General features: G+C 44.1%; 2 protein-coding genes and 1 non-coding gene across 5 annotated transcripts; 1 reads left to right on the forward strand and 2 right to left on the reverse strand.

Annotated features, from left to right (window-relative positions):
- Positions 1-14,403: 14,403 nt before the first annotated feature.
- Positions 14,404-46,570, forward strand: SGCA (sarcoglycan alpha). Of its 3 annotated transcripts, XM_044444643.1 has the most exons (11): positions 14,404-14,505; positions 17,786-17,920; positions 18,929-19,095; positions 19,777-19,849; positions 21,806-22,004; positions 22,832-22,994; positions 23,079-23,287; positions 25,576-25,602; positions 31,794-31,998; positions 43,103-43,129; positions 46,491-46,570. In XM_044444643.1, exons 1-9 carry the CDS (start codon positions 14,466-14,468, stop codon positions 31,984-31,986), a joined length of 1,206 nt encoding a protein of 401 aa, XP_044300578.1. In that variant the 5' UTR covers positions 14,404-14,465; the 3' UTR covers positions 31,987-31,998; positions 43,103-43,129; positions 46,491-46,570. The 3 variants fall into 3 exon arrangements, with proteins under 3 accessions (XP_044300578.1, XP_044300579.1, XP_044300580.1); XM_044444644.1 differs by lacking the exons at positions 43,103-43,129; positions 46,491-46,570 and adding an exon at positions 33,869-37,524; XM_044444645.1 differs by lacking the exons at positions 31,794-31,998; positions 43,103-43,129; positions 46,491-46,570 and adding an exon at positions 29,677-30,551.
- Positions 44,099-85,457, reverse strand: COL1A1 (collagen type I alpha 1 chain). Its single transcript, XM_044444642.1, has 51 exons — positions 85,279-85,457; positions 82,708-82,899; positions 81,524-81,561; positions 81,388-81,423; positions 80,720-80,812; positions 80,531-80,602; positions 79,145-79,189; positions 78,025-78,078; positions 77,731-77,784; positions 77,168-77,221; positions 76,371-76,424; positions 75,702-75,755; positions 75,553-75,597; positions 74,359-74,412; positions 74,167-74,211; positions 73,807-73,860; positions 72,448-72,546; positions 72,295-72,339; positions 72,108-72,206; positions 71,294-71,347; positions 71,093-71,200; positions 69,773-69,826; positions 68,568-68,666; positions 67,331-67,384; positions 67,128-67,226; positions 66,332-66,385; positions 65,686-65,739; positions 65,521-65,574; positions 65,006-65,059; positions 63,844-63,888; positions 63,634-63,732; positions 62,430-62,537; positions 60,987-61,094; positions 59,850-59,903; positions 59,668-59,721; positions 58,681-58,788; positions 58,532-58,585; positions 57,681-57,734; positions 56,274-56,435; positions 55,377-55,484; positions 53,637-53,744; positions 52,971-53,024; positions 52,754-52,861; positions 51,909-51,962; positions 51,382-51,489; positions 49,696-49,749; positions 49,123-49,230; positions 48,755-49,034; positions 47,738-47,928; positions 46,524-46,766; positions 44,099-46,003 (listed from the first exon to the last, which is right to left on the reverse strand). Exons 1-51 carry the CDS (start codon positions 85,358-85,360, stop codon positions 45,857-45,859), a joined length of 4,362 nt encoding a protein of 1,453 aa, XP_044300577.1. The 5' UTR covers positions 85,361-85,457; the 3' UTR covers positions 44,099-45,856.
- A 51,976-nt stretch (positions 85,458-137,433) lies between these two features.
- Positions 137,434-137,505, reverse strand: TRNAC-GCA. The gene has a single exon. It is a non-coding gene; the product is annotated as a tRNA-Cys (tRNA).
- Between the last annotated feature and the right edge of the window lie 6,674 nt (positions 137,506-144,179).

Raw genomic sequence — 144,179 nt, forward strand, 5'->3', positions numbered from 1 at the left:
TGTTTGCTCAGTCTGCTGTCCAGATGCACACGGGGCTTCCAGATGAGCTTGAGGGCTGTTTGGTGGCTCAAGGCAGAAGCGAACCCTCTTAGGTTCCAATTCTTCTTCCACGGACCACTTTGCACTTCCTTGAGAAAGGCTTATTTCTTGTAAAATTTTATGTACAGACTCAGTCCAACATCACAGAACACCAAAGGAAGCCAATCCTCCCCAGGCTAGAGCTTTTCAGTGGTTTTGGACTACAACTCCCATCATCACTAACCATTGGGCATGCTGACTGGGGTTTATGGGACTCCTAGCCCAAAATGTCTACATGGCACCAGATTGGGGAAGGTTAATACAAGATGATGTTCCATGCTGGGAATGAGCTTCCATGTGGTTTTTAAAGAGAAGTGTTGGTATTTCCATCATAAAGGGGAAAGAGTAAAATGGTTTCCCAGAATCACCCACCACCCAGGTTCTTTGAGCAAGAGTACGCACTGTTCACATTCAGTCACCAAAACCATCTGTGTTGAGGACAGACATAAAAAAAGAAAATCTCCATGGAGTTTTTCTGCACAAGCTGTGCCAGGCAAAGTGAAATATCATTATTTTAAGAAGCTGAAGAGTCACAGAGCGCTCCTGGCTTCATCATGAACAACAAGATCTCTCTGTTGCAAAGAGGGCCAGGCAGTGTTTGTTTTAGGATCTGGGGGGCTTTTTGGCATGGCACCCTTATTGGAGGGCCCTAATCTGCAAGATGTGGGTTGTACAGTCTACGTAAGACACTCAGCCTTCATCTGATCTTCTTGGCTATCTTGTGCCAAGTGGAAATGGCAGGACTGTTAGGATGCTGGACTCCCCGCTTGTCTTGGTGCCTTGGCAAATGCCCAACCACACCACCTTTTGGGGCTAAGCACACCAACTCCAGCTAGTTGCAAAGCTTTCCTAGTGGATTCAGATGAGACAGTTGTCATTCAATATGTTTTTTAAAAAAATAGTCTATCATAAGACACTCTCCATGGAACCTGGACACAGAAACGGCGATTGTACCTGGCTCAGAATGTGACCGTGTACCCATCTGCCATTCTGTACCAGGATGCTGAGGCTGAAATGATTTATGATAGAAAATGACTTGCGTTGTTTCCACTTGTGCATGCCCCGACCACATATAATGCAGAGAAGAGGCAAAAGAATGCCTCTTTTGAGAATGAATTCACTCTACCTGTGAAACAGTCTCTGTGCACCCGTTTCAGCAGATCAGCTTGTCACAAATCTGCAAACTTTCCCATTTTGCAATTGCATTCTGCTTTGGAGTGGGTGGGGGAAAGAGAAGAACAACAACTCTAGTAAACCTCAACACTTTTCCAAAATAGGTTTCTGATCTAGATCTCCACCGTGCTCTTTCACCCTTCCTTCCCCTATAAACCACTAAGAAGTCTCTTGCAAGATTTGGGAAAACATACATGCAAGTAAAAGAAAGAAAACAGAATGAACGTTCATGAGAACGGATGCAAAGCAGTGTGCTGTGACAGCTTTTTTGCAGTGGGGGTGGGGATGTCAAGCTGAAAGGACCAAGATAAAAGCTGGAGGTCCACAAATTCTCCCCCTTATTGAAGCTGCAGTGATATTTTTGCCCCAGCACCAACCCCCTTCTGCATCTCCAGGACCAAGAGAAGCTTCCGCTCAAATAATCGAACCCCTCTCCAAACCAAACTCATTCTGAACAGAACCCCGGAGATAACAGAATCGCTCTGATTCTGGCCTTGTGGGTTTTCCTAGAGGGTGGCAGTTGGGAATGCAATTCAGTTCTTTGAGACTGTCCAGTGAAGCAAAGAAGGGGCTCCACTGGTGGCACAAAACTGTGAACAGCGCATTGATTCGGAAACGCCGGCCTCAGTCCTAGTTCACTGGCATCCAGCAAAGGCATATGAAAACTGTTCCAGTTCACAGGCCTTGCGCACAGGTTGCTTGATGAAACCTGGCTGCAGGAGTGTGGAATGCTGGGAGGGCAGGAGAAGTGGGACTGGATCTATGATGAGCGGATGCAGACATGTCCAAGGTTATTTTAGAAGTCAGTTGCTCAGCTCCAGCATCCCATCGAGCTTTAACTTGCTGCAACCAGCCAAAAACCAATTATCAGACGTTTGAAATGTGTTTGTAAGTTGTGGTTTGTGCTAATAATGGTTGGTGTGATGTTTTGAATTGACTAAGCATCCCCCCCCCACTTTTTATTGTTCTCATGTACACTGCGCATAATGGTTAATTCCATTGGCAGTTCAATAATACAGCTAACAATAAACTTAGGTTTTTAAGTGTTCTCCCTTTAGAAGTGAGAATTCCATGACCCAGAAGTCACAGACTAAAGGCAGGTTCATATGACATGAGAAGCCATGATGAAGTCCATTGTGGGCCTGTTGTGTTATTCAGAGCCAGTTCTAGAGTTCCTGCTTGGTAGGATTAATTTTCTGCAACAAAAGAAAGAATCAACTGTGTCTGTTCTATGGTTTCCACACTTTGCTGTAGTTTTTCTGGTTATCTAGATCTGGGATTGCCATGTTACTATTCTTGGTATGGAAATACCATGGAATCTCCTGACAAGAGTGGTCACAGAAGTGACCACTTCTAGCTTTCAATCTCTACTACCCTCAGCCCCCTAGCAACAGATGCATCACAGCTCACTTTATTCCTATTGGCCAAGAGATGTGTCTGTCTCCATTTACTTTTGGAAACAGGGAGAAAGTAAAAGTACATAAGGGTAAAACCGCAGTGGAACTGTTTCTTTCCATTTCATAAAAATCTCTGTGGGTGCTGGAGTGGCTGAGAAGTGCCGCATAATTGTTGGAGACTTGAGAGGAGAAGGGGGGAATCCACTTCAAGACCAGAGTGGATCAGCTTAGGTGGAGGCTGTTGTGATCCACAGGCAAGGATGGCGGAGCCCAAAAACCACTGGATTGTCTGTTGGGTAGATCATGGTAACCCGCTCCCCCCCCCCACACACACATACACACTGGTCACCATGCAGGGTTGCTTGTCATATTGTATGAACCCAGTCACTGACTCAGTTCCAGCTGTGGTTTGCAATCCACACCTTAGCTTGAACGTTTGAAAATATCATGGTTTAGCAACCATTTGTTTACCTCCATTTTCCTTGCTCGGTTCTTAATTTCTTTCCTGGTGCTTCTTCCTTCTCTCCCTCCTACTTCAGCTACCTCTGATGGGGTGTAACTATGATTAATCAACATTAATCTAGGTTTTATTTATTCAGTTCTGTAATAGATAGAAGTCTTCTGGCTTGGCACCAGTAGATCTTTCCACTGAGATCAGCAGAATACCCATATATCCCATTTCTCAGGAAAACGGCTCTGAAAGAACCACCACCAAATCTTCACTGGGAACAGGTAAACCCATCACATTTAGACTTTCCTCAACTGCAGACCCAGGGTATGTCCTTTTCTCACATTCTGGGTTTCAGTTTATAAAAACAGGTGTGGATTAGACCGGCTCTGCCCAGTGCTGTGTAGGCTGCTCATTCTGGAAAGAACTGATCAGACTGGTCTGAGTATATCCTGACTATCCATAATCTCTCCAGGTTAGAGCAGGATCCTTCACCCTTTAAAAGGCAAGTTTCTAGTCCTTATCACTGCAGAGACATGCTTGGTGAAATCTAAGAATGTGATGGGGAGTCTGTGCAGAACTTCTGGTAGCAGGGGGTTCTTCAGCATTTATTCCTGTAATGCAAGCGGTGACATAAATAATGAGGAGCGTATATACAGAGCTTGGAAATTGTCTGGATAACATATTCATCCTGCTCACACAGAGTATATACAGGGCAGTTTGTGACAATGAAAAGAAATCCTTCAAGGGGTTATTTATAACTTTGTGGTTCAACAAACAGGAAGGCAGTAAGGCTGCCATGAGGCATGAGCAAAGGGGGAACAAGAAGGAGTGGTATCCTCGCACTTTCTGCCTCAATTCCAACTCCCTTTTCGTTTTCTCCGGTCTTGTAGCTTGTAATTGTGTCTCACAATTACAGAGTGCAGGGAAGTGCCTCCCCCCTCCCTGCTGCCTCCCTCGTTCTCTGCCCCTCTTCGCTCGCGGCTGCCAGTGTTTCATGCCCACTCATCAATGAAATCTCAGCCTCACGGTGCACGGAGACTCACCCCCTCACCGCACACGCCGTCACGCTAATACCCATTTCTGAAGCACGCTGCCTAAGTGGTTTCCCCTTTAGGCAACGCAGCAGACTGTGCGGCACAGACAAGGATATCTCTGTTTGTTTGTATGTTGCTGCATCATTGCGAGGGGAGCCACTTCGGCGTCACCAAAAAGGAAATGCATCACCGAAAAAGAAAAAAAAAGAGGACAAGCGGACACCCGTCTGCACAAGATTTCCACAGGAAAAAGTGTACGTACGGATGCAGCTTTGTAAAAGGCAGCTCTGCGGGATATCTCACCATAGCTGTCTGGTGATAACCGTGGGTGCCATTTCAAGCCCCCCCCCCCTTTGCAGGGTTCTTTCCGCAGGACTGGAGAGTCCTTCCAACAGAGACACCAGTGGCCTCTGGCAGTCCTTTAAATAGAGGACTGGCCTCTTTAAAGTAGGGCGCCTGGCAACCCTAAAAATAAGAGCGACCTTTCCCTTTTTTAAATTGTCCCCTCTCCCAAGGAGGTGGCCTCTTTTGGGTGGAGGGGAAGGTCTAACCTGCTGCTCCTGCTGTGCCACAAGCCTGATCCAACTTGGCACTGCATTTGCTTACACAAGAGTAACAAAGTCCATCACTCAGACTTACCCTGTGTGATGAGCAGGAAGCGTAGCTTGCCCAGTAGGGTGGCCATTTAAGCCTGGCCAGGAATGGAAGAGACATTAGCATGTCATGGATGGGAAAAAGTCCAGCTTTGCACAGGGACCCTCTAGTCTGGCTCTGACCCCACCCATAGTAAGCAGGGATGTGGGGTCAGGGGTCTTCACGCTCACCCTCCTGAGCGCTGTGCAAAATCCCCCAGACAGACCCTTTGCAATCTGATCAACAACGCAAACATTTAAGATAGAAACAGTAAGAACAGCTAAAACCTTGGATGGATAATCCCATCAAGCTCTTGGATATCTGACTATATCTTTAAATGCCTTGGCACCAGAGACTATCTTAATCATGCGCTGAAAAGATGGCAAGGTTGGTCCTTAATGGGGGGCATTCCACAGATGGGGGGCCACCACAGGGAAACCCCTCCCTCTTGTCGCCACTCTCCAAGGCTTCCTTGGAAGTAACACTCAGAGGAAGGGCCCAGATGTTGAGTGTAGTGTCTAGGTAGACTGCAGATGAGAGAGACACTTCTGAACTGTCTTCAAGGGCAGCCCCATGCAGAGAGCACTGCAGTTATCTAACACAGAGATTGTGCTAACCTTTTGTTTTTCAAGCATTGTATGGAGAACCAGTTCACACTAATAGCAGATGAAGAGGTAAAGGAAGAGCTGGGCCGTACCATCTCAGGTTGCTTGTGGGAACTCACCTGGTTGAAAACAAGGCAAAGCAATATAAGAAGGTGCTTCTCTCTTACGCTGCATTTCTCTGTGCACAGGAATCTTTTGTTTTTAATACCGAAGGGGCGTTCGCCATGTAAGCCTCTATGTGCAATCCAAAGTTGTGTGGCTCAGACCCCAGTGTACTTCATCTGTTGCTGTTTGTGCGGGTTCAGGCCTCAGTTTTCATCTTGCTTGAATTCCCCCTGTAGAATCAATTGCTTTTGGAATTCTTCATTTCCTTTCCTCTGTTTCTCTGGCTGAAAAAAGGAGTGAGCAGCGGGGAGAGAAGAGGGACAGCAGAGCCCTCAAGCAAACATGTTTTGTAAGATGCAATGTTAAAAAATCTGAATAAAAAATGTTGTGCACGGTCAAAATCTATCCCGTTGTTTTGGCTTCAGATGGTGAGAAGCATTTTCTGCACCTACATAAAGATGCTTTCATTCTGCTTTCAGAAAGCTGGGGTTTCGTATGCTTTGTGGGGGCAGTATTTTAGGAGCAGCATTAAAGCAGAAAACGGAAGCGGAGCAGAACACAGTAACCCACAGAGAAAGCCACTGCGAGGGAGAGCAGCTTTGACTCTTCCTCTTTTTCAGGCCCTTCCTCTTTTTCAGGTGTATATATTTGTAACTAAGGTGAATTAAGGTGATATTCCACTGGGTTGGTGCTGGGACATTTATTCAAATTTCAACTCGAAAGTGACAGAATTGGCACACTGAATCTTTGGTCTTCTCAGGGAAGAGTCCCCAACCAGACAGAGGCTGAGAAAGGTTGCTCCACCCAGAACGGCTTGTTAGCAAGAGCCTTACTGATGCCCTGATAATCTGCGGCAGCAACAGGAGATGCAGTCCAGTGCATGTGGATAATAGCCTTGAAAAGAGCTGCAGCTGCATGAGCATCACACTTCCTGGGGGAAGTGAATAATCTGGCTGGAGAAAGTGACTGGGTTCACACAACACAACAAACCATGTTGGTTTGTAGGCCAAGGGTGGCTTGTCATGTTAACCACACCTAAGGGTGGTCACTTAGGCCTTGCTGAAAGGGGGACATAGACTGGCGTAACAGTTGCACATGGTAATTCATGTGCACATATGCAGGCTTAGAAATAATTGATAGAAGTTAAATAGAAATACTCTGTGCCTGACCATAGTAAGGAAGCCTGCGACCAGGTCGCTCACGTGCCCGCCCCTTCAGTCTGCTGGCCAGGTGCTCACGCTGGGCGGGCAGCTCCGAGTCTCCTGTGGTCCTTGCATTTTCATCTCTCTTTACCTTTAAACAGGTGCTTGACTGCACAGACTATCAAATAAGGCCCACTTTAGGAGGGGGACTGTCCTCTGCAGATATGGAAGCATGGCCACCCGAACGCCGCTACCACTACCAAATAGGCCTGCTAGTACCAGGTGGGGTTGCCATTTCTGCAGGCATTGCTTGTGTGGGAAGCTGTACCTGCTGAAATTTCCCCCTGCACAGGACCAGTAAAGGCACAGAAGCGGCATCCTCTTTTGCGAGTCCTTCCACTCCAGCCATCTCCCCAAACCTGGAGCTGCACCAAGTGTTGCAAGGAGGGCATCACGGAAACATCTGCCTCCTGTTGTTTGTGGCCAACATCTGCTTATCAAAGCTAAGCTGCCCTCTGAATATGGATGTCCTATTGGTCATGAGTTGCTGAATCAATTTTTTAACACCCCGCACATGTGGTCACCCATTCGGCTGCAGGCCCCTGCCGTGCTAGCTTAGCAAAGGTGACTTGACATGCTAATTTGATGTTTAGCTATGCAGGGTACACATGTAGCCCAGCCCTGAGTTTCAGGTTTTAACTCTGAAGCCCTGATCTCTGACCTGAAGAGGTGGGAAGTGTGACTGTGCATTGAGAAACTGATTCATGTTTTGTTTCATGCATCCCACATTCTTTAGTAGAAGCAACACAAAGTGGTTTGCAGCGAGAATAAACAACAACACTGCAGATGAAAGAATATAATAGCAAAACCAGCGAGGATGCAATCCTGTGACTTCCTAATACCCTCTGAGGCGTATATAGGATTGTTCTGAGTCTCAGCAACCCTTGATGATGCCCCATCACCCACTTGTCGCTGGCGGGGAAGAAGTGTGCTGGCTGCCTCTGAGCTCACAGATCGGTCTCAGAGAAAAGGGGAATGGGCTTGCTGGTGGAGCAGAGCGGGAGGAGGCTAAGGCCAACACCTCACCCCATATCCAGACAGTGCCCCAACCTCCCGCCCTGCTCAGCACTGCTTCATCTATATGGCTGAAAATGGAGGCCCAGATGGGATGCGGGGTGTGAGCTGTGGCAGCGGTGAAGTCACTGCCACTGCACTTTACCTGTGAACTGACGCTTATAAGTCCCTCAGTTCAGAGACTTACATGTTTCAAGGAAAGGGAGCATTAGATGGTGTCCTAAATCAACAATTTAAAAAGTGTCGGGCAACATATGCAGTCAATAAAGCCACCCAAGAAAAAGCTGCCTAGAATTGCAAAAAGCTGAGAATTAGGAGGCCATGCCCACTTCCTGGGGAAAGAATTCCAGAGATGTGAGGCTACCAGCAAAGAGGCTCTGTCCCTCGATTGCAGCAATCCGATCGTGCTTTGTTGCAGGCCAGGGAATAGGGCCTCTGGTGCTGATGTTGGGGCTTGGGCTGGTTCCATGTGGGGGCAGGAGGTAACTTGTTCCTTCGCTGTTCAGTACAACCAGCACCTTAATGCCAGGAATGACTAGTAATAAGGAACCAGCAGAAGTTTCCTAATGGCTGTCCAAGGCAGTCGTCCCCATGCTCTGTGGACCTCGCATTCCGGTCCAGCTTGACCAGGTGGTCCTTTAGGAAGCTGGTCCCAGACCTAAGCTCAGAGGCTCGGGGGTGAGTCCTCCTGAGTGGGAAGGTGTACCTTGGTGTCCTGAACCAGCAGGGGGGTGGCCCCAAAAGCCTACGTGGCCACTTTCAACCCCACTATTTTATGAATGTATGAATCCTGCCTCAAATTAAGACTTACATAACACTGACTTGCTCAGTGTACTATTTTGAAGACAGATTATGAATGCTAGAGCAGAACATTTTACTATTAATCCTGGCTGTCATTAATACAATTCTGCTTTAATTTCCAAAGTACTTTTGATTCTATTTTACATCACAACAATCCTTCTGTTCTCTCTCCCCTCTCACCCCCACCCTCTTAGGTAATATTTCTGTGCCTTCTCTCTTGGCACTTAATTGGAAGTAGTTCACAACATCTGCATAATTTCCACAATGGAACAAGACTAATGTTGAAACAGTCCTGTATTTGGAAAGAGCTTAATTCATAAGGACTAAGAGGGTTAACCGCGCACCAGGAAGTCCCCATTGCAAAGCCCTCCTCACGATGAATTCATTGGGTGGGCAGAGGGTGCAATCCTGCATATAGTTGCCTGGGAATCCATCCCATTGGATTCAATTGGATTTACTTCTGAGTGGAGATGCAGCAGAGTGTATTGTTTGGCAGCTGATCCTAAATTTTTCTTCTCAACCTTCCACCTGCATTATGGGGATAATAATATGGGTACTTATTACAGAGGTGTTGTGAGGATCGGTACACAATAAAGTACGATGGCCCTTCCTAGAATCATAAAATAGTAGAGTTGGAAGGGGCTAGAAGGCCATCAGGGCCGACTCTCTTCTCAGTGCAGGACTCCCAGTTGATCCATCCCTCTTCGGATTTTATTTTATTTATTTATTTATTTATTTATTAAAACATTTCTATGCTGCCCCTTGCCGAAGCCTCGGGGCGGATTCTGTTGGACTCAGCCAGAATGGCCACTAGGCAGGGGGATGGGAGTTCTAGTCCAGCAACAGCTGGGGGAGGAAGTCTCACAGCTAAGTCCAAGCAGTATGACGTCTATGCAGTGCCCTGGCAGGCCTCTGTGCCACTTGGATCCAAAGGGTTGCTGCAGCTTTCCTACACCCACATTTGTGTCATTCAGCAGATCACTCTGCCTGGCTGGCTGGCTGGCTGGCTCCAAGAATCGTGGCGAGTGCCTGTTCTGCTTTTTGCACATCTCACTATAGCACGGTAGTAACACAAGGCTGCTAAAGCTAATTGTGCATTTGCTTCTTCTCTTTTGGACCAGTTGTAAATATATAACAGGGCAGAGGCCTTTAGAACTGTGCAGAGCAGATCTGTGGCCCACTAGCAGTCTGCTCTGCTGGCCAAAGGTCCTTGGCATGATTCCTGGCAGTTGCCCCTTCTTTGTTTGGGTTTATTTTTGGTTTTTGCTTGCTGGCAGAGCTATGCAGTGGCTCACCGCCAGCAGAAGGAAACCTGCACTGTTCTCTCGGAGACTGTCTTCCTGTAAAGACAGACTGATATCTGTGAATTCTCCCTAGCTGCACTGGGGCAGGGTAGCCGTCCTCCTTCAGGGATGGGAAAGGGACTTGCTGACCTAAATATAGATGGTGGTGTGTTAAAGGAAGGTGCAAAAGGATTGGGGGATGGGTGCGAGAAACCACGGTTTCCTCGGGAATGGGGTGAGAGCGGTTCATATGCACGGTATAATTGAAGTGGCTGAGACACCCCCCACCCGCCCTGCCTCGCTTCCTTGTCTTTTTTCTTCTTTCTAGTATTGTATGGGAAACCCCAATCAGCAGGTAGATGCCCCATTTTCCAGTTTTGTTCTTTCAAAGCTGGCAGTGAAGACTTGTTTTCTAAGATGAAAAGGGGTTCGGGAGCTCAAGAGAGCTTACTTATTTCTCTTTGTGTCCTGGAAAGTCTCTCCCCATGTCCAGATATTGGAGACAGGGTTATTGTTATGCTTTGGAAAGCACTCTGCACATGCCCAAAGAAGCATGCCCGTGGCAGGCCCTAAATTTTGGAACAGCGGAAGCAAAAAAAAAAAAACCCCTTACCTGTGTGAGCCAGAATCTGCCAATGAGGAGTTTTGCCCTCATGTGATGACCCCACTCAGGAGAAGATGTCCAGATAGAGGAAATTCCTCACCCCAAAAAGAGGGCGCCCATTTGGGTAAAATTTGCATGTGTTCATGGAAATGGATATACACACGTGAAACTGGAAATCAGGGCTACGATTTAGAGATGCTCAGCAGGTTTGCTGTCCAGGTGTAAACTGTGGATGGGCAGCTGCTTTTTAGGGGACTTTATCTTGAAATCAGAGTTGGACAGGGCAGCGCTTCCGAGAGAGGGTTTGTGAATTTGTCCAGTCCCCTCTCACAGCTTTCCAAGTTGGTGACCATCACAACTTCCTGCGGCAGTGAATCCCACCGCTTCAGGATGCATTGTGTGACAGGACATCAGTGAAGTAGGATGCGCTGTGGTCCTCACTCAAGGTCAGGCAAGGTGAGGGGGCGGTGCTAGGTACACAAAGGAGCTGGGGCACAGAAGAGACACTCAGCGCATGTGCAGATTGACACAGAGTGGTATCTTTAAAGGGCCCATTTGTGAAAAGGGATGCATGAACTTGATAGGCATTTGATTGCCGGGGAAAAAAGAAAGCAAAGGGGAAACAGCCCAGGTGGAAAGAGTCAAGGTGGGGGAAGCAGGGGCTAATCTGGAGGGAATGGATGCAACAGAGGTGATCAGGGCCCCTGTGCCTTTAACAGTAGGAACAGCAGTGGGGCAGAGCTGATGGCCTCCCAGAAATTTGGGGCTCCAGCCCTGGTGGATTTCCCTTGAATACTGCCTCTGCCAGTAAAATGGAAAGAGTCCTTCTGAGCATTTGCTGATTTTCCCCAGCACCACTAACCCTGAAGAGCTGGACTGCTCCCATGCACAGCTTTCCTTTCAGTTCGGAGAGGTGACCTCTCAGAAGATCCCGGGGCTCGTGCGTATCCTTTCAGAAGCCAGGTAGGGCACCTGCATATCTAGGACAGGTTCTAACCATGTTGCAAGCGGCAGAAAGAGCAACCCCCCGTGGTCCCCACTGCTCAGGCGTGACAAGCCTTTTACGGAGTCAGAAGAAGCAGGTAGAGATGTGGGTTCTCACAGGTCTCTCTCCCCAGTGTCCTGGATTGTCAGGGATGACCCAGCTTTGAACCAGATCTTTCCACTCCTCTCCCTGTTCCTTGTGAGGCTCGCAGTGCTGCTGATTTTCAACATGTAATTTTGTTCGGCTGCATTTGCCAGTAACCCTCTCTTAACTGCTGGATGTTGCAATGGCAGCCAGCAGAATGTGGTCGTGCACTTCAAACTGCACTATCCTTTTTCCAGGGTTTGGTCTTGCAAGGAGATATGCCCCAGTCCCGCATGTTCTCTGATCTTCCTTAATGACATTCCTGCGTGCTCTGACCTGCTTACGAATTCAAGGATGACCCAGCTGCTCTGAGTTGGGGGGGGGGGATATGGGAGTCTCTCCCTCTCCCTCTCCCTCTCCCTCTCCCTCTCCCTCTCCCTCTCTCTCTCTCTCTGCTTCCACAGCACACATGTGGAGGCTGCCATTAGACTGACTCTGAATCTGCCCACGTTTTATGTGGCTGTCAGACTGATGTTGTAAACACAGCAAAAGCGGGAGGAGAACAGCCCTTGTAAACACTCGGGGTCATGTGCTGGGATACAAAGGTGCCAGTCTGTCTTTTTTATATGGGACAGTCCTCTTTTACAGGCCTCTCTCTGAAGAGCTCACCGAGGATCGCTGGGTAGTTAAAAGCATGCTCCATCCAAGCCGAGTCCCTTCCCCTGCTCCATCCTTCCACCGCCCCGCCCCCTTTCCCTTAGCTGCCAAGAGTCCTTGCGGTTTCTCCAGCTTCTGTTTTGGGGTTTTCCCCTCCTAGAATATTGAAATGATGCTCCTACGGCTCAGTTACTGGCACAAAAAGCCTGATGCTAAAACATGCTGGTGTTCGTGGTTTGTTGGCCCTGTTCCTTCTGCGCAATCCACCAGTGGAATGCAGCCCCAAGATCTTCTCCAGCATTGAATTTGGCTCTCGAGCTGAAGGAGGTTCATCACCCCTGCTCCATTTGAGGAGATGCCTGATCCAAATCCAATATAGCAGTAAGGAAGCCAGCGATGGGAGAGCAGGAGAACTGAGACTGCTTGTGTCCAGTTAAGCCCCTGGAGAGCGGACAGAACTGGCAGGCGCACGGGCAGTCCAGTCAGACTCTTCCTCCCTGTGGTGAAATGCATCCTATTTGTGTTTGCATCTGTGTAGTCAGTATTTCCAAATTTGCACCCACACATATTTTATGCGATTTATACCCTGCCTTTCTTCCACTTGCAAGTCATTGGAATTTGCAGCCATGCGCAAAATGGTGTCTTGCCTCTCCATCTCTTCCTTCCATTTCCTCTGTGCTGACAACATGTTCAGTGGCCACCCTGGCTGGGAAACACAACTAGCTAGAGTTTCCTGGCCCACATTCAAAGCATGTTTGGGGAAGGACACGTCTCCCTCTCATGTGCCTGCAGCGGCCAATTCCCGTGGAACCCAGTGGCTGCAAAAACTGTGGAACATCCTCTTTGGAGTCCTCCCACCTGGCCTCAAGCAGTGCATGGCTCAAACACCAAGTCATTCCTGTGGAGAGAGTCACATCCCATCCCATAATCCTCTTGGCTGGGGATGTCAGGCAATGCCAAAGGACCAACCTGGGCTCACGGGCTACATAAATGTGTGGAGCTGTGTGGTTTTTCCTGAGTAGGAGTGATTGTTGCTGAAGAAACCTTCAGCAGAGGCTGCCTGCCCCTGCCAAAGCACCTCCCGGTCCTTGTGCCTCCGCCTTGCTATTGTTCGGTTGCCGCACATGTCCCTGACTTATGGCAACCTATGAATGCATGTCCTCCAAAGTTTCCTGTCCTTGACCGCCCTTCGCAGCTCTTGCAAGCTCAAGGCTGAGGCTTCCTTTATGGAACCTTCCCTCCTCGTAGCTGGTCTTCCCCCTTTACTTCTGCCTTCAGCTCTCCTTGCACGATTGTCCTCTCCACGGAGTCTTGCCTGCTCAGGATGTGCCCGAAGTCCAACACCCTCCATTTCATCAGTTTCGCTTCCAGGTTAAGTTCTGCTTTGATCTGATGCAGTGCCCACTCGTCCCTCCTTCTGTCAGTTGTGGGTATTTGCAACGCTCTCCTGCAGCACCGCGTTGCAAATGCATATGCTTTCTTACCACTCTCCTGCTTTCGCACCCATGCATAATAATTGGGAATAAAATACTGCTGGTGATCTTGGCCTCAGTCTCCACTGAAATGTCCTTATGCTTGATGATGGTTCCCAGTTCCTTCAATCGCTGCCCTTCCAAGTCTCAGTTCTCTTCTAATTTCTTGGCTGCAGCCCCTGATAGAATGGACGATTGAAGCAAGGTGTGCATAATCTTTCATATTTTCTATTTCTTTGTTGACCTTAAAGTTGTGTAATTCTTCTGGAGTTGTGTTTTTTGTTCTTTTAATGTTGCTCCATTAAAAAAATGTACCTTATGCGGGGCTACTAACGTCCACTCTCCCCTCGTCTCCCCGCCGGTGTCTCCCCTCCGGTGCTGCAGCTCCGGCCCCGCTTGCCTTGTTTGGAAGGTGTGCACCGAGGGCTGCAAAGGGATGCCTCACTACAGCTAGTGCTGGCAGCCGCCAGCTTAAACTTCCCAGGACTTCCGTTTCTGCGGCAGCCACAGAGAGACTTGGCGATCTTCCCCAGCCTTTTCCCCATCACAGTCCCCATCATGGGCTAATATGTATCGTCTAGTCTGTATCTATCACTTGTTCGGCCTCACCGCCTCGTATTATCCACGATAATTAAATGGAAGCTGTTTCTAAGGTGAAGTCTTCCGCCGCGCAACTACACTCAATGCTTCGAGCCGTCTGTCCTTTGGCCGGCCGAATCAGCGGCTCTTTCCGCGGGCCCACGGCGCCCTCTCGTGGCAGTTACGGGGCTGAGTCCCGGGGACTGGGCTGCTCACTCGTTTTGTTTTAGCCCCTGTCTGTGCAGCACACACGCAGGCACACGCAGGCACCAGCCTGCCCTTGTCAATCAAATATTTCCCCTCGCAAGATGGCAAGAGCGCGCCTCATTGGGAGTTGCTTCCTTGCAGGCAAGTTTGTTCCTAGATTTTTATATCTGGAGACGTTCACAATATTTCCCCCATAGGACCCTCTTGAGGACCTGGAGGTGGGAGGTGAGCACAAGCTGGTTTCAAGCCCCGCTCCCCGAAGCCATGGGCAGGGGCTCAGGAAAGACACGGTGCTGAGAGCTATTCCAAACTTTTTGTCTGTGTGTTTTTTAAGTCCCAGCACAAACCCCTTGCTCCCCCGAAGAAGGGAGAGACCACAAGTACTCCCACCCTCGTGCATCTATTTTGGCACCTTCCTTTTAGTCCTGCGAGCATGCCTACCATTCTTAGAGATCAGAAGTTTTGGCTGATTTCTCCCTGCCTCTCCTAGACACCTTCTAATTTTAGTGTCAGGCTGTAGTCCCTTTTGTTCGTCGCCTGGGTGGAGGCGGCTGTTGCCATGTTTGCTAGAGAGAACAGAGGGGTTCTCCGTGGAGGTGGCGATATTTCTTTGGCCAGAGAATTCAGCCGGTGTAGGCGTGTGTAGGCTTTTGAGATTCACAGAACTCCAGTCATCGGGATAAGAGGGCAATTGTATTCAATAAGTGAAGGATCCTAAAGCCAAGAAGCAATAAGCGTGGCTAGGCAGGAGGATGGCACTTTTCGAGCCAAAATGGGAGAGTTGTGGGAGGGCCACAATCGGACAGTTTCCTTTTTACCTGTCAGCAACCTTTGGTGGCGTCTGACAGGGATCAGAGCAGCCCTGTGGGGGTGCTACTTTCCCACACATTCTCCTAAAGCCACACCTTCAAATCTGCTCTTAGACCCCCACATGGAAAAATATTCTTGGTAGTATTACGCTGGTATTTATACACTGCCTTTCTTCCTCTTGTAAGGAACCCAAAGCGGCTTGCAAAGTCCTCTTTTCCTTTTTATCCTCCCAACAACAACCCTGTGAGGTGGGTTAGGCTAAGCCTCAGTCACTGGCTCAAAGTCCCCTAGTGGGATTCATGGCTGAATGGGGACTAGAGGCCAGATCTCCTGAGTCCCGGTCCCATACTCTCAACCACGACAGCACCCTAGCAATCTCTCTTGTAGTTTTATACGTTCAAGGAAAATTGAAAAAGGGATCTGTGGCATTTTTAAAGAGGATCAGATTTTTTTGTTGCACCAGATGCATGTCCAATGTCCAGGGATGGTGGGAGTTGTCAAGGAAAGTGCATGGGAGGCTGCATATTCATTCCCCAATCCATCTGTAATGGTTTAATTGAGTCTCTGAGCCCTTCTTTGGATGCCATCAGTCATCCTCCCAGACCATTAGCCACACTGGCTAGGCCTGATGGGAGGTGTAGTCTAAGAAATCTCAAGGGAGTCAGGTGGGTGACGGCTGGGCTAGACCTTCACAGAGGGGTTTGGGGAAGCAGCAGGCAACAGCTTGGGTGGTACTTGTGCTGGATCTGCTGATCTTCAAAGGCAAGCTGTGGCCCAACAATCTGTTTCTCAAGGAGATTTCAGACAGGCCTTGCTGGCGCATGGAAGTGACAATTTCCCCCCAAGGATGAGATGGTAAAAGACAAGAAAAATCCCTCTCCTGCTGGGAATAGAGCAAGCTAGTGTGAAAAAAAATCTATAAGGTTAGCACCTTTTGGATGTTAAAATATTCCTTTGAAGGCAGAGAGCAGATAAAACAAAGCCCTGAAGTGGATGAATAAAGCAGGCAGAATGCAGAAAGTGAAGCATTTGCCAAACTTTATTGAGTCACAAACAGTGCCATGGCCAAGGGGGCAGAGCATTTCAGGCCAGGACTCTAACAGAACGAAACCACCACCGCAGAACACCTTAGCATGCAAGTCTTTTTCTACCCAAGAAACCCAGGCCAAAAAGAGAGAGAAACTTCTTTGACTCAGCTCAGCTCTGTTTGCACCCAAGTCTCCTTGATGCACCCAGAGTATTTGATTAACTTTGCACTAAGTGAGGCTTGATATTGAACCTAAGAGCTTTAAGATCTTCAAGAACAAGTCACCCTTTGCCTACACCTTGACGGGTTGTACTCCCAATGAAAAGAAGCCCAGGGTGATTTGACATGTGTGCAGTCTGGAAGTTTGCTTTCAGCTTTGAAACATTACCTGCTCCATCCAGATAATACGTACATTCCTTTGTTAGTGTATGTTTATGAGAGTCATTGCCTTCTTTTCATCTGGGATTGGCAACCGGAGGGACCTACAACAATTTGAAAAGCCATCAGAAATTCAAAGGATAATAACTAATGGCAGAAATAATAAAGAACAATTGTTTCTGCAGATACACACACACAGAGGAAAATTTCAAAGATACCTGCTGTTCCTGGTGGTAACAAAGGGAAGTGTGAAAACCAGCAAGAATTGCGTTTTCAAAATTTTTATGGACCCCTTTACGTGTATTTCTTACTCCTGTTTTTTCTCTCTTTTGCCTTTCTGTATGTTCCATTACACAGGCACAAGGTGGCACTGTAGTGTAATGGAATTGCAAAAATAGCTCAGCTTCTCATCCTGTGATTTCCTGAAAATAATCAGATTTCGTTGCTGTAAAAAAAATAAATAAATAAAAGGCAGGCCTTGGAGGATGCCATCATGTAAAGCTCTGCAAACTACCAAGAGTGAGGAGCTATGAACTCACAATAAATGCCTAATTCAGAGAACACCCCATGTGTTTGAGAGGTTCCACCCACCTTGCTCCTCTTTTCCCTCCAAGGCCACCAAAGCTGCTACACACAGAATTTCATTTGTATTCTGAGCCAGAGAAAAACTTCTGGGAAAAGGAGTGTTCAATATGCAATAACATTTTTTTGTTTCATTTAAAGGATTTATAGCCCTTCCTTCAGCAGTTTCCCAGGGCAGCTTAGGAAAAAAGTGAGTGTTCTGATGAAACTAATGAAAAGAAATACAGTATAAAAGAGCAGAGATAAGAACAAATGCAAGGCTCTTGAAATGCAGCATACAGAGGATTAAACCACCAAGGAAAAGGAAATGTTCTTTGCCTGGGGAAGCATGCTTTCTGCGTGTTACGGCTTAGACAATGCATATTCCAAACCAGAAAATTATGAATGGCAGCAGTTTGTAAGTTTCAGTTAGGGAAGGGTACGCCCAAGTAAGAGATGGATTGAGTCCATAAAAGAAGCCACAGCCTTGATCTTAGAAGAGCTGAGTCTGTCTGTCAAAGACGGGACATGTGGAGGGCTTTCATTCATGGGCTCAACGTAAGTTGGAGATTTCACTCGAAGGAAGTCTGTGTCTTGGAACAGGGATTTTGATCTTAATCCATGGTCCCCTTTATTTTCTGCCAGGGTTTCTCTTCAGCAGGGGCCTGGCTGACACCCTCCCTGTCCTCAGCCTTTCTGCTGCAGTTGGAGAAATCTTTGTTCATGAGTTGGAAAGAGAGGGCTTCAAAGATGCTTTTCCTGCCCCCATGGACAACAATGGTAAGGGATTTGGTTGTTTCTCCCTCTGTTTTTCTCTGTCCATCTCTCCCTCCCTCCACCATGGCCTAGAATCAAGTTGGTTCTTGCCTTGCTATGCATAAAACTGGGTCACACCATCGCTGGCACCCTCCGGGGCTTAAATAAGCTGCAGTGTGCCTCGGGGTGTGACGGTCGCCACTGTGAGTTTTCAACCTGTGGTGGGTGTTTGCCACGGCTTGTCAGGATGTGTGAACTTGGGCAGGATGGCTTGTTGTGGGGGTTATCAAGCCACCCCAGAACCCTGCTAAAGCCTATAGCATCTCCTGCGTTATATTGCCTTGTTCTTGTTTTGTTTTCGTCATTACTAATAGCATAAGCAGTATGCTGGATTCATACTTTGACATATTTTGCATGCACCCATTACAGCCAATAGGGCTTGCATTTGTTGTGATTAGCTTTAGTTCCATTGATTTTAATGCATTTCCTCCAAATGTGACCTAAGCCTGAATCCAACCTACCATCACCATCACCATCATTATCATCATCATCATCATCTACAATGTTTCCCAGTCTTAATGAGCTTACAGTGTTACATCCAAGGCAGGGGAAGGACCAAAACAAGAGGGGGAAAGGGAAGGTGGAGCAAAGATGAGAAGCAAAATGTGATGGATCATTTGCATATTCTTAGTCTTAGGGCTAAACGGCATGCTATTTTAAATGATCCTAACATGTTTATTTGTTCTAATGAAAGCCCAGTCCAGATCTGGATGTATGTATCTTTGTGTGTGTGTGTGTGTGTAGTGGTGGGGGTTGGGGTGGGGAGGGTTAAGCCTTCCTACCCAGCACTTTTCTCCTTTAAATATGATCCCTTTCCCATGTCACATTGCTAACATCCGTCCTTCTGTCCTTCCCTCCATCCATCATCCACACCACACATACACATAGCCCACCCAGTCCTCTTGTTGAGGCGGAAGCACAAATTGTGGCAGATGCATAATTTTAGCTCCGTCTGGGTCTGAAATCTTCCAGAACCGCCGAATGATCCTCTGCCTGACTCTCCCATCACCTTCCACGCCAATCTTCTGGATCATCCTGACCTGCCCCGGTGGCTACGCTACATCCAACGCACTCCCTTTGACACGGGGTATCTCTATGGGTCCCCCACAAAGAAAGATGTTGGCAAGCAGACGATTGAGGTGGGTGTGTTTTATAATTCCATGGTAGAAAGATGGCATGTTTTGCTCATGGTTTCCCTGAGAGGTTTCTTGACCTCAGTTACTTGAAGCTTGTACTTGAGAAAGTCCTGTAACCCTGAGGTGGGGGGTCTCTTTCAGCCCCAGGCCCAAATTTGATTTAGGAGGAGCCCTTGGGGCCAGTTCCTATGGTGGGAACGAGCGATTGGGACCCTAAGTGGGCTGGATTTGACCCATTCCCTTCAGGTTCCCCATCCCTGATCATTCTGATTTCTTTCTGCCCTTAAGGCTAAACTCAGCAAATAGGCCCGATTATGACTTTTATTTTGTATCGTGTGAGTGAGTTCTGTGATGTGGACATATACATTTTGTAGTCCCCATTGGACTGCCTGGAAAACCTGGGACTTTGTGCTTCTGTCTGGATTGGTTGTGTGGTCAAATATCCTAGTGCTACACCTGAAGGTCCATCTTCAAAATATTTAGAACCTCCTAAAGTTTTTGCTCTCAGTCTGTAAATCCAGCTTTAATTATGATTGCCATTTGGTTTAGACTGGAAAGGGTTGCTTTACTCTTTGGAAATATATATATATATATATATATTCTTCTTGAATATAGGGGTACTTTAAAAAGCATAAATTAATTAAATTATAGGAGTTCCACATCTCTTTCTCATCTCTGTGACAGGTAACGGCATATAACCGGTACACCTATGAGACTGTGAGGCAAACAATGATCATTAAAATTTCCCTGTTTCCAGGTAAATATTTCATTATTCACACAGGAAAGGCATGCTGTGTACCAAACCCCCCTACTCTCCCTCTCTCCTTTCTATTAATTTTATAAGGGATTTTGCCACTTAGTTGCTTTTATTAGTGATAGGGAGAGTCGCTTTTTGGGATGCTAGGAAAGGATGTGCCAGTGATGAGGTGAGTAGAAGATAACCTCAAAGACTGAGAAGGCAGCTACTGCCCAGCCATTTCCACCTAGCACCTCACTGGGGTCTATGGAACCTGCAGCAGCATCAGAAGACAGGTAATAGAGTTCATTCTCTGTCTGTATTTCCATTTACATCATAACCATTATTTCTAAATTCACACCTGCCCGTATTTGACAGCACATGAACGCTTCATGCAAATCTGTCCCCTGCGGCCACTCTCGCCATCGCTCAGCGGCTTCTCCGCAGGGCCTGTTCCCGCAATGCCCACCACAGGTAGCCTTCAGTGTGAATTGCAGAATTGGGCTGCCCCCCCCCCTATGATCTGCATGTTCTTAGGAGGGTCCCATCCTAACTGGCGCCCGGGCAAACAAGATCCCCATGATGCTGGTCATGCCTCAAGAGGGATCCTGCAGCAAGGATCTTGTCTAGCGAATTCCCAACAACTTTGCAGGATTTGTTGAGTGTTCCAACCAGTGTGCAAGTACATAATTTTCTTGAACGTCTGACAGCAGCCCTCACCAAGGGCTCCTAAGGTCAAAAAGCAGACATGGTGGAAGAGGGCAGGCCTTCCTATGGCCGAGCGAGAAGCAGAGCAGCGCAGTGGATGGAGAGTCTTCATGGTGAAGGGTAATGAGCTGCGGGTAATGATTCCCCCATGGATCGATATTGGAACCACACAGATTTTAATTTATTGCTAAACTAAATGGAGTTAGGGATGAGCAACTTATCAAAAATATTTGTAGGCTGTCTTTTAGGGTCAAATCTTCCCAATGCAGCTTCCACTCCTATAAATTCATAATATTAGATTAATAACCAGTTTTAAACCTTACAGAATGCTGTTCATTAGCAACATGGGACAGAATAACAAACAATATCCAGTCCAGTAAAAATGGCAAAATCAGGCAAATAATTAGAAACTACAGGAATACCAAATAAATTATTGTTTAAGAGAAGGCTCTTGGGTCTTTAGGGCCCCCCTTAAAAATCTGTAATGAAAAGGCTTTATGTTTCCACCGAAAGACAGATCCACAGGTGTGTGGGCCACTGCTGGGAGGGCTCTGTAGCTCTCGCTCACCAACCTAGTGGTGCTCTCGGGTGTCCGCCAGACACAAGAGCAGAGCTGGTGAAGCTCGTCTCAGAGTGTTAGTGGGCTGGCCCCACGTGGCTGCTGGAAGCTGCCTGTGCAGCCTGTGCAGGTGTTCTCCCCAGTTTCTTCCAATTCCCCCTACTCCAGGGGGGCAAACAGAGGCGTCCTCACAGATCTTGTACAGGAGCAGAAACGTCCTCCAGCTGGTCTACCAGCCCCCTGTTTGGCACGCTGGTGAAAGGAGAGATTGATGGGCAAGCAAGGAGGATGCTCTGCCGTCCTGGTCTTCCAGAGGATGTGTGCCCTGCTCCCAGGAAGGGACATGTACATGTGCAGGCTGGGCCTGCATTTCGGTGTGTGTGCGCAGGAACAGCCCCAGGCCTGCTGTGGGGTCTCCTATGGGGCTTGCTTTGGAATGGGGCTTTGGCCCTCTGTGCCTTCGTACCTGCCTGCTCAGCCACTCAATACAGCCTGAAGCACTGCATGGTGCAACATGTTTGGCGTGCAGGGATGGGGTTGGTGAAGTATCAAGCAGCCCCACTTTCTCTTGCGTGGGGTTAAGGGACTGAGGCTGCACAGGGTGGCTTTCCTAAGGAACCAGCACTGAAGGTCGCACAGCCAGCCGTGAGGCCTGCCTCCTCCCTGCTCTTCCTCTCCCAGCCTCGCTTCATGCCTCCCTCTCCTTGCAGACAAACAGATGCCGTATCAAGCTGACTTCTTGGTAAAGAACTGGGATGTGGAGGAAATGCTGCCAGTGGATGCCCAGGAGCAATTTCAGGATGCCGTGGACAGTATGTGGGAGCAAGAAGTCTTGAGTGTCGTCAACATCACCTCAGCCTTGGATCGGGGAGGCCGGGTACCGTTGCCAATTGAGAACAGGAAGGAAGGGTAAGCAATGGGACCGTGGAAACCGCCTTCGGGAAACATAGCTGTCAAAGTCCTGGTCTACTCAGGAGCTCCTCAAGATTCCTTTAGACCATGTGGTTCTTTCTGTGCCATCCCTTCATCACTGGGCTTGGAGGAATTCACTCAGAGGTTTGAAAAGTGGGAAATGACAATAGCTCCACAATGGGATCTATTCCTATGTTGTTGTGAAGGCCTCCTATGTTGCAGTACACTGCAAAGTTTTACTTTCCTCAAAACATTTCCATGCTTCCACCCCCACCCCACCCTCCATATGTATGCATGCATCTAGGCCAGTGTTAGAAAAGATACTTGGATTATAGAAAATCGCAGTTCCAGTTGTTGGTATCTTTGGTAAGGCCAGGAAAGGCCCCAGTCTGAAACCCTGGACTAGCACTGCCTGCCAGTCTGTTCATGGGCTTGATGGACCATGGATCTGACTCAGGGTAAGGCAAGCAACCCTGCAAGGTAGACTCGGATGAGAGATAGTGTCTAGAACCTACATCGAGCAGGGGGTTAGACCTGAGGCCTAATCAGCCCCTTCAACTCTACTATTCTATGACAGAACATTTGGCACCCTCCAGATGTACAAGGCAACAGCTTCTCCCACTCAACCCCTTGGAAAGGCACAAGGCTGGGCGGAAGCTGGAATAGGGAGAAGTTAACCTGCCAGCCCATAGCAGACATCCCATTAGGAGTGTCTTTGAGGGTCCTGGAAAAAGAACCAAGAATTCAGTTTCCTTTCAGCACTATGATTCTTCCACCATCTTGCTTCCCCTTGGCATGCTGGGCTTCTTCTCGCTTCCCTACAGGGTTTACATCACGATGGGTTCCAAGGATCCATTCACCAGCTGCTTAACGGAGGCCAAGTCCCCTGACAACCGCTACCGTTGCAAGCTGGAGCAGCAACCAGTCATGACCTGTCACGACAGCTTCAGCCCCCGATTCCAGGTTGACTGGTGCAACCTTACCTTGGTGAGAGAAGGCAGGCAGTGGTGGTAGGGATGTTTGGGCTGCTGCCCACTCCCCTCACATCTCTTCCTTTTTTACGATCCTCAGATAGACCTCACAAAGGTGAATGCCACGGAAATGGTGACCATCTATGGAGACGGGGTGCTTGAAGAGGGCAGCGAATTCGATCCTCCAGATGATGCCCCTGACAGAGCATTCTTCGATGACTTCTTGCTTACGTTTCTCCTCCCCTTCCTCTTGGGCCTTCTCCTCTCTCTTCTCCTGGCCTACATCATGTGCTGCAGACGGGAAGGCGTGTAAGTTGAGTGTACATCTAAGGATTGGAGGCTGGGGAGACCGTGGGCTCTGTTGCATTATATCATAGGGATGGAAGAACCTGTTAATTTGGGCTGCTCTGAGTTTCTTATTTTACCAATCTTAAGTTCAGTTTGTCCTGAGAGTTAAGATTTACCATATAAAATACATATGAACATTCATACTTATTTGTGCATGAATTTCTCTTAATATGTGCATTTTTGTATACAGTTTTCCCTAAGGTATACCTTTTTGCAAGTGTTTTCCCTAAGTGAGTGTATTTTAATGTTGTTTTGACTAGCTTATGCATTTTATGTATACTTTCTCTAATTATAAAGAGTACTTGTTGTTGGAGAATTCCATGCAAAATTCAGGGAAGTTATGTTTAGAAAGATTAGTGCATTTTAGGTTTGAAACAAAAGTTCAAAATTATTTAAATTTTCATTAAAATGTGGATCAAATTAATTTATCCCCTATTTGTAATGATTCATGTGGGAGCCACAAAGAAGCCTCATATACATATACATCTCCCCAATTAATAAATACTGCTAAATATGGTCACATCATCTTTTCCCAAGCTGGTCTGCCCCCCACCCCCATATGTTAGACTAAAACTCCCAGAATTCCTCAGCTAGCAGGACTTTCTGGGGAATGCTGGGAATTTTAGTCTACAGTATGTAGAAGATGCCATCTTGGGGAAAGGCTGGGTCACATGAACATAAGTTACACAAATTTGAATTGCATACTCCTGTATAAAGAGGGATCTCTCTTCTGGCTCCCTCTTCACATTAATTTCTCTTCCTCAGCCACCTCATGCATTTATGTGTGTGCATGAGAACTTGCTCCTCACACACAAACACTTTACATGCAAAGCTGTCTGTGGATTTGGCTCAGACTACTTTTCTTCCTTTATCTCCCAAAATGTCCTGGCCAATGACTTTTTGCAACTGCACCAGCTTCAGTGGTGCTAAGTAAGGTCCGTTCTCTCAACTGATGCTACCTTTCCTGCCTCGTAAATCTGTAACTCTTGCCTTAAACTTTTTTTTTTGCTTATGAATTTTGCTAAAGGTTCTGTGTATCCATACTCTCAGTGCTGTATAATAGCTAAAGAAAAAACATGCTTGTTACTTGTTTTGAATGTCACATTTGTGTCTAAATTGCAGCTTCTGCCAGCCCAAATACATAGCACAGTCAATCTGAGATGTACGAATCAAAGCTCTGCTTGGGAATATTTCCCCAGTAAGAGCTGCAGTTTAGGACCAAACCAGATGCCACATGATTCTCACAATTAGTAATGTGTGGATGTGTTTTTACCCCCAAGCAAATAGCTAATTTGAGACTTCAGGATCTTTGTGTGTTTACTATGTGTGTGTACTTGTGTGTGTGGATGTATGAGAGAGGGAGAGAGGGAGGGAGAGGGAAGGAGAGTTGGGGGATTTAACTCTTTGGTTCCCACTATTTGCCTTGGAGGGAAAGGGTTCACTTGTGCCAGTGGAAGGTTTCCTTTTAATGTGAAGAAGAGGCCTGGCCCCCCAGTCCAGATCGTGGCCACGGCCGGAACAAAGGGCCCAAGCCCCAATAAAACCCTGCTGGGGCCCCGATCCAGACCAATGGAGCCTGCAACTGTGCTATTGACTGTTTTGGAAAAAAATCACTTTCATGTAACTGCTGAGTGCAGAAAGGATGACAGGTATAGTCTGGATCCTGCCACCAGCCTGCACGTACATGTCGCTCCGAAGAGTTAAGTCACAGGCATTTTGTCCATGAGTGAGTGAGCTGAAGTGTGAGCCAATGTCTGAAGAAAATCCCGATCAAGAATAGGAATGAAAGAGTGTTAAGGATCTATTAAACTGAAGTAGCTATTAGTATCGATGTGGCCCCCTCAATACCCACACTCCACCCGCCCTGGAAGTCCAGATGGCACAGGAGAGTGATGCTACGCATTAATTATCATCTTCTACACTTAGGGTTTGCAAATATTAACAGAGTTGTATGAAATTCTACAACAACCATGTTTTCTTGGTAATGGAAATTCCTCAAACGGTGCTCGTGGGTGAAGTCACTTTGTGCCCATCTTTTCAGTTCAGCTCAATGTACTGTAGTGCTGCCCTTGACAATGATGAGAGAAAAATAGGGATGTACTGCCAAGGGCCAGAAAATACGGACCAGCCTAGGTGAATATGGTCAGATGGAGAGTGTGGCACTTGTGTTGATTTTGCTCTAACTGCGCTATTGAGAATGTTTGTGATGCAAACAGGACCTCACCTCAGTTGTTCTCTCTTGTTTGCAGGCATCGAAGAGACATGAAGACGTCAGAGTAAGTTGTTTTCCACCTGCAAATGTGCTGTGTTTCTGTGTGAATTCAGAAACCGTATTTCTGAATGGTTTGGGGAAAATATACAGTTGTCTTTTACCCTGTCCCAGACAGGTTTGTATTTATGAAAACCAAAGACAGACATGTTGGTGCTAAGAAAAAAAAATCCAAAGGGTGCCATGACTTTACTATGGCAACTCAAAAGTCACACACACATGCTCACAAAAGTGCAGGCTCCCGATCGCATTCTCAAGCAAGATGCTCCAAACATCAGGTCAGTGAGGGCAGCATCCTGACTACAAAGTTCAGGCAGACCTTTCTGCTTATCCCTCTTCCCACCAACTGCTTTCTGCAGCTTCCTGCCTGACAAAGACTTCTGGAGAGCTCGGAAGCTTGCACTTTTTCTGTGTTTTGAATTCTCTTTCCCCATTTCAATCCCACACTGTGTTTCCGTTTTCTTTTTGTACATCATGTCATGGCCTTTTAAAAGCATACTTCATTCTAAATGTGGATGCAGCAGTGCTTCCCAACCTGTTGCCCTTCAGTTGTTTTCTACAGCTCTCATCATCCCCAGAAAGCAGGGCCATTGTTGGTTGGGAATGATGGGACTTGTAGTCCATCACATCTGTAGGGTACCCTGTTTGGGGCAGATTGCCATAGAGTTAGATACTGGTATGTGTCACAGGTATTGAATAGAAGGTTGCGTTTGTTGGTCAAACTCTTTTAGTCATCCTCTAATGCCTGTCCTCCATCCCATGACTAGGCCACCAAACAAGGCAATCACATCAAGCCCATGTGGCACACGTGCACAGAGGCATCACAGAGTTCTTGTGATCCCACAATTCACCAAGCTGTTCTCATGACAACTATTTAATTCAAGCCCCTCCCACTCTAACCTCATAACCTCTGGCAAAGTGGGCTCGTCTAATCATAACTGCCTTGCACAGTAATCCCATCCAACACCTTCTCTGCTGTGTGGGGCAGGCCACCTACGGACTCCTGGAAGACCCATCAGATGAAAAGGCCCTCAAGCTCAGAACGCTGCACCCACTAACAGAGAAACAGGTGCCAACCCATCAAGCTTCTAGAAACTGGGACATGGTGAAGAAGGAGCAGCCAAGCCAAGTCTGAGGAAAAATGGGTACCATGAGTGAAAGCTCAGTGGCTTTCTCACTGAATAATGCAGAATGTTCTGATGCGAGGAATCCCACACCGATATCTGTCGGCTACTTTGCCCCAACCCTGCAAGAAAATGGGGTTGTGGGTGAACCTCAGCCATCTTGTTCTGGTCTGAATGTAAAGTCCACATTGAGGTCTAAGTCAAAAGGCAGAGAGGCCCATAAACCTTCTTTCCCTTGGAAAAATCTTTTGCCCAGACGTGGCGTCTCCAAGCTCATTTTCCAAGTGGTGGCTTCCACTGAGAAACGCACCGGTATATCCCTGCAAGCAATTAAGAAGAGTGTTGCAGCCTTGGGCTATGACCTTGAGAAGCGGAAAAATTACTTCAAGAGGGTCCTGAGGGCCTTGGTTGCCAAGGGTTTGTTGAGAAAGTTGACTGGCCGTGGACTGACTGGCTCCTATGCCATCAGCAAGATGATGATGAAGGTGCTGAGGAGGAGGAGGAGGAAAAGGAGGAGGAGGAGGAGGAGAAGGAGAAAGAGAAAGGCAATGTTTGCCCTCAAAAAAAAGAGGGACTCCAAGAGAAGGAAGAGGAAGAGAAGGTCAAGGAGAAAGAAGACAAAGCCCAGGAAATCTGACCCATCTGACTTGTGTGGTCCTATGTCAATGACATGAGATTTCCATAGCTGAAGCTGCGTGTAAGAAAAATAAAATAAAGTGCCGTATTTCAACTGTCTAACTTTTGTGCCTGTCATTTGGTGCTAAAGGAGTAATGTCCAATCAGAAAAAATATGAAACTTCTTAGCAGCAATGTACAATGTACGCTTGCCTCAATCTTTTATCAAGGTGCAATGCGTCTAGAAGACGCAAACCACCTGTGTATTATGTCTGTCTGTTTCTCTCTCCAGCTAGAGCTCATTTAAAGGGTGGCAAAAAGAGGCCTCTTGTTGCGGGAAAATATGGTGAGGCATAAACACCCATTCTTACAACCGCAGGAACTATGATGGCATAATGAATTGTGCATCCACATAGAATTATTATGTGCTGGAGTGGAAATAAAGCATGTTTAGCCATTGCTGATGGGAACAGTACGGGGAAGAGTGATGTCCTCTCCTTGCTAAAAGCTCCAAGGTTAAGAGAGTATGTTTCCGAAGATTCTGTCCCCACCTCACCTTGTTTTGGGGTGAAGGAAGGAGGCTAGGATAACTCTGCTATCTTCTTCATCTATCCAGACAGCTGGTAGCTTCCCCTGGGTACGGTGCACTGGGCCAGCCCTTCCTCAGGCAGCTGATTTGAGATGTCATGAAAGGGTTGTCTAGGTGGGGCTGCAGGTATGGGTTATTCAATGTTTTATCATGGTCCAGAGTATGGTCTGAAGGCGTCCACCATATCAAAGCTAAGCAATTCAGAGGCTGGCTCAAGCACCAGGCTGGGGGTGGCTGCAACACATGATGGAGATGGATACATTTTGCATTGCCCATGTACACCAGCTGCCAGGGAGCCTGGATGGGAAGGTGCAGTTGTATTCCTATCCCTCTTGTGGGCCACATCCAGTAGGGCACTGTGTGAGGACAGAATGCTGGAGAAGAGAGATCCTTGGTCTGAGACAGCATGGTGGTTCTTACGTTTCTCAGCCTGGGGTGCTGCAGGTGTGTAGGACTACACTTTCCAACATAGCTGGCTGGGGGATGCTGGCAGTTGAGGTCCAGCACAGCCTGGAGTGCCTCATGGTGGGGAAGGCTGCTGTACATAAGGAAATGATTTGATAACTATGGATTGCTGTTACGGATTTGGTTGCTAGATATGGGGGGACTAATGTTATGTCACTTCTGAAGAATGGTTGTGTAAAGTCTGGAAGGCCATGGAGGTGATTAACCAGGTATGTCCATTAAGAAGCCTACCTAGTTATCTCATCTCTGGCCCTCTTTGGCTGACTTCATGGAGGCAAGATGCAGCTTAGATATGAGTGAATACAAGACATTTCCTTTATTAGAATTTGTTAAAACCTTCTTTCCCCTTCCTCCACTCCTCCATTTTTGAATCAATGCTTTATTATTTTTGTCTCTTCTGTTCAACATGGTATTAACTATGTGTTTTGAAAGATATTTTAAGGAACTCTTAGATTTTTTGTATGAATGTCATTTGTTTATAATACCAAACACTGTATTAACTATAAAATTTTATATATGTAATAGGAAGAGTCATCCATCTCTTCATAGAAACATAGAAACAGAGTGCATCAGAAGGGGCCTCCCAGGCCATCTAGTCTGACCCCCAGCTCTAGCTGGCTCCATTCATGACATGGCCTACCATGTACATGTCCAACGTTCATCACATACCTGAAGTTCTATCACCTCCTCCCACAACTATATTCTGCTTCCTTATTAAAAAAATTAGTATAGGTACCAGTGAAGTTTAAATACAGGGGTTGCTTTATTAGTCACAAGGATGCAGAAGTCACTCTGGAGTGCAAGGCAGGCATCCTTCACACTTTGACCTGGTTCTGGGCAGCTTGGATAGTCGGCATCCTGCTTCTCTTGGGGGCTCTCTTAGAGGACTCTGCCTTTCCTTGCCTCTTGTTTTTGCTCCTGCCATTCCTAGGCGTAGCCAGGTTGCTTTTTTTCTTGGTGGGATCCTTTGCCTTCCTCCCTCGTCCCCTCACCTTTGGCTGATGCTTTTTCTTCCCAAGGTCAGGGTTGACCTTGAAGGAGCCTGTTGCACCAGTCCCTTTCACTTGCCAAAGCTGCCCTTTGGCCACCATGCTCTTGATGGACCTCAGGAAATAGTGCTTCTTCTTGGCCATGTCATAGCCCATGTTTGTCACAATTTTCTTGAGAGCTTGCATGGAGAGGCCTGACTTCTTCTGGCATGTGGCTACAGCTGTGAAGATCAGCAAGGAAAGGTTGGTGGTTGGTGGTTTGGGCACAATAGTTCTTGACTGATTAAACTGTCTGGCAGCTCTCTGGGTCTGATCCGAAGCCCCAAGATGACTTCTGCCTCTTTGCAATGAAGGATCCAGTAGAGGCTCAGAAGAATCTGTCGACTGAGCATTCTGGGAATCATCAGGCCGTTCAATGTCTTCTGGCAGTGGAAGTGAGGCTCTGTTGTTTGAGCCCGAGTCAGGTACACCTAACAAAGGAACTTCTGGAGATCTGTTTGGCTCCATCTTATTGCTCCAGGAGGGCCTTCTGTTCTGTTCAGTTCCTTTGCTCCTGTTGTATCAGGTGAGTAATTCAGGCAGATTGGAATTGCCCTACTATCCTTTTTGGAAGGCAGAATGTCTCACTATCTTCCTTACCAGATTGAAATAAAGTCAGCAGGGAAAGTTGCCCCTTTCCCTCCCACTATTGGTCTGTATTGTCCACACTTGTCTGCCAAGTTTCTCGTTTAAAGTATGCACATCTGGAGGTTTATACGACTCCCAAGTTCTTGTCACATTCACAGCTTCCTTTGTTCATTTACTCGTCCAGTTCTTGCCTTAATACTAGGGGGTCCTAAATAAATGGATGCGTTCTCTTGAATGTCCTTCTTCTAATTCTGGCACACACATCTAGTATTTTTTAACCTCTCCTGACAATAGAGATTGTGTCTTGGAGTCTTGTAGAGGATCTCAAGCTGGTGGTGCTCAGCGGCAAGGCAAGTAAAACCTATCCATCTCACAGACACATTTAGAGTATTTAGGCCTAGCAGGTTGCCATGGGAATGCAGGTGGGTGCTCTGTGACATCATGCTCTGTGATGTCATGAGAATATTGCCTGAGGTTTCCCATCACACCTCTGCTGGGCCTATGTAGTGGGTTGATGGGTTGTCCACCCATTTTATTTTTATAACTTTAAACCAATTCATTGATTAAATTACCAGTGGCACTTCCAAGGCAAAGTTACAACCATGCTTAGTATTTATATACATGCCTGAAGAGGAACTCTGTCTCATTCTCTCTGTCTTTCTTTCTCTGTGTGTGTGTGTGGGGCGGGGGGAGCAGTGGGTTGGTTTATGTGCATGAATGGGATGGTTTGATCACACTCAGTTATGTCAGCCTGAAAAGAAGTGAAATGTTACAGATCCACCTAAGAAAGCAAGGCTTTATGAAAGCATTATATATTTATTATATCCAGGCTTTCCTCTAAAGCATGCATGAGCTTCATATTCTCCATTTTATTCCCACAACAGCCCTGTGAGTTGATTAGGCTCAGTGAGTCAGTGACTGGCTTCACGGCCAGTGTCCTTCCGACTCTCTCCCCACTATATAAGTGGTCATTTCATCACATAATAAGAAGATCCTGAGACAAAAGGTCATGCAATGTGGGAGGAAAACCTTAGGGAACAGGCAGACTCTTGCTCCGCTGCCATGATGCCAGGGATCGGAAAGGCCTCCCCCTTGTTCCTGCACTTCCTTCTTAAAAGGAGAGACATCCAATATCCCAAAGCCACAGCATCTCCTTCCACATAAGATCATGGGTGGAACTATTATTCCCGTCATCCTTAGGGGTGACTGGAGGTTATGGGAGTTGTAGGCCAGCTTGAATGATCCCACATGGAAGCAGATGCCACAGTATCAAGCCACCGGGTGTGTCTCCTTCTGCTTTCTGAAAGAAGCAAGCACAGAGGAAGGTAGAAGAGGCCAGGGGACCTGTCTCGCCAAAGGAACTGTATTCCTGGAGCCACTGCGGCCGCCTGGTGTCTCCTTAAAATTCTTCTGCACCAAGGGCATGTGTGGATGCAACAGCACGACAGGGGTGAGCAGCCTCTATCAGGCTGGTTGGGCTTCCCGTCCTAATGCTTTTCCTAGGGGCTGAACAAGGAGTCCACCTACATGAGAAGCTCTGCTCCCTCTTTCACAGACAGCCCTGACCTTATCTTGGCCCCTCCTATATATGGATCACAGTTATATAGGCCCCTCCTATATATGAATCACAGTTATGATGACCCTAGAAGAACCGACAGGGCCAAGTGGGGCAAAAATCCAGCAAAGGAAGGCAGGAAGGCAGGCAGGCAGGCAGGCAGCACACGCTAGCTCACGTCTTCCTCCCTCTCTCCTCTCAACACCTGTCCTTGTGTCTCTGCTTTTCCTGCAGCATCCAGATGGTGCATCATCACACCATCCATGACAACACTGAGGAACTGAGGGAGATGGCCAGGACCCGGGAGGTGCCCCGCCCACTCTCCACCCTGCCCATGTTCAACATCCGCACTGGTGAGAGGACCAATCCCATGCAAACTGGCCGCCTCGACAGTGCCCAGGTGCCTCTGATCCAGGCTCAGCAGTGAACATTGTACCAGGTTGGTGCTGCTACCATGGCATAAATGTCAAATCGTAGAACAGGAAGGGGGCCTTCGGGACCTTTTAGTGCCCCTCCCTGTACTCAGTGCAGGACATCCAGCCCTTGCTAACCTCAACAGATCCAGCTGCCACTTGAAGCCCTGCACTGAGGGAAAATCCACCTCTTCCCTAGTTACTCTGATACGTTATGGCACTGCTCTTGTGATCAAGATGTTTCTCTTAACATTCAACCCAAATCCACCTTGCTGTACCATAAGCTCATAAAATCAAATTAAATCCAGATATTACTAATCAGATGCAGGATGTACACATTTTTAAAAAATATATATTTATTTTTATCCTGGCTTTTAGGGTGAGCCATTATAAAACAGTTTAAAGTAAAAATTTCAAAAGCAATGCAACAATGGAATAAAAATGCATCGAATAAAATTATATCTATGTGGAGCAGCAATAAAATCACAAAAAGGTTTGGCAGCATAGAAACAGCCAGGCGGAGTTCTCAGCGGAGGAGGTCCACATGAGAAGTCTATTTGAATCTACCTGTCCTTTAACTCACCTGGCTCTAAATCCATTCAAGATCGCAGGGGCTTGTACTGGCACTTTCCATTGAGCCCAGACATGAGCTGATAACCAGTGATGGGAAACAGAAAGGATATGACCCAATTGTAGAACTCGTGAAGGTGTTCCAGCCCAGTCTAAGCAGATCCTAGTCTAAAAGTGTTGGGTTCAGGGACTGATCTGGTACAGCCCGTCCTCAACCTGGTGCCCTCCAGTTGTGTTGGATCACAACTGCTGTGTCCTCCAGCCACCACGTTTCTTGGGAGTAATGGAAGTTATAGTCCAGGGGTGGTCAGATTTGCTCAGCAGAAGAGCCACACAGAGGTAATGTAAGAGAGCTGCAAGCAGGTGTCCCTGTGGTGGTGGCAAACTGCAAAATAAAGTCAAAGCGCTGAATGTGGCTTGCAATCCTCAGTTTGGCCACCCCTGTTATATTCCCCCCTTTTTTATTTTTTTTTAAACAGAAAAAAATAAATACAACATATCACAGCAATAATAATATAACATAACAAAAACACAATGATTAAAGAGTAAATAATAAAGTGCCCCCACCACCCCAGGGACCAATACTACCACCACTTAATTCACATATTATAACAATTAATAGTATATAGTATACTTCAATTATATCCATATCCCCTCCAGAAATTCATATAACCTTGCTTAGGTTTACAGCCTTTGCCTTGTATCAGTACTGCTTTTACAACATCTTCCCAAATTTCATTATATTTATTTGCTTTCATTAACCCTTTTTAATGTTTATTTCTTTTGTCAGTTTATCATTCATTACCATATTCCGTATTTCATTGTACCATTCATGCCTTTGCAAAACCCAGTTCTGTTTCTAGCCACCCCTGTTATAATCTGACACATGCAGAGGGCGACAGCTTGAGAAAGCCTGCTCTAATACAGAGCCAATGCCCATAAAAAGTAGGTTTCCCATGGACAGCTGGTTGGCCACACATGTGAACTGAGTGACTATTAGTCTGATCCAGGACAGCACTGCTGGCATTCAGAGGTCCCAGAAGTGGAACCCATGATTCCCAATAATGGCCATACACGTAGATAGATGCACCATTTCTTAGGATTACTGGTTCCAGATGATGGGATGTTTGTTATAGCTTAAGGAAATTGTTTTTAGTGTTACCATGGAAAGCAAAATGTTACCTTTTGTGTGGCTTCTAAATGTACAGGAGCCCTTTCTTAGTCTGTGCAAGACAAACCTCCTGATTTCCCCCTGCGTCACTCTAGCAAAACCCAGAGAGACTGTAGTACTATGAGACTTCTTTTAAAACTTTTCTTTCCATCCAGCAGGTCATTTCCAACCTGATTGAGGAGAAATTTCTCACCAAAGACATCTCTCAATACTGAGAGCATTTTTGTCATAGCTTGGAATAGTGAATTTTGTTTTACTGCTTGTTTTCCACTGTGGTAAACATGATGATTGGGAATGGGGCAGGGGTGGGTGGGAGGGGCTACTTGGTAACACTTTGCATCTGCTTTCAGGGTTGGCTTTAAGTTTTTGGCTGCTTGGCAAAATAATGATTTTGTTGCAACTTAACCATGGTAGGACAACTACTAGTATGTGTCAGAGACCTTTAGCTTTTCCTCAGAACTACATTTCCCAGAGTTCCTTTGGGAAAGGCCATGGTAGTTAAAACCACTTTGAATTTGTAGAGTAGATCTATCCTTTGATTACCCTGTTGCATCATGGCGTTCCAAAAAGTCAAACTTCCTCTTGTGTATTGCTCTCTTTCCACCCAATGAATAGCCTTCAGAAGCCTGAATTCCTTGATGAGCAATTGTATTCCTAACAAATCCACAATGGGTTCACATCATGGAGAATCTTGTAAGCTGCCTTGAGTTCCTTGCAAGAGGAAGAATGGCAGGATATAGATGCCTTGTACAAAATATCAGGGGTGCGAAACAAACATCCTGCTGGCCAAGATGTGGCTCTGGCTTTGGGTTGGGCTGTGCCTTTTTCTTAGGAGTTCACAACCTGCGGGCAGCATCTACGCCCAGAGGCATTAGGTGACTCAGGGTAGGAGGAAGCCCAGTGGAAAAAAAGCTGACTGCTGTCTACAAAGAGTGGCAAAAAGATGCGAGAAAGGTACGCTATGGGAGTGTTTTTGGTTCCTGAAAGCTGCTGTGTGTACTAGACAGTCATTCATGAATATTCACTGCAGGCTGATCCTGACTTTAAGAACAAGTTGGCCATGAAAGAAGATTTTAAGATGCATCTGTTAGAAATGTGGAATGCACTGCCTCAGTGATGGGCATATAATGATTCCCAAACATTCTATCCATCCAGCTAAAACAAGATACTCCAGTAATGCCAGCACTTGGTGGAAAAAGCATTTTGCAGTTGTAGGGAAGTCACAGAAAGCTTGCCCTGTGTTTACTGTTTGAAAATGGCATGGGGATGAAGCTGTTAAGAGGGACTCTGGGTGTGTTTCAGCAGTGCTGACAAGAGGAAGTCTCTTTGGGTCAAACTGGACATGGTGTGGACAATCCATCAACAGAGTCTCCTGTAATTTTAGCAAAATGTAAACGCAGCCACTATGTTAGATGGTGCTGGTAGATTAGAACAGAGACTCTGAGGGAGTTCAGCTCTTTCCCCTGTACTGTTTCCAAAGTTGCTATCTGCCGCATGGTAGAGGTCATACATTAATTACCCATGCGGCACTGGACTGTTTTTCCCTCTCAGGGCAACCAATGGTTTTTTTGTGGGGCGCGGGGGGCAGCTCTTACACATTACCGTCTGCTCAGATCGGCTCATCCAGTTTGGAGGAGGAGGAGGCAGAGGGGGCAGCTGACTGCAGTTTCATGGCAGAAGATACTCAGGCAGAGTATGAGAACAGGTCTGCCCTGGAAAGGAGCGAGACTCTGCAGAACTGGGTAGGAAAGGGATTGAGGAGATGCTGCTTAACCTTGTAAGGAGATGGCAGGCAAAGCGAGCGGACCAATTAAGAAGGGTTCAACATTCACACTGATTAGCAGGAGGCATCTTGAATTGGAGTCAGAATCTTTTCTGAAAGGGAGGGAGAGAAGGGAGATTTCCGCTCCTCACATGAGCAGTTACTCCTCCCACATCTCAAGAGATTACTAGTTTGATTTACACTGTTTTGTAACCTATTAAGCTCTAACAGGATGTGGATTTTCACAATGTTTGGGAAGGAGTCGCACATACAACTTTTACAGCATGCACATTTCTAGGTCTGCGTCAATATGTATAAATGCTTCCAATAGCTTCCAGCAAAAAGCATTAATTAACCTTATGTTTAACTCAAAACTTTCAACACAGGACTCAATTTCCTTTCCTCGAAATCTCTCTTCATCTTGTCAGCACACACATGCATACAGTTTTCCCAGCCACTATGCAAGTACGAACACATCTTTCAGGTGCCATAAAACCAAGATTTTTTCTAATGAGCACATATCTATGCAAATTGCCAATTTATTTATTTGATACATTTATATCCTGATTTCCTCCTCCAAGAATCCCAAGGTGGCTTACATGATCTTTTTTTTCCTGCTTCATTTTATCTTAATGATGTGCAGTAAATTAGGCTGAAAATCAGTGACTTCAAAGTGAGCTTTATGGCTGATTGGGGACTGGAACCCAGAGCCCCCAAATCTCAGTCTGGCACTCTAAGCTCTTTACCAGAGTGGGTCCCATGTGCCCCAAACATTCTAATTTCCAACTCATATTAATTAAATTTGATTCACTTTCTCATGGAAGACAAATTTCAAAATTAGAGATCTAGTTTTAATTCTGCATACAAAATCCCAATTTGAAAATTTGCTGATTTTTTAAAACTTATTTTCTGCTTTGCCACAAATGTTAGATGGTTGGCTGGTCCAGTTCTGCTACTTCTATTTATCACCATTGCTAAGTAGCTGCTGATTACTGATAGAAGCCTTTCAGTAGTTGCCCAGAATCATAATTATTAATGACACACCATCAGTGTGCATCTATTCAAAACACTGACTGTTCAAATACTAACAGTGGCTATCCTGTCCAAATGCATCTCCATTTTTCTGCAATTGTTCTACATACAGTGGCACACAAAACTGATTTTCTTTCAAGGGCTGAAGAAACTCATGTGCAGAAACTCACAACTCATGTACATCCAAACTATGCAGCGTTCTGATGCTACACATCCATTGTTGGACTGTGTTAGGTACACAAAAGCTTCCTGCATAATTGGAGAAAGATGGCATTCAGCAGTGTGGAGGATACTTCTGGAATCTACTATGTTCTTGTTCCACAGTCATTCCCATGTGGGAAACAACTAGTTTCTATTTACCATTAAGTGCAGCATTTGTCAAGAAGTGTTTGTTGGTTGAGTGTTTATTTGGAAAGACACAAATGTCAGCAACCCACCATAGTATACAATTCTTACAGACATGCCCATCTGTCTAAATTTTCAACACACATGCATCCATGCGATATTCACTTCAGAGGGACAAAGGTTTCATCAGACATATGCAAACATCATTCATTTAAATTAACACATGCCAGCACAACACACTTATTCTCATTATGTACGTCTAATACGGTACAAAGGACACACAACACATCTTTTTCTCTAGAGATGGCAGTGTAATTAATTTGGCTTACATTTAACATAAACTGTGCTAATTTGCATTCTTAAACTAATATATGAACTGGGATGTAATTGTCCTTTGGTTTTTGTACTTCTCTGAATTTCATTATGTTGTTCTCTGATAAAGAGGTATCCAAAAATGCGTATGGTGCAGGAAGTTCTGTACAGAATGACATATGTTGAGGGAAGTGCTTGCAAAAATGTATGTAATAGGAGAAATTATGTACACAAATGTATGTGTTTATATGTACAAAATGCAAAATAGTTTTTGCAAATATGTTTACAAAACAGTATGGAAATGGTACTGAGGTGGAATGTACTTGTGCTTGAAAAAAATACAGATGTTATACAAAGTAAAATAAGTTCATGCATCCCTCTTTCACACTTTCTTAGCTCAAGCATTGTCCGCTCATATCCTGCTCAGTATTTTTGATCACAAAACACTAGCACGAAACTTGAACAGGCAATCTGGATGCCCTTTCAAATGTTTAATGCTGCCACTTATTGTGGCAAATCACAGCTAGACATCAACTGCTTGTGAACAGAATTTATTGGAACTTTCAAACATCACTGCTCCTAACTGCCTGATTTTAATCCCAAAGAAACAAATACGGCTGAATCAATCTCTTCTTGGTCTGTTTCAGTTTTGCATGTGTTCTATCCCACTTCTGCAGGAATGCAATTTAAAAACCATATTTGCAGGAAAATCCATTCTCAAATTAATAATTTTCACTGTTTCTTACAAAAGACACACTTTAAATATTGTGTCTCAAAGTACACTGTTCTATGTCTATTGTATCTTAAAACAAACTTTTCAATACACATTTTGGTATTTTCTACATCAGAAAATTTGGAGAGGAGAAAAAATGAACAGCCACATTTTTAACTGTATATTATTCCATGAGAGGAGGATAAGGTTTGTTTGTATAGGGATTTTTGAAGAATAAATTCCCTGGTTACATATTGGAAAAGCTCAGATTCTGTGTGTCAGTTTTCACATTTCCATAGTATCCTTCATTTAACTAAGCTCATTGAATCAAAGAAAACACAGTACATGTAACTTTAATTTTCAGGCTTTTAGTGACTTTCAAATAAATGCATGATTACATATGACTCTTGCCCCCCCCCCCCCCCCACACACACACCAGCCTCATATGTCATCATCCTCCCTCTAAGCACAGCGAGGTGAAAACCCACCCTCATATGACAATGAGATCTAAATGGTGATTAAATTGACATACATATATCTTTCCATCTCCTATGTTTATCACATTGGAAGGAATCACAAGTCACATGAAGTATAATCCACAAGTGTAATAAGTAAAGCTAGTCAGAGAAGAATGTATTTCAGTCCCAAATTCTTTCATTTCTCATTCACTTGCACCTTCTCTTTCTCTGTCTCTGATAGGAACTGACTTCCTTTCTTTAACTTGACTCTAGGGTGGTGCAAGCAAAGCATAGGGCTTTTTCTTTCCACCTCAAGTTTATCGGGTTTCAGAGGAACTCACCATTGCTGACTACAAAGCACCAAATCCAAGCAAAAGTAGCACGTTCCTATTTTTGCTTCCATTTCACTCAGATGCAGGCTGAGTACAGATGTTAACATTTCCAAAGATGTGGGGAAAATGGTGGTTGTGGCATAGCCATTCTTGTCCTCAGTATCATTTTTGCTATGCTATCTGTTCAAAGCAAACAGGTTTTTGCAGATCTTCAGTGCATGTAAAGCTGTACCTGGAAAAATCCGATTCCTCTTCTCAGAATGAAGATGAAGGCAGATTCCAGTGAGGTGTGTGCAGTGGTTGTGAGTGCTTATTGGCTAATTTGCATGACATCACTGGAACCACACTCCCCATCCCTCCAGTCTCTTGTGCAACTGCTGCAGTTGTGCAACTGCTTGGAGATTTTCTTTGAGCAAATGAATATCGTCTGTACTTTGTCCCTCAGTTCAAAAATGCTGATCACTTATGGATTAAATCATGTGAATGAAGGTGTCTGTGGCCCTTTTAAAAAGGGGAAAGAATTCCATACTGTCCCTTCCACTTTTCAGTGATGGCTCACCATTTCAAAACCATTTTCTAATTTTGTAAAAAAGATATTTTTCATGGAACTGAGTACATATTCTCTCTCTGTAGCATTACGCAGAAATCATCAACTGGCTTTGGGAGGAACAAATAAGCTTTAGCTTAAGCTCTGCCAAGCTATCCCTCCCTTGATTCTGAGCAATCTCTTTCCATTTCTGAAGAAGGGCTGGTGGGTGGAGGGAACATATCAGAAAGTGCGGAAACCACGGCTCCTTCTACTCCATAAAAACAAATCATCGGCACACAGTGATGGAGAGGCTTGCTCGGTGCCCCTGCAGGAAATGTGCTTATTGATGTCATGGAGAGGGGGGCCAGGTTGGAGGGCCTGTAGCAGGCTAGGCACAAGGGCTTCATTGTAGGTGGAGAGGTGAAACATCCTGCAGGCTCTGGTGCCATTTTCTCTGTCCAAGAGCATATCATTCCAAAAAAAAAAAAAAGAAAAAAGGAAAGGAAAGGAAAGGAAAGGAAAGGAAAGGAAAGGAAAGGAAAGGAAAAGAACAGCTGCTTCTTGGCCAGAAACTGAAGACAAAAGAGAGTATGTGTCTGGGTGGATGTAACAGAGTAGTCTGGAGTAGCATTGCAGCGGCTTTTCAGGCTTTTGTTACGAGTAGGCACTCTCCATTTCCCTGAGCTGCGGTGAGAAGTCCCAGGTTCCTAGCTTTTTTGTAATATTTGGCTTCTTTACACACATGCGAGAGGAACACCGGTGGAGGCACGCAGCACAAGTACTTCTCAAAGGCAGCAGCCCTGCTAATCTACATCAGATCCCCAGAGAAAGGTAACTGTGTAACTCCAACAGAGTGGCTAGTTATACGTTGTCAGGAAAGAAGAATTGCATTACCAAAGAAAACGACAAAACGAGACAATGATTTGCATAAAAACTTGCACATGCAAATTTACATGCATATACAAACATTTAGAAATAATTGCCGTGATTAAATGATAGTGCACTCTATCTCCCCGTAGGGCATAGGCTGGCTGGATAGCCCATCAAGTCAAGAGCAGCTTTAAAACAGAGGACTATCCTTTGTAAACTAGGACACCAAACCCCTTCCCATGCCATTCACTACAAAGTGCTCTCTGTATCTTTCCCATCTAACTGACAGTTTTTTCCACACATAGACCTTAGGTAGGACGAGTGGAGGTGTGGGTGATGGGGGAGGAATATAATTAACCACCTTCATGAAATGGCTTTCACATTCCAGAGATGATCTGTGTCCATTTCCCATCCATCAGCTCCTAATCACGAGCCTTCAACCACCCACATCAAGCCATTAATCATCACTTTCTCTAACAAAAGCTATGGGTGCCTTGCGCAGCAGGGCCAATATTTGTAGCAGCAGATAACACCTGCAATGGGATTCCGTGAAAGGGGCGGGGTGGGGTGGGGCGGGGTGGGGTGGGGTGGGGTGGAGTGCAAAATCAGACTAATCCTGCTTGGAGGTTCATAGTCAAAGTTAATTCTCAAGACAGGGAATATCTGAGGAAGTAGCTTAGCTTAGCTTAGAGATGTGTGCAAATTGTCTACTGGAACTCCTCATCAGAGAAATGGAGTGGGGTGACTATTTAATTGGAGGGCAGGCAGAGAAATTCTTCAATATATTCTTGGAGCTGGGGCTAACCATTAATTGTGGCAGTAGGATAGCTTCTCTCTTTTACAATGATTTTTGGTGCTGTTGCTGCAAGTGATAAATGCAGCAACACTGTGGAAAGTCTGGCCACCATTTTACATCATCCACAGGGAAAGGATGGTTATAACATCAACAACAAGAACCACATCAAAAGAGACTGAACAAAATTCTGCAAAGCAGGCAGTGAAAGAAAGAAGCTGTTTTAGGCTTGGAGAGTGGAAGAGAAGCACATTCTGACTTCTTCCACCAGCCTGCATATCTAGGGCTTCCCAGGAATAACTAGACTGAGACTAGCCTGGCCCATCCTATGGGAAGACCATCCTGGTCCAAGGACCTTCCCTTATTTTTACATCACTGTAGAGTGCTTAAATGCACTGTCACCTGTACAGTATATGAATCTGCCAAAACCATATTTTGGCTCTGTCCTGCATACAGTGGATGCCTTCCTTGGGCAGGGGGTACTTTGGGACTGGCTCCCTATAGTCAAGGTCATCTTGAATACTGACCGAAACCAAGGATCCATTATTAGCAGCCAAGAAAGATTTTTGGCAGGGTTGATCAGGATCAGCCCAAGACATTTTGCTAACTGACATGACGGGCAAATTGGCATCCTGTCCCATTCTATGTGCAAAAGCTGACCGCCCTAGCAGCTGAATCTTTTTCCAACAGTAGGAAAAGGCAACATTCTCCACCACACCTGGAGGTTAGCTTGGGAGTGTCGGGGACAGGGCAGGCTGCATGACCTATAGCTTTCTCCAACACCTTCCAGCACCTGCCGCCTGGGACAACTTCTGTTTAATAGTAGGGCAGGCCCTGGTCTGACAACTCTCAGGGAGTATCAAAGGGTACACAAAGTGGCATTTGTGTCAAATAGCAATAGAAATTGAGGCAAGGGTAGGTTCAGCCAGGATTTGCTGTGCATCTGACTTCTGCAGACGCGTTTGAAGGAGGTGAGAGAAGACGGAAAAGGCTTCCAGGCCCTGGCAGTGTTAAGAGTACAAACTGTGGAGATTATTCCTTCATCGCCCTCGATCAGGCCCTTGGGGTGTTCTGGACAGCTGTTTGCTATTTTGAAAATGTAAACAAACAGCCATCCATTTTTTAAAGATTTCATTATTCAGCAGTGACAGCAGCAGCAGCAGGGGGAGGCAGCCAGGCTTTGCTGCCCTTGCAACCAGGCCTCTGTGGAAGGGGCAAAATATTTGCTATGTGTGATGCCTCTGGTGTACATTTCCCATCGACAAAGCAGCCTTTGATGCAAAGAGCCCCCTCTGCTTGCTAGTTTCTGAATGGGAACCATTGAATGGTATCCAGCTTTCCTGGCGCGTGGGGGAGGGAGCGCCAACTCTCACATTTGATGGGGAAGGAGGGTTTGATTCTTGCTTGTTTACTGTCCAGAATGTCAGGTAAGAAAAAGGAAGAGCAAGTTCACTTTTGCAAGGATCTCAGAAAAGCCAGGAGCTGGATAGCGGAGGGCAGGGGAGAGAGACTGAGAGTGAATGAACAAGGATTGACTGGTAAGTACTGGAACTAATGGGAGAATGGCGAAGGAGAGTCGAGACAGTGTGAAAAGAGTGTGTAGCTGCTGGAAAAGCAGAAGAAGGATCTGAAGAACAAAAGCTAATGGAAGTTGGGATGAAGCAAGTGTGTATTTCTTGAGGCTGTGAAGCTGGCGCAAGAAGAGGGAGCCTGTGAGGCACTGGGAGAAAAATGTGTTCCTCGCGGCTTAAGATTCGTGGGCAGGATCAGAGTTCCATGTGTGTTCAGTTTTCATCTTTGAAAATCTGTTTTCCACTCCTTGTGAAGCAGCAATATAGGGAGGTGCCTCTGAACATGCATGGAGTGCCTTTTTCCTCAGAACCAAGCAACCACAAGGTCTCACTGCATACTTTGGAGTGCAAGGCTTCAAGGGCAGGGAGTCTGGACTGTTGGGCAGGAACAAACCTGCTTTTTAAAGAACATATGCAAGAGCACATTTCAGCAGGTGAAGACAGCTCTGCAAAATTGGGGTGGCTCTTCTGAGGAGCAGCCATGTTCTGGAAGAATTGGGGTTGTAGTTTCTGTAATAACAACACGTCTTTTAAAAGAAAAAAATTCTTAGGTTCACCAAAGAATGTGAGGGACAGAGAAGAGATTAAAAAGTATTCTTAGTCACTTTTCAGGGTGGAAAAATCTCAGAGGCATTTTATTTTATTTTATTTTATTTTATATTTTATTTACTAGGGCCTTGAGGAACATCATCTTCCTCAGGTAAGTCCACAGCTTTATATTTGTATTAGTCCTGAACTAGAGTTGTTCCTTCTGCGACCTTGCTATTTTTACTCAATGGTGGGGCAAAAACACGTGTTTGTTTACTTCCCTTCAAACTTCTCTCTTTATAAAAGGGGGAAAAGAGAAATGAAAATTATCAGGGAATTCATGTGGGGAAAGTGCCAAAGTGCAAATATTTGGAAACAGCCTCCCAGAAGTGAGGAAAAAAATATTAAATTTGCTGAACTGATGAGGCATGAGAATTAGGTCTAGTGACTTTTTTTGCTGCCTGGTTGAGTCCAGGCCTTGTCAGCAGCCTGAGGCATTCAGGAATGTATCGCCCAACTTTTCTTGCAGGAAGGTAAAGTGAGGAGAGTTGCTTTACTGCTTAATTTCTTCTTCTTCTTGGTGTTAAAATGTAGAGCAGCAGCAGGGGCTCCATGAAAAGGGTGCTCAGGTTGGTCCCAGGAGGGCTGGAGGGAGGAGCAGAAATATTGACCAGATCCAGAAGATTTTTGGCGTGCAGAGAAGGAATGCCAGGCATGTAAGAGTAAGATGGAAAGGGTCGTGCAAGGTGAGGACTGTTAGATAAATTAAGCAAAAGAACAGCAGCAAATAGCTAGATTACTTTCCTTAGACTCTGCCTAAGCACCTATACTGCAAATGTAAACCTGCTTAACTCTCATGGCTTCCACTAAGAAAACCCATGGGGAAAACACTGTGATCAAAATGTCTCAGCACCCTCACAAAATTACAGCCACTGGTTCTCCTGGGGAAAGCCATGACAGTTTTTTTAAAGCAAAACAAAACACTGATAAGTGCATATTTCTGTCGAAATGGTTTAAATGCGAAGTGTCCACACATTCACAGAACGTAGAAAGCATCGCCCTGTTTTGCCCCCTTCCCCAGCCGACCCCCGAACCAGCTTCTGGCCTTGTGTGACAGAAAAAGTCTGAAGAACAACTGGTGTATTTGGATCATTTCACATGCTTTATTTCAGCAGTCAAAATAATTAAAAACATCTCAAATTATTATACATATACAAAATAGGTACAGAATCTTCGGTCGCTCACACTCCCTAGAACTCTTGGTAAAGAGAGGAAGGGGTCTGCTTGCATTGGAAACCCACCAAAAGACAGGGGTGGAGGGTGGGAGAAAGGTGTGGACTGGGAGAGCAGAGAAGAAGAGATGGAGAAGGAGAAAAGGATGCATGAGGACCATGGGCGAACAGGAAGGCTTGGCACAGGAGTTTGCTTGCAGGGTGAAATGAGAAATGGAAGAGGATGGAGGAGACGAACTAGATGAAAGGAAAAAAAGCAAGCAAAAAGGGAATCCACCTGCTTTACAAGAGAAAGACAAACTGCTCAGACCTTGATCCCTTGTAGCAAAGTTTGATTTTTTTCTCATCCTGGATTTTTTGCTTGTTCAAAAAGAAAAAAAAATAGCACCTTTTTGAAAGTTCACAAGCAAGGCCTCAATTTTCCTCCTCCTCCCCACAATAATCTCATTTCTATAGCACCAAATGGCCCTGCTTAGCAACACGCTTCAGGGTGAAGGGAGAGGTTTTTATAAGTTTCATCAGCTCAAAAAATAACTCCATGGGACCCTAAAATTATTAACATAGCTGACTAAAAAAGAAATATATATATATATAGACACAGATAGCACCTTTAGCTAAACTTGGAACCCTGCCTAACTTCCTCCACTCTGCTGTAACCTGGTGCTGGCTTTAAAAAAAAATCCCCCGAAACTACCCCAAAGAACTTGAAAATGATAAAAGGTGAGGTAGCCTTCCATACAACAATAATATACATTTAACATTACATTTTCTCTGTTTTCTGGTATTATTGCCCATTTTTCCCCTTCAGTTGTTCACCGACAAAGTATTTGTAGCTCTTAAACCTATTCTTTGCTAACCTGTTTTACTTAAAAACAAATAATCTCTGGCCTCTTTCAGAGGGATAGTTATTCACCCATTCCTTCGATCAAAGCTAGTACCTTTTTGAAGCCACTCAGTACACCTGCACTGATAAAGTCTTTGTCAAATTTCTTTCTATTGCCGACTGAACAAAACAGAAAAAAATGTACATTTTACATGGCTGAAATAATATTTCAGTGGTATTGCTCTGTGAAAAAAAAACAGAAATATCTCTGCATATAAAAGTACTGGCAGAGAATGATGGCTTCTAGGTAAGTTTTGAGGGTTTTTTCCCCAACTCCAGGTTAAGTGGTGGGGGTGGATGGATTTTTCTTTTTTTTTAAATGGGGGTGTGATGGGCAGGTTCTGCTACTAATTTAGCACTGCTGTTGTTGCTGTGGAAACAACAGATTTTTCAAAACTGGCAGTTGTAATACTTCAGGTGTTGCTTGGTTTGGACTGATTTCATCTTTTTGTATGGTTTTTATATATATATGTCTTTCTGGAATGTGCAAATAGTGGTCCCAAGATATTACAATCTAAAAAAGAAGAAGAGAAAACCAAACCATTCTGTCTTTGGGGGGGTTTAATTAAAAAAAAGTCAAGCAAGTGGATGCACTTCCTTAATTATTTTTGAAAAGTCATTTATTTTTTTGGTTTAATGCTTTTTTTTTGTTTTTTTAACGGAAATGAAAATAGTTTTAGAGATGATGGATAGAAAAAGACACAAATTCAAGTCCATGTGAAATTTCCTTCTTTTTTGGCTGTTTTTTATTTTATTTTTTAAACTGTCAGGTTTCCTTTTCGGTTTACAAGTAGCAGACAGGTCCAAACTCAAAGCCAAATTCCTGGTCTGGGGCACCAATGTCCATGGGAGCCACATCAATGATGGGCAACCGGGATGTTTTTGTTGTCTTGTATTGGATGACTGTTTTTCCCCATTCACCAGTGTGACGCTGCAGAAGAAAGGAGAGCAAGGAGAAATCAGAATTGTGTGTACAACTAAACAGACTTCTAAGGCTCCTGGGGCTGAATTCTTTCCATCATGCACTATACTTCAGTGCACACAAGCATCCGGACTATCTATTGAGAAATGTTTTCTCATATTCATTGTGAAATTGTGATGATGTTAATAATAATAGAATTAATTGCACTGGAGTATCTGCCTGCAACCTTGACTTTCACAGCCCTACATAATCCTATTTCCCTAGCCTCTGGCTCTATGCTTTCATATCCATTGGAATTTTTTGGGTTAATATCCAAGACGTGGTTTGTCTTCCTGGCAATTAATCCCAGTTACAAAGCATGGAAAAAGGATTTAGTGGCAGGCTCAAAGGGAAACGGGTGACCCTTCTCACCTGACAACTAGTAAAACACTGTATTCTATGTTCTAAGTCTGTAATGATTAAAAAGCAGTTGGTACTCATACGAGTCTTACTGCAGGCTGGCTACCCAACTAAAGATCCAAGGACTCACCGTGCAGCCATCCTCGGTGGATTCGTAGGTGAAGCGGCTGTTGCCCTCTGATCTGACCTCAATGTCATTGGAGCCCTGGAGAATCAAAGACTTCTTCAAGTTGCCGGTCTCTTCATCCATGTAAGCCACACTGTTCTTGCAGTGGTAGGTGATGTTCTGGGAGGCTTCAGTGGACATCAGGCGCAAGAAAGTCAGTTGGATAGCAACATCAGCTGGGTTGGATCCCTCACCACCATATTCAAACTGCAAGGGAAGGTGAGAAAAGAAGGTGAGAAAATGCTTAGTGCTCATGTTACCTCTTCTAGAAATCCCTTCCAGAAACCTAGAAAACTTGGAAACCTAGCTGGTCTCTTCAGTTTCTCTCCATGTTCAGGGTGCCTGGTAATAAAGCAGGAAAAGTGTGGTTCATGACAAATTCACAGGAGCCCTCCTTAAGGAGTCAAAAACCTGGGGACCCATGTGATGCAGAGACAAATCTGCAACTGGTTTTTCCAATTGCTCCAGCTAAGTCTCTCTTGAGTTAGCTACCCTAGCATGCCAAGTGGCTTTCGACAACAGACACTGTTTTGACAATCAAGTCCAACTTCCTTCAAGCAGCAAGTCATCTACTTCAACCTCTTTGGCAAAGAGAAATTGCCTTACCCTGTCCATTCTGGCCTACTGGATATCCTTGGGTATAGAACTGGAAGTGACCTCAGGAGATCATCCAGCTCCTTCTGCTTCATGGATCAAGTGCCAAACCCTACCAAATATTTGTCCAAGAAGCTTTTTTAAGACTTATGGCAATACAAATTTCCACAGCCTTCTCAGGGCTCCTCCACCCTTTCAGTTTTTCATATTGTCCAACTTGAATCATTCTGGTCACTATTGGAATGTATTCTTTCTTGCCTAACCTATGGCAGACGTGCTGAACAGATGTAGATTCCTAGTTTCCTTATGGCTTGTCCTGCATGTGCATTAAGGCTACTGTTACGACCCTTCACAATCTCTTTTTCCTATGTTAAATGACCTTGAACTTTGTCCTTAAACAAGGATTCACTGAGCTCTTCTTCCTGGGGGAAGTTTTCCACATATGATCCTTGGGAAATTCATATGAATACCAGCTTAAGGAGATGAGCTAGAACAAACATGACCATGAAATAACTCTCCCCAGTCCCTGCTAAGAGTACTTGCTGTTGCTTAAGCTTTTATGTCTCACTGATGCTTCGTCTCACCTGGAAGCCTCCGTTCATTGATTCGCCAAACCAGACATGCTTCTTCTCGTTGGGGTTCTTACTGATGTACCAGTTCTTCAGGGCAGTCTTAGCCTGAACTGGGTAGACACAGGTCTCTCCAGTCTCCATGTTACAATGAACCTTGATAGCATCAAGATTGCAGCCTTGGTTGGGGTCAATCCAGTACTCGCCTGATAAAGAAGAGGAAGTGAGTGAGTTGATGGAGAAACAATCATGGAAGGAGCAAAAAGACCTTTTAATTCAACCTGCTACTCCAATAGGAGACTGGCCATCCAGGTGTCTTTCCTGCTTTCTCCTCTCCTACAGATTTCTCTGTGCTATGAGTTTACAGATATTGTGCAAGTGAGTATTCTCAAACTATGCACTTACACCTACCAGTTTAAAACAGGCTACCAGATTAAAGGAAAACAAATTAAATTAGAAGATAGAGAAGAAAGGCACAGATTTTAGTATGTATGAGCGGTGAAAGGATATGTATTGTAAAAAAGAGATGGCTGTCCCACCACTCTCCAGCAAGATGGCTTATCTTGGCATATATATCTTTGACCAAGATATATTTATTGTATGTGGGAGACTGGATAGAGTCAGGAAAGAGACTGAGTGACCAGAGTTGGTAGTTATTTCCAGGAACCTTGGCAAGCCCACCTCACTCTTTGACAAAGGCCTAAGCAAATGCAAGTCACACTCTGTAGAGAGATAAACATCTTGTAGAATTATCAGCAGATAATAGGCTGCAAGAATTATCAGCAGAGAACAGGCAGTATATCTGGCAATCTGCTCTGGAGAGAAATCTGTATATCTGGAGGGAAATCCATTCTTGGCCCCTGACCTGAATTCACAGCTATGAGTGGTAATGTGAACAAAGCCCAAGCAGAAGAAGGAGAGGAAGAGAAAGGTTAATAGTAGAAGAGGCATGAATGAAGAGAAGAGCATTATCCAGACTTCATGGCCCTAAAGGGAGTACCACTTCAGCAGTTCAGAGTTGCCTGCACTCACCGCTCTTCCAGTCTCCATGGCACATCTTCAGGTCACGGCAAGTGCGGGCAGGGTTCTTACGGGTTCCCTCAGGGCTACGGATGTTCTCAATCTGCATGGAAAGGCTCTTGAGGGTAGTGTCAACTTCAAGGTCACGGTCACGCATCACATTGGCATCATCAGCTCTGTAGTAGCGGCCATCATGAGCTTTCTCTTGAGGAGGCTGGGGCAAGAAGCTGAAGTCAAAGCCACCACTAGGTGCGCCTGGGGGACCAGGTGGGCCAGGAGGTCCAGGGGGGCCCTGGAAAAGAAAAGGAGTTGGAGGTAAACTTTTCTTCCTCCCAATGCATTTGAATGATAAAACTTTCACGATTTGATGGGATACATACAGCAGGGCCAGCATCACCAGTACGACCACGGGGACCAGGTGGGCCAATGGGACCAGGGAGACCATTCAGACCATCTTTGCCAGCGGCCCCAGCAGAGCCAGGAGGACCCTGTCGAGAAGAAAGAACAGCAAAGCACATTTAACAAGGTATACTGACATTAATCTTGAACAGGATTTTCAGTAGCAATTTGGAAGTTTGTACAGACCCTTGAGGGTTTTCTTTTCCTGCCATTAAATGTTGCCTTTTTCTACACATTAGAGAACTCTACAAACTTACTGCCATATTGCTTGTAAAGACTGTGTTTTACAGCCCAATCCTATGGATGTTTAGTCAAAAGTAGGTCCTGGTGTGTGCAGATGGGTTTACTCCCATACTTTTGCACATAGGACTGTAGCCTCAATTACTTGGATGGCTATGTGTGGCACAAGTATACAGCTTTTTCACACTATAATTGAGATATGGTGGCTGCTGTTTAGTATTTGCTTTATCAACTCCTTGGGGATTTCACTTTCCCCCCAGAGCTCAGTGATTCCTCCCTGGAGTGTTATAACGTCACAAAACAATTATACTTACTCTTGGACCAGCAGGGCCAGAAGCACCAGAGGGACCTTGTTCACCAGGAGAACCCTACAGAAAAGAAGCAATGGTCAATTCAACTAGATAATCATCCTGGAAGAAGGAAAGCTGTGGTCATACTTGTAACAGTGAAGTCACTATACAGCCTGGAAGTGGCCTATTATTCAGACATGTCATGTTAAGTCTCCTGGCTGTGCTCAATGGCTCTGTCTCTAATTGAGACCCCACATGCCCCCCCCAAGTGGAACTACTACATTTGCTCAGCACAATGGAAAGCATACACATGTCAATCTTTTTTTTAGTGCTGAATGGAAACCCTTCAGCAATATGATTTCTAGTCCCTGGGAGGAATAAATAATGGAAATAAATGCATGCAACCAGTTGTGGATGCATAAAATATATTGTGCATTTTCAGAAATGTTGGATAAACCTTTTGCACTTGGGAGCAAGAGGCAACCAAACAGCTACTGTATAAAACACAGACTGCTTTTGGGTTTTAGAGATCTAAAGTGATTTGTCATCTCCTTGTAGCATTTTTCCATCTATGTAGTCTACCTGACAAAGTAGTTGAGTGTGCCATACTATCAATGGACACTGAAGAAATCATGGAAAACTAATCTCTACATATCAAAAAAAGATATTTACTTCTCTCTCAGTGTGATGGGCCCAAACCTGCTTTCACTATCGATCAAGACTATTGACCAGTGACAACTCTGCACCAAAAAATGCCTCCTGCTTTGGGCCTCAGGACAACTCTACAAAATGGCAGGCCTTGCCTTCTGATGATAGGGCATAGCAGGGTGGATGTAAGTGTAAATGACAACAAGGAAATCCTTGTGACATTTTTGTTTTAACAAAAAGTGTGAGAGATAAACAGCCTTGGAGAGGGAAAAAAAAAATCTGGAGATACCTGGGAAACAAAGCACTACAAACTTTTAGAGCAGCAAGACTTGTTTAATTAATTGGTGTAGTTAACTGTAAATGAAAAATGATTTACTGGCAAGAGTGACAACAAATAAAATGGCTTTAGGACTCTCCAAGAACCGAACAGATATGGAAGGCCCCTCCTTGTCCCCCACAAGATTGAATCAAGATGATATCAAAGATGGCATTTCCTTGTGGAAACAAACTATTGCTTTTGTTTCTTGCAGAGGAAGTGGCTGGAGGATTGGATTAAGGGCCATTTGTTTTTGAACTAAATGCCTCTGGAGAGCTCATAAGTAGGGCAAGATGGGGGACAGCTGTCCCCTGTTATTTGTATTCAGTTTGCTTCTGTACAGGCAAGTTATAGTTATATTTGCTATTGGTAGGGCTATGCTCCATAAATATGTCTAATACTTTTTAAAAACCATCTGAAAGAGCTGTTCTGGGTGGGTCTACTTAGACGTAAACGCCACTGAATTCAAGGAGCTTTACCTTAGGGTAAGCATGCTTAGGACTATAGTCTTAACCTTGGAAGGAAGGCTGGTGTTCCAAGACTGCAAAGTGCTGTCAGCTAGCATTGTGCATTCGGACATATATGACTTGAAATCTCTGTGAGAACATTTAATGCTTTTGTTTAATTAATGAAGGCTGCAAGCTTAAATAAGCGAGAGCTGCAAATTGTTCATGGCAGGCAGGTCTGGGGCTTTGCAACATGTGCGTTTGTTCTACATCAAAAAGGCAGGATTTATTGATACTCACAGGGGGACCTGGGGGACCCTGGAGACCAGAGAATCCTCTGTGACCCTTCATGCCTCTGTCACCTTGTTCACCAGTCTCACCCTTGTCACCACGAGGACCTTGAGGGCCCTGGAAATGCAAACCAAGAATTAAACATTAGTTTTATGGGCTTTCAAAAGCAAAAGCAAAACAAATAGAAATAAAAATTGGTGGAGCCAGTGCATGATGTGGATATGATGAAATGCAGAATTATGTAAGCCGCTTTGAGTTCTTTAAAAAAGAAAAAGGTAGGATATAAATCAAATAAATAAATATGAAGGTGTACTATTAAAAGTTCTTTTTTTATCAGTCTTCTAAAGAGATAGCTCTTTTAAAGATCTCTCTTCTAAAGATAACACTGATCTATGGACAACAAATATTCTATTATATCAGGTCAGCTATTATAAAATAGCACCCATTTTGAAACAATCTTAAGAGCAATGATTCTAGCATATTTATATTATGTAATCCTTTCATTTTGTAAGGAATGTGGTTAACTCCAAACTTACAGCAGGACCACGAGCACCAGCAGGGCCAGCGGGACCAGCAGGGCCAGCAGGACCCTAGAAGAAAAGAGAAAGGGAAAATGCACATATCATTAATTAAACATTTTCATGCAGAACTGGGCATGTAGCCTGTTGCTTTACAACTCAGTCCTTGTAAGGGTGTGTTTTCGTGAGAGCACAGAAACAAGCACTTGTGGTCATTTATTATATTTTACCCTAGGAGGAGCAAAGCATTTTTAATGATGAGGCAGTGCCCTGGATTTCTTTTTCTGCTCCCATGACTATGAAATTAAGCAGATATCTGGGGTTCAAAACAGTATAGATAAAGATTTGTTGGCAAGAGCCATCAGCTTAAAGCCTAGACTATATTTCGTGGCCTACGATAGTCTGAAGGCATATGATACATCCATTTTTCAGAAGCTAACCAGGTCAGAATATGGTCAGAATCTGGAGCACCTGAGATACTCTCCCATCACCAAAGTACACTGCCTTGAGTTTTATGGAAGAAAGGCAGGATATAAATGAAATGAATGTGCAGCCACCACTGGATATAATTCTAAATGCATTAGTGCAGAATGAAAAGTAATGTGAGCAGAGAACCAGAAGTGGTGTATGTTGCAACTTAATTCCATTAGAGGTATAATCTTTCATATTTGTCTTTAGCAATTGTGAAACACTGAAGCTAAGTGTGGTAATAGTATGCTAGGCTGACAGCTATTCTAGTTAATTGACTTGGAGTTGCATGTGGCTCAGTACCGTTTGGAAGAGGAAGGAATGGGGATTCCAAAAAGGGCTCCTTTTTGGCCATATATTTCATGTGATAGAAAATTAAAGAAAGTGCCACTTACAGTCTCACCACGGTCTCCATTCTTGCCAGCAGGGCCAACAGGGCCAGGGGCACCGGGGGCACCAGGAGCACCAGGAGGACCAGCTGGGCCAGTCTCACCACGATCACCCTATTTAGGAAAGGAAAAGAAGAGAGGATCAATGATCAGAATCAGTGCAGGGCCATCCTTTCATGTTGAAGTTATCCAAATACAACTATCTTGTCCATATATAACTCACCTTAGGACCAGCAGCACCATCACGTCCAGGAGCACCCTCGGCACCAGGAGCACCCTATGAACCGAGAAGAGAAAGCAGGAGAAAAAGAAAGTGAGATCATAGAAATTGTTAATGAATTTCTAGGAAGCAAGGGATACCTACACTGTACTAAGCATTCTCAGTTCCCTGCCCGAGATATATTAATCCAATCACATATATTTACTCAGCAAGAAGAAATTGCTCAATAAACTTAGGAAGTGGCCTTAGATTGATTCAAACTTTTGTTTTCTCTAGCTCTGCATCTCTCCTAGATCTTTCTCAGGCTTACTGAAGATGCCAAGGGGGCCTTCTACAAGCAAACCATGTGCCAACACACTTTATGGTCCCTTTCTGAAGATACCATTAATCCATTAACCTAGTATTGTTGACTTTGATTGGCTTTGACCTCAAAGGCTTCAGCCCAAGATCTTTCCTGGCCCTGCAACTAAGATACTTTTAACTTAAACCTGAAACATCCAGTGCGCTGAGTGTGTTTTATACCAATGAGTTATGGTCTTACTCCTATTTGTACAGTTTGGTTTGGACCCTATGTTATAGTTAATGGTAACAGAGCTGGGGTTCCACAGAGGAAAGAGAATAATAGATGGATTTAGGAGCATTGAGTTTTGTAGAAATATGAAAACTTGCCTCACGTCCAGCTTCACCAGGGGGTCCAGCCAAGCCAGGTGGTCCCATTGGACCAGGAGGACCACGTTCACCAGGAGAACCAGATGGACCTTGTTTGCCAGGCTCGCCCTATGGAAATCATTCACAGTTATAACAAAAACACAGAGAGAGCAAGCAATGAAGAAAGAATTAACTGAGAAGAGTGGAAAGAGAGTGAAAAGAGGAGGAAAATAATATCTGAATCCACCTTAGTAAAGATACACAGTACCCATGGTCAAACAAATTATTTAGACACCTGAGACAGAGAATCCTGCAAGTATCTTTTCTTACACTGGTAGTCAAAATACAGTAATGCTAAATTAAATAGCTAACAGCTTTCTGCCCTTTCCCAATATCCAAAATCAGCTGACTTAGGCAGCTACCTCAGTTGTCCTGATACTAAGGAAGGTCCTGGGGTAGAGAAGAGGAGTTGGGGGTATAGTTTCCATGGAATTTTATATTCATTTGATGTATAATTCTCCTAACGAATCACTGGGGAAACATTTGTTCTATAGAGTGTTAGTAAGACATGGATGTGTTTTACAGATTTCTATGGCATTATCATTTGTTCTGTAAGGTTTAGAGCACTGTTCTCTCTAGTATTTATGAAAAAATGTGCAAAGTTTATCATTTGATTTATAGATTATAAATTCACAAGCTGAATTTGTTTCACTTTTGAAAACTAATTCTTAACACATCCTCTTTCTGCTGCCAAAACCTGTTTTGCTAAAACAATTTTTTTCTTCTCACCCAATTCTAAGTCCAACTGCATATATAATGGAAAAACCTTATAACTAGGAGAATATATGTTCAGGACGTTGCATGCAAATTTGAGCCAGGAGAATCCATGTGAGAACTTTTCTTCTGGAATTTGTTTCAGCTCTAGTAATTCATGCTGCTGTGGAATATTTTGTTTCATGGAGCTGTGGATAATTTATTTAAAAGAGAATTCCAGGAAACTGTGAGCTGCCATTTCTAAGCATGCAGGGCTCCTCAAAGAAAAGACCAGCCCTTAAAACACAGAACATCTGTTGAATCTATTTCAAAGGCCTAGCAAAGTTGCTCAGTTTAAAATGTGAGCAGATGAATGCAACGTTTATATTTTGGGAGATCCTATCTCTGGGCCTGTGTTTAAGGTGAACAACAAGCTTCCCTAGAGATGATGAGAAATGTGTTGACTTTTAAGCATTTATAGGCTGGATTGTAAACTACGTTTTTCATGGTTCTTGACATGACTTTCAGCCTACAGTATAGTAGTAAAAAAAATGACCACCAAAAGGAAGCAAAAGTAATCTTTGTTTGGGAAGAAGCCTTTCTTTGGAATGTGAACTACAATCTTAATGCCTCTCCCCTGGAAATGTACCACTGATATAAATACACACTTCCATATGCATATGTTTAGCACAAGAGGTGGGAGAGACAAAACCTGAGGAAGTATCACTGAAACTGAGAATCAGATTTTGCCATATTTTCTCAAGTTCTTTTGGCCTCTTATCCCAAGTACAGCGTTCATGTTGTGTGATCAGAAACTGATGACAGTTTCATTTTAGACTCTGCATCCCCATGAATGGCTAAGTCCACTTAAGAGACATACTCCTGCCCCCAAGAAAATCTCTCTGCTGTTCCCTTGCCCTGAAGACCAACATCTGCCCCGCAAAGCTCAGGACAAATCTGTATCCTATTTTATTAGACGTAGTAGAAGAACACAAAGGAAATACTCACAGATGGTCCGGGAAGACCAGGGAAACCTCTCTCGCCTCTTTGTCCAGGAAGACCAACTACACCACGTTGTCCAGCAATACCTTGTGGGCCAGGAGTACCAGGGGCACCCTATAGAAGCAAGAGAGAAGAAACACGAATGAGTGAGACGTCAACAAAGAACTGCTTTGGTTGGAGGGACAAATTTCATCTGCATTAATAATATGGTATTCCATGGAAAGATTGTTGCTGAGGAGCAAGGCATGAGCAGCAACTATGGAACACCAGCAAGGGGTAGACTGGTATTTCTGTGAACCAGAGCAGTCTGGGAGACAAGAATCCAGATGGCTTGCCTGAAGGAGCATGGTGAACATCCTGACTCCTTTTTACATTGTGAGCAATCTCGGTACTTCTAATTTTAAAAAAATAATCCGTGCTGTGCCTAAAAGCAGTTAACATCCCGTTGTCCTTTGACAGGTTGGCTATGGAATTTTTCTTCAGATAAGAGTCCTTTGAAAGGGATAATATGTGACTGTCTATGTAAGACTTCTTTTTTCATAATTTTTATTCCTAACCTTTCAAGCAAGCTAGTGAACATGGTTCATGTAGCATGTAAAGTAGGAAACCACCATTTTTAATTTTAGTCATAGACACTAAAAATGTAGCTATTTAATTTGAATATTCCAGTGGATGCATACTTTTCCATGAAGACATGCAGTTACAGAGATTTGCAGAGCTGGGTGATGAGGCATCAACACCAGGAAGTTGGACATTTTAAAATCAACTTAAGCGAGAAGAATTATTAGCATTAAATGTGTGATTGCTTGTCTGGAGCTCATGTGAAAATGAGACTTCCATGGAGAAGATGCCAAGCTTGGCTCTAGTTAATACACTAAAGAGAAGCATGTGGCATTTACTTACAGCAGGTCCATCAGAACCGGGAGATCCCTTCTCACCAGGAGGTCCAGGTGGGCCAGCAGGTCCAGCTTCACCGGGGCGGCCAGCTGGTCCAGTCTCACCACGGGGTCCTTTGGAACCTTCCTTTCCAACAGGGCCTGGTGGGCCGGGAAGTCCGATGTTACCCTTTAGGGAAAGAAGAGAAAAGGCAACTCAGTAACTCTCGCAGCTACAGCCAAGAGGCTAAGTTGCATGGAATGCCATCCCAGTGGAGCTTCCTAGGGGAAGGACCCCTGGATGGGTTGTGATCATGTTCAGGGTGGGTGTGATCACTCAAGAAATGAGAAGAATTTTCCCAGCCTGGCTTCCAGTGCTGGCTGGGGGTATTGGGAGTTGTAGTCCAGCATGTATGTAGGGCACCAGGTGGAAGAAAGGCATTCAAAGCCGGGCTTGTTTATTTTAGTTATGTGTTCCTAAATGTTAGGAATAGATGGACCACCACAGTTTAAACTAATCTTCCTGGTGGCTTTATGGACAGTTCCAAATAAGGTACATTGATGTGACAATGAACAGATAATTGTATCTGTCATGATTTTCCCTGATGCATCCTGGGATTGCAAGTTGCTGATCTCTTAAAAATCTTGAACCTCATCTTGCTACCTACAAATCTTAGAATTTCTCAGGAAGAAAAAATGACTATTAAGTCAATAGTATTCAGTATGCCCAAATAGTTTCTGTCTATCCTGCCTCTCTCTTGTACAGAGCTGTAGTTCAATGCCCACCAAACTGATGATTCAGTGAATGCTCATCATGTGGAACATATGAATTTAAAAATTTGAAATATTTTAAATTAAATGTAAACTCAATTTTTAAATTCAATTTAAACTCAAGCTTTAATGATGCTACTTAAAACACATCACAAATGTTTCAAATGGTGCACCCTAACACATAAAGTCCAACATTTTATCCTGTGTCTAAAGTTTATTTTATATTGGCTGAAATTTGAAACACTGGATTTGCAGTAAAAATGCATGTAAAATTCACTTCAAAATAGAAAGCTTTTTGAAGCTTTTAATTCAAACAAAAAACATGAAGTTGGATATCACTAAGCTAGATGCATTTAGTACTCTAGTTGAGTTATTTATTCATCCAACTAATTTCAGTGGGACCCAAGTACAAGTCTGGATCCAACTCACTACATATTCAGATTTGAATGGCTTCTGCACTATTCTCATATCTGTTTTTTCCCCTGTTAATGGCTACCAATTTTCTTTTTCTCTGCTGAAGAAGAAAACATACATCTTCATTGGATCTTTTAGGAATCTTTTACTGAGTATTTTCATGCTGTCAGCCAACTGGGAATTGTATAGTAGTTTTCCAGAGAGCTGCCAACTATACCAAAAGGTGCATTCACAGGAGGAGGGTACTCACAGATGGGCCAGGGGGTCCAACTCTTCCAGCAGCTCCAGGGAATCCAGTAGCACCCTATCAAAATAATTAGAAGATTCCATTATCAATAGCTCCCACAAAACTGTACTTGTGTGTGTGTTGATCCCACAGTGAGTCAAGTGGATTTTGTCTTAATTTGAGGGTTGTCTTAGTCTCGATACAGAAACCTATTTGCAATACCAAGATTATTGCAACAGAAAAATGCTTTCTCAACCTGTCTGGCATCTTGCCAAAACATCACTATTTCTCTTGCACAGAGAGATTCAGAAATATGGAGTACAATTTGTTTGGAGAAAGCCATAAATATAACACCTTTCTGTGGAGCCTCATATCTCTATCAAATGTGGCTAGGCTTTTTCATATAGGTAATCTACATTTGTTCTTAAGCTAGTGAAACTACAGTAGTACTGAATTTCAGGGAAGAGTTGCTGGCATCAAGTTCTGGAATGTGATTCTTTCTATATCATGCATTACTTGAATTACGCTGGCTAATGATTGCCTCTGGGCATATGCAGAGACCTTTACTGTAAAGTACCCAATCCCTTTTAGATATAAACTATTTTGGAAGAGGTGTTAAAGAAGCCTATCTTGTCTATCTAAAATACATTGTAATCTCCTTGAGCAAAAGTTGCATCCTTTCTATATTTTATATTTGTTAGATTACTAGTTCAATTACTTTCCTCATCCATAATCTATTTTTTAATGAACTAGGAAGAAGTAGAGTGATGTTCTTGAGATACAAAATTTTGGTGGATGTGAATGATGATTTGATGCATCTCTAGCCTCATCTTTTAACTTGCATCCAGTTCAGTAGTTCAGAAGCAGATACTCACAGGGGGTCCAGCACTTCCACGAGCACCTTTGGCTCCGGGAGCACCAATAGGGCCCTGCAATAGGTGGAAAGACAGGAGCATTACGCCAAAGGTCGATAGAAGGTTAAAGCTTCCCAGAAGAGATTGAGAAACAATGAGGAGTCACTTACAGCAGGTCCAGGGGGTCCAGTGGCTCCAGCAGGACCAGGAGGACCAGGATCACCTTTAGCACCAGCATCACCAGTTTCACCTTTAGCACCAGGTTGTCCATCCGCACCCTAAGGAGGTAAGAAAAGAACAGCTGGTGAGAAACAATGGGATGGAAATGGTATCTTAGTTATATGATATGTACTCATTCAAGCATATCAAACTAAACTATCTCCTTGAAGACCATATGACTTCCAGCAGTCTGCCTTAACTTCCACTCCTGTGTCATCCAAACATGGGCATGCGGAATCAGAAGCTAGTTTGCTCAGTCTGGAAAGGAGGTGGTAACTTGATCAGTTCTAGGAGATTCAGTTCCTGATTTACCTCTCCATTGCTATTATGGTGGAATCAGTCTTTTGTGGTTCAGTGGACAAACTTCTGGGCATGGAGAGCCAGGGTGAAATCCCTAAAATTTCAGATGTGAGCTCACAGAATGTCTTTAGGGTCAATCTTTGCATTTCTCACAGCTTACTCAACCTTAAAAGTTTGTTGGGAAGTCAAATAAAATGAGACTTGTGTCTTTGCCAGACCCAGAAGTACTGAAGAAACTGTGACTAGTATGTAATCCTGAGTCATCTTAAAGAAGCACTGCAAAAGGCAATTTTGTCACCCCGGCAATATACAGTTTCGTGCCTACCTGACTGCTGTAGTAGTTAAGGAGTAAGAACTGAAAATGCTCAGAAATTGGCATTTTGTTTGTTACATGTATCTGACCAATTTCAATAACTTGAAGCATTCCATTTTCCTCTACCAGAGTTCACCTGTTAATGTGCTTTTACTGTTTCTGGTAGCAGTTTCTGTTCTATTTTTCCGTTTCTGTCTGTTCCCTGTGTTACTTCCATCCTGCAATTTCCACAGAGCACGGCTCACCCCCCCCCCACGCCCCAAGCACAGAATGTGCATCAAGCCTGACCATATGATGCAGCACAAGAGTTTGGAATCATACTAACAGGGGGGCCAGCAAATCCCGCAGGTCCTGCAGGGCCAGGTTCACCACGATCTCCCTGGGAACGAAAAGCAAGAAACATACTTGATCAGTGATGGGAATAAGGAAGGTAGGATAAAGAAGAAAGGAGGGAGAGAGAGAGAGAGAGGTCTGAGATGGAGGAATTTCACAAGAAGGAGTACTTACAGGAGCACCACGAGCACCAGTGGGACCAGCGGGGCCAGCGGGGCCAGCTTCACCCTAGGGGAGGAAGGACAAGAGACCAAGTTAAGTGCTGCTGAACTAGAAATCATCATGGAATATCCTGTTACACAAGTAAGACAAAGTGCCAAAATATAGGATGGAGCAGCACCGTCCTAGAGATTAATTAGGTGCTAAGCAAAGAAAGTTTTAAAAAAATGACTGCATCTCTGCTTGGATAGATTTGGTGGGGCTCACAAAAGTTTCTTTTTCTATTGATGGATAAATTTGATATGTCAGTTCAAAAAACATGGACAAGTGACATTCATATCTGACCACAGATCTATTGAGCTCAAGAACAAAACAGCATTGCAAAATTCAGAAAAGTGCTAAATCCAAAGGGAAACTACAGAGGTGTAGCTGATTTTAAAATGTGGACCATACAAATTCCTGGAGCCTTCCAATTCATTCAGCAAACTAAATCTAGTTGCCAGCTAGCACTTTGATTTCAAAAATGGACTTATATCAAATCAGTTCTGGATTTTGTGTATATGGCTGGGAAAAGCCAAACTCAGGTACTCGTCTCATGTTTTCCCCTCCCCTCAAGTTAAGCTCAGCTCTTCAAGCCTGAAGGGCTCAGGTGAAGCCAGGAATGAGCCCAGCAAATGATCATGGTCTGAAAAAGCCCAACTGGTCAACTACTGCCCCTCACAAGGAGTCAGAGTTCAATACAGGTAGATGGTCTTCACATTCTCATGCCTTAAAATTCCTTGGGTGGAAAAGGAGCTGTACCCAGTTGCTGCCCTGTTCTCAAAATCAGCATTTGGGATGGTACACTGCACTGACTAGTAAGAAGGGATAGACTGACCCATTGCAACCCTACCTAACCATGACCCATGCTGAGTTGAGGACTGAAAAGGACGTTTCATCTCCCAATGGCAACTGTGCCTCATCATGGAGATCTTCCTTACACTTTACAAAACAGCAGAATTGAAGAATGAACAGAGTTTTCAGCTCATTCAGAAATCTATTAAAGTGCCAAGAAATGTGCACTTGAAATGGAATTACTTTTCTTGAGCCCTGACAAGTAATGGCCACAAGATCTTTTCTAGAAAGGAGCATAATAGTTAATGAAACACTTACTTTGTCACCAGGAGCACCAGCGGGTCCAGGTGGGCCAATGGGTCCAGTCAGTCCTCTGGCGCCATCCTTGCCAGGAGAACCATCAGCACCTTTGGGACCTGGGTCACCCTAGGGAGGAAGGAAGATGGAGCAGACATGAAGTCCTGAAGAGAACAGCAAGCACTGGGATGAAGGACTCTGCTGATGATAATACATGTCTGAAATGTGAAGCCTTGTCATAAGTTAAGTTACATGCAAAATTCATATCAGGATGTCAAAGCAGTTTGGAAGAATGAATAATTTTTTTCTCAAGGGTTTCCCAGTGGCTGTAAATGAAAGGCTGAATACTACTTCAAGGGTTACCCTTCATATTGCAAACTGTTAGGCCAACTCAGAAAAAAAGCCTGTAAATGAACCTCTTGCTCTGGCTTTGCAGAAGAGAAGAATTACTCGATGCTGGGCTGGTCACTGGGTATTATAAGGAGGGGAGATCTGTATATACTAGTTCACTGAATTTAATATAATCTTCCAGTTCCTCCTTGCCCTTATAATTCTGCTTAATCATAATTTAGATACTTTGTACGCAGGAGGCCCTAGGTGTGACTTCCAGCATCTCTACTAAATAGATCCCAGGGCCTGGGTCTGGGAGAGGCTGACATACTGAAGAACTTTTACCAGTTGATGTAGACCAGGGATATGGACTTCCAGATGTTATCAGACTCCAGCTCCCATCAGTTCCAACCAGAGTGGCAGCAGTTTGGAGTGATGGGTGAAGGAATTAAACAACATTGTGGAGAGGGGGCACAGGCCCCAACTGTGGTGCAAACAGCTCTGATCTAGATGGACCAAAAGCAGAAAGCAATTTCAGCTGTTCTCCACCAACAAGCTTTCTCTCCAATTGATAGGGTGTGTTCAGAATCAGGGGAAAGATGGGGGAAGGTGTCAGAAGGCTCCTGAAGGATTGTCTGGCCCCACTTAACTAGCCAGAGACACAGAGCTGCTGTGAGCCTTCTTTTTTACTTTCATAGGGGCTTTCCCCTTTTGCTTTCTCTATAAACAAAAAATGACCCTGAGAAAGGGTACTTTGCCGTGAATGATATGCATTCACCAGCATTATTTTGCATCACCATGAATTCTTAGCTGAGTTCTGACTTCTTCTGTGGGCTAACCACCTTTTCTCCTGTTTTTAAATCTCCTTCATTTTAAATTATTCATTCATTATTAATTAAAAACATTTCTACCCCATTCTTTACCAAGGTCTCAAGATGAGGACCTCATTCTGCCCACCATTAATCCTCATATGTTGCAGCTGATTCAGACTATGAATCTTGAATATGAATGAATATGAATAGTCATGTGGTTCATAAAAATGGTTGTTCTTAGTTGAAAAGCATTCAGAGGTAGAGAGAAGGAGCAAGTGACTGCCATTTGGATAGATTTTATTTTCAAGAACCAGATTCTTACTCTGTCTCCCTTGGCACCGGGCAGACCAGCAGCACCACGTTCGCCAGGCATACCCTGGAGGCCAGGAGGACCTTGATTTCCAGGAGTGCCAGGAGCACCAGCATCACCCTAGAAAGGCACAAGGAAACAAGGGGACAAAGATCAGAAAGAGTGTTAAGGTATTGACCTTAGTACAGAAGCCTCCTGATCCCTTCTGGACTTTTTCTTTCTTTCACACACTCATATGCTCTCACATACTAATTGCACATGATTTAACTTTTCTGATGCTCAGTCTAATACTCTGTGTGGTGCCTAGGTAGGCAGCAATTTAGGGGCTTCAGGCTGGTAATAGTAAAGTTGATACAGAATTCCGAACATCTCAGTTTTGAGTGAAATGTGGCTCTCACTGCAATGGGAAAAGGAAGGCCCCAGAGCTTGTTTCAGGAGGTTTGGCTGGCCCAGTTGAGCAACCAGGGACAGAAGCCTAGTCCTGTGGGAGAAGTGCCTGTGTGCTGAATTAGGCACTAGGTACTGGAGAGAGGGAGTGGGTATGTAGGCAGACAAGCATACTGCAGTACATTGCTTAAGTTTGGAGCAGAATGGTGAGCTTGCCATGCTTGCCAGCTTCAGCTTGCTGATGAGGCAAAGCAAGATCCAACAGGAACCAAATAAAGGTTCTGGGATAATGCATATGAATGGCACACTGTTACTGTGCATCGTCACCATTCCTGGACATCTACAGTAGGCACCCTAAGGAGACTCTTCTTTGGAACCTAGATGGAACGGGACCTGGGATCTCGTCCCGCATGTGGAGAGCACAAGTAGGCTCAGTGGAAAGGGAGGGACAAAATTAAAGTTTTAGATGCCAAAACTTTACTGTCTTCCTACAGAACATCGGCTCCATCATGGCCCCCTACTCCTGCTTCCTCCCAGTGTTCTTATGTCTTAACTTGGGAGGAGTGTGTATGGATGTGTGAATGGAGATAAAGTATTATGGAATCACACAAGCTTGTAATAGGATTCCCAGTACTGCAGTTGCTCTCACTAAATTTTAAATCAGTGGACATTAGGAATGGATGGAGTATTTCTCCCAACTCTCAAATTTGGAGGTCTGTGGATGTTTTAATGAATACCTCTTGGCCCATAAGTCTCAGAGGTTGCCCCTGAGAATACAGATATTTCTCTATGAAATAATTATCTGGTATAGTATGACATATTAACAAACCTTGGCACCATCGTTACCAGGAGCACCATTAGCACCGCGGGGGCCAGGAGGACCTGCAGGGCCTTGGACACCACGTTCACCAGGGAAGCCTCTCTCGCCCTAGGATTGATAAAGAGAGCTAAGTTACAACGCTATCACAGGAAGCAGTGGTGAGCAAATGCAAACGAGCATGGAAGACCCCAGTGTGGAGAGAAGAAGCTTTTCACTTACTCTTGCACCAGCGGGGCCGGGAGCACCAGCATCACCAGGGGGACCCTGTCAGGAGGACAAAATAAAGCATTTGTTAAGGCGTCTTTGACAAAGAATCCAGGTTATCTTCACTATTCTGTGGCAGGAGGCATTACTTATCTCCACTGTGGAAATTATGATCTAGCAATTCTAGTTTTAGTTCACATGGTCTTCCTTTTCTCTAATAGAATCACAGAACTGGAATGAGCTGTAGAGGTTATCTAGTCCAGAATCCTGGTGGAGTAGGAAATCTACTGCTACAGCATCCTCTGCTTAATGAGTTCAACCACCTCTCTCTGTCAAATAGCTTCTTGTAGGAACATACGTTGCGTGGTGACACAGGGCTGTTGCCTGCAATATGGAGGTTTCTTTGGCCATTGTAAAATAACCTGGCATACCCCACTAAAGCCTTCTTGTAGGTGGCTCTGACTAACCAACTGAAAGTCCACTTTTCTTCACTGATGCAGGCCAAACAAAGAGTCTGCATTACACAGGTTTGGCATTACACAGAAAGTGTAAGCGAAGCTCCCTGTGAAAAGGAGGCATGATGTGGACTCTGGAACAATCGGACAATTATGAATTCATGCCATGCCTCGCCCACACTGCAAACAATACAAGCAGTGATACATATGTAAAATGTCTTAATTATAAGGAATGGATGAAGAATTTGAAAAAGAAGAAGAATTTGCCTAATCAAATCCACCTAAACTTGCCAAAACCTAGTCCTGAAGGGAAGAGCAAACCTGCACCTGCTTAAATCTGTTCAGCTATTAAAGGGAAAGAGGAACCTGGCTTCATTGTGTGTGCAGATTGCGGATGATAAGGCAGAAGGAGCAAAAGGGAAGAGGCTTGACATATGGAATCCTGGAAAGTTAAGCTATATGACAAATGATGGTTTGAAAAGGAAATAGGCAGATCAGGAAGACAGATGTAAGAACTGTAGATGTGGGGAATGAGTTTTTTCTGGGGAGTCAGCAGGCTGAGATCAGACTTTGAGCCAGCCTTCCCCAACCCAGGGCCCTGCAGATGTGTTGGACTACAACTCTGATCATCCTAGAGTAAGAATGGGGAATGTGGTTCTGTGCTATCTGCAGAGCTGGCCATCTCTTTTACATGCTTCTGTATGAACAGCTGTGTTACCTACCTGTTCACCAGGCTTTCCAGATTCACCAGGGGCACCAGCAGGACCAGGCAGACCCTATAAGAGGTGAAAAAAAGTTAGATGTCAGAGGACTGGGGGAAGCTGGAACTGAAATACTGCTTGTCAAAGAGGTTATGGTTTGAGCATCTGAAAGACTGCTGTACTGGCACAGCCATTGCTACTTGTTCTCAAGGTTTCTGCATTCTAGCCTTCTTTCTTTTTCTTATTTTTAAGGTAACTTTCTAATCCCTATGGTTAGTGAAAATATATTTGTCTGTCTTCTCCCACCCTATCCAGTTCCTTGGCAGAAAGATCACAAAGAAATTTAACTCATTTGAAAACCTAGAGCAAGAAAGAAATTATGGAAAATTAAGCAACAATATGTCAGTAGACTTAATTTATGGTTTATTGCTACCCCTGATTTCTGTTGTTTTCTTTGTTTCCTGGTTTCCATTTGGAGTTAGGCTGACACTAAATTAGCATTCTGGCTGTGCTTCCTTATTTGTGAAACCTCTTACCTGGAATCCAGGAGCTCCAGCGGGACCTTGTTCACCTCTTTCTCCAGCAGGGCCCTGTGATGGGAAACAGAGGAAGCATCAAGGATTAGAAGAATTTTAAAAGGGCTGTCCTGTGATCATCATGAATAGTAAAGAAGGTGTGATCAATAAATAATTTTTACTTACACTTGGGCCAGGGGGTCCCTGAGCACCAGTTTCACCATCTTTACCAGCAGCACCCTAGGGGAAAAGAGGAGAGGTTGAGGGTGGGAAAAGGCAGAGACAAGAATATCTGGAATCAATTTTAGAGGTCTGGTGATCAAAAACGCTTCTTCTAAATCAATATATCTCACACTCCTGCTAAATGCCTAGATCATTTATTGCCTTAATGCATTGCTTCTTTGTACCACTGTCATGTATACTATCTATGCAGTAACCCCCTTGGTGTGCTTCTTCTTCACTCTCATTTGTCCTTTTTCGTTGCATTTTCCAGAGCTTCCCTGTGCATGTAGGACATCCCTCTAACACATTGACCCTAGCCTTTCCCTCTGCTCTCAGTCTTCTGCATTATGTGGACTGCAATCTCTTTAGTTCAGTTTTTTTAACTTGTTCAATTTTCTGTATAGCCCCTGGTACACTCTTGATGTCAAATCAACATCCTGTGATAGCAGGATTAGCTTTTTCTCTCTGCCAAAGGGCTTGCTGTGACAATCCAGAATGAGTACCAATGATTTCTTGGTTTGACTAAAAATCCTTGTACAGATGCAAGTTCAGATTTGGACTTGGGACAGAGAACAAGTGTATAGTATAAGGCAGTGAATAAAATACTTACAACAGCACCAACAGGTCCAGGAGCACCTCTCTCACCAGGCTTGCCAGGCTCACCCTAGAACAGGAGGGTAGGGAGGGGAAGAAGTTGTTTTAGAGGCGGAATCAATAACTTTATGGTAAGCAAACAAGCAAGATATTCCCAGTTGTAGGACTTCACTCCCCAAGCTCCATCTTCACTCGTGCAAGTTCAGCACATCTATAACAAAGGCATATTGGATTTGCACCCATGTGCAAGCAGCATGCAGATTTTGTTTGGGCCACAAATGGATGTTGTCATGATAGGGAAAACTACAGTGCCCTGCACCTCTATAGCACTGGAGTCTTTCTTCTTTCTTTCCTTCCACCCTGCCTTTTCTGGTTTACATTCTAGAACAACCCAACACCCAAGCAGAAATGTATCTGTCGTCTAGTTCAGTTGAATGCTTATGTTCTCCATACTATTAGATAATTCTGTGGACATTTCTTATCATGAATCACAGAATCTAAAGCTAAAGGGGAAGCCTTGAAGGCCACCACAGGAAATAGTTGAATAGGAGGCTCTGAAGGTTTTATATATGTTATATATGTCACTGGATGCAGAAACATAGATTTTTCTATCCTTCTCATCCAGGGCATTGTGATCTAGAGGTGACTGAGAGTTTAATTTTAGTTCTTTTTGGATAAGAATGTACCAAAATTTATACATTTCCTCATATATGGGAAAGAACCTGAGATTTAAATGATCCAAATATTGGGGATGACAGTGGAACTGATAGATTTGTCTGCTCTTACATGAGATTCAAGAAAATGTTACTTACAGCAGCGCCTTTAGGTCCAGGGAAACCCATCACACCAGCTTGACCTCTTGCACCAGGTGGACCTGCAGGTCCGGGGCGACCATCTTGACCAGCAGGGCCCTATTAGGGGGAAAAGGAACCAATGAAGAGGTGTTCATTTGTTTAAAGAACAATTCCCTTCTGGGCAAAGGAAAGAATTAAAAGAGGGGAAATCCGTTACTCACAGTAGGTCCAGTCTTGCCATCGGGGCCAGGGCTACCAGGGCTACCAGTCAGACCCTGAGTGGGGGGAAATGAAAGAGAGTTAGAAAGCAGCATTTGGTGGATTAACAAAGAGAGCGTGTGACTGAGGAAGGGTAGGTCAGCTCACCCTGTCTTTGGCACCTCAGGGCATAGCAGTGCATGATCAGAGTGGTGCACCATAGCATGTTTTGCAAGACGCTTGCACTTGGTGTTCTTTCATCCAGAACAGAAAGACTTTTACAGTTTTAAAAGCCTCCTCAGCATAGCTAGTGCTGATTTCTTGTAAATTAGTTTCAGTTTTAGTAGTGCTTTATTACAGCCTTTCTGTATTGATACATATTTTAATTGATATGTGCATGTTTTTAATTCATTTTCCTGAAAGTTGCCCTGAGCACCTAGCGGAAAAGTAATAAATAAAGGCAATAGATACATAGGCTACACAAACAGTTTGGTCCTTGAAGTGGAAACTGGGATACTGGGTTCAAATTATTGAGCAAGGGATATTTTTGAGTGTGTTTGGAGTTCAACAGGTTAAGCATTTGACTCTGGCTTCTAAGTCTTGAACTCAAATTACACAGCAATCCTTGATTTCCTAGTGACTTTGAGCAAGTCATCTATTTCTAAAAATTTGCCTAAAAAGACTTTCTACTTTTACATACTAATGGCATTTCTAGCAACTGTTTTTTTCCTCATTAGGGCTTTTGTGCCATTTTTTTTGTTAAGGCTTTTTCTGCCTTGAGTGATCCCAGCCAATCCAAGATCATATAGGAAATTCAGGATGTCATGATGCTATGTAGCTATTCAGATAAGATTAAGCAGTGATGTCATGAAGCCAATTCAGAGTGAGGGCAATACTTCTGACTGATTTCACCATATATGCACCCACTGTACTCAGATGTAGACACTAAAAGCTGATAGGACAAAGCTCCCTCCTTCAACTCAGCCCTACTTATTCGTCACCTTCCTTCTCCTGTCTGTAAAATTGGACCCATAAAAGGCTCTTTACCAGCATGTGACAGAGAATGTGAAGTACCTCACATACAGAAAAGTCCCTTTTTATGAATGAAGCTAGTATTAGACCATGGGAAGAGTCATTCCACATTAGGGCCCAAAGGCAGCACTGATGCGAATGTAGCTGTAGAAAGTGCCACATTTTTGTTGTTTTCCAGGGGTAACCATGAAAGCATGTGGCCATGTTCGTGCTCTGTCATTCACTCACCTTGGCTCCAGGGAGACCAGGCTCACCAGCGCGTCCAGCTTCACCAGGAGATCCTTTGGGACCAGCAGGGCCAGGAGAACCACGCTCACCAGGGGGACCCTGGAAAAGGAACAGTGATGAGAAGATGTTAGATACAACACATAAACACTGCCATTGCTTTATCCCTCCCCTATTTAGAAAGTTTCTGTGCTATTTTAGGGTTAAATCCAAAGATTCCCGGAGAACGAATTGCTGCACAAGGAAAGGAGACTGATCTAATTCTCTCCTCTGGTAGTAAACTTGGATAGTTCCAGTGTGAGGAAGGAGCAATAGAATAATAGAAGGGGATAGAATTATGAACGTGAAGCATATCTGGATTGGTGGTAGGAAGGATAAAGGCTGAGAAGAAAGATTGAAACTAACTTCCAAGCAAGTTATGTGCCCAGAAAAAAAAAAAGAAACAGGAAAGCTACAAATGCCACTGTGGGGTGAAACATGAAAAAGCACTCGGCATTGTTTACTGCAATCACCACTAGTTCAACTGGAAGAGGGTCTGAGATTCAGGGAGCACCAGAACTTTAAACATTCCTGCATGTTTAAAGTTTTTCTATGAAATCTCAGGGTATGAACTTGGGCAAGTTACCTCCACCTTGAAAGCAGAAGATGGCGGGTTCAGGGGCTAATGTTAAATTTTAAGGCTCAGGATTTTTAAAAATATGTTGTTGTTAACCGTTATTGTTGATTTCATTTCTATACTGCCCAAGTCTCTGGGAGATTCACAGCAATTTTGATGGCTTATTGTAATGATTATATTTCAATAGTTGCTTTCAACATTGCAACAAATAGCCCTGTTCTGATTGCCAGACATCTGCCTTAGAAGATATGCAGCATGGCTGTACTCCTGTCATCTCCTCAACATTAAGTGCATCTGGCAACCCAACAGATGTTAAGCGGCATTGATGTCACGCCATAAGATGCTTTTCAAAATTGAATATCATTCAAAATGAGGAATTGCAATGGACATCCTTCTGCTAAGAGAACATTCCATTTATCCTGTCCTGGCCTTGATATAGTTATCGAAACCTGTTACACATTCTTCAAGGCTGATGTAACCATTTTCCTCTAAGAAACATTTTCTACCATTCAGTCTCATAATTCCTCTCTAGCCAGTGGTGTATGCATGTGAAGAAACCATATCAGTACTGTCTGTAATCACCAGAACCCACCTTGGGACCAGCAATGCCATCAGCACCAGGGAAACCACGGCTTCCAGGAGCACCCTGTGAATAGGGCAGAAGAGAACAGGTGAATGGCACATATTCAATACTGCCAACAGGTGGGCTGCAAAGAGAACTCTTTCATCAGTATGTCAACCCAAGGGTCATCTCTCTTGTGGACAGGTAAAAAAATATTGCAGCCTTTAAAAATCACTAATTGGGCAGAGAGGATAAAAAGACCATTAAACATAAGGCAAAAACCTATCTAGATGAATGAAAGTAATTCCTCCATCAGGTTAATACTCTTCTTTCAAGAATTAGAGAATAATAGTTCACCCACCCTGCAGCTGAAGGGGCAAACATCTACTTGCCAACCCTTCCTCTGCCTTAAACCAGGATACATAACCCATACATGGAGAACAGGTGCTGAAAAGACGTGTTCTTTGGTCTGCAGGAATAGATTCCACAAGGCAAACTGCTTCTAGCCAGAGCACCAAGCAACAAATGACAAGGGAAGGACAAAGGAAAAAAACCTTCAGGAGAGAGGGAGCATGATGTGTGAGGTAAGGGAAGCTATGATCTCACAGCAAACCTTTGATCATTCTCAAACAGAAATGGTGGCCTGACCGATCTGTGGCAACTCTGACCTTAAAGGTCTCAATTATATATACCTTATATGAATGAGGTTCTCACGAGGTGTCCTGGAATTTCAAGCTGGGTACCAGGGGTAAATGTGGTGCTTATTTCTAGATCCAAATTTGGAGAATTCTCAGAGGAAAGGGAATAACTACAGTGCCCATCTGAGCTCCCACTGGTTCAGAAGAACACAAAGAAATAAGGGTCTTAGTGGCTTTGACCAAAGGTTCATCCTTGCATTCTGTCCCACAGAGGCGGGTCTATGGGAAGCCTACACTCAGGGAGTGAGTGCAGCAGTTCCCTCCCACTTACGGTCTCCAGAACTGATACTCAGGAACAGTACCTCTATTTCTGGAGGTGATATATAGCTATCATGACCAGTGAGTGAAGAACACACAGTAGTGTAAATATAATTTCTTCTGAAGTGTCGCAGTGTACTCAGAACAGTGTTTCGCATGGGGCACTATAGTCCTTCTCCGACTCACTAAAGCTTGTTATGTTTTCTTTCTGGCCTGCTTTGCTTTCACTTTTAATTCGACCTAACAATTCTTAACTAATCAAAAGAGCCACAGTGGGCATACTGGACAGCTACATGGCTGGTGAGCAAATTGGGCTTGCTCTAAATGAGTGCTAAAAGATTCTGATCTTGGTGCTGCGAGTAAGGGGAGACCAAAAAATGAAATTGCTACATACACGTTCACCAGCAGGTCCAGGCAAACCAGCAGGTCCGGGCTCACCACGGGATCCTCTCTTGCCTTCCTCACCATGTGGACCAGGTGGGCCTTGGACACCAGCGGGGCCCTGCAAAATAAGATGAAGGAGAAGGAGGTGAGCAGGAATACCTAAGACCAGAATAGGGTTAGGGTTTCAAATTCAGGTGAGATGGACACTTACAGGTTCTCCTTTAGCACCAGCATCTCCTTTGTTTCCAGGAGCACCAGGTTCACCCTATAGATATGAAGAAGACACAGAAAAAACAAGAGTCATATATCTTTTTCAGAGCAAGAAGTGCAGTTGTGGGGTTTCTTTTTCATGTACAAGAGAACAAGGTTGTGTCGTTTTTCTGAGTTTATTTTCATCAAACTTCTGTCACCCATACAGTCTGGAGAAATGGAGTGAGAAGTCAGAAGAAAACTGGCTTAATGCTTGTCTAGAAGAGTTTGATGGTGAGAAGCAGGGTTGGGAAAGGGATTTGAGAACACACGCTATGTGTCCAATGGCTCAGACGCTATATAAATCTTAACCCTGTGAAGTTTTGCTAGCAGGCTAATTTTGGAACAATTTCCTTCAAAGCAACTATTTCTACACCACTACTTATTGTTGTGATACAGTTGTTCCAACAGCTGCATAGATCTAGCTGTTATGCCATACTTCAGAGTTCAGAATTTCAAAGCCATGGTGGCTGGCAGAGCAGTGTGAAATGCTTCCAAAGCTAGCGAAATACTGAAGGCAATGTTCCCCTATCAGGTACAAATTTGGAACCAGCTGGTGACACTGAGAATCTAGGTACTGTAACTGCTAAACAAGCACAGATGGCAAGTATATGAGCATGGAAAATGCAGAAGAAGATGCCTTCTGAACCAGTGGTACTATGACAGGGCCACCTATGGTGACCTAGTGGCGAAAGGACATGGGATTTACTGGACATTTGGCCCAGATGGCTAGCTCTGATGAGCTGAAAGGTGAGGAAGACTTAGCTGACACTTACACTGTTACCCTTGGGACCAGGAGCGCCACTGGGGCCTTGAGGTCCAGCTGGGCCACGAGCACCAGGGAAGCCAGGAGCACCAGCAATACCAGGAGCACCCTAGGAGAGAGAAAAGAACAGGTGAATGACTGGTAAACAAGGGCATTGATAAGGATAAGGAAAGTGTGTGTACTGGGAAGATACGTACAGTTGCACCTTTGGCACCAGGTTGACCATCAGCACCAGGGTTTCCCTGAAGCAGAGAAAGAAGAGACAAGGGTTATCACTGCTGCCTATAGAAAATTCTGAAGCATATCTGAACGTAAAAGAAAAGCAAAAGTGAATTGCCAGGGCAACTTACAGAAGGACCAGCAGATCCAGCAGGACCAGCAGGGCCGGGTTCACCACGAGCACCTTGTGGGCCTTCACCACCACGAGCACCTTGGGGACCAGTTTCACCCTGTGCAGCAAGAGAAAGAGCAATAAATGTAAGTAATTATCCATGGACCTGGTGGCAACATCATCTTTGCCATACCTAATCCTCATGAGGCCTTAGAGTTCTTTCTCCCTGCCAGGTATGCTAGTTTAGTACTGTAAGGCCTGTAGCCTAGTTTATTAGGGCCCTATACACCCTCTGTCTCCCTGCTCCCCCATCAGTGTTTTGAAGTCTGAAGACTAGAAGAAAATCAATGCATTTGAAACATGGTGTTAAAGAAAGACTTTGCAAATATCCTGGACTGACAGAGAGACAAACAAGAGGGTCCTAGATCAAATCAAGCCAGGGCCTTCCCTAGAAGCAAAAATGACAAAACTGAGGCTCCCATACTTTGGACTCATCATGAGAAGGCAAAACTCCCTGGAGAAGACAATCATATTAGGGAAAGTCAAAGGCAGAAGATGAAAGGGAAGACCAAATATGAGATGAATTGAATCCATAAAGGAAGCCACAGACTTGAACTTGAAAGGGCTGAATGGAGTTGTCATGGACAGGACATTTGGAGGGCTTTCATTCATAGGCTTGTCTTAAGTTGGAAACAACTTGACAGCATTTAATAACTGCAACTCTTTACTTAGCCCTTTGAAGGTGTTGTTTTACTTCTTTGGGACCTACTCATAAGTCCTGTGACCCAATCCTTATGCTACAAAAACTGGCTGTTGCTCATTTCCAATTCCCTGATACATGATTCTGATAACATTTGAACCATGATGATGAAGATTTAACCATGCAGTGATCTCTTTTTCAAATCAGTATCAACTGGGCCTAGGAAGTAATATTCCTGGACCCTCACCTGGATTCAAATATCACAAGCAGGAAGGAAAACTGCCAAGCAGCCACAATTTCTACATAATATTATATAGGACTATGTTAACTGTAGATCCTTCATCTTGGTTTCTGATTGAGAATTGGAGCCTCTTGGAATTATACACAGGCTAGACGGCTTCACAGAGTCAGAGGAGGAAGCTTTTTCAAAGTCTGGATTATCATTATGAGGAATATGGAACAGCCTGAGGTCTTTCTTATAGAAGAAGAAAATGGCTCAATTATTTATTGCTACGAATTAAGTATGTTTGCTAAGCAATAGCTCTAGAGCAGAGATGGTACTATGGAGCTCTTATTTCAAGAAAGAAAGGAAGAGATAAACTCAACCATTTTGATGTTACTGAGATGGTCCTCACAAAACAATTACTTCCAAATGTCAGGGCAGTCAGGCGTTCTTACCTTAGGGCCAACAGCACCAGGGAAGCCAGGGGGACCAGCTGGACCAGTGGGACCCTGAAGAAGAAGAGTACAGCATTAAGTGATGATTCTAGAGTTTTCCGTAGTATCCCAAATTAGAACTCTTTTGGTCAACTCAGCTCCAGCTAAGGCAGGATGTTTGGTGTCTACTTTGAAATGGCCAGGAAAGTGAACTTGAGGTAAACTCTTCCAACCCGTGGTTGGTTAATTATAGAAAGAACTGTCCCGCAGTTCCTTCTGCCCCATGGCCACTATTTTGTATATCCTCTCCATAAGAAAAGGGTAATCACCCAAACAATAGTAGGTCTGTTAGGAGAAATAGAATATTAGAGGAATACTTACTGGGGGACCAGCAGGACCTGGGCTACCATCATTACCACGAGCACCCTATAGATGAGAAGAAGGGAAAGGTCAATGAATTAGTGCCACATTCTCACCAGGCTATGCAAGAATACTTGGTACTTCATACTTGGAGCAAGTCCATCAAGCCCTGCAAATTGGTAGCAGTTCAGCAATACAGAAAAATGTACTTACAGCAGGGCCAGCTGGACCGGGACGGCCTCTCTCACCAGGAAGACCCCTTGGGCCCTAGTCAGAAGAGGAAGAAACAAGGTCATTTGGGAGAAAACAGCTTTGATCAGTGTCTCATTATTATGCAACCATCCTTCCCATCAGGTTTTCTGTTCTTCAGTGTCTACCTCTGCCCTCCAAAAATATAATCCCTCTGCAGTTCAAGGGACTCCCTTATGCTCCAGAGAGCTACAAGGATTTAAAACAGAGTCTGTTTGCTAATAGGTTGTTTCTTCATGTTGCCTCATACCTGCTATCTGTCCCTGACGTAAAGCTAGTTTATTAAATTCCCCTCTTTCCCCTATTCTGATACAGTTTCTCCTTTTAACTACATGTGGCTATTGTGCTGCATTTTTCTGTAACCATACCTAAAGGCTAGTTAAAGGCCATTGTAGAATCCATTTTTAAAAAGTGAAAGAAACACATCTTTGCTCTGTTTCTTTTGCCCTCAGGTCCAGTTCTGATGTGCTCCCAGCCTTGTTATCTGAAATCTCACACAAAGACTAGCAGCTTTCCATAAAGTAACACTTCATGTTACTTGATCTGTCCCTTTGTGTGCTTCATAACAAGGTGTTCTAGGCTGCCCTCTCCTATTTAAGAAAGGATTAAAACTGAACGTATTTTCCTTGTTTTTTAGATTTCTGTACATTAACCATGGCCAGTGCCCATTGGACAACATGTGATAGGAACCCTACTGCACTGGGCACTTTCATACAACTTAGCTCCAACTGATTCCCAGCAAAGCCAACACAGGAAGAGGTGAAGGTTCAGCTGAATTCATCCTCAGAACACAAAGGTTGAAAGTTGTGACCATAGGAGGCATGAACGTAGGATGCTGCATTATGCTGAGTCAAACCATTGGTCCATCTAGCCCAGCAATGTGTCAGCAGCTCTTTAAGGTTTCAGATGGAGCTCTTTCCTATCACCTGATATTAACTTCAGCTCCTGGGGTTGATTTTGGAACATTCTGCAGGCAAAATATGTACTCTACCACTGAGCTATGGTACAATCTCCCTGCTCTTAGTGGAATTTCCCTTGAAACTTCTGTGGCATCACCGGAACAAATCACGTGGTACCCAACCTAAGCCTGTAAGATGAAAAAGGTGCTCTCATCAAAGCAAGATGAGATACACTAGAATGATGAAAGTGTATACTCACAACTTGTCCAGGAGCACCATTCTCACCAGGGCTGCCAGGCTCACCCTTAAAAGAGAAGAGAGAATAGATGTCAGTGCCCAGTTGCTGAAATAGGGAGGATGAAATTCTTCATACACTGAAGGTGGAATATACTTATAGTGTACACTCACCTTAGGGCCAGCTGGACCGCTATCACCCTTAGCACCATCAAGACCACTGAAGCCCTAAAATGGATGGAAAGAATGGATGGACAGAGAAGAAAGGAACATTAACATTAACATCTAAGAAGCAGAGTCTAGGAAAGTCTATGGGTTCCATAATATAATTGTCTGTTAGCAAAACTATCAACTTCATATTATATAACTCATCAAAATGAGTTTGGTATTAGCAAATGTGTTGAAACTAAGCAGGCCTGGGGCTGGTCACTATCAGGATGGAGACCTTCTTGGAAACAGGTAAGTAAGGATATAAACATATAAAATCAAAGTATTGCAGTGTTCCATTGACAACATTTTGGTAGGTGTTTTTTACGGCATTGTCAGCTTGATCTTGGGTTGCCTTCTAAGAAAAATGGAATGAGAAGGGATCTAATGCCAAGGTTTACTTGTCCATGATGCTGGGGGTATTGTCATATTTACAGTAGCAGTGAATGCCAGATATTATGCATTGAAGGTGCCTTGGTGACAATCACCAGTGCTATGTATATTCCGATGGCTGCAATTCCTAACAGCTCAAGAGGATATGCAAGCATGCTGTTAAGTCATACTGTAGCCCTGGGACACTGAAAATTGTAAGATTCCTGGATTTATTTGCATGTTGAACAACTGGGACACACTTACTCTGTGTCCCTTCATGCCTGGCAGACCAGCAGTTCCGGGAAGACCACGAGCGCCCTGAAGGGGAAAAAAAAAAGCAATTTAGAAGAGAGACACAGAATAATATTTCTTCTTTCTAACCATCTATAAACAAGTGAGTAGGATGTCTTGACCATGAGACCTGGTATATGAGTTACTCTGCTTTTCATGGGCAGGAAAACAATGAAAAGCCACAAGAAATTAAAATGTGATAGATTGTACCTTGTCTGGATCATCTTAATGGCAAGGTTTTTCCCCCTCCAACTCTGCCTATGGAACCTTACCCAGGATCAAAGGTCCCTGTACCATGGAAACCACCCATCAAGAGCTCAGATTTTTCTGTCTGAGAAACACTTTGACAGTGATCAGCTAGTGTTGAGATGCAGTGGGCAGATGTGTGCTTTGATGGTTCTCTAGCCATCTTCTGGTCATGAGTGGGTAAGCACCTCTTAGTCTAACTTTGCAAAACTGCTGTGATGATGAACTGAAATAAGACTGCACTGTAATGTGTCTTTGAATACTTGGAGTGCGATGGGTGGAGACCTATCCACCAAAGCAAGGATCACAGTTCTTAAGCTGCCCGTTGCCAGTGCTTGTCTAATCTATTCTCCCAATGACTCTAGTTACAAGTGTTGGAGGGCCTATTAATTTTTTTCCTCATGACTGAAACTAGCTCTTGTCTTCTCTAAGCTGTTGGGCCACCTGAGATTCTTTAGAAAAGGTCAGTTGCTTCTCAACTGTGCTGTGATGTTCTAGCAACCTGGCCAGAGGAGAGATCTTACCTGTGGGCCAGGAGGACCACGCTCACCAGGACGGCCAGGTTTTCCAGATTCACCCTTAGAGAAAGAAAAGGAGACAAGATGTAAGCCAGCACTATAACAACAAATTTGCTGGGGAAAGTCAGTGGATTGAGGAATTGTATTTGCAAAAGGGAAGGAAGAAACTGTGGCTGCACATGGGGCTGGTTTGCATAGTGATTCCCTTGGAGCACAGAGACTACAAGCAATCCAAAGGAAATGGGACTTTGAGCACTCATCCTTCAGCTATCAGCTACTCATGGCGATGCTCAGTTGGAAATGCCAAGGGAAAGTGGCCTTGAGGAGGTTTGACTCCTCTGTTCCCATAGATGCTCTCCATTTCCATAGTCAGATCCTACTTGCTTTACCTGAAGACACTGCAAGACCTTACACATCATGAGTCAGCACACTCAAGCTTGCAAGCTCAGAGGAACCTCAGTGCTGACAACAGGGTTTTTTCCTGGCAATTTGGGAACACCCCATCATTTTATCATTAGGGGAGAAAAAAGAGATTGGGTCCTCCCACAAAGAAAGACACAGTCACTTACATCATCTCCATTCTTGCCAGGTGGGCCAGCTGGACCACGGGGACCCATTGGACCCTAGAATGTTTGCCGAAAAGAAACAGATGCATTAAAATCAGAAGCAAGACTTCAGCTCCCATTTAGAACCCAACTGGTATGTTTAAAAGTGGGACCAGATAGGGACTGGTGTACAACATTCAGCATTCAAAAGCTCCCCCAAGTGGTGAGAAAAGGGAAATGCAAGGTACAGACTGAAGATTATTCTGTACGGCTATAACAAAGCAAGCACAAGATACAAAAAGATCAGATAATACTTACAGAAGCACCAGGCTCTCCGGGTTCACCAGGGGGACCTTGGAAACCTTGGGGACCCTATAATATGGAATAGAACATCTATGTTAGCAAAAGAAAAGCCACTACCGATTGTACCTTATTGGTTTTGGTTGCCTTATGGAGGAAACCATGAGCTCTCTCAGCTTTGAGATCCTCTTTCCTTCAGTCTCCCATTCCTGCCTCTGTATTTTCTGCAGTGCTGCCTTCTTGGCCTGGAACAGCCATCCCTTCTCTGTGAGTCTGTTCCCCACTTTCCCTGCTGCAAAACCTTTGCTGAACCAGTCTGTCCTACTCTTGTTTAATCCTCCACTGCCATTCCCCTCTTCTCCTGACTCCCCCCACACCCTGAATAGATTTAGTGAACCCTTGGTTTCTCCGTTGGCCCCAGATCTGTTATGACAGTATATACTGTAAGTCTCCTAGCAAGGTTTAACTTGAGTTAAAGCTCATCAGGGACCATATAAAGACATAGAAGAAATGAGTGCCTCTGTGCATGTGCAGAGCAGGCAGCTAAGTAAGTAAGGCCTCCCTGTGTCATGGACTGGGAGGCAGGCTTGCTGCTAGAGGATATGTAAATCTGCATTTCAACCATCTCTTCTTGGATCCATACAGTTTAAGAACTAATTGTGACATGATTATCTCCCATGTCAAAGAGGAAAGTGAATAAGGTTAATTCTTCCACTTCCCCTGCTTTCAGCACGCCAGGCCCTCTGTGAATGCCTGTGAACATCTATGTCTGTGGAACAGGCCCTCTCAAGAGAGGACCCACAGCTTCTCCGTGCAGGTAGCATGGTGGCAAACCAGCCTCACATTCTGTGCCAAGTAGATTTGCACGTACTTAGCATGATTTATTCTGCTTATGGTACTCATGAAAAAAGGAAAAGAGCAGGGCAAAAAATCCTTGCTTTCTGGGGCATGGTGGCCCATATATAATCATGCTCAAAAGAAAGAAGGAAGTAACCTGAGATTATCAAGATGGTGAACATTGCTTCAAGCACCAAAGTCTGTGTTTTTGCAATGCACCAATGGTCTGCAATGCAATATGCACCTATCTTTGTTTAAAGCGTACTGGAACTGATTTTAAGAGGGAGAAAAAAGTACTTACTGGAGCACCAGGGGGACCAGGAAGACCGCGAGGACCAGCTGGACCCTGAAAATCAAGGTGAGAAGAGAAAGTCAGGTTTATGGATTAAATGAGATAGGCATTATATTGTCTTGACCTCAGTGGATCTCATTGTTCCCTATGGCTGATCTGACAACCATGGTACCTTGACCTTGCTGTACTTCATTGTTTCAAGGCTTTGCCTGAGGATAGTTTCTAGATCTTTCTTATCAGCTAGATTGATATAATTACCTAAATTGCCTTTTCCACATCTCTATCCATCCATCTTGGTCAAACTTGCACATAGATATTGGAGAAATGTCTGCTTTAGTGGTCAAGTGTCCAATGACCTCCCACAGATTGGTGAGTTGCCATCAGATTTCATCTAAAGTGAAGCATGGGGCAAAAAGAGGCTGTTTCTGCTTGAGCAGAGCATCTGAGAAATGTTGGGAGAAACTGCAAGAATTTCAGTAAAATTAATGAAATTCTTCAGCTGGGAATGGGGAATGGTAAGTGTGTTCTTCATTTCAAGCCATGGTAATGGGTATATGATAAAAAAAGTAGGAACTATCACAGCTCCACTATATAGAAACAAACAAACAAACAAACTAGTAATCTCTTTCCTTTAGCTTTTTTCCCACCTTCTGTTATGGAGATAATATCATTGGTCTATTTTATAAGAGTGTTTTGATATTGAACACCCTTGAGGATAGTGAAGTAATGGAACACTTGGAGAAATATATTTTGGATTTAGATATATTCATAGAGTTAGGTTAAATCAGTGGGATTTATATTCATCACAAATAGCTTAAGGCCTATTGATCTGCCCTAATTATGATTAAATCTGAATCTGATCCATTATGTACACCGGTGTAGTCCTCCAGATGTTGATTATGATTCTCATTATTCCTGAGCATTGGCCATGCTGGTTGGGGGTGATGGGAGCTGGATTTAAATATATCACAAATATCATCATCATCATCATCACTATCTTTGCATAATTAACTGAATCCACATCCTTTTTTCTCATGGAAAGAAGGACTTCCTGTTATTCTGTTTTCTGGAATAAAGTGTCGTGCAAAAAAAGTAACTTCCTAGAGTGTGTTTGATTCTTCACTCTAGGAAGATAGTTTCTGCTGTTGTGAGTACATGAAATGGTCATCAGCAGAGAAAATCTATCATCTACTCATTTAGCTACCTATAATCTTTGTGTGGCTTAACCATTCTAACTTTAAGATTAAGGAACAGCAAAGACCCAAACAGTTTTTGGCTCATGCCTCCCAAAGTACACCTGTTTTCCTCTCATGTTATCTTCCTATTCTGCTTCCTCACTAAACACACATTTTCAGCCAGTGTTTTTTCTGAACCCGCAAGACCATCAGCACTTACCATTGGGCCAGGAAGAGAAAGACCACCAACAGATTTTTCATCATAACCGTAAGAAAGCTGAGGAGCGAAGTTCTATTAGGAAAAACAAGAAAAGGACAGGAAATCAGAGAACATGTTTCCAGTGTTCTAAGAAGCACATTCTCCATAAATTCTTGGAATAACAAAGATAAGTAGGTCAATCCTACTTACTCCGCCAAGGCCTGGGGGTCCTGGAGGGCCTGGGGGACCAGGGAGGCCAGGTTGTCCAGGAATGCCATCTCTGCCAGGTGGGCCTGCAGGTCCCTGAAAACAAAATGGTAAGATGCTACAGGTGAGCAATATGACAGTGCACTCTGGTCCATGTGCTAGAGCTGAACTGTTTGGAAGTTCCTCGTATTGTGGCAAATTTCATATAAGAGCACTTTCAAGATGAAAGAAGACTGACACTTGGTTCAGAAGCTTTAGAAGCATCAGACAACGGGGGGACTGTGGTGCATAATACTGAAGAGGCCAGATTTGGTCTAGATGCTTTCTCTTTTAAACAAATCAGATGCCTATTTCAAACTGCCATGAAGTTAGTTCTTGGGGATTTCTTCAGTTTTTGTTTTCCCATATTACAATGAAATGTTAAAACATTTCAAATGTTAGAAACAGCAAGGCAATGGAAATCTGGAAGTTCTTTATGTGGAGCGGTGGTGGTGATGGTGGAAAACACATCTATATATTCATATTCTTTTCATCCAAAAATGGATGATTCTGAATGTGAACACCACCAAAGAAAATCATCAAAATATTATGACTGCCTCATATCTTATGAAAGGTTTTTATTTTTTTAAACTTCAACTATAATAGGTTAATACTTTGTTATAGATACCAACCCTATCTCCTTTTGGGCCTGGTTCTCCTTGAGGACCCTGCCAGGTAAGAAGAAAATTGTGATTAGAATATAATCATGCAGAGACAAAATCAACAAATGGAAGAAATGGATGTTAAAACTGAGAAAAGAAGACATACCTCTACTCCACCCTCTTCTGGGTAAACTGGAGTGCTATCTGGAATACAAGAGGAGAAGCATTATTAAAAATCAGAACTTATCAATCAGAATGTATCTTCATCCTCAGTAATTGCAAAGCCCCCTGGAAAAAAAAAAAACCCCTGTCTCTAAATGCTACATGCCCTATCGGAAACTCTTCAGTTGGATGAATTTCATGAATAGGATCCAGACTTAGTGATACTTAAAGCAGACCAATTGAAATCATTGGGACAAATTAGTCATTACTATGATTAAGTCCCATTGTTTTCCACAGATCTACTCTAAGAATGACTGTTTGGATCCAGCCCACTTACATGCTTGGCTTCTTATTGATAAATTTACAAAAATATTAGAAGGTTGGTAGTTCTTATAATTGGCGTAAGGGGGAAACCGTCATGTGCTAATCTGAGGAATAGCTATCCACAACCACCTGAATTTGAAATATCCATATTCTAAAGGAAAGAAATAATACAATTTCTTTCCAGAGATGCAACATTTCAATGTCAGACTTAAGATGCCTTCAGTGGCATAGCTTGAAAGGCCTTCTCCTACTCTTATTTTATTAAAAGTTTTCCTCTCTCAACAGGTTTCACTTTCTTTGCCAACTTTTTGCATGCATTCAAGGAATGGACACAAATTTAATTAGACAAATATTTATATTAAATCCCAAACAAGTACAGAACCATGGAAAACAATTAGGTCTGTGGCTTAGACCATGGCAACTGTTAAACATTGTTATTTGCAATGAAAGCAACATCTCAGATAACTGGTACGAGACAGACTGATGGATGAATGAGTGGATAGGTAGCTGGTAGATGGAATTAGAAAAGAATCATTAGATGATGAATCTATATGTGGATGAGTAATGGGATGAATTATTAGATGGTTATTGGCTGGCAGATAAGAGAAGAGGAAATAGGAATCTAGATGGAGATTTGGGTGCTTTAGTAGAAGTGGGAAAGCAAATGGGTGAATTAGTAAAAGTTGACAAGACTAGATGGGTAAGTACAGTTGTGGACAGGCAGTTTCTCCTGTGGACAGATAGAGCTGTGGCAGAGTGGGAGGATGAACTGAAAAATGATTTTGGGATGGAGGGAACTCTGGACAATTGTGATGGGATGAGTAGATTGGTAGGCAGGTAGAAGAAAATAGTTTAAGTCAATACCAGATTCAGGGCAGGTTGCACAGCATTCGCCGACGCTTTGTACAGGATTGGGGCAGTCTGAGATGTCATCACACATTATCTTGTCACAAAGGACGGCTCCAGCGTCGCACACACAGATGTGGCAGTCATTAGGTTTCCAAACATCTTTGTCATTGTATGTTACTTCGTTATATATGCATCCTCCAGATGGAACTAAAGAAAAAGACAACGAAAGAAACAAGGTGCATAAGTGAAGGGGTGAAGAAAGTTTGCTTGGAGGCCAGCAGTGTCAATAGAACAGATGAAACAACAAAGGAACAAATAGTAGAACCCGTCATGGTGGTTCAATCTGGATAATGTATCTATTTTTCTAAGGGTTTTTTTTTATTGTTGGCCTCCCTTCCCTCTGCTCTGCACTTACACTTATGTTCATGCATTTTAAAACCTCATCTGCTTTTCATTAAGTAAATTCTATGTCACAGGAAATGAGCCAGCCCCACAATAACTCTTTCTAGTTGCTTTGGAATTTAAACAAAACCACCGATCAGTTGTTACATCCAACTAGTAACCTCAACGTTTGGAGCTGAAGCCAAGCCAAACACACACACACAAGAGAAAGAGGTTCAGCCTTCTGGAAAGGAAAAGAGATAGCAAGGAGAGTGAGGAATTTGGACTGAAGGAGAACCCATGCAGGGGAAGAAACTGTATCCTGTCGATGGTACATCAGCCTTAGGAAATAGGATCCAGTGCAAACAGTTTCATAGGATGCAGAGTCAGCAGGTGTGAACTATGATAGGTCAGGTTCACAAGGCAAGACTGATAGTCTTCATCTAGGCTCAAATCCTATGACAGCTTGTTCAAAAATCAAAGTTTGGTAGCACTACAGATGTCAAATATTTCATGCTTGCTTCATCAAGTGTGCCAACAGGGAGAGAGACACTGCAGAGAAATGGTTGGGAAGAACTAAGGAATGTTTCCTCACATGTTTCACTTAAAAGTGGGGGGGGGGAGGGTTGTGCATTCTGACGTTATGTCTTCTAAATCTAAGGCTAGCTTCTTTGAAAACTCCCTGCTATTAGCTTTAAATTCAGTTCTCTGTTAATACTCCTGTTAAAGTTTTCCATCCAAGATCACTGGATGGATAGTGGGTTTACTATAGCAGTGAGAAAAAAGAAAGAAAATCTGATATTTCAATTTAAAGGATTAACTGAAATAAAACTTGAGTCAAAATATTTTACATGAAAGTCATGTCTGATAATACCTTCCCAGGATATTGCAGGAAAACTGAATGCCAGCCACTAGATGGCAGCAAAATGTCTCTAGCTCACAAGATAATCTCTCACATATGCTCTCCACTGAGTTATTATCAATATTATTATTCCAATGGGCAGGGAGTGGTTCTCTAAAGATGTTTTGTTGTTGACCCCGGAAATAGACCCACTTACATCAGTGTTGATCCATTTCAAGGCCACTCCCCACTCCCCAACCAAGAGCATATAACTGCTTCGGCAGCCCAAGCCATAGTGAGTCTCAGGAAGACCACTAGATGTTGCCATTGGACTTAGGTGGCCGGAGTACGTTCTTCCCTCCAAACCTATTGCCTTCCAAAAGGCTTTGTCCATGAAGTGATGTCTAGACTTCTATGCTTTATAGGTTGCTGAAACGTTTTCCTTATGAATCATCTTGAAGCTCCCCCCGCTCACCCCGCAACTCCTCTTTCTAATACTCTCCTGATGGCTTTTGCAGGCTTCTTCAACAACAAGGAAAATAGGCTTGTCCTCCTACCCTTTCCTCCCTCCTGTACCCCCTTAGCTTTCCAAGAATACAGAATGAGTTTTCCATCATTTTCTGTATTCTCCCTTCCTGTCCTGCTCCAGTGACAGCCCACCCCGAGTTCCACCCACCTACCCATTCACCCACCCCCTCCTTTGCTGAATTTGGCAAGGCAGGGCAGATATTCTAATTGATCCAACTTGTTGCTTTGCCCCAAGGGACATGTTAAGAAAAGAAAGAGGGAGAGAGTGAGCGAGCACAAGAGCATAAGACCAATGGAAGCATGCCCAAGGCTACGCACAGCTGGGTAAGTTTGTTTTCAGAAGTGGTTCATTTCTCTATAGAACATTTCCATAGAGCCAGGAGAAATCTGGTGGAATAAATACTTCATTTTTTCAGTCTCTTAAGTCCCTTTTCTCCCCCTGCATTCATGCCGACCCCAGACATCTCTGGGAGGTCACGAACATGTGTTGACCCTTTCCACTTTAAAAAAAAAAAAAAGTATTCTCAAGACAACATAAGTCATGCACTTCCCCCCTGGATCTTATTTCTACATCTTAAGAGCAATGGCTGCATGCAGCAGGAATTACAATTACAGTGAAGCACGGATTACAAAATCATAACATCCCCCCCACATCACTCCTTTAACAAACTATTCTGCAAAAATAGTTTGACCCTTGCTCTGAACTGCTAGATTTGGAGGAGGAAATAGCTTTGCATTCAACAGAAAGAAGGGAGACGAAAATACCAGAGAAAGTTTCCCCTCTTCTCAAATGACTACGATAAAAATGGTTTAAGATGTATGTATGCTGTACTTACGGTCTTCTTCGCCTTGGCCTTTGGTGAGTAGAACAGTTGCTGCTATCAAAAGCAGTAACCGGGAATCCACAAAGCTGAACATGTCTAAATATTAGACATGAAGACTCTTTGTATCCTTGGTTCTGCTTTAGTGTCCAGTCATACAGGGACGGTCTGATTTATGTAGTTCCACTCCAGACCCCAGCAGAAACTTCCTACTGACTCTGTCAAGTTCTTAGCCTCCCTTTTTATACGGTCCAGTGTCCCAGAGGTGGATCCCTTCTTTGCTTGCTTCTAACTGCTGTGGGGGGGATCTTGGGCCAGCCCCTTAGCCAATCAGCAAAGACCAGCCTCCCTCCAGACAAGCAGAGACACGCACACAAGCACCCACTCCCAAAAAAGTTGAGAAGCAAAGCCAAGCCCATTTCGAACCAATCACAAAAGAATGGACCCTGTTAGCCTCTCTTCCAAAAACCAGTGGATCTTCTAGATTGGCACTACATTCTGCAGGAAGAGGGAGGAATGTAATGGGGTATGAACTGAGATGTGTGTGTGTGTGTGAAGGGGAATAAAGAGAAATGTAGGAGTAAAGAAATGTGGGGGAATAGGAATTACAGGAGGGTTTGGAAAAAGAAGGATGTCGAAAAAGATTTTTGGAGGCATGCAAGATAAGGAAATTGTAAGGTGGAATTTGCAGCTTCTATGTGATCTAATAAAGCACCTGTGAAGGTGGAGCACCAGAGGGTGGTATAGAGTAAAGTGCATATCTGCACATCTTTTCTTCTTAAAATACAAAGAAAATAGGTTCTGGGATTCTACTTCTTCTACATATCTAAGCTTCTACTACATATCTAATCCTTTCTATATTGCTATTTGCTTTAATTTTATATCTATCTAGCTCACTCTTCTTTTGGAATAACTTCTATATAAATGTTTAAAAAGTATATCTAACATTAGCAACTATTAAGGTGTACCATTAAAATATGACTTGGAGAATATCTTCTCCTTAAATATTATAATAATAAAGAAAAGTGATTCCTTGAAATGATTGATAAAGGGTCAAAAGAAAGATTGGGCAACAATGCAGAGGAAAGGAATATCTCCCCAATTAGGCAACTTCTTATGGGGTCAGGAATTCCAATGCATGGACAGGGTTTCTTGATCTTCAAAGACTTCCCTATTCTCTCATGCATGGGAGCTCCATCTGAATCTCAGTGGACATGCTGCTCTGTATATATCTCTGTGTGTTTCTCTACAGAACACCTGTGTTCTAGACATATAGAATTATGAAGTTCATTTTGCTCTCACCTGCACCTCAAATATATTTTCTTAGGAATCCATAGAAATCACTGGGACAATGTGAGTTTAATGCAATCAAGTAATGGAATGACAGATTACACTCTTAAGAGCACTTAGATAATAGTAGATAAATTTCATTTGAAAGCAAGATAAGTAAAAAAAAACTTTATTACAACAGCTTTGGTGTCTCTAAACATCTAAAACCATGGATTTCCAGAGGTTGTCTGTATGTTTAATTCATTGTCTAATTTCTATAGTTCACCTATATTCAGAACTGCGAGCCTCTAAGGATGTGTATAGACAGATTTGAACCTCCACCTTGTATAAGCAGGATAAAACACATCTGAATGTTTATTTATACAACACATTATTGTATGATTGCTTGATTTTTTAAAAACAGAATAAAAATAAGAAAACAAAACACTTAAAAAGCTTAACACAAAAACTTTATTTTTAATTGGTTTTATTTATTTAAATTTGAAACTGCCAAATAATTAAAGCTCCCTGAGTGATTTACAATAAAAACACATTTTTCATTTTGAAAAGAGTGTTTGCCACAATCCCACTCATCCCTTTATTTGTACTGCTGTATATCTGAAATCTTGAAAAACTCAGACATTTTCTCCTTCTGTTGCCACTTGTAACATCAGCAACTTCCAGGAATCTCCCCAAACTCTGATCTTCCGTACAAACTAATAGTCCCTGACTTCATTAAACTTCTCATTATTAATTTTTCAGATGTATGGATAGGCAGACCTCAAACCCAAATTGCAAAGATGTTTTGTAACTCAAAGGGATTCTGAGAACCTCAGAGAAAAATCCAAAGGCTGATTTCTCATTAGCCACACACTTTCTTTTTTACAGACTTCAAGGGCATATTCTTAAAATGATGATAATGATGGGGGGGGGGGGGGGGAGGCAAAATTCCATGACTGTTCTAAGTGCAATGAGCCACGTTGGTTGGAAAAAAGAAGCAGGAACAGGACAAGAGTACACAATATACAATGCAATTTTTAGAAGCTGCAATTACTGGAGCATATAAATGTGTGCATGTGTCTTTACCAGGGCATGGTAAACTATAGCTTTCAACCTCTGGGCTCTAAAATGTGGGCCAAAGCCCAGAAGCGACATTTGTATAAATGAGGGACATTTTCAAATAAATGCTTTGGAAAAAGGAACATCCATGAGAAAGGATAAATTTTCCATGCAAAAATCTTAAAAAATATAAGGAGGATTGTGTCTGTGTGAGTTGGTCTTTGAGAGGAACTGAGAGTCAATAGGTTATGTGATGTGTGCTCCTTCTGGATTTTAGAATCTAGGTGTGTCCATTCCATAGATCAGTAATATTTTTAAAAAGTCATGTTTGTAACCATCATGACCACACAATAAAAACAATAGGAAAGGCCAAGACTTTTGAAGATGCTTCACTATTAGTAGACAGCCTAATGGATTTAGCAGGCAAATTGAGCAGAAAAATGGTATGTGCTGAAAATCAGAGATTTAAGCTGAAGAGAAATTTCTTAGAAAATCTATTTTTTCTTATGGAAATTTCTTATCTTTTTAAGAAAAAAGCTTTTGGGGGTCAAATTTTCAGAATAAATAGGTACAAAAGAGGAAAATGACCGAAGAATTATTTGTGTGAGGTGAAGCAAACAAAAATAAAGGCTGCTGTGGGTCGGCAGCTGATGCGATATATCTGGCTGGGGTGCACGAGGAGGAAGACATCGGAAAACTGGAAAGAGAAACAGAAGAAAGATGGATTAGAAAAGTCTGACATGGAAGATAGGAGTTAAAAAAGGATTCAAGTTCTAGAAATGTCAAAGACCGCAGATCTAAATATCATATTTTAATTTTAGTAATGAATTAAAATATCAATTTGCTGAAAGGACTAAAGCAAGCAGCTTGGACTGGTGGATATGTGATGGCCCTTGGAGACCTTCAGTGTGGCCCACATGGATACCCAAACCACCGCCGTATTTTTCCTGCCAGATTTTGTCTTTCCTGCCACTGAATCATTTGCTGCAACAAAATATTACAGTCCGGACACCTCCTATTTTCTGTTCTGCTCAGTCAGTTGTGCCTTCCTCCATGAAGCTCCATCCTATTCCCTTCTCATCACCCAACAGGCAACATCCCACTGCAGTTGAACACAATCATCATTGGGCTGTTTTAAGAACATTCCCCTGAAATGTTTGTGTGCACTTATTGGTGCAAACTTTGGGGGATCCCCAGGTCTGCAACCATTTTGGCTGCAGAAGCATTGGCACTCACACTCAAGCATCCTAAATAAAGAGAATGGTAAGAATGCTGCTGCAGCCACCACTACCATCGCATCAATGTGGCGGGCAGATTATGCAATGGTCACCACTAAGATGGATAGCTGCATTCTTAAAGCTGCAGCATCTGACTCCCTTTCTAGCATCTGATGTCGTAGCATTCCTTCAATGGCAATGTGGCTGACTGCAATTTGGCATTAACCTTCATTCTGTTAATGTGGATCTATCTAGGAGTAAAGTGAGTGGCCAAAATGTACCTTATTGCAACGAATAAACTTTGGAAGAAGTCGATGAAATGTGTCAAAGGGAAAAGTATCTTCTAGGCTCAGAGTTTCAGTGTCAAGGTTGCTTCTCAACTTTCAACAGTCAAGGCATATACAAGTCAACGTAATCAGGAAGGGTCTGCATCTTTCTGTTTTAAACTGGGCTGGAGGGGACAGGCATTTGGGGAAGAGGGAGAATGAATTGTGAGGGCAAGGTTGCAAAGCTTAGCAAAATTCCTCCCAGGCTGGTGGTATTTAAACAGTACCCCAGAGGTATGCTATGCTGTGAATGGCATTCTGGGAAAATCCAATGGCAGCTCCCTGGCAGGAGTCAACATAGTAACAGCTATTGGGTTATCATTTCCCACATCCAGAATGCAGCTTAGAATGAACACCACATCACTTTGCAGCCCTACTTGAGGACAATTAAAAAAATGCCTTCCTCCAGGAATGAAGTTTCTCACCCCTGCACCTTTTATTATCAAGCACAATTCAAATTCAGATGGAAGATCCCCTTTGCAAACATCTGGCTTGGCACTAGGAACTCCAGATGCACTGTGACATGACATGACATGATGATTGGTGGTGATGATGATGATGATAGCCCTGATGAAAATTCAGATAGTGCAGGATCCTCTTTCCCACAGTGCTCATCCAGATACTTCTGAGATTCCTCCTCTACTTTCCAAGGGTTACTTTGGCTTAAACTGGTGGCTTATGGCCCTCCTGGAACACCAATACAGACTTTCACATTCTGGCTGGATTCTTGGTCCTGGTGGGTTCATATGGTACCTACAAAACATGGCACCTGAGCTCATCCTGTGCTAATTCCTGAGTAGTCCAAGCATCATGTCATGGAACCTGCAATGCTCACTCAAAACTCAATTCAGAACACCATTGCTTTGCCTTTGGGTCAGCTTACTGCACACAGGGATGAATGAATCTGTCAATTTTGCTTTCTCTTCTCTTGCATTAAATCTTATTTATCCCAAGCACTGAGTATTATTTCCACCTCCTTTTGTCTCAAACTATAAGAATTTTATTTTATTTTTTAAAATAAAATTTTAAATGTACACTTTTGGATACATTTCTTTTTACATGTGCATCTTTGCATACAATTTCCCAACATACACATTTTTCAAACAAATAGCTTAATATAATGCATTATTGAATGTGATTTTCACAAATATATACATTTTTCCAATTGGAAAACTCAATTGTAAAATTTAGAGAATTATGAATTTCAAAGGAGACTGACTTTTGATTCAGATAGTGGCTTGAATGTGTGAAATTAGGTAAGTTTGTATTCAAATACAAATGGAACAAATTTCTCTCCATCCCTACCCACACCTCCTGATGCATTGAATAGGGAAGGCAGGGCTTCCATGTGAAGACATGACAGAGGTTATGTGAACCTAAAACTATCAGAATTCTTACAGCTGTCATGGCCTATATTGCAATGAAACTGTGTAAGACCAGGCAGGGGATAGAAGAGTGGGACATAAGAAACCTATATCTGTGCAATGATTTTTCAGAAATACGGCCCAGTCACACAAATGTCCATCTGAATCATCTGTTTGGCATCACATGAGCAGTGCAGGCTCATTACCTGATTAAATCAAATTAACCCCATTTGGGTCCAGAAGACAAATCCAAGGCAACACACAGGCCGTTCTGCATTTCCACCTTCTCGCCAAGTGCTCCACCGTTGCCCGACCATCACATATCAATGTGAAATTTGCCTAGGGACCCAATAAAAACTTTCCATAAAGTACATCACACATGCAGTCTAGAGGCTCTACTTACATCAGCAGAAATGACCTGCAGGGCAATGGCTGCCCTCATTTGGTGCCTGTAAGTTTTTAAGGAACTAGTGGTTGTAAAGGTGAGCACTGGTAGAGAACCTGAGGACTTGGAGATCTTACTGTGCTCTACCTTCCGTCAACTCCAGCCAGCATAGCCCTCCAGATGATGTTGAACTCCAGCTCCTCATGGCCAGGGACAATGGGTGTTGGAATCCAACCATATCTGGAAGGCCACCTCTGCTTTAGGTCAGAATGCCAGAATGGGATCAGGGAAGCCTCTTCACACCCTCCCTTGGCTATGAAGCTTGCTGGGTGGATTTAGGCTGATCACGGTCTCTCTTTCAGTGTAACCTACTTCACAGCAGGACTGCTGAGAGGATAAAAAAGTAGGGAGGGCTGCATTTGGGGAAGGGCTTAACAGAGCAATAGATTCTACTCTTGCTGTGTAAAAGGCCCCAGGTTTGATTCCTTTTATCCCCAGGCAGAGCTTGTAATAGCCCCTGGCTGGAGTTGCTGCCTGACTAACAATATTACTGAGTTAGAAGGACCAGTGAATTGACCAGAGTAAAGGAAGAACCATGGATGAGACAGAATGTAATAAACAGTGTTGTTTCCAGAGTTTGTGGGGTCCTTGGCTATGGAACTCTCCTTGAGCCCCCTAACCTGGAGGAGTTGGGACATGCAAATAATTCTCTAAGTGGCGTCTGATATTTTAATTTTGCTCCATAAAAAGTATGAATAGGGCACACAGTTGGGGTGGTAGACCCTCTACTGGTCTTGGGGGCCAAGGCAAATGCCCAGTTTTACCATTCTCAATAGCCAGACCTGTTCAAATATAAAGATAATCAGAGAACTAGTTGCCTTTTGTTCCTTTCCCACTTGCTCCTCTGTCTGAGATATCCCCTCACTATTCAACAGGTCTCACATTCTACAGTTTCTCTTTAAAATCCACGTGTATACCTCTGAAGTAAAAGCGACACGTCAGAAGGAAAAGAATGGAGCTGTGAGCTTTCACGCAGGCACTCTGACTCTTTGTGTTTTCATAGGCTGCAATCAAATGCACAGAGAACTCCACCAAAGCAACTTAATTATTTTTTCCCCTTTGGCAATGCAGACTCAGAATATCTGGCGGGTTCTCAAGATAGTTTCGCTGCACCCCAGACACGTTGCAGGAGACACCTCCCCCTCCTTCTCCCTCTATCATGACTGCTTTTTTGGACACTCAGAAATATCTGGATACTTTCCAGAGTGAAGATGTGTCTTTAATTTTTGCAGCATGACCAAAAAGAAAAGAATGTCATCATACATATATGTGTGTGTGTGTGTGTGTGTGTAGAGAGAAAGAGAGATGGGAGGGAATGAGGCCGGTTGAAGGGGCGGGGGGAGAAACGCCACCTCATCACTTGGAGTTAGCAGTTTGGGCTCTGGAATGTGTTGGGTTTGCTGGAAAAAAGGGGGAGATGAGAATACACTGGAAAAAAAAGAAAGATTGAGAGAGAGAGAAAGAGAGAGAGAGAGAGAGAGAGCGCGCAAAGTCATCACCGCTTTAGGGAAAATGTTGAGAAGGGGAGAAAGACTGCAGCAGAAGTAATTGCAGTGGGGTAGTCTTTGTGGCAGGGTTTCCAGTGGTGCAGTTTACTGATTTTATATTCTGGATTTAATAATCTCACTGAGGCTGAGGGGCATACCTAGTATTTCACTTACTTCTAAATCTGGTAAGGCAGGGTGTGTGGGGCCAGGAACCTGGCCTTCTGCCTCAAAGACCTACCTGGATGGTCTTTTGACAAAACATCCAAGTGGTCCTGTAGCAATTGCCTGCAGCAAGGAAGTCTCCTGGAAGCTGTTTTTTGGCTGCTATTTTCAGGAGGAAAATGAGGGAAGGGGGACCTTGGGGCTTATCTTCATGGATGTGTTTGGTTTTGCAAAATACCAGCTCAACTTTGGGAAACCTCTTTGCCCATGACAGGGAGACTGAGTTAGAGATGTCGTAGGAATTTGAAAGGAATTCAATTGAGTCTGAATTTCTACGAATCTAACCTGTGGATTCTGCAGTAGACTGACTTTTTCTGAGTGATGTGGATTCTGCAGACTTATGGACTGCCTTTTTCACTTTTGTGGGGGTAATACTTTGCACAAGTAGAACAAAATTAGGGTTTTAAAAATACAGGTTTGTCAATGTGTGGGTAATGGGTGCAAGTGACAGATACCTAACAATTCATGAAACACAGACAGAGCAAGAAATGATGAGCTGAATCCAGGCTGGGTACACAGTCCTTCCTATGTATGCCTGCTATGTGTAAATTGCTCTTATTTCTAATTGAGACCAGTGGGACATATATTTGTTCATGGCTAACATGTTCCATTTATCTCAATAGGGCATAGATGCAACTGAGTCTGGATTCAGACTATTAACCTTTGAAAGTTTAACCGTGTCTAAAGTCTATATACTCAGAAGTAAGTCTCACTGAGTTCACAAGTATTTATTCTCAAGGTAAGTATGTGTAGGATTTCAGCCTAAGGCTACAGTCCCAAACATGCTTACCAGACAATAAGCTCCACTGAACACAATGGGATGTATTTATTCTGGGAATGTGCTCTGGGCATCAAGGAGCACCATGTTTTAAAAGTCCACAGAACATTGAACTATGGAGGACTGAAGGAAGTGTACCAGTTCTTGCTTGCCACTCATGCTGAGTGAAACTCTCCCCCTGAACATGCAAGTTTTATTTTAGCTATCAGGGTAGATCTATTCTCCAATGCCAAATCAGCCTCCCTCTACCTGGGGCCTTCCAGATGTGTTCTGGACAGCTTCCATCCCACCTAGCTAGCCTGACCATATCAGTTGGTAATGATAGCAATGGCAGTCCAACATCTGGAGTGTGTCAAGCAGGTCTAAAATAGTTTTTTAAAGCCGCCACCAGACACGACATCATTAATTCCACCAATTAATTCTGTATTGTGAGACAAAGTGCTTCCATTTGTGAAGGATGAACCTATGTACAGAGTTTTCATTTTAATGGACCATTTTACATCTTTGGTGAGAGAGAACCATTTAGTTCTCTTCACTTGGCCTATGCTGGTCATTATGCCTCTGCCTCTGTTGTCATATCTGCATGGCTCTCTGTATATGCTTAATTCTGGCGGGCAAGGTATTGAAATGGCTAGGGAACTTATGCATCAATGAGAAAGCTGGAAAGTAAGACACACAGAGTGTGGTACACACTGTCTCTATATGGGCATTCTTCCTTCCCTCCTCTGCGTCAATTATCATTCTGTGAGAAAAAGTGTGGGGATGAGCCCAGTGTATGTCCAAAATGTTTTGAGAATATGAAGTCCACTCCATGGCACAGGCCAGCACCTTTTAGCACAGGGCAAGGGGCAAGTCAAACCCCAATAAAGGTAAATGTTTAGTTCCCTTTCACCCATCTGAATTTTCAGTAGCAGCCAAGGAGCTTGTGCATTAAATTGATTAGCAATTTTATGCAACTTTAGAATGTTTCCTTTAGACAAAATTACTTCTTTCCTAAGTTGGAATGCTTCAATTTCTTAAGTCTTTCATTAATTGCAACAGCTTAGTCTTGTGTGGACACAGATTTGATTTATTCTGATACTCTGAAATCTCAGCATGGGATTCTGAGATGGGTCAACATTCCCTGATGATCTCCAGCCAATTCTCAGTTATGACATGAATCAGAATTTTTCAGTCTTGCAAATTTGTTGCTCAATCAGCTTTGTCTTGCAGCTTTCTAAGACAAAAGATATGGGGACTAGTTCTGATTATTAATAGATAGATCAGTCTCTTTCTGGTCTGTGCCAGTTTTGCACATGTCCTTTCCTGTTTTTTGCATAAATCTGCACATTAAAAAAGGCATGCAGAAATTGGATTACTTTTCAATGTATTTTGCCTCACAAAATATGTACTTTGTATACATTGTACCCTAAAATATACATTTTGTATATTTTGAACTTATTTCACATGTATCTGGCTGTATGTGTTTGAACAGATAATTCTCTTGCAACATTTGGAGAAGTGCAAAAACCAAAAGCTGTGCCCATTTGGAACCCATATTAGACTGGAAAGTGCTAATCAGGTTGGTTCACTTAAAAATGCAAACCAAACTAAAACTATAGCACCCCCTGCTTTTTCTGCATTCAAAGCCTCATATCACATCTCACAAGACAAAATTATTTTTTCACACTTTGGTTCATCAGGCTGCTTTGCTTGTCCCTGTTCTAATTATATTGTCATGTGCTTCCTACCTTTGTTATCTTGGAGGATCCAAAGGCAGTGCTATTGGATTTGGGTGGGAGAGCACTGGAGCTGGAGGGACCAGTCCTATGGCCCCTGGACAGCATCTCAGGTGGGGGTACACAGACAGCTTGGATTCCCAAATCTGAGGTCAGAAGCAGTGCTCTGACCTCAGAGCTGGGAACTGGATCTCCACCCCTCCCCTGTTCAGTTAACATGGAAAGTAACCTTGGAGAAGGGAGAGACAGGGCATTTCAAGGGAAAAGAGGAGCCGGGAGCAGGAAGGATTATGAAGGATCCTCCAGCCGCTCCTGCCTGTTTCCTTCCCTCTCCCAGATCCTCCAACTAGACAGGTGAAAAGGCCCATCTAGCAGAAAATGCAAGGCAGGAGTGTTGGGGGATGTGACAAGAAGGTGCCAACTCTGCAGGGAGGACTTTTTGGCTGATTGCCTATTGCAGGGCTAAAGGAAATAGTTTGATTGCAGGGAAAGGGGGAAAGCAAGACTCTCTATGCAGTCAAGGGCAAGGTTCACTGGAATGAAGCAGGTGATTGTATCAAGGAGGAAACCCTGGAGGTTGCTTAGCAACTTGTTGGAATCCCATTTTATCTCCTTCTGACAGACAACTCAATCGACAGTTAACAGATTCACTGATGCTCGCCTAGTTAAGCAAGGGGCATTTCCTGTTGTTTCCCTTTCCTCATCATAAAAGCAACATTTAAGAAACTGCTTAAAATGGTGCACTTAACTATCAAGCTGATCGTTCCTACAAAATTGCATGTTACTGTGGTTTTCCTTCATCCCCACCATAGGAGACCTGGCATCACCCTGGTTCACATCCTGCACTGTAATTTACACATAAGTAGACCTAGCAACTTGTCCTTCTAGGACATGGATACAAAGTGCCTAGTTTATAATGTCCCCACATTTTAGCCTCCTTCTGTTTATGTTTTGTTTTTCCCCAGTATATCAAAACATGCCTGGGGCCCAAAAGTGCCCCAGAAACTCTGTAGCAATAGTGTTCTATGGGATACTTTTATACCCCAAACAAATAGGCTCCAAATAAGGTACCAAGAGAAAGCTAAGATTCTTAGCTAAAACCCTCCTCAAACAGAATTAAAATCCATTATTTTTTAAAGTTAGTAGGTCAAGCTATTGTTACACAGAGAAAAGGTCAAACATTGTTCTGTGGATTTTCCTGTTTTGCGTGGCCCCAGGAAGGATTAAACTTTAAATTACCTGTACTTTCTGGGAGCTGAAAGCCATTCTTATGTGATTGAAATCTCCTGGGGCAAAATTTCAGCCAGAACAAAACCTTTCCATATGCAGCATTTTCCTTGTCTGAGACTTTCATTTGGGGTCAGTACTGACCCCAAATGCAACTAATGCTAGTTTTATTTATTCCTTTATTTTTTATACTGCCCATTAGCTGAGGCTGTCTGAGTAGTTAACAAAAGTTAAAATTAAGCAAAACTTCAAAAGACACAAGCAAGCACAAAAAATACCTTAAAATAACAAATCTATAATAGCAATAGCAATCACTATTATACAGCATAGAAGGATAGCAGTGATACAGAATAAAATAGAACACATGAAAACATTTTAAAGTTTTTGTCAGTACAGGATGAAAAGCAGCTAGTTAGAAATATGTGTATTTGTTGGTTGGATGAACTCTGCTGTTGTTATTGATTGCTATGAAGGAGATGAAGATTTGTTCTGCCATTCCATTCGGAATAGGATGCTTATAAGCTTCCAATTTGTGGGGATTAAGAGGTTGTTATAGGCTTGTGCCCTCCTCCCTCCCTCCCTCCCTCCCTCCCTCCGTGTGTGTGTGTGTGTGTGTGTGTGTGTGTGTGTGATAAATATGCAAGGAGAGTAGACTGGGAACAGACTTCCAGAACAAACAGTGTAGCTGCTAATATCAGGTTCCCAAAGAGTAACTATACTCCAAGATGCTCCACCATCTTAGTCAATTCAGTATTATTTCCAACAGGTCCCGTCTCTGCACAAACTGCATGTACATGTTATGCATGTCTGACATGGCAGATGATAGGTGTAAGCACATGATTCAGGGTATACATGGGTTGGGTTTGCTCCATTTGGGCTTGCATGGTTGTATTTAAGTGTGTGTGGATGGTTTGCTTGCCTTTGCTCAGATCCTGCCAACTTATCTCTGTCCTAATCAAGCAGCATTTTCATGGTCTTTCAGTTTTCCATGCCATCTTTGCCCCAGGCAGGGCAGCCTTCACTATCACAGAGCACCATTAATAGTTCCTATAAAGCTCAGAAGAAAGCTGCAGTAGATAAGGAGCCCCACTGAGATAAGAGACATCAACCTTCCCTGGGCAAATAGGCAGCTTTTGTGGTGGTCTCCAGCTCTAGAGCCATCAAAACCTCAGGGCTGTGCTACAGATGCTGAAGAATCTCTAGGCCTTACCCCTTGGCTCCACCTCCAAATACACGCTGAGGTCCAGGCCTCACCCAGGTGCCATTAGATTTTTATTTCAAGAGTTGGCAAAAGGGATGGCCATGTATGAATTTTGAAAAAGAACATTCATCACCTAAAGAGAACAAAAGAGGAGAGTATCTGCATGAAATGTGCAGAAGCACATACATTTAGAAATTATGGTGATTTAAGCATTGAAACAAACTTCTCACCATAGTATGAAAGACTGTGGTCAGGTGATTGGCGCAGGGCCTGTTCAGTGCCCCACCGGACAAAGTTTAACCATTTATTTTATGGTTCTTTAGATCTTTGCTTTCAAATGGAGGACTGTCCTAGAAGAGGGCACAGGGCCTTCTTATCTGCAGCCGGCTGCAAGGAAAGGGCAGGTTGACAGGAAGCGTGTTTTTTGAACTTGTTCAGTCATTCCCCCCTTCCCGCCCCTTCCACAGTGTGCAGATGCCTGGAGGAGAGTCCCACTGAGCTGTGGCTGCTGTGCCAGCTAGCCCACCCTCTGAAAATGGCTGTCGGAGGATGGGGGCAGCAGGAACAGGGAAATCAGGGAGCAGGGCCAGAAGGCACTTCCCCTTCCACACAATATGAGCATGGAGGGGTCAATGACTGGATAAGCCTCATGTGTGAATCAGACTCAGACGAGCTGTGACCTCCCACAAGTGGATGGCAAACGAACCTGAAAAGGCCCAAGCAGAAAAAGACCGCCCCCCCCCCCCCACGGGGCACATTGGAAGGACAACCTGCAAGGCCAGGGACACACAGATGCCCTTCATAAACGTAGCTCAGTGGAAGGCAACCCTGGGATGTATTTCTTTTCCCTGCAGAGAAAACTGGAGCATATAAAGGGCATCTGGGATTTGTTAACTTGGTTCAGCACTGCAAACACATGGGTTGCATTAAGGCAACACTGCCTCTTCCCCACTCCCTTCTATTGCGCTAGGAAAAAAATACCTCTAACACGCCGTTCTGTTGCCACTTGGAAAACCTTCATGGCTCTGCAAATGTTTCCTTCTTTTCCAGCAGAAGGAAAGCAGTCCTATTTCTTGCATTTCATTCTTCTCTCTCAGCCTTACCTTCAAGTCAGGCCTCTGACTTGTGGGTCCTTCCGAGAATGTAGTAATCAGAGTCTAGATTTTAAGGAGCCCCTCAAGAGCATTGCCTTGATCCTGATTTCTCACTGCTGCTTCTTGTTCTGCCTAAAACACTGGCCCTTTTCAAGTTGTTCAGCAGTTGTTCATGGGGATTGGAAGCACTGTGGAGGCAAACTCTGCCTCTGACTTACACACATTCATTACAATGCCTACTGCAGATTCCTGGCAATGCCAATGGACATGCGGAAGTTGGGAGCAAAACTCTGCTTCGTACCAGAGATGGGCAAAACCTGTCAATTTCAGTTTCACTCAGCTTCTCATCTTTCCAGTCTAAAGTTTAGCTTTCCCCATTTTAACTTAAATTTTAAATTTACATTTTAAAAATGCACAAAAATCTGTATGGATGATGATGAATCTATTTAATTAATATTAATTAATAGCTGATGCTCTCTGTGGATATTACAACAGTACATAAAACAATACAATAAAATACTGTAAAAATACCATAAAATCTTATCAAACGAAACACAAACCATTTAAAATAGCTTGTGAATACATGAATAATTGTGCTTAATATACACATTTATTTTTGCAATCACTTTTCCTACTAAAAATAATTTCCTCTAATATACACCAGTTGATCCATGCTTTCATCACTGTGTATACTGTTGTATGCATGTTTTGACTGGAGAACTCCACTGCAAAATTTGGAGAAGCACGAACTCTGAAAGATAACTGTATTTCAGTGTACATTGCTTTGGAAGTGCAAAATTAGATAAGTTCACAATAAAGTGCAAACCAAATCAACTGCTCTGCCATTTCACTCCAAAGGAAGCCTGAAAAGGAATTCTACATCATGGCCATCACTATCCCCATAGAGGGATAAGTCTTCTCCTTGTTATATTTGATGGTGAGGGTGAGGTCCCATCTTCCCTTCTCAAAAATTGCTCAGATTTTGGGAATATTATTGAGGTTCTTCTTTTGGTGCCTCCATTTTTGGTCCTCAGGAAGGCAACTGGGGGAAAGACCATTCCTGTGGTCCCTTGATTGTGGAGTACTCAGAGAATTTAAGAAGAGACCTTCTGAATCAGTACCTAGCCCAGCATTGCATGTCCCACTGTGGTTGTGCAGAAATCTCTGGGGAACATGGAACAAGTACAACAGCTTTTGCTACTCCTGGCAAATGGTGCCGAGTGACTCAAATTCTGGAGCTACTATACCATTTCTCAGGGGCATTCTCTTGGCACTATTGTCTATTGCTAAAGCACTACCATTTCATTTGCCCATACTCAGGTCTTTCCTTTGCTATTCATCTATTTATTTCAATTTTGTATTGAGTGCTTTTTTTAATACTGTTTTACAGTGTCTATTTAATCAAAGTAGATCATGAATATATTTTGTTTACATTGAAAGATGTATGTTATGTGAACACATCTGTCAGGTTGTCTCTGACTTAGGGTGGCCCTATGAATGAAAGCCCTCCAAAATGTTCTGCCCATGACAGCCCCGTTCAGCCCTTCCCAAGTGCAAGGCCGTGGCTTCCTTTATGGATTCCATCCATCTCGTGTTTGGTCTTCCTTTTAGTCTTCTGTCTTCAACTTTCCCAGCATGATTGTCTTCTCCAGGGAGTCTTGCCTTCTTGTGATGTGTCTGAACTAGGACAGCCACAGTTTTGTCATTTTTACTTCTAGGGAAAGCTCTGGCTTGATTTGATCTAGAACTCATTCGTTTGTCTTTCTGTCAGTCCAGGGTATTTGCCAAGCTTTCCTCGGGCAACATATTTCGAATGCACGAATTTTCTTTCTGTCAGCTTTCTTCACTGAGCTGAGGTATGAAAAATTCACAATTTTGATTTCTTCATTATTAACAGTAAAGCTGTAAAATTCTTCTGTGGACATGATTCTTCTTTTCTTATTATTCAGCTGCAGTCCTGCTTTTGTGCTTCTCTCACTTTCATCAGGAGTTGTTTCAATTCAATACAGTAGTATTGTATAATCTGCATAGCCTAAACTAGAGATATTTCTTCTGCCAATTTTCACTCCTTCTGCTAATTCTAATCCAGCTTTCCTTATGATATGTTCTGTATTCTGGAAATAAAATGCGCCCTTGTCTGATGCTTTTGCCAATGGGAAACCATTCTGTTTCTCTGTATTCTATCCTAATTGTAGCTTCTTGATCATGATACAGGTTGTGCATCAAGACAATCAAGAGCTGAAGCACACCCATTCCTTTCAGGACCATCCACAGCTTCTCATGATCCATGAAGTCAAAGGCTTTAGTCTATAAATCATAGACTGATTTTGTTCCTGAAATTATTTAGTGCATTTCAGTAGCCAATGTATAATTGCAATATGATCTCTAGTCCCTTTTCCTTTTGGAATCCAGTTAGGATATCTAACATTTTTCATTCCATATATAGCCTTGCACTGCCTATGTTCTGTCTTGCCTCAGTATTAGAACTTCTTCTGAGTTTGTCATTTTTGAAGTAGAACACTTTGTGTTTGTCTGATTGGAAATGTTCCATTCCAGTCCATTATAGTTTGCTCACACCAGATACTGTGATGTTCATGCTTTCCATTTCTTACCTTGAAATTTTGCATTTCTCTTGATTCATACTTCTCACTTTCATGTGTCAATTGTTTCCTGCAGCATTAGACTTTTCCTTCAGCTTTGTGCCTGCTGGTCACTAAACTTCCTTTTGATTTTGGTCTAGTAGCATCATAAGCAGCAGTGCTACTTGTATTTGTCTTTTGCTCTTCCCCGTAGCTTGTAAAATGCCTTCCAACCTGAGGGTGTCACATCTTCTGGCACTATCTCTTGCTTCATTTTAGATTGTTTCATCATAGGGCTTTCAAGGTAAGAAAATTCACAAGTGATTCACCACATCCTTCCTCTGCGCAGTACCAGCCAGAGTTAGCTTGAGTGTTACTGCCATTGTCTATGTAGGATCTTCTGCCAGCTTTGCCTTCAACTACCATTTCTGCCCAGTAGAAAATGAAAGATGGGATAAAAATATACTAAGTAAGTAAATAATCACCCCTCCAACTCACTTGGATTTTTTGTATGGTATCCCATGACAAGTAATTTTTTCACAGGTGTCTTCATTTCAAGATATTTGTCTCTCTCTGTGTAGAATTACAAGATGATTATGATGGGCAGTGGAGAAGAGCTCAGTGGGAACTGTGTTAGCACTTAGACGTGTAGAATGAGTTTCCTGTTTCCACTTAGGACTGAAAGAGTTTCAGCTGAACTCTTGCTGAGCTAAACTAGACTTTGGGGGCCAGTAAAAGCCTGCCTCAAAGGAAAGGTGAGCTCTTAAATATTCCATTTTCAAAACCCAAGTCAGAAAAGCATTCCCAAATTCACTCCTCTGGTTCCCACCAGTCTTCCCCATGCCTTACAACCCTCCACACGAGCCTCAACTCCACCTTTCTTTTCCAGAGTTGGCAAATGATAGCTACATACTTGCATATGGAAGGTGCCCAGTTCGACCCTTCTCATCTAGGGATCAGTAAGGAATCCATTTGAGGGTCGGAGTCCCTCATATTGCCTGGGCTCAGCTCCCTGGACTTCAGTCTGCTTTGTCATGGCTGTGAGTTCGATTTCTTGGCAAACATGTCCAGTGTTTGCACAGTGCTCACCTGGAATCAAGTCACACACAAATGCAAGTAGCGCCCAAATGCAAGTAGCATCACACGTAGCAGTCTTTGCTTGTGCAACACTTAATGCATGAGTTCTTGTGGACTTCCTCTTAGCTCTGCTTGCTTTCTAACGCAGGGCTGAGCACAAGAGGAAATTCACAAATGCTAGAGGGACAGATTCCACAGTCACAACACTACTTTTGTCTCTAGATAAGGCTGGGAAAGGTTCTTATCGGAAACCAAGGAGAGTTAAGTCAATGTCAAAATACTGAGCCAGATGGACTTCATTCCTAAAGTAGTGAGAGTGGCATGTGGGGAGAGGAGAGGTTTGTACTTTCTCTCATGTTTGGTTTCCCTGGCATTGAGTAGCAGTGCACCAGTGCGCCTGTGGACTTATGGGAGATGTAGTTCTCCTGAAGGCTACTATAACTGGTGAGACTAATGCTGCCATTTTTTCCCCTGAATCTCATCTTGGCTGAGAGAAATGACCCAAATTCTTCCCAAATTTGAGAGGAAGAACTTGGATTATCTTCAGGTTAATCTGAGTTTAGCATCAGACAACTCACCTATCTTTAGTTATCAGTAAATACACAGTCTACTAGCTGTCCAGCCATTTCTACTGTTATCTCTTTTGCGAGGCTTTTTGTGAAGGGGACGGCATAAAAATGCTCTAAATAAATAAATAAATAAATAAATAAATAAATAAATAAAATCTCAGCTGCTTGTCTGGATTTGCAAGATGGGATGAAGAGCATTCCTTCTAAGGTGACATCATTTGATTAGATTTGATTGAGTGTGAGGCTCATCTTGTATGATCAAGGCCTATCAAGCCTGGCCTGGGTTTCTGCAAGAGTGTTTGGGTGACCAGAGCATCACTTGAACATTTGGTGCCCCTGAACTGGCCATTCATAACAAAACAAGATGACATGCAACGTTCCAAAAGAGATCAAATTACAAGGACACAAAGTTGCACTAAAGGCACTTAGGCTGATGTATCTGCACTGGTGTACATTTTGAAATAAGAACTGTGATCAAACTAGAAATACAATACCCCTCAGCCTAGTGAGGAAGATGGAGACCCTTCAAACCATGTGGCTGCTTACTCTGCTGTTGATGGGCATCTGCAACAAGACCTCCGTTCTCCCTTGTTAAGGTTCTGAATCTTGAAACCAGACTTGGACTGGACTGTCCTTTAAGCAGAGGACAGTTTCAAATGGAGAACTGTCCTTTCTGGCAGCCTTTCAGATTGAGGACTATCCTCTGAAAAAGAGGGCACATGACTATCCAACCTAGCCAAGAGCAAAATGGCTCAAGGGATGAATCAAGCTACTGGATTATTTCTAAAAAGAGAATAGCCAGAATATAAACTTGCTGGGCAACAATGAGCCCTGGGCTGGGAATCCTACCATCCAGCCGGACTTCCAAAGACAGCAGACTGTTGGGCCAGTCCTGTTCTACTCCTTGCCTTTGACTTGTGAGGTTCCATCTTATCTCAAATGGCTTTCAATAAAGCTGCTTGCCAAGACCATCTGAAAGTTTCAGTTGCATTGTTATCTAGGGATGAGTGAGAATTTTGTTTAGAGTTTGATCATTTTGATAAGAATTTGCCAGAATTCTCAAGTTGCTTCTTATCTGTGCCAAAAAACCATGCTGAGGTTAATCGAGATGAAAAAAAGAAAGGAAAAAAGCTAATGAGGGAGAAACTGAAACTGGCACATTCGTCCCTCCAGGCCCAGGGCTCTGAGCGCCTAGCTTTTGAAAATTTGGGATGGATCCTCATGCGTTCACCATGCAGTGCTTAATTAGGGTTGCCAAGCTACCTTTTTTCCTGGGAGTCGTTTCATCCTTAATAGCTACATGGCAATCATGGTCCTTTCCGACAGATTTGCTCGTCTCTGTTGGCTTGGTGTTGACACATGGGTCCACTGGCCTTTTTCTACCTGTGAATCCCAGAGGCTGTGAGTGTCCTGTATGAGAGACTGGATGCTGATCAGAAATGATCAAGAGAAAGTAAGCTGAAATTTAATTTACGTAAGATGGACTTTTGTGGACTGGGAAACTAGCAGGTCTAGATGGTGGCATCAAGAAGTCCTAGCTGGGGTTGTGCCCTCCTTGAAGGATACAGCACAGAGTTTGGAGGTTCTCTTGGCGATATCTGGTGACACTCAGCTGCTGAGGGTGACAGGGAATGTGTTTTATCAGCCAAGACTGCACCACTGTGACTGTTGCTCAGCGATCTCTTAACTGGATTGCTGTAATGAGCTTCATGTTAGGTTAGCTTGGAAGATCTGCTTGGTGCAAGAGCAGTTGCCAGAATGCTGGTGAAGGCCAGAAAAACAGAGCATCTGAATTTTGTTTGGTTTGCCTCTGGACTGATTTCAAAACAATTGCTATTACCTTTAAAGCCTTCAGAAATTTGGGAAGAGATTGCCCAAAGGAGCCCCTTGGCCTGTACAGTCCTGACCTTGTGCTTTGTTCATGGGTCAAGGGTCAAGGTTAGGAAAGCTAGGATAGCAATTACAAGGGTCGGGGCTTTCCCAGTGGTGGGCCCTTGGGCCCCAAACTTCCCTTCTGCTACTTTGTAACATTTACCTTTGGTGCAAATCTTTAAGGGCGTTGTTCAGTTTGGACTTTCCTGAGTAGGTAGACAATACATGCGTTCTGCTTTCAACAGCCTCAGATTTCCTCCACTTAGATCATGCCATTTTTGTATATTTACATCTCTTGTGTCCAACCTTTGTTTGTAAGCTGCATTGTGAGGGTACTTTCTGCAAGGCATAAATGTACCAGATAAATAAATAGTAAAGATCTGGAAGTAGCCTGTAAATGTTGGTGAGGAAAATGCATTTTCTCTTGGATCAGAAGCAGTCTCTTCTGTGTTATCATCACTGTTCTCTCCGGTGCTTTGGCACTTGAAGGACTGTGCCCAGGTGAACTCTTACCTGTTCTCTCACTCTATCCCCAGTGCAGAATTCCTTCAGTGCTCCCCCTAGAAGTTATGGCTTCTTCAGCACCCAGGGAATAGTATTCTGCACATGTTCAAATGGACTATTGCCCAATTAAATAAAACCTAATTCACCTAAAAAGGGTGAATCATCAATGAAACACACACACACGATAAAACAGTAATTCTGAACACAGAAAAAGTGTTTCTTCTGTTCTTTTTAGATGGCACATGCACATTTCACAGTAGACTCCATCGTGGAAGAAGCATTCTTCCTGCCTCCTATGGATTCCTAAACAAACTAGAAACAATTCACATTGAAAACAAATAAATTGATCATGCAGTGGGTTGGGAACACCTTTCAAATGTGACCTAACAGAGAAATAGGCTCATGTTGCAGTCATAGGACTACCGTTTATGGCTATTACTTTGTGCAGAATTAAAAATGCCTTCCGTTCAGCCTCTGAGGCCAACCACCGACATACATGAGACCATATGGAAAGGGACAAGGCCTTCTTGGTTGTGGTGCCACAGGTGAGGCACTCCCTCACATGTGAGCTTTGCCATTTTTCTACTGGTAGTAAGCACATTTTTAATTCAGAGAAGCTTTTAACCATTAAGCAGTATCCTGCTGTTTCAGGACCCCAAGTTTTAGTACATTGTCTTTTGATGTTTCCTTGCCCGTGTCCTACTACTGATGCCCAATATTCTTTTTCTCTTGCTGTGATGTATTGTTTTACTCTTCTTTACTGAATTGCATTTTCTTTTGAGCTCATGAGTTACTATTTTAATACATAGTGTGTGATAAATAAGTCGGGCCAGCATCAGTACTTGGCATCCTTGGGCAGTTGCCAGCACCCTGGGAGGCCCCATTCCTGGTACCTGTCCTGTGCCCCCTTTACATTTTTTTCAGCCTGTTATGCTGAGCACCAGGTCTCACCACCATTAAAACTTTCCACAATGCTCCCATCCTAGCATCTCTCCAGGGCATTGTGGGAAATGAGAACAGAGTCTGGACACAGCTCCCTGGTACTGTTCAGTGTGTTGCCACTGAGGCTCACTGTTGCTCATTGCTTCCCCCAGGAAACCCCACCAAGTGGAGGAGAGGACCCACCTGAAGTCAGGGAGGGACCACCCGTGGGCACCCTCAAGTCTGGAGCCAAGCCAGGCAAGAAATAAACTACAACTAAACCATTCCAAGAAGCACGGAAAACTGATTCTGCTACTCAGCCCTGATGATGCTCAGAATCTTCTGCACATCCTTAAATTCTCAGGCCCCAAGCAGGCCAGTTGAAAGCTTTCCTCCACTTCCCTGACACCTCTATCTGCAGACGCTGTTTATTCCAACCCTCCCATCCAGGAGGAGGTTCGACCACAGGCTACATGGAAGACGACGCCCAGTCTATTATGGTCCTGCCACCAGGCCACCATACAATCGTCCTCTCTCTTTCCCCTTAATTGTGGCCGGCCCGGTGATACCCAGCAATCAGTCATGCTGGGTTCAGAATCTATTTCCAGCTTCTAATTGAACTCTTGCTTGCCAAACTGCCACCAGGCCCCATAGCAGAAACCTAAAAGAAGGCCTTGGGTGAGCCAGGCCCAACAGGACATGGGATGTGTCTGCGTTACAGGAGTGGAAGGAGGGTGATCTGCAGCCTGGGTGTGTGTGTGCAAACCAGAGAAGGGAAAAGAAATCTTTGCGTGCACACGGTTCCACTCTGATAGTCCTTAAATCTAAATCCTGTGCTTTGTACAAACTGCTGTGCAAGTAGGGATTGTAAAGCAATCTGCTTCTGGGCTCTGCCACTTCTAGATGTTTGCATGTCTGTTCCTTCTATTCCTGCAAAAATCTGCGATTCAGACTTTTTTTAAAAAAATCAACATTATTATTGTTATCTTCTTTAAAAAAAGCCACAAACCTTTGTATTTACAAATATTTTAGCCAATATTTTAAATAATATAATTAGACCCAATACATAGAACCAATGGTAAGCAATATTTATTGCCCAGGTACTGAAATCAGTGACATACTTGTAAATGGAGCAAGTTACAGAATGATGATAAAAAGGCATGCCCTGGTGTAAACTTTTGACAGTAAAAAGTGTACACCAGGACATGCCTTTGATAGTGAAAATAATATACCTTTGCTTCAAAACTGCATAAGGGGTTTAAATTATAGTTAATATAGGCATATGGTTTTATATTTATATTTTATATATTATATTTTTTGTATGTAGGCATTTTTATATAAACATATTTTTATTTAATTTCAACTGAAAAGTTTTTTGACACTTAGTTTTATAAAAAAGGATCTCTGCCCCATCCCCTTCCCAATAATGCAGGGGCAGAGCGATCCTAGAGTTCCTAGAGAGTGCCTCGATAGCTGTAGGATTGCTTAGAAGCCCAGCTGTGAGGTCACTGGCATACATTAAATTCTGTGTCTTCCTATTCAATCGTTTGCCATAATCACTTTCCCATTTACTGATATGCCCACTTCAGTGCTGTAATTGGTGAAAGGAGGAAAGGGACAAAGGGAATGCATAAAGTACGGGAAAATGAAAGTGAGCATGGGATTGATGGGGCAGGGGACAGGGTATCCGGCAAAGGGAGGGACAGGGGTTCTACTCTTCCATCCACATAGAGTCATAAAAAATTCTGCCCAATTCTTAGAAATTTATCATCTTCCCCTCAGTTAATGTGAATGATTTATTTAGTCTGCAAGGTTCAAGAGGTGCTTCGTGGCAGCATCTTTTAAAAAAATAGTTAGTGCTGTATGTGTTTGTGGACTTGATGGTTTTCCTCCCCTGCAATATGATGCAATTGACAACATTTGTGGCCCTCTGGATTTGGATGCATTTATGTTTCACCAGGACCCCCCATAGATGCCTGCCCTGTACCTGGTTCGGCAAAAGCAGCAACAGTCAGCAGATAAACAAACACATAACTGTATCCGTGTCTTTGTAACTGTAGGAATTGTTGTGGACTGCCCAGAGAATTGAGTAATATGTACAAGTGGAATAAACAAGAGCAACAATAAGCCCATGTAAAAGATTGGATCTAGCTTTCTGCTGGATTGACTACACTGCCACGAATGAACTTCTTCAGCCCGTCATTCCATGGCAGCCACTCCAGCTCCCTCAAAGTGCTACAAGTGAGCCCCCACTGAGACCCTGCTGAATGGGGTGAGCTGCAGGTGTGCTGGGGGTGGGGGAGAAGGGAGGGAAATCACCCAAATCAGGCAGATAGACCTTCCATAATGGAGCCCTCTCTCTTGTGGAGGACAGATCTTGGATCCAGCCCTGTATAGTTTTGGCAGTGCTGCTAAATCTATCAAGGTCTCAAAGATACACAGGAGATGCACCCCACATAAAATGGAAAGTTCTCTGCATGAGTTATCCATTTCCTAACTTTCCCCTTTAAAAAAGTCTCTCTAAAATGAGCAAAACCCACATCAGGCCAATCCATCAAAGAATGGACAGATGGCAGGAAAAAAGCTATATTTTTTGATAATTCAAGCTTAGTGATAACCAGTAAATAAGAAATAAAGCTTAAGGTTGACTTCTGTACCACCTTCACTAATGTCAAACAGCAGCAAAATAATTGTATTACAGAAGACCGGCAATAGAATCAAATGAGACTGGGACCGGTTCCATAGGATCACATTGGTGTCAGTGAGGAATGAACCTCTCATCTTGAACATGCCAGGCACAATCCACAGCATTTGAGGAGTTTCCAGAAACACTCAGTTCAATCTGGGCTTAGAACAGATCTTCTGAAAGCACTCCCATCCCACTGAAACTACCTAAGATGACTGGGGTTGGGGAAGGCTGCTTTGGGGTCACTGAGGGAGGGAAAGCGGAAGTGTTTTCCCTTCCTCATCAGTGCCAGTTGGGATCACAGTTTTCTTGCTGCCCTTGGTAGCTTGGAGACAGCAACCTTGTGGGGGAGGGGTGTGATGGCTCCGTAACAGGCCTGGTGGGGACCACGCATGGTCCATACGTTGTGCACCCCTGAATTAAGCCATGAACTATGATGGGGTGGCCAGGTGCCCTGCTTTACAGAGTCCTCTGTTTTGGAGAGCAAAGTGATGCATTCCCTATTTTGGGGTGAAATATAAGAGACCATCTGAACACTACTCCTTCAGTGTCGGATGCCCCTGGTTCTTATCTTATCAAGAAAGTTACAGTGCTCTTACTCTGCAAGACAAATGACTGGATACCTCTGAGTACAACTGGAAGGAAAGCCCTTCTAGTAAGGTTCTTTCCCATCAGTTTTGGCAACTAAATGATGGTATGCGCTCCAACAGTCCTGCATTTTTGTTTTTCTCAGTTCAGAGAGTTAACAGCAGAACAAATTGAAATCAGCAAATAAATCTTTATAGCACCATTTTAAGGAGGTCCACTCAGAAGTGAGGTCCTTTGATTTCAGTGGGACATACGTATAACTGAGGCTGCTGTAGGGCTGACTAGTGAACCCTGCTTCAGGCTCCCCTTTAATATTTTCCAGCCCACTGCTCCACACAGTGCTGCATAGCTGGTTCTAGTTCTTATTTAAATTTCCCACAATCCCCTGAGCTATGGAAAACCAAAATGGCCGCTAAGCCCAGCTGGTACACTGCTGCCACTGCCAGCAGCATGAGGGAAATCCTCCAGGTCCTGTCAATGGACCAAGGCCTGCTACCATGCTGCCCTTGGTCCAGACCCCCTCAAACCAGGAATTGGCCCAGTTCTAGCAGCCTCAGTGTTTAATTCCATTCATTAATCAAGCAACCACTCAGAGCTCTACTTGAAACAAAGATATATTCGAGTAAACAGAGAAATCCATTGAGAATGGGCCCTAGAATTTGCTCTGTCTATGCTAGACAGGCTGTTGTGTGGAACTTCTTTTTATGTAGGCGAGGTCTCATTGCCATGGTAACAGCCAGATGTTTCATGGGCTGAGATGGGCCCCAGCTGATGTGCTGCAAAGGTAGACCATCCATATAGAAAAGCAGGTGAGCAAAAGGACAAGTTAAGGCAAGGACTCATTCCAAAGCTGGAGGCACAGTGAAGCTAGCACCTTCCAATTTATTTTTCTTTAAATGCAGATGTCTCAAATTTGAGAGTTAAGCGCCGAAGGTAGCCCAAATATGTAACAGCTTTCTGGGGTGATACAGGGTGTGAGAAGCAGATGTTCTGTGAATGCTCTAACACTCTTACTTTACAGTAAACAATGAAAAAGAGAACTGGAAAGGACCACAAAAGGCCCTTTGAAGGTCACAACCCTTCAAAGGGAGCCCCATCCTACTTTCGAGCAGTAAGTGCCTCGAAATTTCAGAAAGCCATGCAGTCTGAATTTGAAGGGGTTGCCCTCCAGACAGCTTCCTTGCCTCTGCTCAGCATAAAAGGAAGTGAGGCCCCTGGTTTGGACAGCTTTAAAGTAGGATTGGACAAATTCATGGAGGAGAAGGCTAGTTCTGATGGCGAGATGTCATGTCTAGTATCAGTGGAAGTAGACCTGTGTAGTCCAGTTGCTGGGGAGCCTGTACAAGTGGGAGCTGTTGCAGGCTCATGTCTGGCCTGTGGGTTTCTTGTGGACAGCTGGTTGGCCATTGGGTGAACAGAATGAGGGACTGGATAGGCCTTTGGTCCCATCCAGCAGGGCTCTTCTCATGTCCTTATAAGTAGGCCACCCTTCTAGCACAGACTGAGTCCTCCACCACCTGAGTCCTCTAATGGCCAAACCGTGCTCCCTGGAATAACCTAAGGAGTTCCTTTGGTTGGATTTGGGAGCCTAGTAATTGGATTGGGCCTACAGCTTGAGGGTTCTGTACCCCTAACCTAAAGCAAGGCAGATTATTCTGATACCTGATGCAGGAAATTCCACAACTGACAAGGCCACAGAAACAAACAAGTAACCACCAATTAAACAAAAATGTGCTGCCTTTTCATGACAGCCCAAATCTCCTGCCTGAGTTGGCCACCTTGTTTTACCTCGTCGTAGGAAGGGCCTGTTGAGAAGGCTGGATAGAACCTGGGCCCATTTGAGACACTGACAGAGAGCATACTTTGGGGTTAAGCAGTAGCATAAGTTTTCCCAAAGTAGCGAGAATATTATCTGGTTGTGAGCTTTCTCTGCAGCATTCTCAGCCTTCAGGTCTGGAGATTCAATATGGAAAAACTGATGGGTAGCTGAAACATCTGTGGAGAACATTTTCCACTTTGGGCATATTCTGTCTTCCCCTCCCCCAAAATCTTTTCAGAAGTACAAAGCCTACTGCCAATGACTTAACAGACAGTAAAACTTTTCAGAGGAAGCAAAGAGGGAAGAAAAATGCTATACGCAAGAGTAAGCCAAGCAGAAATGCATAGTGAAGACTATATTCAGCACAGGGAAACAAAGGAAGGCTAGTTCAAATCGCTGCTTGTTTCTGTAGAGCAGCAGGGAGCAACTTTGGGGGTCCTGGGGCCACTTTCTGCCCTCCCCACAGATTGCAGTCCTGCTGCTGCTGCCCACCCATATCTAGTGGCTGAGTGGCTGCCCAAAAATGGGATGATTTGCCATTGAATTTTGGTGGCAAACAACGATGGAGGATTGCAAGGACTGATGTGTTTTCAAACTAAAATTGTCCCAGCCAAACCCCCATCACAGTTTGGTGACCAATTCTTTTGCCCCGCCATGCTGCCTAATCACAGTGGCAGCAGGGACACGAGGACCCACACTAGAGGCTAGTGGGTTGCATGTAACCCATTCCAGGTGTCCCCCACCCTTGTTCTGGAAAAGGCATCTGGGGCTACTGTTCACCTTGTACACCTCTGTTCTCCTGCCACCTCTCTTTACTTCCATCTCTAACAATGTCCTTTTTGCCAACGAGAAAGACAAGAAGCTAACCCAGGCCTTCACAAGCATCTGCCTGGAGTTGGTTTTCATCAGTAGGCCAAGTGAAAGGGCTGCATCAGGCAGCAGATGCTGCTGTGTCCCAAAAGGATAGCAAATTGTTATTTGGACTGTCATCACTGTATTTTTACTGCAAGGAAGGAAGGCAGGGGTTGCTTTTGCAGGACTTTCAGCCTGAAGTGTAACCGGGAGGGTCTAGGGTTCTACACACCTGGACTCTGTTTCAGGCGGCAAAATATCTTGGGTTAGTCAGGCATAAGCACACAGAGAGAGCTTTTTGAGGGCCTTGGAGCAAGAAGCCTTCTGGGTGCTCGCTCCCTCTCTGAGCCTGCCTTCTCACCGCCATTGTGATGAGCTGCATTGCTGCTCAGCTATTCTCCCATCACTGCCACTACCGGCTTGCTTGCCCAGCAGAGAGCCAAGGAGCAGGTAGGCTGTGGCATCCATGGCTCCTCCCCCTTGCCACCACCAGAGTGCGATGCAGGTGAGGCAGCAGGTTGCGATGGTGAAGAATAGGGGGTGCTCGCCCCAGTCCAGGAGGTCCTTGTCAGAGGCTTTTACTAGGCAGTGGTCCCTCGGCTGAGGCCTGACCGTGTCTCTCCTTGATGCCAGCCACACACACCACACCCACACACACGGCCTTCCCATCTCAAAGCTACTGAACCCCATTGTGTAACATCCAGGGCTGGCGCAAGACGTTTGGTGCCTTGAGGCAAAGGACAAGATGCCCACCCCATTCCCCATAGAGAAAGTGCCTGAGCTGGCAACTGAATCTCATCTCAACACATGCACATGGCAGGCATGTCATTAGCGGAGCCAGCTGGAGCCAGGGGTCAGACTAGATGGCCTGGGAGACCCCCTCTGACTTGCTCCGTTTCTATGTTTCAAAACTGGGCATGGAAGAACAGCCTCTGTTGCATCTCAGGGGTGCTTAGAGATACTGAGCAGGCAGTATGGCACATGCAAGTCTGTCTTCCAACACTTCGGCGCTGCTCTGTGCCCCCCGGTATCTACTGCCTGAGGAAGCTGCCTGCACTGGTCCCATCCTGGTCTTCCCCTCTCCCCTTTGCAAGTTTGAAACAGCGTTTTCATATGCTAGGAAGTGAAACCGACACTGGGTCACTTTGGGGAACCACACAGATACTTTTCTATTCCCATATCAAAGAATTCAGCAACTGAGTCTAGATTTGCCATGTATTCCAAACCCAGAAGACACGGTTTCCACTCACGTTTAGAATTTGCATTGCAGAATTCAACCCCCATCCCTGAAAAAGGCCTGGCAGAATCAGCTTGGCCCTCCCACAGATATAATTAAATCCACACTGGAACTATATACAGAGGGAATGCAATATGGATTGGGTAAGGGGGGCAGACTTGGGGTAAGGCTAGATGGGAAGCAGCCACATCATTAAAGGAGCCTTGGCAGAAAATGGGGCTCCTTGATTCATAGCAGCTGGGCTGGGAACAGAGAGAAATATTTGCCCGTCCGGTAGGGAAAATGTGTCAAGAGATGGGAAACTGGGCCGTAAAACAGACTTTGCAATGGGTTTTCAATTGGGGAGGGGGTTTAAGAGGCAGAGAAAGAAGCAAGGTTTGTTTTCCTGAATGCTTCAAAAGAAAGAAAAGGAAAGGTGGGCAGGGGGATATCTTATACACCAAATTTCACTGCTTTACTTTGACCTCATTGCAGGCAAGAGAGAAAGGAATGAAACTCAAGTGCCACGTGTCTAAAATGCTGGGAGTTGTGGTTTGGCAGAACATCATCTGTGCTGACAAAAAATAAAATAAAAATCATGCTGTCTTTTCTTTCGAGTGCCCTCCCATCTTTTGCCTTTGACGATGTTGGCTTCAGTCAGCAACAGTGGTTCACTTCTCCAAAAAGCTCCAGAGGAGCCCTTAGTCACCCTGCAGTAGCAAGTAGGCAAGAAAAAAGGAAACAACAACACCACACAAACACACACATACACCAAGGAGCGTTGAAAGACTAGTCCCTCACTGAGGTGGTGTACCTTTGTCTTGAAGGTTCCACTTCTTTCAGACTACAGGAAGAGGCTGCTGTGATTGGATGCTCTTCTGAACAAGCAGGCAAGCAAAAATAGCATCATCTGGTGGAAGACAAGACTGGAACCTTTCTGCCTGACATGCTGGTTTTCTATGAGGAGCTCTGGGGAGCCTCCATCAGTAGCTTGTGGTCTGAAGGGATATAGACTAGATGTAGGCTTAGCACCACTGTGGGAAAGAGGTCAGAGAAGAAGTCTGGACCTCAGGAAAGTCTCAAAGAATGACACTTGAGGTGCTGGAAGGAAATGGAAATACACGCAACAAAATTAATTATATGGACCTCTCTGATTCCATCTTAAAAATGGTGTCCGTAGCAGAATTTGTTCTTTGGCAAATCCACTGTGCATTTGTTTGAAACTAGAGGATATGGATTTTGTAAAATCTGTTGCGTCTCTGTTTTGTAGATTGTCACATGCCCTTTGTTCCATCACCTGCTCATGGATGGAATCATATTCTGTGCAAATGCATTTTTAGGTATGAGTGCAAATCCATACTGCTGAAAATGTGCAAAACTTCCCAACATTTTCATGCTTTAGAAATATACCCTTTTGGTCAGTATTGTTAAATTGTTTGTATATTTAAATGGCTACATTAATGCAAAATTCCAGAAAGTGGAAAAAAATTGTCTGCAAGTCGATGGAACCGGTGTGATTTCAGTCTGCTGAAGAATCCACTGGTTGGATTCATAGAAGTCTGTATTTGAACCAGGGAGTTTTTATTGTGTGCACACCAAACTGCTTCCTTCAATCACAAAAAATCTCACAATATCCTAGGGGGAAATATGCAAGCTGAAGAAAGGTGCAGTCTTCACAGCCTTGCCACCCTTTATCCCGTCCTGTCTTACTCCTGCCATGCAAATAGGAAGCAAAATAGCCCACCATGTGCATTGCTCAAGGTGAATGAGAGAGTTCAAAGACCTTGGTCTCAAGAGGGCCTTAGCTGCTGCCTGCAGTGCCAGCAAAATTGCCCTTGCAGGTTTATGGAACATAAAGACATCCCTTATTTTGAGTGTGCCAACAGAGCCCAGAGACCATAAGAAGGACCACAGTTCAGTGGCTGTACACCTGCCTGGCATGCAAATGGCCCCAGGTTCAATCCCTGTCATCTCCAGGTATGGCTAGGTGGTGATCCTGCCTGAAACCATACAGACCCCATGCTGACAATACTGGGGTTTCCAAAAACAATTCTGGTTGCAGAATGCACCCTATCTTGGTTCCATTCTCTGAAATAAGCTTTCATGTTAGTCTGGCATTTCCAGCTCTGCTGATAGCTGTGGAAGAATCTTCTCTGCTGCCATCAGGCTACCCGTTTTAAAGGACTTGGGGATCGGATTACAGGTACAGAGAAAAGGGGAGAGGTTCTCCCCACTTGCTTCTCTTCTCCAGCAAGAAGGAAAGTGTTGGTGAAGAGGAAAATGAAAGAACACTGAAGAAGCTTTGCTGCAGTAATGGAAGCACATCTTCAGTGATGACTTTTCATTTCAGATTTTCTTTTAATGCCCTTCCCTTAGAGCTGGTCATTTGGGAAAATGATTTTTTTTGGTTTTTTTCCCCTTAGTATTATGGTATCACCCTTATTTTGATATTGACTGCAAGGATTACTGTGAATATTCTTCATAGAAATGTGCAAGTCTAGAAATTCTTTGGGAGGGGGGAATCGCCGCCACCACCACCACCCTACCGTTCCCATCCCTGCTTGGACCAAAAATTGCTGGGGGAAAATCTTTCTTAAAAAATCAATTCCCCACCACATCCCCCCAGCTTTCGCTGGGGGGAAAATCTTTCATTGTCCCCAGATCAGAATTTCATAGCAGATGCAAGGTGTGGGTGTTGGGGGGGGGAATTGGGGTAGGGTATCTGTAATTCTGAGTGTTGCTAGTTGATCTCCCAGGCTCAGCCAGTCCCATGTCCATCATTAGGCTGGCAAACGTGACTGTGGTCACTGTGAGGTCATCTGGTACTGACGGGCTGCGCAGATAAAAATCTTCTATGAGTTCCTGTTTGAATGAGAGTTGCATTGCACTGATGGCTACAGCCTGTCCCGAGATACCAGCTGGCTCAAGGCGCCACATTTCCCAGAATGCAGCAGAACGGCACGTGGAAGGTCGGGGCCCTGATGCAGGTTGCGGCCTGTTTGAATTGCTCAGCCACGGCTTGCTGTGCTTGTCGCAAATACTGCAAGCATCCTTAAAAAGAATAAGGGCTGCAAGTGAGAATGCAATGAGTGCCATGTAGGCCTGTTAAGGGCCATCATGGTTCAGCCTCCCCCCCCCCCACCCCATCCCCTGTTGGTACTTAGGGGAGAAACGGTTCACCAATAGGATAAGTTTTCTGGGAGGTGAATGGAAGAATTCACTTCCTAAGAGTTTCTGGGGGTTGCTGTTGGATGTGGGGGCATCCAACCCTGTTGAGACTGCCTTCCATTTCTGGGGAAGGGGAGACAGCAGGCAGTGGTCTGCAGAGTAGGATCTGGGGAGAGGGATTGTATCTAATCTATCATCAAGGTCCTCCACCAAATAGTGCTATACAGTACAGCAAATCCTACACACATCCCATAATTGAAAGCAGATGCTTTGTTGCTGCTGAAAAAGGAAACCCAAGCCATGAGGAATTTCGGTCAGTTCCCGTGCCCAGATTGGTTTTTCCTTTTTCTCCTCCCCCCCCCCCGCCACAATTCCACCATTCTTTTGGTCTCCTCCCTCCCTCACTTCAGTTCTTTCCCTGCCTTCAGTGCGAGGCTGACTTTAATCTTGGCCATCTTACTCGGCCCCCACCTCCACCTCCTTCAGAGATCAGCTGATGCTACTGGCTCCCACACCACAGGCACTAGAAGAAGAAAAAGAAGAGGGTTTGCTGGAGTTTCCAGCTGGGAGGAGCAGACACGTCCTCAGGGCTCCAGCTCAGCATTCATGCCTGGGAGACGGTTATCCACGTCGGCAAGCGTGGCTAGGGGCGGGGAGAAGATGGTCGCGAGCTTGAATCTGGAAGGTGGCAGAATGCTTGTGGGTGGGGCAGGTGGAGCTTTCATTGCACCCGCCTGGTCCGTAGTCTTCAGATCAGGTTTATCTGCCCCTGTTCCTTCTGGATAGAATCAAACCGCCATGCAAATGTCATGTGAAATTGACCCAATTTGGCAACAGGTTGTGTGCATGTTTTGACACTTTGCAGATCCATGTTGTGAGTTGTTAGCTGACCACTCAGGGGTCCAGTTCAGTCATTTAGACTCTGGGATTAATGGCCTTCTCCCTGCAGCCCCACACTCTTTAATTTAGATGGCGCTACGTCTTACTTCACTCTCTTAAACATGTGGTAAGCCATCCCTGCTGGATCCGGGGACCATTCTGCTCATTATGCTGTCTAGGGACCTAAGCATCAGCTACCCAGTTTTGCTCTGACTGCAGCACAGTGACCACCACCTTTGCAAGTGGATCAGGCCAGGCAGTGGTGAGCCCTCATTCCTTTGTGAACTGCAGACATGCCAGGCCACTCTCACAACTAGTCAAAGGTCTTGATGAAAACCGTCAGGGGTAACAGGAAGGTGCATTTGTCATGGGGGGGGGCAGTTAAGTCAAGCTGCCCGGCGTGTTCCATTGAATGCAAAATCTCTTGAGGTTTTCCAAGTGTTCAAATAATGCAGCAGATTGATTTGTTTTGTAGCTGGGCAGGAACAGCAAGGCTTGTCTAGTTCCCAGTGAAACATGACTAACAAAGGAAATGGTGCACACTGAAGAACAGACTTATACAAAATAAAATCACTTGGCTTGCACACCTTATATAGGGCCCACAGTTCAGCTTTCTTTGGAAATAATGTGGATCACTTGAGTGCAGACTTTATTTTAGTAAGATAGCCTGCCCATGAGAGAAGATTATCCCTGACCCTTCTGCCAGCAATTTGGCACTTCCTGTCTTGTTCACTCTGAGTGTTCTGCTTGTCTTCATCCTCTTGATACTATTGCTCAATGAGTTATGAAATCACAACAAGGCTTAGCAAGACCCTTAGCAGCCACTGGCTTAGCTACTCTGATGTTAGAGGGGTAGGCAGGCTGCCTTGGGCCAGAGTTAGGGTTAGCTGAGCATCCTGTGGACTTTAGAACTGGGAAGTCAAGATCCTTGACCTACTGTTGTTTAAACTTGCTTTGGTGCAAAATGAATAAGTAGCCTTGCAGCTTTTTGGTGGCAATTATCCATGCAGACTACGTTCATGTATTTATATCTATCTATATCATGTGCGTATGTATATCCATTTCCAAAAGGATCCAACTTAAATGAAAGTTCAGTCCTCTTGCTTGAAGGCTTTATTTCCTCTTATTAATAAGGGACAAATTTTTGACGTGTGCTCATTGATACTCTTTTCTGTATTATTGCTGAGCCTTTTCATTCAAAGCATGTCCTAGGTCTTAGCTCTGGCTTCAGACACCCCTCCAAAGGACAAGAAAAAACATGTCCTTTTTAGCTTCAGGGTTGAAGTGTTTTGCTGGTGGAACCTTCTGCATCACTTCCTCCCTTCATGCAGATGCAGGGAAGGAGGTGTTTATTTAGGTCAGGCAGAGATTAAAAGCAGCAGCCCAGCCCAGCCCAGCTTTGCCTGCCAGGGCTGGGGCTGAGGCAGAGGAAGGAGGGTAGATGAAGCAGGTATAAATAGCTTCCTGGTATGCACCTAGGAAAGCAAAGGAATATGATTTCAGACCTGCTATAGCATATGAGAGGAGGGGAAGTGGGTCAATCAAACTGACAATTACTTTGCACTCAAGATGCGCCTGGCTTTGCTGGCATGGATTACATTTAGTTTGTATGTCTATCACTTTAACATCTTTGGAGCCATTCTATGGTTTCATGAATGGACAGCTTTTCAATAAATGGCCAGAGATGAGGATGACCACAGTGAAGGTGGTGTGTTGCATCCAGACTTAGTTATGATTTGAGTAGACCCATTGAAATCAGTGGGACAGATAAATCAGGACAAACTAGCTCTCCGTGAATTTGGTGGGTCTGTTCAGAGTATTGCTAAGTCTGGGTGCCACCCAACAATAATCATAACAACCGCAATTATAAAGTAATAACTGGGATTGCCTGATTTTTAAGAGAACTGGTCCACTAAAAATGTGCTCCAGTGTATTAGTCAGCACATTAAAATTTACAAACAAGCTAATTCTTTTTAATCCATGGGCTTACAAAAAGTACAAACACCAAGACTCATAAAAATTCCACAAATGTGCCTATTTTAAGGCTAAGGGTTCTACACTGACAAAGCAATCAATAAAGGAAGAATGCAATCATTTTCAATTTTTTTCTCCTTTTTTTGCTGTTATATGGAGATTTAATATGGATTAACCAATTCATTGCTGGAAGCTTATAGGATAAATTGACCAAGGTTTCTTTTACTGGGTGACAGCCATAACAATCAACATCATCAACAACAAAGGGCCTATGGCTTCTATAGCCTTAATCTTAGTGATAGGAGTAAATGAAGGTAGCCATGCACACATCACCAAAAAGGGGGACGAAAGGTGGCATAGCCATTGCATGTGCAAATTTTTATGTATATGAACATTTAAACATTGTAACTATGGTTTCACTCTTCTTTTATGCGAATCTTTCTCTTTCAGCAGGTTTTGGATAGGCAGCCCATGAAAGCGTATGTGCATATACAGACCAAGGATCCAAGCACCCGCATAAGCATTTCTAGACCACAAAAATGTAACAAAGATATAAATTGAAGGATCTAAACACAACCATTTGTATTTGTAATGATCATCATCACAATCATAATCATCATAATAAAAGAACACCCTCAGATACAGGACTATCCTCTGACAGCTCTTCGAAGAGAGGACTGTTTTCTGAAAAGTAGAAAAACCCAGCCATTCTGGAAGTAACTCCCATTGGATTCTGCAAAGCATACATCAGATAAACATGCTTAAGGCTGCATGATAAGGCAACAACCAAGACACACTGACCTTGTGTCTACCAGCAGAAATATTGCAGAATTATAAGAATTATTTCCACATTAAGGAAAGGAAATTCTCATGGCTGTTGATGCTTCTCCCTGAAGGCTGACATCCATTTGAGCTGCTGCAAGACCCCAACCCACCAGGAAAAAGTATGTCTGGAGAAGGAGCAGTGCCTCCTATGTGCCAGGTGTGACTGGACTTCTTCCAAATCCCAAGGGCATCTTTTTGAAGAAGCTTCAAGGCCAGCATGGGTTGTTGGCACGTTGTGCCCCTTCTCATGAGGCACATCACTGCAAGGGTCTACGGCCAACCTCTGGAGCCCCCGTGTCACTGCCGGTTCATTGGCTGCTTCTGAGCATGCAAGCAGAGTTGACAGTGGGTTGGTCCAGCAATTTCTTCCAGAGGCTTTGCACCCCTGTCAGCTTGGCCACATGATCGGGCTCTAAGGGAGAAGGCACGTGATTGCCTATTGTTGATGTGATGTGCCGTCAATTTGTCTCCGGCTTATGACATCCCTGCTGGGCAAGGCTGTGGCTTCCTTTATGGAGTCAATCTGTCCCTTATTTGGTCTTCCATTTCTTCTTCTGCTTTTGACTTTGCCAGCATGATTGTCTTCTCTAGTGTGTCTTGCCTCCCCATGACAGCCTCAGTTTTGTCATATTTTTTTCTAGGGAAAACTCTGGCTTGATTTGATCTATGACCACATGTTTGTCTTTCAAAAAGTTTATTTATATTTATTTATTTATTAAAACATTTCTATGCCGCCCCATTCGCCGAAGCCTCGGGGCGGCTCACAACATAAAATTAAAATACAAGAAATAACACCATTTTGAACATATTGATTTTCTTCCTGTCAGCTTTCTTTCCCATACACAGTGACTGGAAATACAATGGTGTGAATAATCTTGGTCTTAGCCTCCAGTGAAATGTCCTTATACTCGACAATCTTTTCCTGTTCCTTCATTGCTTTCCTTCCAAATCTCAGTCTTCTTCTAATTTCTTGGCAGTATTCTCTCTTTGAATTGATGAGCAGTGGGCAATTGGAGATGAACTCAAAGAATACGGGTGTCTTGCCCCTAAATGCTCCCCAAAACCTGGAGTCAACACTGGTAAACCCCAAGGATTCTTTATTAGATCCTTTTCCTCATAGTCCTTTGTGCATCTTGGAGGAAGACTCTTCCAAGACCTTTCACCTGACTTTGCAGGGTAATTTTGACAGTGATCTATTGTGAATTCATCATAAGATTCCCAACCTGAGAAGCCACGTCCCTTCTCCACAGACATTCCTTCTGTCCTTTTCTTCCTTCTGCCATGCAGTCACCCCATCTACCAGAGCTCCATCCCACTACCTGTGAGAAGTTCCCTTCCACAAGGTAGTGCCAGCATTTCCCCTTAGCTTGTCAACTTTCAGCAGTATTTTGACCTCCCAAACGAAAGGTAGCCGTCTTCCTGTTCCATGTCCTTTCCCAGGATACGCCATTCCACTCCCCTTCCCACTAGTTTTTCTCCACTTCCCCTGCAATGGTGAGTCAGTATTCCAGGCCCCCTGAGCACATTGAGACCCCCCACCTCCAGTTTTCTCCTCTGAAGTTTTTGTGTTTCTGCAAAATTTGGGGTCTCCCCAAGCCTGCTATTACCTCCATTGCCACATGGCTGGTGTCATTTCAAGTGTGAGCAATGGCATGCCCACTTCAATATCAGAAATAGAGGGAATCATTTGTGCATTCAAGCAAGGATTAAAACAATACAATACACAAAAGCAAAAGCGAAGCAAAGATCAAAAAATCACATATTGTTAGACCACAAACAAGGCAACAAAGGTATATACAAATAGAGCTAAGTGGAATCATATGCAAGAATATCACATTCAACATTGCTATATTGGGTTGTATTTAGTGTCCCAACTACAGAGGATCCAGATCCTAACAAACTTATGAATAGCATGTGCACCCCCCATATTCTACTAGGTACCAATGCGGACATTTTGTTGATAAGCATTACAGGGCTCCATCTGACTGTGGAACCAATCATTTAGGAAAGAAGTTTGGACAGACCTCCCACCAGTAGCCTTTGAAGGAGTTTTCTCCAACTGTCAGTTGGAGAAAGCCAAGACCCCCACACCAAATTGCTCCACATGCTTTCTCTTCTCACAAACCAATATGGGGGAAAGAAAGGCTGTGTAAGCCAGGAACAGGCTCGCTGCAAGAAAGGTAATGAGTGTAAGAATAATGCAAAACAGAGTACCACCAACAACTATGATATATGCCTTGGCTTGGCAGATCAATACATATTTACCACTTTAATTGCCCCTCTGGCTGACCAGAATGGTAACAGAGGCTGTTGTGACCTGGTTGGTATGGCTGGAATCATGGGGGGGGGGGGGTGTCCAGCTTGAGCTTGGCCCATCAGTAAGGTCACTTTAGGAAGCCTACTCCAGATACAAGGAAGAATGCCAAGGGACAAGCATGGCCCAAGGATTAAGGGGAAGTCATGAATCAAAAACAAGGACAGCCTGGGTATACCCAGAGCACAGGGTATGTGTCATTTCAGCAGCAGATAGACCAGAGCTGAAGGCTTATGTACGTTCAGAAGCAATGGTTCAGCTGAAACCATTTAACCCAGTCCTGCTCCCAAGGACTTCACAGTCCATGAGGGGCCATGCTGTTTCTGAGAAGCCCCCTTACTCCTGAGGAGTCCAGTTCTGGGCTTTGACATGGCATGTGCATGTACCTCTTTAGGGTTGGGTGGTCTCTCCACTGCCACCTCTGATTAGACACCCATTAGTAGCCCTGACCACAGGTTCTTCAAGGGCCGTAGTTGCTGAAGGACCTGGTAAGGCCTCTTTGTGTATGTCAGCAATGTGTCAGGGAATACCAGGATAGGATGGGGATGGAGGGAGTCTCATGGAGTCTTTGGCCTTGAAGACTCCTCTGGTGAAGAGATGACCTCCTGGCCTGGGCCTAGTTAGGATGGACACTTATGTGTTGCCAAAAAGAGGATAGAAGTGGACACTGATTTGCATGAGATTTGCCTATGTTAATGAATTGGTGCAACTGAGAAATACAATGCCTCTCACTAGAGAATGGAAGATTGTGTCCAGGTGGCTTTTGCGTCTTGCACCTTCAGCTGTCCAGATGCTGTTGACGGGCAACATCAGGACCAGCTCTTTGCTTCTGATGGCTCTTCATCTTTGAGCCAGTCTTGGACTGGACAGAAGATGTCTTCAAAACAGAGTTCAGTCCCCTGAAAGAGGACACAGGAACACCTAGATCAGGCATGATAGGTGTCACTATGCATAGCTGGGAAGAGCAGGTGACAGGTAGCCCTAGCAAAGGTCTGGTTGGGTTGCTTCAAACATTTATGGTTTCCTCCATGGAAGAAGTGACCGGGTGTTTCCCAAATGGCTCCAGACTTTGGAATGACACCCACAGGGAGCAAATATGGGATAGTGGTTAGAGTGTTAGGCTGGGACTCAGACAATCTAGGTTCCAGTCCAGATAACTTTGGGCAGGTCAAGAAGTCTAACCTGCCCCAAAGGGTTGTTGTGAGGATAAAAATGGGGAGGAGGAGAACTATGTAAGCCACCCTGAATTCCTTACAAGCAAGAAAAGAGTGGGCTGTGGGTGTACTAATGATAATTTGATGAAGTAAGGGTCTGGATTGATTGATTGATTGATTAAAACATTTCTATGCCGCCCCTTGCCGAAGCCTCGGGGCGGCTTACAACACAATAAAATACAATAAAATACAAAAATAACAATATAAAATTAAAATTAACAATATAAAATAAATAAAAAATATAAAATATAAAAGAACTGCAATGCTGCAGTTTCAATTTTGGACAGAGGAAGCCAGTGGGGGGATTTCAGCTAGAGCTGGCTCAAAATGGGGGTGTGGATTTTGGCAATGGTTGCACTTTGGGAGTCTAGTGCAGGATTACTGATGCTTCATGCTGTGCTGCTGCTTTGTGTGTATATTTATAAAGAAAGCAAATGCAACGAAAACACTTTAAGACTCCAGTACATCGAAAGGAAACAAAACTCTGGACTGCTGTTTCCACTACATTTCACATCCTGAGGCAGAGCAGCAAATGCCACCTCCATCATCCTCACCCCACCTGAGCCAAGGTGCAAGGAACCCAAAGCCTATTGGGCACCTGAGGCAGAAATTCCTACAAAAGCCTCTCCCCTTCCCTCATGGTACTAAAAATACAGTAATGATACATTAAATCCCTGACAATCTGATGCCCTTTCCTGACACCCCAGTTCAATTGTCCAATGTGGCTGCCTCATTCTGCTTCATGGTGTAGCCGGCCATGCATTTTGGGACTGCTCATCACTCCGATAACTGTAGGGTCTGGGTGGCATTTAAGAACTGCCTGCATGGTATGCAAGGGATTCATGACATACTTCCTCTGAACTTGACCTCTGTAACCTGGGAGAATGCAAAACAGATTACAGGAAGGCCAGGGTACAGAACCTCAGCCCAGGGATTCACCGCTGGCCTCCTGGGATCATCTCTTTGGGCTTTCCCCGATAACTGTCCGCTCTTCTCCAGGATCCACCCTCTTCCTCCTCACCATCAATGGGTGGCTTCCTAGCTTCCCCTCAGGTTTAGTTACTGGCAACAGGAGTGTCCAGTCAAAATAGGCTGGCTGGTATACCGTTCTGGCTCCATCCAGATTGCCTTTGGCCGTATCCCGCACCAGAACGTAGCCTCCAAGAGCTTCTCCCAGGCAGACGTTGGTTTGCAGGCTGAAAATGGTTCCAGAGCTCGGCATGAAGGCACCAGCCTGAAGTCCCTCCCCAGGAGTCCTCACGGTGCATTCAGTAGCTCTCAACTGACCAAAGTTAAGCGAACGCCTCATTTTTGTAGCTTGGAATATTAATCAAGGTCTCTGAAATAATGAAAAATATTCTTGGTTCATTTTTCTCCCTCCCTTCATCATATCTTGCATACTCTCTTTCCTTCCTATATACACTCCACCAAAAGCTCACACCCTCTCTCTCCCGAACCTGCCTCCAATCTCTTTGGTTGAAGGAAAAGAAAGAGGAGAGGAGAGGAGAGGAGAGCGGAGGAGAGGAACCAGTGGCTGAGCAGGAGGTGGAAACTGTGCTTTAGCCGTTCATTGAAAGCTTTAGATAATGCTCTCTGCTGAGATGAGCCAAGTGGAACAAAAGATGCTTTGGTAGATGCATCATCTTGGAGTGGTGGGATGGAGGAGGGCATTTTACTGATGTCACCCTTTCTTTAACAGATCCCTCCCCTGCGCTCATTCATGCCACAGGAATGCAGGGCCTGATCCCCAGATCAGCACTCTTCCCATTGCCTGCCCTGCTCAGAGTCTGCCTCCCGAACTGATGCCGGTGAGTGAGGGAATGGCAGGGGAGAGGCAGAGAAGCTTAAGCGGGCCGTTCTCCCCCCTCCCTCCCCGCCTTCACAGTGTGGATTATGCAAGCCTCAGTTGCTCCCACTTAGAAGGATTCTTAGATATTTACATAATACTCCCAGTTTTGAAGGCTGGAGAAAGGAGAGAGAGATTCTCTCTCTTTGCTTTTCATTCAGGTTGCCTCTGGAAAGCAGAACCGCTTGAGGCAGGAAAGGCTGCATGCAGGAGTGGCCACTCATGAATTGCCACACAAAGGGAAAAGAATAGCTAAATACCAGGACAAACCTGGCTGGCATTTTGTATAAAGTGTGCCTGTGTTAATTTCCATATATGCTTAGATGCAAATTTAAAAATAATTATAATCTAAAGAGAAACACAAGACATTTCACTAGGGTGTGGAAGACTGGGTCCAAGTGACCCGTGGTTCTGCCTATCCAGTCTGCTGTCTGGGAGCTAAGTGTTGATGGGGAGAGGTTTCCCTGGTTCCTTATTTTTAAAGCAGGGCAGCCCTTCAACAAGAGGATGATTCCAAAGAGAGGCGAGTCCCCTTGCAGCCCTTCTCTGTCCTTTGGGAAAGTGGCCACCGTGGATGTTCATTCAAACTCTCTGTGGATCATTTTGTACGTTCTAATCCTAGGATGGAGCTTTTGGGCCCTGAAGACGTTTCTGGAATGCAACAGGCTCCGCACGCCTGCTGTGGAACATACAGTATGATTGGATGATGGCGTGAGCCAAATGCATTGCTGACACTTTGATCTCATCTGTTGCATCATCATCATCACCACCATCACCCACACAGTTTCTTCTTCTACCCGATAGTCAGAGCTCTCTCAATTGGTGTACAACAGCTGGCAATAGATAATGTTGCTCAGGGATTTGTCTATTCCAATACTGCTCTCAATGTGCAGGCTTGCACCCAAATCCAGCTGAGTTTTTTTAGGGTTCAGCAGGAACACTCAAAACAGCTGGTTGATTAACAGGCTTTTCCTGTCTCAATTAAGCTCTCTGGTCTCCCTCAAGCCATCAAGGATTAAGTTTGGAGAGTTGATAGAAGGTAGCCAGAAGGGCTTAGCTGCCAACAGGAATGCAAGCCCAATGCCAGGCATTCTTTGTTTATTCACAGCATTTGTTTCCTGCTCTTCAGCAAAGGCTCTCTTAGGAGTTTATATATAACCAATAGAACAGCAAGTGAGTCCTGGCCCAACAGCTTGCTATCTAAATAATGCAACAGAAAAGGTGAAAGGGGAGGGGAGGGAAGAGGACTGGGTAGCAGTTCTTAAGGTTAAGCAGTAGTTCTTACTGCTAAGTATTGACTAGATATTTATTTATTTGTTTATTAGATTTCTATTCCACCCTTTTTCTTAAACAGAACTCAAAGTGGCCTTCATTTGTTTCCTGCTCCTCCTCCTGCCCTCAGTCTTATCCCCACAACAACAACCCTGTGAGGTAGGTTGGGCAGAAAGTCTGTGACTGGCCCAAAGTCACCCAGTTGGTTCCATGGCTGAACGGGGACTAGAACCCAGATCATGTGAGTTCCAGTCCCATGCTCTTAACCACTACACCACACTGGCTCTCATTAGGGTTCACCACTTTAAACTGGACATGGACTCAACTGTTCACCAAATACAGCACATCTTCAAAGAGAGGACTGTTCTCTGTAAAGTTGGAAGCTGGCCACCCTGCCCAAAGCATGCATTACTTTGAGTCAGGACAAATTCAAAAGGATAGACTTGATGAATGAAAACAGACTTTTTGAGCAAAGGGCGTTCATCTGTCCAGGGAAGTGCCTCACCACAACTCTCCTTAAGCTCTCTGTAAGGAAGTTGGGGGCTGCTCACGATATCTAGATATTATGGCAGAGGAATAGGCACTTGAGAAGTACCTAAGGCTCTTTTGTCAGAAGTCTAGTTCCATTATTTCCTAAACTACAATCAGGATTTCCCCTGCCTTCATGCATCCCTTCCTCATTCCAAGAATTCCTGAAAATGCTGTTTGAAGCATGTTATACCTTCTTCCCGTGCAGGCCCTGTTGTTGTTCCAGCACAAGACAAAGCAAATTCCATTAAAAAGCAATACATAAATATTCAATAAAATACTATAAGAAACAGAATAATGTCAATAAAACCTGAACTGTGAAAAGGACAGCAGAAGCATGTGGGCCCTCAAGGCCTTCCTGAATATGTGCAAAGGAGGGGCCAGAGGAACGCTGATTGCAGAAGTGTGGAGCCACCACTGGAAAGGAACTCTTCCTTGTATCCAGCACCCTGAGTCTCCCAGGTGGCAGGTAAGTGGAAAGGGCCCCTGTTGATTACCTCAGTGTAAAGACAGGCAGGAATGGGAGAAGGTGGTCCCTCCGGTAACTTGGTTCCAAACTTGCTTTGAAAATCTCTTGATTCTTACAAGCTACACGTTTGCTCTTCTTACCTTTGGAGTGAGATTTTTCTTATTAAGCAATACATAAATAAGGGAAGGCCCAAATCTCACTCCAAGTACCCTGCCTTTCTGATAACTACCACTACTCAACCTCATGTTTGTGATCATTCAGTGACAGTCAGTACCTGCTTTGCATGTTTCACTTCTGAAGTATATTACCTAACTGGTTCCTGATTTCTCCTAGCAAACGATATATTTGAGGGGGAAATATTGGTGATGGTATGGAGAGGTGGCAATAAAGCAGCTTAAGGGTCCTATTTTTGTGCTGGAGATGCCAATGCAATCTGAGATGCAGACTTCCCCAGAATCCCTCCCCACACTTTGCTAATCTTTTCTGGTTACATTTCATTTCTTTTAGAAATTCCCAAGTACTGTAAGATGGAGAAAATGTAACTAATGGATCCATCAGGACACATTTCCCATGTCTGGTTACCATCAGGCTATGTAAGGGAGGCAACATGAAGTGACCAATTAACAAAATCTTAATTACTCCCCCAGTAGCATAAAACGCGTAATACATTATCAGTCTAAGTTAATGTATGTGAAATTAAATGGACACCTATCAGATTTCTCTAATGAAAGGAACTTGGCAGGGCCTAACATTATATCCACTATTTAACTGCTCTCCTAAACTGAAATGTTTCAATACAGAAATTTAATAGTCCATTTGATTTTGTCAAATGCCTTTTCTCCATCTAGAAAGAGCAAGACACACTCTAATTCTGAATAGTTTACAAATGCAATTGTGTTCAGATGTCTTAGATAGAAACAGAGAAACAAAGAGACTCAGAAGGGTCACCCTGGGCCATCTAGTCTGACCCCTGGCTCCAGCCAGCTCCGCTCATGACACGCCTACCATTTGCATATCTAGCTTATCCTTGAACACCCTCAACCACCTCCCATGAAAGCCCATTCCATACCCTTGGGTTCCCAACATTCAGGAAGTGCTTCCTGGCATCTGAATTGAACCTTGGTTCCTTGAACTTGGCTCTATTGGAGCATGTCCTGCCCTCCTCTTCAGGAGAGAACAGTTCTCTACCCACCTCTGTGTGACACCCCCTCATGTACCTATATGTCACCAACAGATCCCCTCAGAGTCTCCTCTTCTCCCAGCTGAAAAGACCCAGTTCCCTCAGTCTCGCCTCATATGGCTTTGTACTAATAGAAATATCTTCCCCCCTCCACATCTGAACTGGCACCTCAGCATGAGGACTAATCACATCCAGGTTAGGATATATAGATGGTTTTGCCTCTGAGGATGGTCCAGAAACACTAAGTGATGCAGAATCCGAATGTCTAGCTATAGGTGAGAGCCAGACAATCAGAATATGTGACAGACCACTTGTTTATCACTTGCACTGGCTACTAGTGTATTTCCAGGTCCAAATCAAAATGCTTGTTTTGATCCACAAAGTTTTGATCAGGAGTACTGCTAGGAATGGATGAATCTGTCAGTTCCTCTCACATTCTCCTAAATTTCCCCCCTAAACTTTTAGAATATCATTTTTATTGTGTATATATAAAAAAACCAAACTGTACCATTAGAGAACAGGATTGGGGTGGGCGGGGGGCTAAATCATTGCAATATTTCTAGGCTTAAGTTTGGTTTGTCTCAAACTTTGAGAATTTCCTCAGTCATAAAGTCAGTTCATCCCAAATTCTGAAGGGTTTCCCCCCCCCTCCCCCCAAATTCATATTAAATAACTCCTGGTGTATTGTTGTTTGTTGTTGTTAGTCGCAAAGTCATGTCCAACCCATCACGACCCCATGGACAACATTCCTCCAGGCCTTCCTGTCCTCCACCATCCCCCGGAGTCCACTTAAGCTTACACTGACTGCTTCAGTGACTCCATCTAGCCACCTCATTCTCTGCCGCCCCCTTCTTCTTTTGCCCTCTATTGTTCCCAGCATTAGGCTCTTCTCCAGTGAGTCCTTCCTTCTCATTAGGTGGTCAAAGTATTTGAGTTTCATCTTCAGTATCTGGCCTTCTAAAGAGCAGTCAGGGTTGATCTCCTCTAGGACTGACCAGTTTGATCACCTTGCAGTCCAAGACACTCACAGGAGTCTTCTCCAGCACCACAATTCAAAGGCCTCAATTCTTCGGCTCTCATCCTTCCTTATGGTCCAGCTTTCACAGCCATACATTGCAACTGGGAAAACCATAGCCTTTACTATACACACTTTAGTTGGCAGGGTGATGTCTCTGCCTTTTAGTATGCTGTCTAGATTTGTCATAGCTTTCCTTCCCAGGAGCAAGCATCTTTTAATTTCTTGGCTGCAGTCCACATCTGCAGTGATCTTGGAGTCCAGGAAAATAAAACCTGTCACTACCTCCATTTCTTCCCCATCTGTTTGCTAGGAAGTGAGAGGACCGGATGCCATGATCATAGTTTTCTTAATGCTGGGTTTCAAGCCAACTTTTGTGCTCTCCTCCTTCACCTGCATCAAGAGGCTCTTTAGCTCCTCTTCACTTTCTGCCATTAGAGTGGTATCATCTGCGTATCTGAGGTTGTTGCTATTTCTCCCCGCAATCATAATTCCAACTGGTGATTCATCTAGCTCCACCTATCTCATGATGTGCTCTGCATATAAGTTAAACAGGCAGGGCCACAGTATACATTTCTCCAAATGCACATGTATTTAAAGCATTTTTGCCTAATAGATATTTTTGTACACTGTAATGAATTCAGAGAATCGCAAGTGAGAATTTCAAAGGAGAGCAGAATTTCATGTCATATAATGATTCAAAAATGTTAAATTCATGTCTCCCCTATTCCTAGTGGCCACCTGCATCCATATGAACCTACCCAGTGATTAAAATCAGCAATATGAGATAAAGACAGATTTTATGAGGAATTTCCCTCTCTCCTGATGTTAGCATTAAAACCCCTCTGCCTAGCCCAGCAGTCTTGCTTTCTTCCACATTTTTTTTTGTTTATTTTTTAAATCTCAAGCTTTTTACATCAGTTGATTGCAAACCTGTCAATTTGGGCCAGTTCTTTCTCCCTCAGGAAACAAACCAGTAAAAACTTTTCCCCATCTCCAGTGCTGGCTCTCTTTGCCTTGCTGTTGGGAGCAATCTATTTTATCAGTCTCTATTTGATCATTTGGGTGCTCATTTTATGCAACTTGCATTTTAAAGTGGGGTTGTATATTTTTAATTTTTTATTATGTGCATGGCCATGTGAAGATTCAGCCCTAAAAGACAGCATGTTAGTGCTTACTTAAATAAAATGATGGAACGATCGTATAAACCGAGGAGGAGGGAAGGGGGAAGAGACTGGGTTCATGGGTGCAGGGAACCGAGGAGGGGACCAAGCTCCACAGCAAACAATCTACCCAGGCAGTGCCCCAGCCTCATTTGCTCCCTGCCTGAAACATCCCAGTTCAATAGCCAGAGTCAGCTGCTCAGCTGACTTGGCAACAAAGATGGCCTCCACTCCTGCCACACTTTATATGATACCTTTAATCCCCTGATCTGCAGGGCTTACAGGCATCAGTGGTGGCTTGTACCCCAAATGTTTCAAAAGTCTGAATCTGCTAATGTAATATAGAATTTGATAACAATTATGTGGATTGAGATGACTGAGGGCAAGAAGGAGGAATTGGTGAAAGAACCATAAAGATGACGACAACTTTTCATCTTTGAATCGCCATCTTAATATCCTTTGCTTCCTTATTTTACCTGAAATAACTTCCTTTTCCACCCTTCAACATTAGGGTGGGGAGTTACAGATCACCAAAACAGAGAGCAAAATTTATATGTACAGGTAATTTGAAAATGACTGTTGTAGTAGAAATGCCAGAGAGGGACAAATAAGCAATATTCAGACTCTTCAAGATTCTCCAGTCATCAGCTTACTGCTTGCCATTCCTCAGTTTGTGCTCACGGTTGCAGTTCGTCTCTGTTTTGCACACATGGGAAATTGTACAAAATGAACAGCTATCAAATGTGATAGTTGTGCAAATAAAATAAAATAAAATCCCAAATTTGTGCACATTTCTGCATAGACTAGAGTGTGGGTAATATAAAAGTAGTATATTTTGAAAAAGTCCTGCATTCTTTCCTCAAGTTATTTGGCAGCATTTGGTGAGGCTCTAATCAGGCTTGAATTTTCCTTTCTGCCAATTGCTTTTGGATATACGTCCTTGTGCCTTGGATATACATGGATGTTTTCTTGATGCATTTTCAAGGCTTTAATCTCTGTTAACTGCACAGAGAGTGTAACTTGTTAGGCAGGAATGGAATGAAGAGAGCTGTGCATTTTTCAAGTATGTATTCTGTGGATGCAAATTCAAGAATTAGCTGGCATTTTCAGAGGAAATGTACTTCTCTCCACGGTTACACTCTAGGATACCTTCTAAAGACGGTGTTTGAGTGCTTTGTAAACTGACACAAAATCTGCATGTATCTCTAAGAAACACAAGGCACCTCATCATAGTGGAGTCCCTGCCAAGGTGACCCATGTGCCTTCCTAGCCTGCCATCTGGGTGACCGCTGTTGATAGGCAGCTTCAAGGCTCTTCAGCACTCTTCCTCGTCAGGGTGCTTTGATGATAAATCTGGCTTAGACTGGACGCCCATTAAATTGAAGGTATTTTTGCATAGATGGGTGTCCCTTGTCAGCTCTCCAAACAGAGGACTCTCCTTTATAAAATAAAATGCCTGGCTACCCTAGACTCCCTTCCCTCCCCTCCCCTGCCCTGCCCTGCCCTCCCCTCCCCTCCCCTCCCCTCCTTCCTTCCTCCCTTCCTTCCCTCCTTCCATTTATTTTGTATATATCCCTTGAAGCTGCAGTAGGAAGTTATTCTCCATTCCCAGCCTCTTGCAGTCCTGACCACAACTAACTCCCCCTTCCTTTCCTCAAGAATGCCTCTCCTTTTAGGGAAAACTCCAGATGAGTAATGATCCCAAAGGAATGTCCTCAGAGAGAAACAATCAGCAGCTCTGCCCTTGAGATCCTTGCAGAGGTGGCATGTGGAAGGGCTTCCCCATGATTTATCATTGCCTGGAGGCCCAGTTGCATGCAAAAAAATATCCCTGGAGCTGCAGGGTGCTGAACCCCAAAGCATTCAGGGAAGATCCACAGAACTGTATCAGTAAATGGGGGACATGCTAAATGTTGCTCTCATTACTGCATTCCTATCTGGCCTTTTTTCCTCTTGCAAAGAACCCAAGGTGACTTACATCATCTTCCTCCTTTCCATTTAGCCTTCAGAACAACCCTGTGAGATAGGATCGTCTGAGAATTCATGACTGTTCCAAAGTCACCTAGTGAGGTTCATGGCCAATTGGAAACTCAATCTGAGCTCTTCCGAGCTCCAATCCAACATCATAATCACAAAGCACAAAGCATTCACTTTAAACCATACAAAACATTCTGAAACCTTCTGTACCTCTTGCAAGAAATCAAAGCTTAGAAATGTTATTGATTTAATGCTGTATAGTATTTTAAATAGGCAGCTGGGAGTCATTTCTAGTGTTATGACTGAGGTTTCTGTCTTGCAGAATGATGCATTTTCTTCTGCCACCCATTAACTTGGGTGTAGACATTGTAGTTATGCTACCCAGTGTAATGTAATGGATGTTGTCTATGTGTTGTAATTTATTTTATAATTGCCTTTATTTATTGTTTGTAAGCCGCCCCGAGGCTTCGGTGAATGGGGCAGCATAAAAATGTTTTAATAAATAAATAAATAAATAAAATTTTGCATCAGACATTGGGGGTTCAAATTGAAGAATCACATGGGTTGGCCTTGAACAACTCACTACCCATCCAAACAGAACACCTAAAAAGGGTTTTGTGAAGGTAAAAACGTGTGCATGGGAACCCCAAGATTTTAAGAGGAAAGGTCAAATAAAAATAAAGTGACCACACACAGCACCCCTAAAAAAAGGGGGGATGGATTACCAGAACAGCAGATTAAAAAAGACACATTTAGAAATGCATTGCTGTGCATGCTTAGACAGAAAAAAAGTCCAACTGTTCCCAGCATGTCCCATCCAGTCATATGGATTGGGAAATACTGGGATTTATAGGAGTTTTTTTTCCTGTCCAGATTGCAGTGTGAGGGTACAACCCTATGACCTCCTGCCATTACTTGGGGTGTCCCAGGAGTATTTGGAGTTCCACATTGGGGCATGCTGGGAGTTGTTGGCATGTCTTCTGTCTAAACATGCATAACATTGTGCCCTAGTCTACTCTAACAGGAGGCATCACACCACAGTGGGCAAAATGGTGGCCGTGTGACTTGTGTGCCTGAGCAACCTGCTGCGGACAGAGAAATGGGAGTGAATCTTCACACAGTGTGGGATTGTGGAATTCCCAACCACAAGGTCAAGTGGTGGCAGCCAACTGGGACAGCGTGCACAGCTTAGGCAAATTCATGGAGGAGCTGGCTAACAAGGACTACCAGCCACAATGGCTCTACTGCCTTCACGATTGGAAGCAGCATGCCTCTTAATGCCAGTCAGCGGGGAACATGGGTGTGAGGGTACAACTGTGCTCATGCCCTTCTGTGGCATCTGCACAGTCGCTGCATGATCAGAGTGCTGGACCAGATAGATAGTTGAGCAGAACTAACAGGGCTCTTCTTATGTTGGTAATGCAGATTTCAGGGTTCCAGCCCTCCCTTCTTACATCTTTAAGCCAAACTTGGAGTGGACCCATTAAGGACTGTCCTCTGTGAAGCAGGACATATGGCCCCCATAGATAAACATAAAATAAACATTTACTCTGAGAGACTCTTCCATGAAGGGGATTGTCTGCTCTATGTTGATTCAGTCAAAAGAAATGAAAATATGCTTCTATTCCCCTTATAAACAGAGCTCAAACCTATCAAGAATAGACCAGGGACATGCCTCCAAGCGAACACTAATTAGCGATCAACATCCATATTAAAACATCTAATCAATGCATCGATAAATTTCACAGCTTGTTTCATTTCAACCTTCCCATCGATATCATGTTTCAATGGTTAATAAACAACTCCTGCTTGATCTTTCTCTTCTGAGGCTCTGGTCAGTCTGCCAGCACAGGGAACTTAGCTGTGGCTGGTCTACCAGCAGGTTTCTCCATCAGAGGAATAGCTGCAGTTTAAAATCTGCTCACTTGTACTGTCTTGTTTACAAAGGGTTAAACTGGGTGCGCAACTCATTTATTTCAATTTGGAAATTTTGCAGAAAATAATTTGGGGCAGGAATGCAGAACCTTGGATTTGGATTCCAGTCCATCCTTCCTGGCACCCCAGCTGGCCCTTGAGGGTCCCCAGGTGGCTTCCCCTGCCTTTGCTCTGTTCATCACATTGTTTGGTGATTTCGTAGCATTTGTCAGCTCTGGGATGTTTAGAAATGGAGCATCAGGACAAGGGGTGAAGGAGGTAGATGGAGGTCTTGATGAGATGCAGTAGGGCTAGAGGCAGAGGCAAAATCAGGCACAAGCAAGTTCAGGTAGTAATGAGGTGTGGCAGGACCAGGGGTGAAGATGAAGTCAAGAATAAGCAAAGTTCAGATACCAACAAGGTGTGGCAGAACTGGCGGTGAAGTTAAGGGCAGAAGCAGGCAATGCTGGCAGGATATGCACACGGTGGGCATGTGGTGAGCGGAGGTGGCTGGAGCCAGGGGTCAGACTAGATGGCCCAGGAGACCCCTTCTGACTCGCTCAGTTTCTATGCTTCTATGCTCAGATGGCTGGCAAAGAAAAGAGGCAAGGTGGGGTCAGAGCAGGCAGGGGTCATGGCACGGGTGAAGCTGTTGCAGGACCAAAGGCAGCTGCTAGTTCAAGAATACAAATCAGCCGCTACAAAGACTCAGGCTGCTGTGACAAAACTAGACAGGGCTGAACACCCTTTTAGAGCACTTCCTGGGGCCATTGGATCCCACCTCCTGCTGTTCCAGGAGACCAGTTTACACCATCCACTCAGCTGACTGTCCAGTTTCTTCTTGAATGCATCTAGGGTGTGAAAGCCCACGACCTCTGTAGGCAACTCATTCCACTGCTGTATTGCTGTAACTGTTGGGAAACTGTTCCTGATATCTAGCCTGAATCTGGGTTGTCACAACTTGAGCTGATTATTCCATGTGCTATAGTCTGGGATGAATGAGAAGAGATCTTGTTCTTCCTCTTTGTGACAGCGTCTGAGGTACTTATAGAGTCCCCCTTGAGTATTTTCTTCTCAAGACTGAACATGCCCAGTTCTCTCTGTGTCTCCTCATTAAGCAGTGTTTCCAAACCCTGAATCATTTTTGTTGTCCTCCTCTGAATTCTTTCCAATTCTTCTGTATCTTTCTTAAATGTTGGTGCCCAGAACTGGACACAGTATTCTAGATGAGGTCTAACTAATGTAGACTATAGGGGAACTATTACTTCTCATGATGAGGATGTGACGCATCTATAATGCATCCCAAAATGGCATTTGCTGTTTTTGCAGCTGCATCACACTGATGGCTCATATTTAGCCTGTTGTCCACAATAACTCCAAGGTCTTTTTCTTTTTCAGTACTATTGAGTCACACATTCCCCATCTTGTATCAATGCATCTGGCGTTGATTTCTTTTTCTTAGGTGGAGGACCTGGCATTTGGTTATCTGATCAATAGCTCACCCAATCCACCACATATCTAACCAAGGAAAGGGGGAGACACACTACTCTACAGTGCCTGACGGCATGTATATGTGAGTACTTCCCCTCCCCACTCCAAAACGCCTCCCTAAGTCTCAGCTACTTACAGTCTCATGCTACACCATTCTGTATATTTTGGCATTTTTGGCCCCACCGCTTTTGCCTTTGCCCCCTTTCCCCGAGTCTTCAGCCTCATCCACTAGTGGAACGCAGCCATGCAGTACCTCTCTGAAATTTAATTCTGCAGTTTCCCAGCTCTGATTTAGGAAGTAGTGTTAGTTCATTACTATCCAATTCAAATAGCTTTGGATGCCTCTAATAACCTGTTCGCATCTTATCTCTTTCTTCTAAAGGGAAATTCTCTTACTTCATAGCAGCTTCTGAAACACTTGAAATGACTGCTACATCATTGACGATGAAGTTCTTGGAGCTCCCCATAGCGAAGTCTTTCAGCTTTTTCTCATGAGCAATATAACTCAGACGTTTACATCACCTCCAATGCCCTCTTCCCTAGCCTTGTTTATGTTGACCAGGTCCCAGCTGGAGCCATCTCCAGGTAGAAATGCCTGCGGAGTTGCTTGGCCTGGAATTGCTCTGGGCTACCTAATCTGTACTTTTTGGACTCACATGCAGTATGGATCCTTTAAAATTCAGCCTTCTCTAAATTTTGTGATGCAGTTGTCATCTCAAAACAATAAATACATAGAAACATAGAACATGTCAGAGCATGTCAGAAGGGGCCTCCCAGGCCACCTAGTCTGACCCTCAGGTCCAGCCAGCTCGGCTCATGACATGCCCACCATGCGCATGCCAAAATTCTTGAGGGGGCACCCGGATTTGAACCAGGGACCTCTTGATCTGCAGTCAAATGCTCTACCACTGAGCTACACCCCCTCTGCTCTTTAAAAAAGGGACAGCAAGCCAGGAAAAATATACAAAGGTGCATATTTTAGGATAAAGTATGTTTAGAAATGGGCTTTATGAAAGAACAGGTTTAGAAATACACTTAAAATATGTATTTAAATACATACACCTGTGGATGGATATTTGGGGCATCTTTTCTGGTGAGTGTGATTGCACATTTTACAAGCTTCTGATGTCACCAATGGACTAAATGCACTACAGGATGGGCATTTTTTCAGGTTCAGAGTGGAGGGTCACAACTGAGAAGACAATTCATCCTTTCCTCCCTGACAGCACCTGCCCCCCCTTCCTGCCCTACTTCCTGTAACTTGGCTTTTAAAGATCTGCTTCACTTGAAGAAATGCTCAATCAAAGGTGAGCACAGGAGCTGCATATGGACCTCCCACAGGTGGGACCTGGCCCATGAACCAGAGGTTCTCCACCCCTGCTATGGGGAGACAACATGATGGGGGGTTGTGTTCATTTGTTGTAGGAGTTCCTGGACTCCACAGCCTGTTTCCTTGGGTTAGCACTCACCAGGAAATGAGCCTCACACAAGCATTGTGCGAGGGGCAACCCCCTTCTGCACGTGACACAGAAGTAGGTTGCTGGTTACACAACAGAACTTTCAGGAGTGCTTGTGGGCTTCCTCCTAGCTTGGCTTGCATTCTATGTCAGGGCTCAGCACAAGAGGAAGTCCATGAATTGAAGAGGGATGGATTTCAGGGAGCTTCATCTCAATGCTAAGAGGGCCTTGGAGAACTACCATGTAGTCAGTGACTGATCCACGAGTATTCTGAAGACGTCCTTGCCTTTCCATAGCAAGCAGAAGCAAAAACTTAAAATAAAAATAACAAAGTCGGGAAATTGTGTAAATATGTAATAATCCAGTTAATACCAGTTGCAACATGGAAGTTGCTCTGAGTCCTTTTCTTTTTGTTTTGTTTTGAAAAAAAGGTGGGATATAAATCTAATAAATAAAACAAACAAACATGTGGATTAGCTTGGTGCAGAATTTGGGGTTGTATATTGAGCATGACTTATAACTAAAAATTCCTTGGGAGCTCAATGGGCTTCAGTGGAACCAGCATTCCCTCCAACCATTCCCTTCTATTTGGGCACGGATGACAACTTATTAGATTGCAATGCTCATCAGCCCCAGCCAACATGGCTAGTGATGAGTTTTGATGGGAATTACAGTCCAACAATACCTAGACGGTTCATCCTTGTTTTTGGAGAACACCAGTCCCTTTTTGATCCAACTACTTGTTGTGTGGATTACTTGAAGAGCTATTCCGCTCTAGGTCTTAGCCCCAGAGTATGTTCACCAACATAATTAAGTCTGTAATTTATTTATTTATTTATTTATTAAAACATGTTTATGCCGCCCCATTCGCCGAAGCCTCGGGGCGGCTTACAACAATAACAATTTCTTCCTCCTTTGACATCTTAAGGCTGAAGAAGCGAATGCAGAGAAATGGCCAGGGACATGAGTCTCTCCGCTCTCGAACAAACAGGCATTCCCATTTTTTTCTGCAGAAGCTCATCTGTCCTGTTGGACTGACACAATTTCAGGAGTGGCTGGTAAAAGAACTGGGAGGAGAAGAGTTGCATTGAGCAGGGAAATCTGGAAGGGGAAGGAGGTCTATTCACATTTGCTCGCCAATTGCCTCCTACACCCTGTGAGCAATGCACTGGGACAACGTGCAGATACAAAGCAAAGCTACATCCGACTTATTACAGATTAGGAATTCTACACAAAACTCTAACATCAGCCAAGAGGCCGCCTTGCACACAGACTGGCTCAGTGACAACATGGGATGGGATAGGAACTGGTTCAGTTTGCATTTTACTGCAAGCGCCCCTAAGGGTGCAACCTAGCCAGTTCCTGTAACCCTCCATGTTCAGAGGATTATAGAGGGTAGAAGGTGCATAGAGGCAAAGGTCTCCTCTGCATTCCCCCTGCCCTGCAAACCACATAGATGGCCCTCAGGGAGGGAGGGAGGGAGGGAGGGAGGGAGGCGGGGGCAACTCCATGATACAGCGGTGCCCATCTCCTCTCCTCCTTGTGCCCTGGAAGGTCCACAAAATCCAGTCAGCAACCTCAGAAATACAGTTGGTGCTGTTGTGGCTGTGAGGAGGAGCTCAGAAACACACCTCTGAGTGGAACCCTGTTTATTTATTATATTTATATCCCCCCCCCCCCCCCATTGTGGAACTCAGGGTGGCTACATGCAGTTCTCAGGTGGTCTCCCCTCCAAGCTCAGGCCAGTCCCAGACCTGCTTAGCTTCAACATGGTGGTTGCCTTATGTGCCTTCAGACCATACTCTGGGCACATGACGATCAAGAGCTGTTAAAAGAACTAATCTATCTGCATCAATGCATCACAACTTGTTCCATTTCATCCTTCACTTTGATAATCAGGTTTCAGTAGATTAATAGATGTTGCCTGCTTGATCTTTCTTTTTTTGGAGGCTCACAATCTACTCTTCAGCTAAGAAGGCAGCACAATTATGGAGATTGAGGCTGAGAATCCAAACTGTCTTCTGGCCACATAGAGGCCTTAGGACTGCATTGCCAGTTACACTTCCTGCATGAATCCATGCTCAGAAATGCACTTACACTTGAATATTTGTGCTTTTCCAATTTTGTGGCACATTTAATAGGCTTAGAAAAATGCATATCATTTTGTTTGCAAGCACATGTGCTTTAGAGGAAATTGCATACAAAATGGATTAGAATTTTTAAATGCAGAAATATTCAGATTTAAATGTTTGTGAATCTGCGTGCATATTTTACAAAAATAAAAAATGTAACAAGCTGAAGTGGAAACAGGACAAAATGGACTTATGGCTGGAGAGAGAGAGGGAGAGAGAGAGACTGAAATCAAGAGATTCATCCATCCTTTAAGGTAACTAAGTCATACTCTTGTTTTATAAGTAATTGAGACTGTGAGACAAGCAGATAACAAAAACTCAACCATACCAGAGATTTTTTTTTTAAATTCTGTATTTCTTACTATTGTTTAACTATTGAGGGTCAGAAAAGCTTGCAGTTCTGCATCAAATCACCCAGAGATCTACTGGTGGATCCTCTCTGCCTGCTTGCCGCCCACACACATAAACATATAACATTCCAATTAACTTTACAACTAAGACAGCAACAGACTAAGATAGGCCATCCAGCCTAGCTTTGTTTGCTTTTATGCTAATTCCCAGAAAAACAAGAAGAAAGTCCCATTTCTCCTTGTCTGGGTGGGTCTACCCAGGGCAGCAACTTAGTGCAGCCCTCCTCAAATTAGCAACCTCCAGATATGTTGGACTGCAGTCCTATATCACCCTCCCGCCAGAGTGGGCTTGTGAAGATGGCTGGGGATGATGAGAACTATAGCATAACACATCAGAAGGACACCAGGCTGACAAAGGGGACCCTAGGTAAGTAAGGTAGTTTTTTGCCTGGTTCCATCTTCGGACCCTCCAGCATCTACCTCTGATCACCCCAAACTGTTGGGATGCTCCTGGACCCATGCTGGGCTCCACTCATGGGGATTGCCCCACCACTGCCCAGTTCAAGTGTCTGTGATCCTTGTCCAAATGGGTCCTTTCTCATTCTTCCATCGTGCTTGAATAGCAGCAGGAGGACGTGTCTTGTTTAGTCTAGAGCAGGTTCTTGCATGGTTCCAGACCTTTGACGGCCCTCAGGACAGGGTCTAAAGGCAGCAGGATGCGGCCATCTTGCTGATGCTATGCAAATCTGCCTCTAGTCTGCACCTGCATAGGAGACTCCTAGGGAAGCCCCTGCTCTGGGTACCATCCGAATCCCCATGATGGGGGGCTTGGTGTGAAAGTTGGAACCTCTGGAATCTCCTTCACTTTCTTGTGGCTACTGCAATTCGCATCAACCCTAGCTAGCATAGCCATTTATGAGGGATGATGGGAATCGCAGTCCAATAATAGCAAGAAGGCCACCCATTCATTCCTGCTTAATAGCTATATGCTGAGCAACTGTGCGTTTTGGGTAACATTTTACAGGCAATGCCTAGGTCTGAAAATTGCTGGTAAACTCGGCTCCTGTGAAGTCAGGACCCAAAAAGTGCACCCCGGGCTCCTCTGTGGCACCACTGGGGATTCTGGGGCTTGCATGAAGGTTAACTGGAAGCCGCTTCCAGGAGAGGAGGCACCCAGTGAGTTGCATGCTCAATGTTCCCAGCCTCACAGCCCTGCCTGCTAGTCCTGCAAATGCCTCTGAGCATATGCAGAGTTGGTCTTGGATGCTCCCTGTGCCACAGAGCCTTGATGTCTGCACTTAAATATGCCCCTGGCAACATTGAGACGGTGTCCTGGCCATGGGCAAGCAGGGAAACAAGCTTTGCATTCCTCCAGTCCGCCACTGCAAGCCTTTGTCTCTGCCCTCTCTCCTTCGAATGGGGGACATAAAGGGATACCAGTGCTTACGATCTGGGGGGAGAGGACCCACACACACACACACACACACACACCCCGTGTCTCTAGATGGAGGGAGGAAGCCAGTGAGGAACGGGACTGTCAAGCGGCAGGGCTGGGCTCCCGTCTGGAACCAGCAGGACTGCGCTTGTTTCTGATTAGCTGCTCTTGGCAAGCCTTATGGAAAAAATAGCTTAAAAAGCCAGAAAGCTTTAAAACAAATGTCTCAGACAGGAGGGAGATGGAGAGGAGGAGGAGGGAAGTATAGGATAAAAAAGCAAGGGGGAGGAAGGGTAGAAAAAGTATATAAGAGAGGGGAGACAGAGGGAGCCTAGCAGAGCAGTCCTATCCATCTTCTCTCCAGTGTAAATCCCATTCTGTTCTATGGGTGAATTCCAGCCCATTGAAAGTTATGAAATTGAAGTTAGTGATGGCTCCATTACTTTCAAGGGGTCCTCTTGAAGGATGATTCAGGCTAGAATTAACCCAATAATTAACATCAATATCAGCCCTACTCAGAACAGTTCCATTGAAATGAATGGAATTTAAGCTAGCTATGATTAGCTGAAGTCTCTCTGAATTCAATAGGTCTAGTGTAAGTAAGGCTAAGACTGGCTGCAACCCAGTATTGGATCAATGGCACTGGCTGCCAGGGAAGTGTGTGCGGAATTTCAGCCTGCAGTGCAGTCCTCTACATGTCTACTCAGCCGTAAGTTCATTCAGTTCACTAAGACTTCCTTACTGGTAAGCTGGTACAGGATTGTAACCTAAGGCTGCACTTATCGGGAAGTGATCCCCATTGCATTTAATGGGCCTTACTGCTGGATGGACATAAACAACACTGTACTTTCAAATATACTGAGGATTTTCCTGAAGATCATGGCAGAGACTGGTTTGCTTTTAATTTGTGCAAGTCCACTCCCCTCATCTGTCAAAATACCCCACCCCCCATTGTCACTGTCTGCCAGAAAAGGCAAAACAGAAAATACTTTTTGCTTAGGATTGCGCCTGACCAGTTTCTACGACAGTCAGGATCCCTTAGACTACGCTCGCCCTCCAGATGTATTGCACTGCAATGCCCATCATTCCCAGCCTGGGCATGATAGGAGTTGGAATCCATAATATCTGGAGGGCATCAGGTTTGAAGAACCTATCTTGGAGCACACATAAATGCACTCTACACGCACACACACACACTTCCTAAAGCAAATAGTGACAGCTGTAAAATTTCAAGCTGCACTCAGACATCTCCAAAGGCTCATGCACAATCAAGAATGTCTCATGATGTATATTTTGAGTGCTTAAAGGCTCAGACCTGAGGCGATGCCGGAGACACACGCAGGCTGAAAACAGCCTCAGGGGGCTGCTAAGTTGATGAGGAAAGTGGCTGGCAGGTGGGAAGCAAAACCCCATCTGTGCTATTCCCTCTGTGATGTTGTGTTCACACATGCAAGTCATCCATTACTGTGGCTCCAGAATCTGCCTCCTCTGCGATTGTTTCAGAATAGCCCTTGCTGTAACATTGCAGGAGCTGGGGGGGCTCTTCAGCACTGCAGGCAAACTGCAAATGTGGCTGAAGTTCCTTCCAAAGGTACCAGCTCCTGGGCAGGCCTCCCTCTTTCAGGTTTGACTTTTTATATGAGACGATCGAGCGTGGCAGGAAGCGTGGCCTTCACTCATTACTTCATGGTGATCCCCAGTGATGGCATACTGCATTCATAAAGCCAAGCCATAATAAAGATGCTGCTTATGCCGGTGCTGGATCAGGAGCTGATATCCAAGACCACGTGGCCTGCAGGAGGAGTGGGGCAAATGACCACATAGAGTAGGAAATGTTAAGGGGCAGTAGCCTAGCCTAGCCCAGCATCAGCACCAGGCTGACATGAGGATGCCCAAAGGCTCTGGGTGGACATTCCTCTCTTCAGCTTGCTTGCTTTCTCTCAGAGAAAAAAGAAGCTATTAAAAATCTATTTAAGAATCTATTTGTAAAGCCTGTGTACTGTATAACAATCCTTTATTTGTTATAAAGGATAACATTTATAAACCAAAACATTATATCATGGTGTGGGGGAGGGGTTGCCAGACCAGTACATAGTTACAGATGCTCGTTTTATTATCATCCACTCTGAAAATGTATTTTTAAAATGTTCCTATAAGAAAATGGTGTTTATCTCAAAGGAGATGTGTGTGGCATCAGGGCAGTAGAAGCAAACCCCATTTCA

The sequence above is a fragment of the Varanus komodoensis genome, unplaced genomic scaffold (genome assembly GCF_004798865.1).
Source record: "Varanus komodoensis strain SLA01 unplaced genomic scaffold, ASM479886v1 scaffold45, whole genome shotgun sequence".
Classification (NCBI taxonomy): Eukaryota; Metazoa; Chordata; class Lepidosauria; order Squamata; family Varanidae; genus Varanus; species Varanus komodoensis.

Excerpts from the sequence above, each read along its gene's own strand:
- SGCA (XM_044444643.1), top strand. The coding sequence starts at position 14,466 with ATGGCAAGAGCGCGCCTCATTGGGAGTTGCTTCCTTGCAG. Across the intron at positions 22,005-22,831 it reads ATTGAGAACAGGAAGGAAGG|GGTTTACATCACGATGGGTT; the intron begins GTAAGCAATGGG and ends GCTTCCCTACAG. Across the intron at positions 25,603-31,793 it reads AGAGACATGAAGACGTCAGA|CATCCAGATGGTGCATCATC; the intron begins GTAAGTTGTTTT and ends CTTTTCCTGCAG.
- COL1A1 (XM_044444642.1), bottom strand. The coding sequence starts at position 85,360 with ATGTTCAGCTTTGTGGATTCCCGGTTACTGCTTTTGATAGCAGCAACT. Across the intron at positions 69,827-71,092 it reads CTGGACCTGCTGGTGAACGT|GGTGCTCCTGGAAGCCGTGG; the intron begins GTATGTAGCAAT and ends CCCTATTCACAG. Across the intron at positions 65,575-65,685 it reads AGGGACCCCCTGGCCCAAGT|GGCCCTGCTGGAGAAAGAGG; the intron begins GTAAGTAAAAAT and ends TTCCCATCACAG.